The sequence below is a fragment of the Patiria miniata genome, unplaced genomic scaffold, assembly GCF_015706575.1.
Source record: "Patiria miniata isolate m_02_andy unplaced genomic scaffold, ASM1570657v1 HiC_scaffold_1, whole genome shotgun sequence".
In the NCBI taxonomy this organism is placed as follows: Eukaryota; Metazoa; Echinodermata; class Asteroidea; order Valvatida; family Asterinidae; genus Patiria; species Patiria miniata.
In genome coordinates this window covers 31,770,569-31,914,747 of record NW_024037047.1, presented here as the reverse complement: position 1 = coordinate 31,914,747, position 144,179 = coordinate 31,770,569, and the positions used below count along the sequence as shown (strand labels likewise).

The 144,179-nt window shown below is 41.3% G+C and overlaps 3 protein-coding genes across 5 annotated transcripts; 2 read left to right on the top strand and 1 right to left on the bottom strand.

Annotated features, from left to right (window-relative positions):
- Positions 1–49,405: 49,405 nt before the first annotated feature.
- Positions 49,406–53,766, bottom strand: LOC119728919 (coiled-coil domain-containing protein 92-like). Of its 2 annotated transcripts, none has more exons than XM_038201361.1 (3): positions 53,645–53,766; positions 51,903–52,148; positions 49,406–51,221 (listed from the first exon to the last, which is right to left on the bottom strand). In XM_038201361.1, exons 2-3 carry the CDS (start codon positions 52,072–52,074, stop codon positions 50,383–50,385), a joined length of 1,011 nt encoding a protein of 336 aa, XP_038057289.1. In that variant the 5' UTR covers positions 52,075–52,148; positions 53,645–53,766; the 3' UTR covers positions 49,406–50,382. The 2 variants fall into 2 exon arrangements, with proteins under 2 accessions (XP_038057289.1, XP_038057296.1); XM_038201368.1 differs by having other exon boundaries at positions 49,406–51,218; positions 53,645–53,763.
- A 161-nt stretch (positions 53,767–53,927) lies between these two features.
- On the top strand, positions 53,928–122,648 carry LOC119728905 (pre-mRNA-processing-splicing factor 8). 2 transcript variants are annotated; one of them, XM_038201347.1, is made up of 44 exons: positions 53,928–54,061; positions 57,359–57,495; positions 58,921–59,089; positions 61,492–61,656; positions 62,725–62,940; positions 64,345–64,557; positions 65,870–65,995; positions 67,624–67,729; positions 68,262–68,452; positions 69,435–69,554; positions 71,055–71,244; positions 72,326–72,445; positions 73,519–73,653; positions 76,409–76,618; positions 77,682–77,798; positions 78,727–78,933; positions 80,355–80,518; positions 81,652–81,778; positions 82,529–82,721; positions 84,017–84,204; positions 85,173–85,337; positions 85,955–86,028; positions 88,652–88,724; positions 88,961–89,034; positions 91,311–91,521; positions 92,154–92,270; positions 94,111–94,358; positions 95,174–95,353; positions 96,686–96,821; positions 97,600–97,769; positions 99,704–99,833; positions 102,323–102,469; positions 104,234–104,394; positions 105,708–105,899; positions 107,549–107,786; positions 108,876–109,118; positions 110,392–110,565; positions 111,902–112,095; positions 112,760–112,923; positions 113,812–114,029; positions 115,501–115,641; positions 116,412–116,551; positions 118,479–118,681; positions 120,532–122,648. In XM_038201347.1, exons 2-44 carry the CDS (start codon positions 57,378–57,380, stop codon positions 120,687–120,689), a joined length of 7,026 nt encoding a protein of 2,341 aa, XP_038057275.1. In that variant the 5' UTR covers positions 53,928–54,061; positions 57,359–57,377; the 3' UTR covers positions 120,690–122,648. The 2 variants fall into 2 exon arrangements, with proteins under 2 accessions (XP_038057275.1, XP_038057266.1); XM_038201338.1 differs by lacking the exon at positions 88,961–89,034 and having other exon boundaries at positions 88,652–88,798.
- Positions 122,649–125,660: 3,012 nt separating this feature from the next.
- On the top strand, positions 125,661–140,481 carry LOC119732856. The gene is made up of 14 exons (XM_038206462.1): positions 125,661–126,247; positions 127,998–128,156; positions 128,427–128,516; positions 129,009–129,142; positions 129,954–130,095; positions 131,488–131,598; positions 131,957–132,104; positions 133,094–133,225; positions 134,034–134,176; positions 134,331–134,484; positions 134,688–136,546; positions 136,650–137,615; positions 137,734–138,822; positions 138,988–140,481. Exons 1-14 carry the CDS (start codon positions 126,029–126,031, stop codon positions 140,479–140,481), a joined length of 6,840 nt encoding a protein of 2,279 aa, XP_038062390.1. The 5' UTR covers positions 125,661–126,028.
- The last annotated feature ends 3,698 nt before the right edge of the window (positions 140,482–144,179 follow it).

Genomic DNA, 144,179 nt, shown 5'->3' with positions numbered 1-144,179 from the left:
GAAATTTTAACGGATGGTTTTCAAATTAAAGAAAGCAAACCCTATTTAATATGCCGCTAGGGGGCGCCCTTTCGGATGATGACGTCATCACACTGTTTTGTGTCTGGCATTTCTCAATAAACACTTTCATAATATATATGTGTGTAGTAAAATGCCTCCCCTTTTGAGTTGTACTCGGTTTTTATTGCACTTCCGGTAACACCGGAAGTATAGGTCAAGCGGTTTTGCGTCCAAAAACAAGAATTGTTTCTGACAGCATAGTCTTAAACCTCACGAAAAAAACAAACACGATACTCCATTTAGTTCAAAAGATATAACTCAAACTATTTTGTCAAAACTTGCCCTGAAATCACTTGTAATTTGATCCCTGATGACGTCATGATGACGTAACAAAATATACAACATCTTCGAAACAAGGAACAAGTTCACACAAGGTTTTGTGATCATACCGTAAACCGTTCGGAAGAAATTGTGCTTTGTTTTGATTTCAGGCTAAAGTCTTCATTTTAAATTCACCTAACTTTGACCTTCCGGTAGACCCGGAAGTAAAGGTCAAACGAGTTCACGTGCTGGACAAAAAAATGTTTATCAATTCATGGTCTATCCGATTACGGAATACAAACATCAGGAAGGAAGGAAGGAAGGAAGGAAGGAAGGAAGGAAGGAAGGAAGGAAGGAAGGAAGGAAGGAAGGAAGGAAGGAAGGAAGGAAGGAAGGAAGGAAGGAAGGAAGGAAGGAAGGAAGGAAGGAAGGAAGGAAGGAAGGAAGGAAGGAAGGAAGGAAGGAAGTTCTGCTTCATTTTGTACGAACATAAAAGTGTATGTATTAATAACACCTCACTTCTGGTTTGATGACGTCACAGCATTTAAGGTCCAAAGGTCAACATGGTAACGGATATCATTATTTTGGCTACGAACAAAGTCATTAGATAGGTATCAAATGATAGAATTTAAAAACAGTTGATCATTTTCAAATTCTCCCTACAGTAACGTCCAGTCTGATGACGGCATAATTTTGAAGCCTTGCGAATTATATGTAGTTGATAAAAATATGAAAAGGGGCGATTTTGTTAAATTTGGACGGTTGATTTTTAAATCAAAAAGGAAACCCTATTTGTGGTACCGCTAGAGGACGCCCTTTTAAATGATGACGTCGTAAAGCTTTATTTATGTCATTTAATCCGTTCTAAACACTTCTATAATTTATTTGCTTATAGTAAAGAGCTTCCGCTTTCGAGTTATATTCAATTAATATCGCACTTCTGGTAGCACCGGAAGTGAAGGTCAAGCAGTTTTGTGCCCGGGAATAAGAATTGTTGCCCGAAGCATCATTTACAACCTCACGCATAAACAAACACAATACTCTATTTAGTTCTAAAGATATAGCGGAAACTATTTTTTACAAATTTGGCCCTTAAAGGGAATATACATAATTTGCTTTTGCTGTAGTTTTCAGAAATGGATGGAATTGGGGGGTTAGAAATATATAGCAAATTTAGTTACACTGACTTTTTGAGGTTTTGAGTTCAAAAATGCTATACAAACCAAGAAAAACAATCGCTTTCCTGTAGTCTGGTTCCCTGACTCCATTTAAGAAGAAACAGAGCAGTTTACATATATTGGGGAATTGTAAGGTCAGGGAACCAGTCTAGCTGGCTTGTACCCGTTCATAGGTGTGTAATCGATTGCAAACAAGTGCGATGGTCAATTGGGGCCAGTAGTTGAGAAAAAGCCAGTTTTTTCCCAACACTGGTCGGCCAATCAGCGTTGGAAATTGATACAAAAATACCACTTTTCTTGAAAATGACAGTATACCAGGTGCCATGATTTTACAGGATGCTCTACACTGTCATTCACTAACAGTCCAGCAAGGTATTTCAAAATGATTTGGTAGTTTTATTTTTTGATGTTTGCAAATGTTGTATTTTCCCTTTAAATTGCTTGTAATTTGATACCTGATGGGGCCATGATGACGTCAGATTTTTTTTTTTTACATCTTTGGACGGGGGTCAAGTTCGTACCAGGTCTTCACTTCTTCGACGGTTTCCTTTGAATTTCCTATGGAAAAACCGTATAAGTTCATGTCGGATGAACACTGCATGTGGAAAAAACATAGTTTATGCCAATTTTATTTCATACATTTCATATTTCTCCGTTCGTAGTAGTGGCCTATCCCGTCGAGTACGACGATGTAGCTCGATGTCTAGCTGCACGATGATTCTCGCAATCAGCAATATAGGCAGCAGAGGAAGCAGAGCGGCCAAGATGGACAGCGGATCGCCAACGAGTGCGGTCCTGCACTACGGTCTGCCAGGAGCTGACTAGAATTTGGAAGGTTCGCAGATCACGCTTTAGAACATCCTTGTAACGAAGTTTTGGACGGCCACGGGGGCAAGGAGCATGAGCCAGCTCTCCGAAGAAGATGTCCTTCGGCAGTCGACCGTCCTCCTGTCTGCAGAAATAAACAGACCAACGAAGGCGGCGAGCTGACAGCAATGTCGTTGACTCCTGTGAGCTCAAGAATGGCAGGGTTTGAGACTTGGTCTTGCCAGGAGATTCCAAGAATTGAAAGTAGGCAGCGGAAATGGAACGGGGCAGCCCAAGCGCCTTAGGATAAAAAAAACAGGCCTGAACGACTCACGTTATCAAACGCGTTAGTCAAGTCGATGAAGACCATGTACAGAGGTCGCCGCTGTTGTCCTGGAGTTGTCTCAGGGAAAACACCATGTAAACAGTGGAGCGGGATGGGCGAAAGCCACACTGGCTTTCGGGAAGGATTCTGTTGGCAATGACATGTAGCCTAAGTAACAGCACTCGGGCAAAGCCCTTCCCATTGCAGTCTTGTCGGCTACCTTTGTTTTTGTAGAGGATTATGGTGTTTGCATATTTTAGATCCTGTGGTATAAACTGGGATTGCCAGCAGGTCAGGAGAACAGTGTGGAGCTCTGCAGCCAAAATATTGCCGCCCTTCTTAAGTACATTTGGAGGGATGCTATCGGTGCCAGGAGCCTTGTTGTTCTTTGAGCCGGTGATGGCACGTTTCACTTCACCCAAGGTAATGGAATTGTCCAGCTTTGATCAGGACGGGAAGCTGAGGTATGGCAGATATTGCAGAAGTACTGACTGCAGCATCGTTGTTGTAAAGTCAGTTATAGTGCTCTACCCACCGGTCAAGCTGTGCTGTTTGGTCTGTGAGGATGGCAACAGTGGACGACAGCAGAGGAGCAGATTTCCTTAATGCTTCCTTAATGCCTCGGTACAAGCCGCGTAGATCACCAGAGTCGGCACAACGTTGGATGCGATCACTCAGGTGTTGCAAAAAACTGCTGGAGTAAGACGCTGGACAATGCTCTTGGCAGCCTGAAGGGCAGCTTTTGAGGAGCGTGTGTTGATCAAGCGGCATTTATTTCTGGCTGACCGTTTGTTCTCCAGCGCTGGGAGCAGTATGTCCGCGCTGTCCCGGAACCAGTCAGGTTGCTTTCGTGAGCAGCGACCAAAGGCAGACACAGCACTGTTGTAGACTACTGAACGGAACCTAGACCAAGCACCTTCAGGGTTGGCAGAGATTGGTGCTGAGTTGAAATGACCAAAAAGGAGCTCTTGAAATGAGTAACATGACTGATGTCGTGAGTTGAGACAGTGTCAATAGCAGGAAGTGGTCTGTGCGTTGCACGATGGAACTTTTTGGGTAGTAAACGAAGCTTACGGCGAACAAGTGCATTGTCTGTATTGCAATCAGCAGAATGCAAGCTGCGGCAGTGGGTGGTATTGCGTAGTTGTCTCCGTCTGACAATAATGTGGTCCAGTTGGTGCCAGTGCTGTGAGCGAGGGTGTTTCCATGTGACCTTGGAGCGAACAGAGCCTGAGAAGAAGGTGTTAGCAATGCAAAGGTTGTAAGAAGCGCAGAGCTCGAGGAGACGTTGACCATTGTCGTTCATTCTCCCAACACCATGCGGGCCAATCACATTCTTCCACGCACTGGAGAATGATGCCATCACCAGCCGGAATATTGTGCAACAACTCACTAAGCTGAAGATAGAAGTCGTCTTTAGACTCGGGGGAAGACGTCAGGGTAGGTGCATAGGCAGAGATTAGAGTGACGTAACCAGTGCTCAGACACATGCGCAAGGACATCAGGCGAGGAGAGATGGCGGCAGGTTGATAAGATGGGTGCAAGGGAGTAGGGAATTCCGAACTGTGAAGCCTGTTCCATGCATAGGCCTCGCATCATCTGCGTAACCGCTCCAAAAGAAGGTGAAATTTTCCTCTCGAATAGAACCACAACCAGTAAGCCAGGTTTCGCTGAGAGCTGCAACACTTATACCAAGACGAGTAAGCTCGAGGTCAACCACTGCTGATTTTTTTGGCGAGGAGGAGTGGCCGTCTGTATGAACACCAAGAGAACGAACATTCTAGCAAAGCGAAGGCTATATAGGCAGTAGCAGGATGACGACCCGGTCGCGCCTGCCTGGAACGCGAACCTTGCCGAGCAACGAAAGCCCCCAAAGAGAGTGACTCCCGCATTGCCGGTATCAGAATATTGTTGGAAACCATCATGATTAGTAGACGCCGAGCGCCAATGCAGAGGGGAAGAGAGAGCAAATGCTTGCCCAGGACAGACGCTCTCCTCTGGGCCTGACATTCATCGAATCCAGCGGAACTCAACAAAGCGTGACAGCGGGGATGAATGGAGGCTGCCCTGCAACTATGCCTGTTGACCGACAACCGTTGACCCAAAATGGGCTCATCCGCTTGCCAGTTGGCTACAACATGGCAATAGCAAACATATGCCATAATTGTAGCTGCCAACCCCTGCTGCCGAGCTGACAGATGTGGACTACCTTTCGTCTGACCTCTACCCTTTGACCTGTCTGGCTTGGGTGGCCCTGCTAGGAGTAAAAGAACTCCTGCCAGCATAGCTCTCAGGGTCACTGAGGTGCACAAACTCCTCCTCCACGATAAGGTAGTGGTCCAGAGAGACTAAGAGCATAAAATACTGCAAATCCAGTCACTCCCACCGCGCAGCACGCTAGAAGCTAGTCAGCGGGTCATGACGTCATGCAAATGTTATGCTAATCCGAGTGCCAGGTCACGACGGATACCACTGGATAGAAGAATGATGGGCTTCAAGTTTTCTTTCATTCCGACGACATTTCTTAGCCAATCAAAATGAGTTTTAACATATGATATGGGGAGGTAAGTAACGCGGAGAATGCCGGTCTTCGTAAAAGCGTTTTTTTAAAAAGCTGGTTCGACGACATTGAATGCTCTATTCGAGTGAAATTTTGAAGTTTTTTAGGAAAATATATAGAGATTGGAATGCCGAGTGACCCATGTTTATATGTTTTTCGTTAGGCGACTACAACCATTGTTTTCACCGATGGACCGGATTCGGAGCGACTGCGGCTAACCCGTTTTGTGCGTAACACGGAAACTCATCCTTATCGGTGTAGCAAAAGAGACTACTTTGCCATCGAAGATCGTCATTTTTTTGAACAAAAATCAATTGTAATTTGACACCCAATGACGTCATCATGACGTCAGAGTAATATGCACCACTGGGGATGAGGATCGATATTATGTTGAAAGTTACAAGTTCATACCATATACCGTTTAGGAGAAAAGCCGCGGAGAAGTATTGTCCGGAAAAAAAAAGGAAAGAAAGAACTAGAGGTTTGAGTTTGTTGTTACAAACGCAGAGTGGTCGGGCAAGCAATCTGTTCATTAAACACTGCCGAGTTGAGTTATGAATGTGTTTATGTAAGAACAAAGGATCACGAAGTAAATCCTTTCCAGTACAATCAATTATTTTGTTTCAAAAATGCATCTTTAACGGTGTGATAAATTTTGGTAAACATTCTCTGTACCCGTACAAGTTATTTCTGGCTTGATGATGTCATTATTCAAAAATGCAGGGAAGTGGATACCAATTCAGTTCGGAGTGGATAAATGTTTGTTGTGAATTTAATTAACGTATGAAAATATGGAAAATATAACTGTATGTATTCATAACACCTAACGTCCGGTCCGATGACGTCATAAATTTGGAACCTTGCCAAATTATCTGTGGCTAATCAAAGAATATCAAGGGGTTATTTGGTAAAATTTGAACCGATCGTTTTCAAATAAAAAAAACACTATTTCATTTGCTGCTAGGGGGCGCCCTTTCGAATGATGACGTCATACCTTGTTTTTGCGTCTTCCTCGCTTAACACTTCCATAATTTATATGTGTGTAGTAAAAGGCTCCTATTTTTGAGTTAAATAACGTTTTTATTGCACTTCCGGTAAGACCGGAAGTGAAGATCAAGCGGATTTATGCCCGGGTACACGAAATGTTTCTCACGGCATAGTCTACAACATCACGAAAAACGAACACAATACTCTATTTGGTTCAAAAGATATAGCGCAAACTATTTTGTCAAAACTTGCCCTTGAAAAAGAACAAAATTTATAACTTTTTCGTACCACGGTTCAAGTTAACACTATGTTTATGATCATACCGTAAACCGTTCGGAAGAAATTTGGCTTTGTTTTGATTTCAAGCTAACATCTTCATTTTTAATTCACCTAACTTTGACCTTCCGGTAGCCCCGGAAGTAGAGGTCAAACGACTTTGACTTTAAAAAAAAAATGTTTATCAAGGTTTTGTCCATCAGATTACAAAATATGAACGCGATCGCTCATTTTGTTCATGAGTTATAATTGACAGAAAATTTTCATATTTTGACCCAAAATTGCTTGTAAATTGACACCCGAAGATGTCATCTTGACGTCAGAGTAATATGCACCACTTGGGATGAGGGCCGATATATATTGAAAGTTACAAATTCATATTTTTAACCGTCTAGGAGAAAACCCTCGGAAAAGCATTGTCCGGAAAAAAATTAAGAAACAAAGATTAATCGCAACAAATCCAAAGAGTGGTAGGGTTGTGCCCGACCACTCAAAGAAGATTTATGAGAACAGTTCCAGACAGTGGTCGGGTTGTGCCCGACCACTCAACAAATCCAGACAGTGGTCTGGTTGTGCCCGACCACTCAATTAATCGGAACAACTCCAAAGAGTGGTCGGGTTGTGCCCGACCACTCAAAAATAAAAAAATCTTAACGAAACAAAGGCTGTTTTGGCAGGTTGCCGAAATAGCCAAAAATATAGAAGTAAAACTTTAAAGTCGTACCAACTCTGCTGAATTGGGTGACAAAATAGTGTGCATTAAAATGAACGTCGTAGATGTTAGACCCCCCCCCCCCCCCTAATATATGGGTCTGGTTACTAGCTCCCATTTAAAGCCTTTGATTGGATCGCCACTGCTGGCGCTCATCACGATTATTGAGTGGTCGGGCACAACCCGACAACTCTCTAATACTGTTCCGGAAGTGAGCATTTTACTACAGACAAATACATTATGGAAGTGTTAAGTGAGGAGTGTCAAACACAGAAACCAAAATTTGGACGTCATCCCCGAAAGGGTGCACTCTAGCGGCGCATCAAAAAGAGTTTAATCTTCTCAAATTTAAAAACCCTAAACCAAAATGTGCCCACATTGCCCCTCATATGCCATTAGCAACCACAAATGAATTTGCAAGGTTTCTTAACCCTGACGTCATCAAATCAAAACTTACTGTAGGGAGAATTTAACAATGATAATTTGTTAATTTCCACTTAATTTTGATCCCTGTCTTATGACTTCGTTCCTAGTCCAATTTATGGCATCTGTTACACTTAATGTTGACCTTTTGCTTCCAAATACCATGACGTCATCTAACTGGATGTTAAGTGTTATTATAACATAGACTTAAAATGTCCTTATTTCTATGGGTAATATCTACTTTATGTTACGAGTATCTCCCTAGAATTAAATCAGTATTCCCTTCCCTTTTTTGACTGATGACGTCATCAAACCGGAAATAACTTGTACGTGCACCTAAAATGTATACCGAAGTTCAAATTTCCTGATGATTTGTTCTAACACAAAAAAGTATTCATAGACTAGCTGAACATTGTTTCATAAAATAGTTGTCTACCCGACCACTCTGCGTTTGTAAAAACAAACGCGAACCTCTTGTTTATTTTTGAATCGCTGTTCAACGTGTGTGCAAGAACGCCGCGCCGGTAATTGAACTCACGATTATTTTAATAGAAACTCGCTCTTGTCTCACCACAAAAATGACACAATATCGCCAGTGTCTCCATGAAAGCAACTTTTTTCCCCAAGTTCATCGTAATATTTTTCCTCGTTCTGCTGGCATAGGTGAGTGTGTTCTTTGGGGGTTTTTTTTGGTAGAAGGAACATCATGTAGGGTTGGTTTATAGACCAATGGCCAAGTGTCCGGAGAAGAAATATGCCTACAAATCGGTCCAAAATCGCCTACGTCGGCCAAATCACTATTTGCATGCCCTCGTTATTTGAGCATATTGTGGACCATGAACTTGAGGGTTTGTAAAAAAAAAAGGGTGTAAGCCATGCATAGGACTGTGAGTTTGTAGTTTTATGTTATTTGGATGAAATTGGAGCCCTAAACAGCGCTCTATTTTGCAATGGAGAGTAGTCGTCGTTTTTCAAAAAGGCGATTTGCTTCAGGACCATTTTCGGATGGAAATTTCTCCTAAAAGTCTTCAGTTAACCCCAATAAATTGAGAAGAAAATGAAAGATGATGAAATTAGCTTTAATACTAGAGGTTTGCGTTTGTTGTTACAAACGCAGAGTGGTCGGGTAGACAACTATTTTATGAAACACTGTCCAGTTAAAGTTTTATATAAGAACAAAGGATCACGAAATTAAATCCTTTCCAGGACAATCAATCATTTTGTTCAAAAAATGCATCTTTTACGGTGTGATAAATTTCAGTAAACATTCTATGTACACATACAAGCTATTTCTTGCTTGATAACTTTTAAGTCAAAAACGGGAATTAATACCGATTCAGTTCGGAATGGATGTTCATTGTGAAGTAAAATAACGTATACAAATTTGGAAAATATAAGTGTATGTATTCATAACACCGAACTTCCGGTTTGATGACGTCACAGTATTTGGAAGCAAAAGGTGAATATTGTCATTGTACCGTTATAAGGGCCAAGATATACGACCTGGATCAAATGATGGAATATTTCTTTTTATATTTCAAATATGATCGTTTGGCAAATTCTCATAGAAGTGTCTTCCGGTCTGATGACGTCTGATGAATTTGAAACCTTGCCAAGTTATCTGTGGTTAATCAAAGAATATCAAGGGTCGTTTTGGTAAAATTTGAACCTATGGTCTTAAAAGTAAAGAAAAAAACCACAATTGTATGTGCCACTAGGGGGCGCCCTTTCGGGATGATGACATCATCAAACTGTTTTTTTTTTTGTCAGGCATTCCTCACTAAACACTTTCATAATATATATGTCTGTAGTAAAATGCTTCCGCTTTTAAATTGTATCAGGTTTTTGTTGCACTTTCGATTACACCGAAAGTAAAGGTCAAGCGGTTTTGTGTCCGGGGACAAGAAATGTTTCTCACGGCATAGTCTACTACCTCACGAAAAAACGAACACGTTACAGTATTTAGTTCAAAAGATATAACGCAAACTATTTTGTCAAAATTTGCCCTTAAATCGCTCGTAATGTTTTATCTGATGACGTCATGATGACGTAACAAAGTTTAGAATATCTTCGAAACATGGTACAAGTTCGCACAAGGTTTTGTGATCATACCGTAAACTGTTCGGAAGAAATTGTGGTTTGTTTTGATTTCAGGCTAACGTCTTCATTTTGAATTCACCTAACTTTGACCTGCCGGTAGACCCGGAAGTAATGGTCAAGCGAGTTAACGTTCAAGACAAAAAAATGTTAAGCAGTTAATGGTCTATCTGATTACAGAATACCACCGTCATTGATTATTGAGTTTAAGAGTTATAGGTAAAGTAATTGGTCACTTTTTCAGATAAAATCCCTTTTAATTTGACACCTGATGACGTAATCATGATGTCAGAGTAATATGAGGATGAGGGTCGATATATATTAATAGTTACAAGTTTATACCATATACCGTTTTAGGAGAAAACCCGCGGAGAAGTATTGTCCTGAAAAAAGGAAAGAAAGACGATTTATGAGAACAAATCCAGACCGTGGTCGGGTTGTGCCCGACCACTCAATAATGTGTGTCTCGAATATCATTTATCATTGGGGTCTATGGGTGCACGCCTGTAAATAGGCCAAAAATCTGTCCGCCGAGCTCATGAATAAAAGTTATACCCTCAAAATATTATATATTAGAGAGTTCTGAGAACCATGGAATCGGGGAATTGAAGACATGTGGCACTGAACCTCTGGCCTGGACTTGGAGCTTCCAATTCTGAGCATTTTGGATGCAATCGGGCCCGAAAGTGGCGCTATTTAGCCATGTTGTGGAGGGATTCTTTTTCAAAATGGCTACTTTTCCAGTTTGGGAAACATCATTCGTTTTAGAGGTGTTCTTCTTTGGGTGAGAATATCGCAAAAAGTCAATGGTCAACCCACCCAAAATTGAAAAGAAAATGAAAGATGACATGTTGATCATCATTTTTCTGTGCAGGTTGAATACCTGTGAGAGTTCTGAGTATTTTTAAATGAATTTTGAAGTATGGGCATTTAGCACTAGTGTCTATGGGAATTTTATTGCAGGCGCGCACCCTATAGATCCTGAGTGGTGGCGGCCATGTTGTTATGACAGGGGATTTAAACGTGTGCTTTTTATTGCTGTAAGTATAAAATAAGCTTAAATTGAGTTAAAATAGATATGAAAACAAACATTTTACACTCTGTATCTTTGATTTTTCAGGTTTTTATTCAAAACACACTGTGGGAGTTAGCATTTACATGTAAGTGAACCGTGAGTCATTCACCCTAGTCTCTGCATGTTCTTATTTTGTTTCCATTTCGGGGTATTTTAATTGGTTATTATAATAATAATAATAAAGGACATTTATATTGCGCAAAACCTATATGGATATACACTTCTGCGCATTACAAAAAACAAACAGAAATGCAGAAAAATACAAAATACTAGAAATACTTAATTGTGAAATAAATGTGTTTTTAACCTGGACTTAAATACATTAAGTGAAGAAGATTGTCTGATACAAGGAGGGAGATTATTCCATAGTGTAGGAGCAGCGTTCACAAATGCCCGATCACCGAGGGTAGCCTTTGATGTTCTTGAAGGGTAAGCCAACAATGTGTGGTCTTGCGAACTCCTGAGACAATAGGTTGTTCTAGAGAGTGATTTCATGGTTATGAGCTCCTGAATGTACATTGGTGCTATACCATTAATGGCTTTATAAGTTGTTAAAAGAATTTTAAATGCTATTCTTTGTCGAATGGGTAACCGATGTAAATCATGTAACAATGGACTGCATCGAGAATATCTGGAGGAATTACAGATTAATCTAGCACAAGCATTCTGAACCCTTTGCAATTTGTTAATCTGAGTGTCAGGCAAACCAAAGAATAAGCTGTTACAATAATCTAACCTGCTAGTCACGAAGGCATGAATAATTTTTTCTGTACAACCACGATTTAAGTATTTACGGATATGCCGGATATTAAACAGATAGTAAAATGCATTCTTACAAACTTCAGAAATATGCTTATCAAATGTCAAGTGTGAATCAAACCAAATGCCTAAATTCCTTACTGAGGTGGAGGGTGATATTTGTGACGTAACGACCTTGATACTCTCTATTTGTAACTTTGATGTTTGCCTAGGAGTACCACATATCAGAAATTCAGTTTTCTTATCGTTCAACAAAAGATTATTCAATGACAACCAAGTATAAACATGCATTATGCATTCTTCTAATGCTAAGACAGAATTGTTTTCATTAACTTGACTTGGCGAAAATGATATATATAGTTGAGTGTCATCTGCGAAGCAATGACAGGAAATTTCAGGAGACTTCCGTTGGATTTCTTGAAACAATCTACTGGTGTACAGGGTGAACAAAAGGGGTCCCAAGCAAGAGCCTTGGGGTACACCCCGTAACACTTTAAATTCCTGAGACAAAACATCATCCACTGCAACCTTCTGCCTTCTCCCACTCAAGTAAGAATCAAACCATGACAAAGCAACATCACATATCCCGAAATGTTTTTGAAGAACGTTCAGGAGAATTTCATGTTTGATTGAATCGAATGCGGCACTCATGTCAAGCAATATCAAAAATGTAACCTGTTGCTTATCCATGGCCATGAGAAGATCGTTCTTAACTCTGAGTAAAGCAGTTTCGGTGCTGTGATGTTGTCTGTATGCAGATTGCATTGAAGGTAGTAAATCATTCAGTGAAAGGTATTGGTGAATTTGATCTGCCACCGCACCTTCAACCAGCTTAGAAACATATTGTAAGTTGCTAATCGGCCTACAATTTTCAAATTGCAGATCAATACCAGGCTTTTTCAGGAGCGGCTTAACCAATGCTAACTTCCAATCTGATAGAAACAACCCACTTCTAAGAGACAAATTGATTATTTTTGTGAGAACTGGCAATAAGATATTAAGGCAATTAACAATTAACTTTGTGGGCATAGGATCCAAAGTACAAGTTTTCTTACTTAACTTCATGACCAAGTTCTTAACATCACTTTCTGACAAAAAGTACTCCTTATTGAAATAGAACACAGAGAAGGCACATTTCTTTCTTTATTCAGACACAAGTAAGTGAATAATATTGTTTGTACTAGTTTGAGCTTGTACAAATCAAATTTTGACTTGTAATAAAATGGATGGTGAAGGGTGGACATTCACATCCAAGGTAAAAAACTTTTAGCCAATGGATTTCTAGGCTCCTGAAAAACACTGAGACAAAATGGCCGACATGGAGTCGTGGTGCGACAGAATTAAATGGGCGATTGCAAAAAAGAGCAGATTTCAGCCTTCAAAAGGATGCCGGCTTTGGCGGGGATGCATAAAAAAGTCCTATGGCATCATTTCACTGAAAATGCCAGGCTCGAACAAACGCACTCTGAAGTCTGTGCACAGGGCGGCTTACATGGCACACACCGGAAATGTAAATATGCCACGGGAGTGGGATGTAAGTCACCTGTGCCAGAATTCATTGTGCGTTTGTTTCGAGCATTTGTCCCTTGAACCTAGGGCTGTAAATAATAGCAGAAAAGTCTGCAAACGACTCAAGCAGTGCCAAGGGCACGATGGGTACCGGGAGTGCCTGCTTTAAGGTATCGTAATGAACAATAAATTTGTCAGTTACATTCCAAAAACATAATTTAAAAACGTTTGCAGTAATTGTGTTCAAATTGGATGATTTTGCAGACATTTTTCAAACCATCGTCTGGCTTAGGATCCAGTTGGCCACGTTTATACAGTGGCCGTGTGGCATAATACAGCTGGAATCTTTGAGAACGTAATTGTGCTCTGCGTGTTTTGTACTCCTGACCTTTAGCACGTTTATTAACATACTTTTTTAGTTTTTTATCCATTTCAGCAAGGGCTTTTGCAGCTGGGGAGCCTGCAGTTACTGGGCAACCAGCAGCTGCGCACTTTTTGACTATTGAATTGGCGTGTCTGTTATTCACCAAGTGCACTGCGCTATGGTCTCGACAAGAACCATTTCTTGAAAAGGTTAGTGTGGCCTTAGGATTGGTTACTGCAAAGGCATGGTTCATTGATTCTGCTTTTTGAGTTCTGGTGCCATATTTAGTTTTTTCAAGGGCTTCTTGGCCAAGTCGTTTGCCTAGGAGTTTGATGAGAGTCTGTTCATCACAAGTTGCTAATTTCAGTTTGCCACGGGCATCGACTGGCAGGTATGGAAACCGATATTTACCACCCATACAAATTTGGGACCACTTTTTGCAAAGGCCGTGATTCCCCATGTACCATTGAACAATGGCACTTGTTGCATTTCTAGCCATGGTCGTCATTTGGGAAGAGTTCCCACCGCTTTTTTTTCAGTATAGCAGCAGCCTCGGCCTGTGCCCTGTGGCTGACGTCATCGGCAAATCGATCTTGAATGTTTTTCTTTGCCCTTTTATTTTTGCCTGGAAACATCTCTTTACTGAATTTGCACGACTTATGGCCGCACAGAGTGATCGGTTTAAATGAGGCGGATCTAACGAATGTTCAGTTTCCATACCTGCCACCTTACTTTGCATATATGATGTCATACCCCGTGCCAGACAACCGTAGACATCTGTTGTCACCCTATTTACAAACAAAGGTTCTTTACAGTTTAAAAGTTTTTGGGCGCACTGAATGCCCCCGTTGCGCTCATCTCCCATATTGAAGTTCGGTGGACGAGTGGCCGTGCATTTCCCTGCGTGCTTGTGATCCCTCGCTCCGTCAATGTCACATTTTTTGCAAAGTTTGTTCTCCTGGTGGTACATGACAACATACTTGCTGGTTGTCACATTTTCAACGACAATATCTCTTGTCTGGGTGGCTGCGACGAAGGGTGTTTTCTTGCGACAGTTTCGAAGGGGATTATTATATTGTCTGTCAGTTTCCACTGCAATTGCGCTGTGTCTCTCGTAACCCTGCAGTTCATGAATGTCTTTCACGATTTTTCTCTTGTTGCACAATGTCCGTTTCATTTTCTGTGGTGATAATTTCACCACATTTGTTTGATATACTTTGCTGGCTACTTATCGAGGGAACAGTTGTGTCCATTGCAGACAACAGCAACCTAGCCCCAGCAGCTGCACTGCCGGTGTTGTAAAGACAAACCTGGAACGCCATGTTGGGAGTGGTAGTCCGTCGTCCTCTCCCCGTCTGTGGAATTTCGGTGAACAGTTTTGTCTTGTCAGTGCAGAACCCACACTTTTGGCAGGACAGTACCTCGGACACAGCCAAACTTCGGCCCTCCTCAGCATCTGGCATCAATGTGGGCCGGCTGCTACAATCAGGATGTGTGCGTTGGTGATCTAGGATAGCCTGCGCTCCCAAGTCGACTGCAGAATTGATGTCGACGAACCGGTAGGCTGCTCGCTTCCCTCCATCTGACTGATCAGCTGGGCTCTGGTGCTGGAGTTCTCTTCTACAGAGGGGCTGTGGTACTGCTTCCTTCTTGAGTTGGTGTTTGTCAAGGGGAGTAGTTTCAGCAACGTTTGGTCGAAGCAGCATGACTTTCCTTGTCGGCACTGCATTGGGCGTGGTACAGATGAACCCCCGCTCATCTCTGTCAACGGCAAGTTGAATCTGCTGTTGTGTTGGCCTTGTGTACACTGTTGGTGAGTTCATCTGAAAATGACTGATTGGGGATTTACACTTTGCAGGGAATAGTTTATGGCCATTCTGGAACCAGCTTTTCTTCCTTTTGTACACTGCTGGTCCCAATCGACCCATACTGAAACTGCTGCAGAAATAGCTGGTTTTGCAAAATTGAGATTGTTTTCCCCCTGTGTGAGCATGTGACAGAATGCATGTGGTCACACTAACTCTCAATGCCAGAGTGATGACTATACAGCACAAGTTTGGTTAATAATTCAGAAGCCAGTCTGTACAGAGAGTTTATTTCTTTTGTTATTTATGGGGGGGGGATGGAAGATAGGTGTTTTACACTGGAATCTTTGGAGACAGTTATTAGCCCAGCTAGTACTAAAGAGGCTGGGCTGTGATGGGGACAGGGCCAGGGAGTCATAAATAGGGTCATATAATAAATCTTCAGCATGTACTTTCAGAGAATAAAAGGCAGCCACAGCTAGGGATTAGTGCACAACATCAAGGCCCATTGTGTACAGTTTTTGATCTTCCAAGGGTGTTCATTGCTTGCAATAGATTAAGAAATGACCAAAATACTACTGTTGTAATGTTGCTTATGTTACATGCCACCATTAAAATACAGGGCACCCTGTACATTTGCATATACAAAATGTTAAAGCTGTGCTGAAATTAATTTATCCCCCCACTTCTTTTCACCCTTGATCCACCCCTAAAGTGGTTATGGCCACCACAAAGTGACCCCAGATGAACCAAGAAAATAGTTCACACACATTGCAAATGTAGAAGAAAGGAATATGTGGCAAAATTTGAAGTGAGAAGGAAAGAAAAAACACCTTCCATGGTCATATTGCATGCACATAAGCTTTTTTTTCCTATTCGAAACAGTAGAAAACACCAGCCACACCCTATACATTAGCCCCTGTGGTTTCTCCGAGGGGCAATATTTTGCATTTTTTTTTCAAAATAATGACTTCTCCTGAATGTGGTTTTGTGTTAAAATTTGAGAGTTGCCTGCTATTAAAGGGTGCACGCCTGTAAATAGGCCAAAAATCTGTCCGCCGAGCTCATGAATAAAAGTTAATTCCTCAAAATATTATATATTAGAGAGTTCTGAGAACCATGGAATCGGGGAATTGAAGACATGTGGCACTGAACCTCTGGCCTGGACTTGGAGCTTCCAATTCTGAGCATTTTGGATGCAATCGGGCCCGAAAGTGGCGCTATTTAGCCATGTTGTGGAGGGATTCTTTTTCAAAATGGCTACTTTTCCAGTTTGGGAAACATCATTCGTTTTAGGGGTGTTCTTCTTTGGGTGAGAATATCTCAAAAAGTCAATGGTCAACCCACCCAAAATTGAAAAGAAAATGAAAGATGACATATTGACCATCATTTTTCTGTGCAGGTTGAATACCTGTGAGAGTTCTGAGTATTTTTAAATGAATTTTGAAGTATGGGCATTTAGCACTAGTGTCTATGGGAATTTTATTGCAGGCGCGCACCCCTATGGCAGTTTATTTACTGGTCTGCAACCCGAAGGACAGTGGGGTCAGGGAACCAGACTATCGCCCAAATTGATACCCACATTTCATTTTGCACGGCGCATTTCTTTACAATATTATTCTGATATCTATGCAATCAGCAGGTGCCTTCTATACGCAAGTGTATTCGAGCTCCCCGCGTGCGTAAACATCACGCCCACGATGATTAGCATTTTCGTACATGTATTTGTATAACACAAACCCGGTATTCCATTTCTTAACCAGGGGCGGGAGATAGCATCACGCATAAGAGAACGGTAAGACATTAGGTTGGTTTCCTTTCAACCATATGTTTGAAATAAGCTGAGTAAACAATCCCAAACATGAAATTTTCGGGGATTCAGGACATAGTGCCCTAAGAGACCCACTTGAAATTTGATCGGACTCCAGTAAAATGCCCGTTAATTCTGACAACTGATGCTGCAAATAGCATCCGGGGGTTTTCCATGTTTCCTAAACGGGAACGCGGATGTTTTTTGCAAACAAGTGTTTGACTGTTTGGGGATTCGGACGTTATCGATTCGAAACTGGTACTATCGTAACATTTTTCCTGGTATACGTGAGTTTGTTCTAATTTTATCGAAGGAACATCATGTAGGGTTGGTTTATTGAATTTTGTAAAGCGTATAAAGCCGCCATATAAGCCTATAGGATTTGAAAATAACGGTATGCATTAATTTCTGATAGATTGGTCTGCTGTATGAACACTATTTTTGTTAATGTCCATCAATAGGTAACGGAATTTCATCATGTCAGTACTCGGGATCTTGTCCCTGGTGTTGGTAGGGCTGTTGAGTTCCTTAATGCTGGGGGTTTGTGCGGCAAAATACAACGTGTGTCCTGTCGAACGAGGTGAGAAAATGTAGTAAATTAAACCAAACGTTTTGATCATAGGTTCATTGTTATTAACAGCAGGACATTGTCTGGGAGAGGAGATCGGTTAACATATGCTCCCTCGAAACCCACACAAAGTTGAAAAATGAGATTGTGTGTTTGTCGGGGTGTTATTAGGTGTTGGGCCTGAGCCCAACACCTATTGTTTTTGTTAGAATTTACTATTATTATTATTATTTTTATTTTTTTTTATTCTTCATTTTCAGTTGATGTCTGTGGCGAAATTTGCGGTAATCGCTTCAAAATTAATATACATAATGACCTTAATGCAGACAAGACCAGTGCGCGCCAAAAAAAAAATGATTACGTCATCGACCGGAAGATACAATGAAAAGACCTATTTTCCTTTGAAAATTGCTAAAAAATCAACCGTCAGAGATATAATCCAGTTCTGTGCTTTAAATGGCACTTCAATAATAGGTCTAAAACTTCCTAAGGTTTCGTTACAATACATTTACTACAAGATGCCCTGCAGCCCCCTTGAAGTTTGAAGTTGAACACGCCTACGCATTGAAACGCTCATTTAATGCCACGTACATTGTGTGTACACCAAATGGGGATAATTGCGTACAAAGGGAAAATCCCGAAAAACAGTGCGCTGTGATTGCGTAAAAGGGAACTTCCCGTCATACGATGCTCAAAAATTGGGCTGGCAAGAGCGCCTAACTGGGCGCTTTTTTAAATTGGGCGCTTTTTGCTAAAAGCATGCACATTGGGGTAAAGAGGGTATGGCGAGCAATATCTTGTATTGCGCCAATGGTGTGCGACCTTTACTTTTAGAGATATGAGCTATTTAATGGGTTTTTGTAACAATTGTACTAGATAAGTTTACAGTACAGCAGCATACGCGCGTGCAGATCCTCACCTGACTCTTTTTAACTATCCTTTGTATAATTACTCCACGCGCTATTTTTCAACCCTCAACCCTCAACCCTCAACATCAACATCAACAATCAACATCAACAATCAACATCAACAATCAACAATCAACAATCAACATCAACAATCAACAATCAACATTAACATCAACAATCAACAACAACAATCTACATCAACTATCAACAATCAACATTAACATCAACAATCAACATCAAAAATCAACAATTAACATAAACAATCAACATCAACAATCAACATCAATAGCAACATCTCCATCAACAATCAACATCAACAATCAACATCAACATTAACATCAACATCAACAATCAACAGTCAACATCAACAATCAACATCAACAATTAACATCAACAATCTGACATTCAACATCAATAACCAACATCAGTAATCAACATCAACAATCACCATCAACAATCAACAATTAACATCAACAATCATTAACAAAAACATCAACATCAACATCAACAACCAACATCAACAATCACCAACAATAATCAACAATGCGAAAAAGAAAAACCTCTAGCCCAACACCGTGTGTTTGTCCTCAAACTCTAGTTTAGCTTGTTGTACTGGGTTTGTGGGTGATTTTTCTTTTTTTTGGGGGGGGGAGGTGGTTGGGTTGTTTGTTTGAGTTATTCAGGGATTTTTGCTTGTAAACAATTTTAAATGCCAACGGTTCGGTTTTTATTTATCTTGTTGATGTAAATAGTTATTCAAGCAATTAGGCATATGACGTGGCTTTTTGCCAAAGTATCGTCACACTAGTTTTGCAAAACAACTGCGCTGTGCTATTTATAGAACTGGCTAAAATAAAGGAATTTCTTTGAATTCCGCTGTAATAATGCATGCACGCGCAGCTAGCAGGGAATTTCCACCATTTACAACATGTTATGTGTATTGTACAGTCAAGTACAAAGTCTGCAGCAAGTTCAAACTCATGTACTCAATAAGGTCAAATACGTGCACCTGCATAATGAGTGTAATGTTAAATGAGTGACTTGAACCTTGAACATAGACTTCAGGACAAATCGGCAGACGTACCTGTTGATGCTAGACGGACCGCACCACAGTGTGTGGCACCGTCTACGCTTGCGCTGTGTGCGACGGGCGAACAAAATCCGGCCAATTACTATTCAACTGGAATTCAAGTCTTTACATGAACATTATGCATCCACGTGAATGGATTTTGTTTTTGGGTGTACTTGTTAATGTTAGAACGTATCACTATTTCTTCCCTAGTGTCAGCTGCTGGATATTTCAATGGTCTGGTTAAGCTAACATAAGGAAGGTTCTTTCAGATTTCTGTAAGCTCAGCATCGGCATTGTAAATAATCACATTAATCGCGATCTAATATTTGTATCATTTGTAATGCAAAATTAGTTTCATTACTAGATGTTTTTCAAATTGTATCAAGTTATGAGTGATGAAAAGGCAGTCACATAGTCTCATAGGGACAGATTCTAGAAGTATTTTATAGACCGGTACATAATAATAATTTTGCCTTTAAAATTTACCAATTTGCTGCTAAATAAATAAGGAGTCCATGAATGATTTTTTTTGTGCTACTATATATTTGACATCTCTTTTTGGTTGATTTTATTCAAAAGTCCACTTCTTTAAACATTTATCTGCTGATTGAAAACATGTAGGGCCTATGAGAAAAGTTTGCTCATGACTCACTGCCGTATACTAACACAAAAACGAATCACAGAAGAAAGAAAATTTTTAACAGCAAAATATCCAAAATTATTGCAGCTTTTTGTGCACAAAACTATTTCAACATTGAGGTTTCTGACTGATATGACATCAAGCTTTTTCTCACGAATATGGAAAATCGCATCAGTATAAAACCGAAAAGGGCAAAATAAAAGAAAATTAAAAATAAGGTTAATAAAGGTGCATTTTCAAGAATTACATTAAACAAAATACATTTCATGGGCCCTTTAAGTTCAATTGTTGCATGTAAACTTGACAAAAATTAAACAAGTTATGAATTAGTAACGGTTTCGGCTTTCAGGGACGAGTATCCAAGATGTCTTTGGCGCCTCTGGCTACCTTCAAAAGAGTATTTGGCACCGAATTCCTTGTCCGACGTTGCGCCCCACGGAAAGTTTAGATGGTGTTATCTGGTACCAGGGGTCCAGCGTAGACGACCCATCAACGGTGCGTCTGATCAGCCGAGACCTGCGAGGAAGCGTCATCAAAGACTCGGCTGCCGACGAGAGGTACTCGATGTCGTCCAATCACGGACTTGTTATTGAAGGAGTCGAGGACAGGGACGAGGGGAGTTTCCTTTGCCAGATTATTCCTGAAGCTGCCGATACAAGGGTCGGGAGAGTATACGTCCAAGTCATAGGTAAATACGTCATTGTTATAGTTCAGATGCATGCATGTGCTGTGCAAGTCAATCACATGCCATCTAATCCAAGTGACCTAATTCCATTCAAATGAAATGTGGACCGAAAACATTCCTTTAATATTGTTGATCAGAGTCGTGAAGTGAATAATTCTTGTGATTTAGAGTGTAACTTAAGTGTCAGCCTTGTTTAAAAATGTGTCCCATAATACATCACCACGTCACTGCATCGCATAGTTGAAGCCTAAAAATCTTAGACACCTTCCTGCACGGTTTGCACTCATACCAAGTCTGAGATTCATACGTTGTTTCCTTAATAAAACACAAAACATGATAAAAAGAAGGGGAAAAAAACACAAAACCAAAGGGGGATAGACACAACACCATCAACGATTGACCGTCAGCCCTACAGGAAACATATTCTGTGAATGCCTAAAAAGAAATCCAGTTACCATCGAGGATACAACCACTGGATTATCCAATTTTCAACTTCAAAAAATACAGGCGATACCTTTCCAGGAGTCAGTAGTCAGGTGTTTTCCATTGCTAGCTTCCATCGAGGACGCAGACAGACGCTCCCGTGTGAGTGCGCGTCAAAGACACAAGACGCGCCGATCTCCGTAGTGTATTGGTCAACAGGAGAAGGCGTCACTGCAGAAACACATATCATTGGTGCACGTTTCTCTGATGGTGCTACCCTGAAGGTTGGACACGGTGCCGATTACAGCATTAGCAGCGACGCTTCCCTTCTAGTTAACTCCCTGAGTGACGTACAAGACACACAAAGATTCTGGTGTCACGTGTTCCAATCAGATGGTACTTTCCGAAATTGCCACGTCGATGTCCAGATATCAGGTAGTGCAAATTGAATCAGTGCCTAAAAGCAATTGCCAAAATAATGGGGCTTTTGAAAAATTGTGTTTTTCATACGTTTATATCAATGCGTTATCAATTTATCAGTCAGCGTCAAACAACAAGAGCTACTGCAAAGAAGTCCAATTCCTGTAGTTTCTCAATGTTATTCACTGCCAATGTTCGGCACGAAGCACGTTTTTATCACGCTGATTTGCATTGCAGCATAGCAAGATCTGTAGGCTACACTGACAGCAATGAGTGAATTATTAATAATATTTTATTTAAAGTACTCTACTTTAAATGTAGATCAACAGACACCCAACCACGCCCTCAAGGCATCCTCGACATCGTTCTACCTTCTTGAGGGTGGAGAGCAGTCACTTCCATGCTCGAGCTGGATCCCCGGTGTCGCAACCTGTGAGGTGCAGTGGTTCAAGATCGATACGTCAGGTCGACACCTTATACTGTCTAGCAACGACGTCAGTGGTGAATCAGAGTTCGAATTCGCCAGCGATTTCGGCCTGATCGTGAAATCAGTTGATGGCAAAGATGCTGGAAGATATAAGTGTGATACAGACAGAGGAATCAGTGGGGATGATACTGCAGTTAGAGTAATAGGTACATAATTTTGCCTTTTTAATTTGATCGCATGTAAAGATGTAGCGTATCAACAAATTAATGGGAATCCCCTGATTAGTGTTTCACTAACTCTCAAAACATTCAGTAATAGTTGGTGAAAAGTTTTTTTGTTATCAAGATGGCTTGTTAGACAGGCATTTCTGATAGTTTCTTTCATTAAAACACATATTTTGCATCTTTCCTTCTTCCACACATGGATTATTCAGATGCGAAATTCCCATTGGACGGAGGAAGGGTGTTTGCAAGCTCGAGAATCGACTTCGAAGCTGGGGAAAATTACACACTCACTTGCCAAGCTGCATTGGATTTGGCTAAGATCGGCAGTCCTGCAACTGTGTTCTGGTCTTTTGCCAATCCTGACAATCATACGACCGCGACCGTGATCGGGAGTCTGAACCTACCAGGTAGCTCCAAAACGATGTCTGATCTTGGAGGTAACGCCTGTTTCTCCATATCTCAAGAAGGCGCACTTCTTCTGAACATGTGCTTTCAACAATATGACGTCAGGTACTGGTGTCACGTCTTCCCTGAGAACGAATTGCTAAATAGATCGTATGTGGATTCACTAACCAACGGTGAGTATTACACTTCCGGGCATAGCAACTTGCCTTCATTCCTTGAATTCGTAAAATGTTATACGACCTAAATTATTGGGGAATTTCGGTTTATTTCTATAATGATGAGATCTCTATGCCTTTTTTTCATACAAGCTGGATTACACAATACACGGAGTGATATTAATCCTCGTCCTCACCTGGCTGATTAACATGAAGTTTAGTGATTTCTCCTTACTCTCATCCGCGTCAAAAAGTATATTTAAACAATTTTGACATTGTTTAAATGATAACAGCCAAAATAAGTTTAAATATACCGTTTTGATCACTTTGATATATCGCATCTCGTGGTAAATTTGGAGCAAACAATAGGTCTTAATTGTTTCTGTATTTTGCCAAACCTATTTGTCGGTTCCTCTGTCTTGAATACTGTATTTTCATTGGCCTAGAAAGATCCCGTGTGGAGTTTATAAAAAGTCATAGCATACTCCCTGTGGGATATCACGTACGTGCATACTGAAACTTGTATTCTTGTGGAGACATTTCTTTGTTCTCGTGTCGTAGTTTTCGAGTTTAAATTTTCAAAATGTTCTAATTTTAACCAGAATTAATTTCCTGGGCTGAAATTCGGACTTAATATCCCTTTTCTAAAACTCTTCCATTTACAACGGATCAACCCACCTTGGAAATTCCTATTTTTTGAGTAAAATCCATATATCTATTTCGAGAAAATCTAGAAATTGCCCTTTGGAGACGTATACAATCTTTTGTTCCCTATTGTGTGCACGTCTCCAGAGGGCACGGTGTATCAGATCGTGATATCCCACAGTGTGCATTGACTTTGTACGAAATGTGCGTTTAGGGTGTGAAACGCTTCTATTGTTGATACCCACGCTATTTTCAACATGTTTTCACCAAAGATCTTTTAGCGCCGAAGGCGCAAGATGGGGAACTCCATAAAAATTGCGAAATATTCATGGACGCCATTGGAGCAAGCAAACGATTACTCGAAGCAAACCACTGTGCATAATGGTTTCACAACGGTTTGCTTACTCGAATGGCGTCCATGAAGATTTCGCAATTTCTATGGAGTTCCCCATCTTGCACCTTTGGCGCTATAAGATCTTTGGTTTTCACACAGCTAGCAGTTTTCGTAGCTAGCAAATGATCAGGTGTTTCCGGAAAACACGCAATATGCATGTGAGTTGGCGTTCGATTGTCACATGGGTTGTGTTTACTGCTGTTTGTTTTCGTGATGTTAACATCAAAATCCAAAGAATGCAAGACAGAGGCATAACAAAACAATTTTTGACTTCTGTGATGTGGGATATAACGTTTTGAACACCGTAGCACCGTAGCGTAGCACCCTAGGCTTCGCCACGGTATTCAAGACGTCATATCCCACATCACGGCAGTCAAAAACTGTTAATTATTTCCATGTGTTAAACAAAATATGAGAGGGAGGGACATAATATGTTCCCCACTCCATTTGTTCCCCACAACATCTGCTGGGTCGCATTGACCCGGAATCTTTATTTAAATTCCTATAGACGACCCTTTTCCCGAGTCAAAAATGACATTCTTCCTGGTCAAAAATTGTATTTTCATTGGTTTTTGTGACCCGCTCATTGTTTAAGAAGCCATCCGCGGGAACATTAGCCGCAGTGCCTAGTCTGAGTTTTTGTTTTAAATCCTAAAAGGTTTTTTGGACAAAATATTTCATATTCCAAAAGTTCATTATTCAAACATAGCCAAATAGCACTGTGAGTGTCCCTTTAACAATATTCGTTGTCCCTCGTTTTCATTGTTATATCGCTATTGGTTTCGTTTGTCTTTTGTTTATGTGTCTGACTGTGTGTGTTTTTTGTTTTTGTGATTACATTGTATAGTTTGTCCAGGCTGTTCCACCTACAAGCCGTGGTCATATATGAACAGCCTTGTACTCTCCTATATTACTTTAATTACTCTTTAATTTCCCTATTATTTCCCCATCTGTCTACAATTATCAATAATTTCCCTATTTCCCTTTAATTTCTCTATGTAATAATTTAGCTGATTAGCTTCAAAGTGTTATTTTGTTACTGGTGGTAGGCGTACTTCATTTTTGTTTTTCTTTTTTTCTTTCAATATCACTGTATTATACTTTGTATTATCCCACTCTGTATTGATTTACTGGATGAGTTAAAAAAAAAATCGACTGAATTGATATGATTTGAATTAAATTGAAAAAAAAACTCATTGTATCGATTTTATCTAGAGCCTCAGCCTCCAGATGTTGAGGGACGGCCCAGTATCTTCTATATTATCATCGCTGTGTGTTGTTGCCTCGGGTTGATTGTTGTTGTGGTCTCTGCTGTCGGGATCTGTGTGCGTCTGAAAAGACGTCGGGAAAAAAAATATTTGACACTTCAAAGTGAGTATAACAGGTCATTTTTTTTTCAAGCATAAGGGGGCGCTTTAGCAACGCCGATTTATGGACACAGGGTTGTGTGGTAGGTTCACGTCAATCTAAATAAGAATTATTACCGATTGTAAAGTGTAACATTTGAAGAGTACCAATTCGAGTAAATTCACGTCAATCCTTTAGATTTGCATCTAGTTGAAGCAAGATTCCGTTCTCCAGCTTAAAGATTTTCAAGATTAGACGGAAAATGTCAGGCCTTCGTTTGCTACACCCGTATATAATGGACAATATTTAACACGAATATGCTCTTAATGGAAGAAAAGACTAGAATATGGGATGTCATCCCGCCACTGCAGGTACAAAACGAAAATGTAAACGTAATTTAATCTCAAGCCGATAGGAAGTTATCATTCTTATAAGCCTTCCACTCTTTTTAGACGTAGTGGGATACTTTTTTTGTTGTTGCGCAATTTAAGTTAATCAAAATGAGGAAATCTATATACATGTACACAATGTTCATGGATTTATTAAATCGCCGCAGTAAGTGGACGTTTTTACCGCCTTTGCTTGTTGACTTCCTGTTTCTTTGCGAAATATTGTTTGAAATACAGATTGTTCATCGTTCAACGCGATAACAATCATTTTGGCATAATGACTTCCTGTGAACACTATCACTGGGTTCCACAAGCAGTGCTCATTGATGTCAAAATCTTACAATAATAATCATAATAATATAAGCGTATTTAATTAACACGCGATTCATGATTCATTTTCATTTGTTTTCCAATTTGTGTGTGTGTGTGTGGGGGGGGGGGTGGGGGGTTCGTTATCTTTGACGTTGAATCTGACTATGTTAAATGATTGTTATCGCGTTGAACGATGAACAATCTGTATTCCAAACAACATTATGCTAAGACAAAAGAAGTCACCAAGCGAAGCGAGAAACAAACTCTGCAGCAAAGGTGGTAAAAACGTTCACTTAAGCGATTCATTAAATACATGTACATGTATATAAATTTCCTCGTTTTACTTAACTTAAAATGTGCAGAAAATAAGTATCCCACTACGTCGTAGAAGAGTGAAAGCTTATAAGAATGATACAGAGAGGCAGCGGCGTATCCAGCTTTTGATGCAGGGGGGGGGGGAATCAAAATCCAAAGTATGGCTTTCCAGCATTGATGTCGGCTGGGGGATGGGATCAAAAGCCTTAGTGAAATGTGGGTTTTTTTGGGGGGGGTGGGGTTGGGTGGGGGGGTGCTTGTTCGTTTCAGACGTGAGACCTCTCTATACCATTCATGGAAAAAAGTTACCGGTACTATTAAAAACAAATACAATGGATACTCCACTGGTTAAGGTAAGAGGGGAAGGTTTGCGGGTTTTTTTTAAGGGATGGTTCGTTTGTTTGATGTCTTATACTCACTTTGGTTGCTTTTACCTTGTAGAGACGGAGCAGGGGACTAGTTCAAATGCTCCAGATGAACAAATATCGAGCGAGCAACAAGGTCAGCAGCAAATGGGTAATACATTCATTTATAAACCGCAACGGCTTAATATTATTGTCGGCATTTTTTATGCACATATATGCCTAGATTTTTACCATACATAAAAAAATACTGTATCCAAACAACGTTCGCTAAAAACAAATGTTTCAACAAGTGATTAAGGGAAGGGAGAAAACGTGGAAAACAATCAGCAGCAAAGGTGTACATTCACTTACTGCAGCGATTTATTAAACACATATTTCCTCATCTCAGTTAAAAATACGCAGAGCAGAAGTATCTTACTACGTTTTAAAGAGTGAAATGCAGTTATAACTTCTCAGTGCGGGTAGGGTGAAAGAAGGTTTGTGAGATATTGTTTTGATAGTTTTTAGAATAGATTCAGTTGTTTGATGTCTTATAGTATTGATTGATTTTTACCTTGTAGTGATGGTCACACACACTGCTTCAGAAGAACAAATATCGAGCGAGGAACAGCAACAAGATCAGCAGCAAAAGGGTAATACGTTCATTTAATTAACTGCAACGATTAAACATTATCGTGTGCGAGTGTAACGTGCATATAGGCCTAGATTGTTATCATTTTACACAATACACAGAGTATACAGGGGCGTAGCACGTTATTTTTAGGGGGGGGTAACAATTTTTGAAAAGGGTACTTGCACAACTGTTGTGAAATGTAGACAGGTTTTTTCTCGGGACACTTGGCCCCCGTAAAATCAAAAAGTGCGGGGGGGGGGGGGAGCTGGTACCATCTTTCGATGGGGGCGCTGTTCAAAACTGACAATTATGCACACAAAGGGCCAATTATATGGTGCTTTTCAGGGCGATACATGTGCGAAATTCTGAAAAAGGCACCCACAACGGCAGATGCCACAAAAAGGGCACCACTTCTTTTTTTGAAAAGGGCAATTGTTCAGAAAAAGGGCACTTCGTAAAAAAGGGCACTCTTTACAAATTATTCGGGGGATGTTAAGCCCGTTGAAAAAAGGGCTTTGAATGGAAAAAGGCAGTCTTTACAAAATATTTGGGGGGGGATAAATACCCCCTTACCCCCCCCCCCCCCCCCCCCCCCCCCCCGGCTACGCCTATGGTATATGAAGATGTACAACAAGGAAAATGATCCTATCATGTATAAGTTCTTTGTGGTTGGGAGGGAAGGTTTGTCAGAGTTTGCGTTGAACTGTTGACTCGACTGTCAAATGTCTCATAATCTACTGATCATTGATTGCAGTGAGACTGCAGAACGAACTGGATATTGAGATGACTCATTTAGAAGGAGAAGCTTTGGACTACGTTCGATCTAGGAATACGATGATCATCAAGTTGCAAGAAGCTGCTGCCAAATACAGTGAAGTTTACAAACAGGCCCAAAAAAGCAAGGTAATGAAACTATTAAAGGAAAGTAATCGGCCGCAAAACGGTTGTGAAATAGTAATTTTGAACAGCAACATGTAATATCATACGCTAGGCTCGCGCCATTCATGCCCAGGCTCGAATTGCGCTTTCAACGCCAAGAACAAGGACAAATTTTAATCACCCTTTTATGTTTTCCCAAAAGACCCAAGCGTTTGCGCACAAAATATGCTGGTGTGCAAACTGGACGAGCTATAGCTCGTTGGATTCCAAACAATTGCTCGACAGCATGCCATCAAAAAACGAAAAATAACAGTGATGCTGTTGAAACCCCTCAGCCGGAGTCAAGGTATCATCCGGAAACCATTAACCTTTAACCTTTACTCACCACAGTGACCTTGACCTTTGACCTTATGACCCCAAACCAATCTCAACTTGCCTGTACCCAAGGGAAACCGCCTTCTAAAGTTAGAAATTCAGATCACATTTCTAACTCAAGTTATCATGCAGAAACCATTTACCTATAACTCACCAATGTGACCTTTATCTAAGACCTTTTGACCCCCACCTAATTCCAACTTGCCTGTAGCAAAGGGCACCCCCCACTGAGACACACAAATCGCATTTCTAACTCAAGTTATCATCCGGAAACCATTAACCTTTAACTCACCACGGTGACCTTGACCTTTGTCTTTTTGACCCCCAGACCAATTCCAACTTGCCTTTCTAAGGGCAACCGCCTACCAAGGTTTTAATCCCAAACGACATTCCTAACTCAAGTTATCATCCGGAGACTAATCTGCCCGGACGGACGAACGGACATGCAGTCCGCCAGGACGGACGGACGACATACGGGCGATGACAATACCCCTCGAGCCCTCGGCTGAGGGGTAAAAACCAGATTTGCATACTTCAGTCTGGTTCCTGCATGGTACCAATTATATTGAGAATTGTTGGTTTCTTACTATTGAATTAGGTTTACGGTAGTGCAGCCAGGCTGACTGGTACTGGGATGCTAGTCAGTAGTATTGCGGCTGCGCCCTTCACGGCTGGTGGGTCCGTCGTTCTCACAGCAGTCGGTGCCGTTACAGGGTTTGCGGGTGCAATTGCAGCAAGAAAAGGTAAAATGAAAGAAGACAGTGTCATTCAAGAAACAGAGAAACATGTAAAAGATATGCTAGCTGATGACCGGGAAGCTTACACAAACGTTAAACGTCGTCTACAGCAGATTGATACTAAATTAAGAGCAGGTAGTAACACCACATCTGCTAATACAGCTACTAACATTTATGCATTCGTAAGGGTAGGGACAGCAGCCGGGTCAGCAGCTGGGACAGCAGCTGCAATCGGACAATCGGTTGATCATGCGGAAACTACAGCTCGAAAATTAATGGCTTTTGTTCCCATCTCTAACGACATTTACAATATAATTGAATCGTCTTTGAAATTGCAAGATGAGAATACACCACCACTGGTTCAAACGATTCAACAGATAACAAACGATTTGAAATGCCCGTCTGAAGAAGAAATGAGTGAATATATTAAACAACTCAGATTGAAAGTAAGGCTAAATTGAACTCATACGAACGTGATATAATAGATGTACCGCCTGATTATGGGGGACGTTTGAAATCTGGTTTTCGTTGTCGAAATTGTAAACTGCAGTTTTAGTAAGTGAACTGTGCCATCACTTGGTGACCGCTAAAACTGGCGAGTAATGCATTGAATTTTGGGTAAACCTGCGTAAAATGAATTATTATTTTTTTTTTAAGATTGCTTGATTCTGGTGTAATGTTTCGGAAAATAGCGATCATTTGAATTGTTACGTTTAGAAGGGTAAACACGCAGTAACTGTTTTCAAACTTTAAATTAAAAATATCTTGAAACAACAATGACGAATATTTCTGAATCGTTAAGCAGTTATTGATAAAAGAACGCACTTTCTTTATATTAGTACCAGTATTCATGTGTTTGTCTTCATGTTTTTGTTTACAACAAAAAACCCATTCCTGTTTAAAACAACAACTTTTCGGTAAAATTTGACGGCAAGGTATGAACAACATGTTTTGTGGTAAAAGCCTCCAGCAAACCTGCTGTAATTTCTGTAATGTTTTTTTTTTTTATCAAACGGCTTGTTGTGAGTCTCATACTTGCTCATTACTTTTACGTACAATTTATGGCGACTGGTCAGGTGTAACCCATTGCCATAATCAGTAGAAAAGTATGTCCACAATTGACACCGCAATGTTAAGGCGTAAACAGTATGAGGTCAAAGTTCGTAAAGTTTAGTTTAGATTGAACGAGCAATGTAGTGTTAACAAGGAAGTTTTAAAGAAACAATCTTCATATGCTACACAGCTTCACTACTCAATGCCTTGGTGAAGTGAAAAGACGTTTATATGTATTTTTTTTTTTGGGGGGGGGGTGGGGAAGGCTGGCTTATTTTAATTTTGTGTCTCCCTCGTGCACACACATGCGTGTGAGGGCGGACCGTCACCGCGTTATGGGGAAGTTTTTTTTTCATTGTTATAAATTAGGAACGAGTTATGGGGACATATTTTGCTGGACCTACATGCAGTGTCTTCGGTCTTCATAGTACCACGGGACAACACGTGTGTAGTCTTCACAGTTACGGAGCAAGAACATGTGTGTGCATCGGTTTAGGTGTAAATTGAGGACACGTTATGTTGTGAGTAATTGAGGACAGGAGTCAAATCGAGGACGACCCCGATTACAAAACGGGCCAAACCAATGAGAGCTATTGAAAAAAAAAAGTTACTATATAAACAAAAGATCGATGATGAGGAACAATAGAAAAACCTCGAATTACACCAGAAACAAACCTGTAAATATGTACATGTACAGGGTTCCTTGTTGGGTAGAAAACGCAATAGAACATTAGACCCCATAAGGAAGTCCTTTGAAATCAATTTACCCCAGTAGGGTAGCTATTGAGTTTGAAATTTTAAAAGGAACAAAGGAAAACAAAACAAGGCAAATACAATTCTACCCAATAAGTATGTGTGTAAGGCTATTTGCGCTCTTCGCTCGTACCCCCGCCCTGCAAACAGGACGCTAGGAGGGGCTGATGAATTTACGCTCTGATTGGATAGATTTTGCGTGACCTGTGACCTGCAATTCATGACGGCCACGCCCCTGCAGGGTTTCAAACGGCCGTTAAGACTGTGAGTTATCACTCTTTAATATTCCCATTCGTTAATACTTTTTTTTTGTTGAAAAGCTAACTAATGTAGTAAAATCTGTAAAACGTATATCTTTTGTAAATTTTCAATTCCCTTCACTCGCTAAGGCTCCGTTTCGAATTCACGATGGGTCAAATTGCATATTATGCGACGCTCAAAGTGTGCCCACATGGTCTGCAATGAAAAATAATTCGCATCCGAAATGGAATATGCATGAGAACGTTTCCGGATAGCGGGTTTGCGCGCAATGGTTTACTACAATCTTAAACAGCTGCAGCCAGATTTCGTTATACACAGATAATGATAAGTTACTCAAAATGCCATCCCCACTTCCTTCACAAGATTCTGTTAAGCTCATCAGCTCTTCCCAGCGGGGGTACGAGCGAATTTGTGCTCTAACCTTTCCTACTCCTTTTGGACCTGTGAACAAAAGAGGTCCATATCCAGGATGCAGGAGGCGTGAACGCTTTGTGGACTTGCACACGTCCACACTATACGTTTCCTCCTCTCTGCTAAACAGGTTTAGATCTATTTTGGGGGTTAGGATTATCCGTCGCAAAATGAAGAGGAACATGGACTGAAGAGAATCATCATGATGAAACCAAATTAGGTGGAAAGAGGAGTGTAATTCACAGTACAATCAAAATAAGTTTGTTTTTTTTCCTCCGGTTTTCTTAACTTTCCAATACAAAGAAATAACCACAGTAGGTATGCGGATAAGGCTGTGTGTACGTGTTTGAGTTTGTTTTTGCATTCAATAGGGAACATTAAACAATACAGGACAATATGATCCACAATTTCCGAAGGTCCACGATTGACCATCGTGTACAAAACATACAAGAAGTTTTTCTAAAAAGTTGAAGTGCCAACAAAACAAGGGCAATAGGGGGTCCGCGAATTGAAGGTGTTTCACAATTGAGTACATACATGGCTTTACGATAAAGGACATACATTAATCCTCGAGCATTGGGTATTTTCTTAAAAGCGGTCCTCGATCGCATAGTCTGTGAGTGTTATAGTACAGGGACAAACACAAAGCATTGTCCTCGGGCGTATAGAATTTTACGACTGTGCGCTCCAGACAATGTGTGTGTTTACATTTTCGAATCAAGTATTATAACATTGATTTCATCTGGACATCTTACATTTTTACTGTAAAAAAGTAATTGACAATAAACACGAAGATAATTAGCGGAATGATTTTTTTTGAAAACATTTAGGTTCTTTTGAATACATAAAGTATCCTAAAACAATTGAAAAAAAATATTATAAAACTATTTATGAACACAATCATACAATAAACAAAACAATAAACATCCTAAAAGGAGGCCAGGTGTCTGGAGAAAAAAAAAAACACATTTCGGCGCGGATGTTCGGTTGCCCCCCCCCCCCCCCCCCCAATCAAAAGCTGGGTACGCTGCTGGTGCGAACTTCGAAGAAAAATTTGTATTTTCTGAACAGTCAATTGTGCACGGTGCGAATAGAGCAGATGAGACCAATACAATATTTACATATGTGTTGACTTTTTCCACGAGGGCAGCTTTCAAGCATTTTAACTGCATATGTCTTAAATACTGAACAGTAATGTCGCTCTCTGTATTGATATTCGCGAGAGACACTTTCGAATTCAGCGAAAATCGAAGCTCCTCACTACCGAAATTGTGCATTTGTGTCGCGGCTAATGTCATTTTCTGCAATAGGCTGGTTTGGGCAAACGTTACCGTTGTGATTTTCAACTCATGAGGCGGGATTAAGCCCCGTACACATCATGCATATCATTGTTGTGATTTTATATTCAGGGTGCGGGAATCAGACATAGGCTAGTCCTGGATATAATTTGCATACATTACGAGGTAAAAAATATACAGGATTCATTGCTAGCTACCTGTCCCCATATTAAATCCGAAAGACAATGGAGGTACCGAAAATCAGTCTACATTTTAACGCGCTCATGGACACACAATGAGCGTTGTGCTAGGTCACGTGCTGGAGGAAAGATACATTTAGCTAAATAGTCATGTTTAAATTGGGCCTGAATTCAGCATCTGAGATAAGTTCTTACGTGGTCGTGTCAACGCTTGCGCGCGCCTCCCCAAATAAAAAAAAACGAACAACAAACGGAAATTTCCAATGATCGTTTGAAAGGCCTTCTTTCATTGATTTCTTCAGATGACACTTTGCAAGAAAGAATAATTTCACATGGAGTTAAGTCCTATTGTATATTTAAACCAAGTAAGCTTTTCAACAATAACTATATCAGTTACTTTCTGGATAGCTGCAAATGATGGAGGCTGTACCCTTTAATCTAAACACTCAAGTTGCGTTAACATGGTTCCCATGCACATCCAACTCTATTTTCCAATGCTACCTAATGAGCAGTGGGCGTAGTTTAAACTGAAGTGACGTCACACTAGACGAACCAGATAGTATGCAATCTTCGAAATGATACACGCGCAGTACATTCTGAACAGTCAATCGGCATCGCCTTCGTTATTCTCACGGCACGGGGTTAGTGAAGGAATGCGCACGCAGTGCATGGAGTCGAGGTTGCAGCACACATAAATCTTAGTTCGAAATACGGAATCGAAATCCATCGTTGTAGCAAAAGCATTATGTTATACACAGTAAACCTACACGTGTACATATTTTTTGCACCATAATACGCTTACTTGTCATCGTCTTGTCAACAGTAAAATTAATCATAATTAGGTATTAAAAGTAGGTTATACTTTTTTTTATCAAAATAAATAGTAAATCTCAGCCTGATAATTGTAATCAATCTAAAATGTGTACAGTTGTATCAGTAATGCTAGAGATAAGTCTAACGAGGCACGTTTATAATTAATTTGAATGCAACCAAATTAACAAAGGATCTCTCACAAAAAAACAAAATTCCAACGGTTTTATCGAAGTTCCTTAAAGCATGCATACATTAACATGGAATTAAAATTTGCCAATCCTTTTCTTTATAAATATTGCCCAAAACAAATTGCCTTATTGGGATTTGTACACATTTAAGATTTCATTGGCTGTGTTATCGTAAGTTAAATGAAATTCAAATACATGTATATACCTATTAATATGTATCAGATACAGGATATCTCACACCTTTATCAGATATTCGATTTTCATTTGCACGTTTAATTGCGATAAATTCTTGTGTTCGTGTGGTCCAGTATTCTAGCTAACAATTTGTTGCAATGTTTATACCTAGGCGCTTGGTGCTACATACATAGTTGTAGTTACATATTCAATTTGATATTAATTTAGTTAATATTTGCATTGTTGCATTTACAAACGTTTATTTTGGTGATACAAATTATTGTACATGTCATAATGGTTGACCATACTTGAAGTTAGTTGTTACTACAAAAATATTGCTTTTAATTACTGTTTCTAGATTCAAGTGAAAGAGGAGGGGAACTTTCTATCCGATTTGTGTTAATCTGTCGAGTTTTTTTGTCGGAATGTAGTTCTAATTCATCCGAAATTTGAAGATGAATATCAAAAGCATTAATTAATTTCAGCAAATGCATTAAGGATCCATATGTTTGGAGTCACATTTTATATACACGTTACATATCTGGTTTGATAATGTCATTAATTTAAATTGTGCAGAACGAATACTTAGTTAAGATTTAGTTAAGACAACTTATGCTACATAAAGTAAAAAGAACTTCTGGAAATATGAAATAACATAAACATATATGTGTATGTATTAATTGCACCTATCTTTCGGTTTGATGATTTTTCAATATTAAGTTACCAATCGTCAAGGATGAAACTGGCATCATTATTTTGGCAACAATGATCTCAAGTGGGTACGAAAAATACTGTAAAGAAAATATCTACCACCTCACTAAAACTGAACCTGGTAATTAGTTCAGTTTAATTCAAGAGATATAGTTGAAAGTATCATGAGGTTTTGACCTTAGATCGCTTGTAATTTGATACGTAATAACGCCTTGATGACGTCCACAATTTAGTCACTTATTGGGACAAGATTGCATGCTTATACAAAGTTTCATAGTCATCCCTTAGACCGTGTGTAAGAAATTCCGTTTAATATTCATGCTTCCTTCGGTATTTTGAATTCACCTTACTTTGACCTTCCGTTAACACCGGAAGTAAAGGTAAGGCGACTGCACGTACGAAATGGTCATGAAATGGTCATCAAGGCATGGTCTATCACATCATAAAGTGTGAACATGATTCTGTTTTTATTCAAGACCTATGAAAAAAAAACCAGTCACTTTTTGAATTTGAATCACTTGTAAATTGATACGTGATGTCGTCATCATGACGTCACACTTGTATGCACACCTTTGTATCAGGATTGATGTTCATACTGATTCTGTAGTTCATGCTGTGTTCTATTTTAAAGGAAAGTTGCGGAGATTTGTTGTCAAGAAAGCAACACAAACACGAAAGAAGACTGTATAGACAAAACCAAATATGATGGGGATTCCCCCTCACTTGATTATGTAATGATTAGTCTCGAGAATCTAAAGGAAGCCTACCATTGGATTTGTTGGCTTTAATTTAAATAAGTAGGCCTAATTCATTTGTATACTAGCATAATATTTTAACGTATTAACTCTGATTACATATAAACAAGTAAACCACGTTACTTTTCTTTTATTTCTTTTCTTTGCATTACAGTTGAGATAGCCTTAGTTTGCATTAAAATCACCGTAGAAAACTTTTTGTTTATGTATGTTTTACTAATTTGTTAATTAAAATTAGGTTATGGTTTCCCTGACCGAATAAATTGGTGTAGCCTTTTCGTGTAACATCTTATGCCGTCTTACCGGTAGATGATCTATCCTGACGGTATCACTTGCTTGAAGTGTAGCGCCACCACCGAGAGCCGGGTGATATCGCAGAGTCAGTCATCGTCGGTTGCCCAAGTCTGTCCGCCACGCCACCTTAGTGAGAAAGAGATCCTAGCCCGAATTAAAGCAAAAAATGAGGATGACTCAATACGACACGACAAGACACGACACGACACGATATGATATGATTTTACTTCACTTACTTGAAGTTGTCCAGTGACATCTGCATCCGAAATTCCCTGTCGGTACACTAGCCCTGCCCCCTCACCTGATACCCAGAGCTACTTGATTCCTCTCCACAATTTGACGTTCTTACACTTGTCCTTCAGAAATAAGTTACAGGAATTCGAGGCAAAGCTTGAATCTGCCAAAAGGGGAAAAACAGTGGTGGGTGTATCAGTGACACTGTTGACATGCTTTATGACATTAAGGGAACACTTTATGGGAGTTGGCATTGTAGCAGGAAAACGCGATGACGAAAACTTTGAACGTTGACTAGTGTCTCAAAGTGGTAAAAGACACATCTGACTTTAAGTAGTTATACCTTGAATAGGGGAAGGAGTGGGTTTCAAATAACCCAACAAAATTACTCAAAAACTGTTCATTGTATTGGATTGAAATGTTGCCTGGATGTTGAGCATGACGGCAACACAAGCCTGTTAATTATTGAGTGAAAGCATAAAAATTATCGACGTCAATATTATATATTTTTTTGTAAACCGACAAAACTGCCAAAATGAAGTCACGGTGTGTCCAGAAAATCGGCCTTACTATGAAACAGAAACACAATCACACCTATGCCACACGATAACTTGAACACTTTTATTTTTATTGGATAGAAATGTTCGCTGGACGTTAAGCATAACTTGCAACACAAGCCTGTTCAATATTGAGGGAAAATATAGAGATTATCGGCATCAATATAATTCTTTGTAACACCGACAAAACTGCCCAAATGAAGTCACGGTGTACAGAAAATAGGCCAAACTATTAAACAGAAACACAACCGCACCTATGTCACACGATAACTCAAAAACAATTTGTTTAATTGGATTGAAATTTTGCCCAGGGTTTAACCATGACTGGCAACACAGGAATATTAAATATTAAGAGAAAACACACAGATTATCGGTTTCAATATAGTTTTTTTCAACTCGGACAAAACTGCCAAAATGAAGTCACGTTGTCTATAAAATTGGCCTTACAGAACACAATAACACCTATGTCACCCATTACTATAAAATAACAGCGTTGTTGTTGAAACCACTCAGCCTGAGTCAAGTTATCATCCGAAAACTATTAACCTTTAACTCACCACTGTGACATTGACATTTGACCTTTTGACCCGAAAACCAATCCCAACTTGCCTGTTCCAAAGGACAACCCCCTTCAGAAGTTCGAAGCCAAAGTTTCATTTCCAACTCAAGTTATCATAAGGAAACAGTTAACCCTTAACTCACCAAGGTGACCTTGACCTTTGACTTTTTGACCCCCCAAACCGATCGCAATTTGCCTGTACCCAAGGAAAACCCTTACCGCAGTTAGACACCAAAATCGCATTTGTAACTCAAGTTGTCTTAGGGAAATTATTAACCTTTAACTCACCACGGTGACCTTGACTTTTTGAGCCCAAAACTAATTCCAACTTGCCTGTACACAAGGGCAACCCCCTTCCAAAGTGAAAAACCTAAATCTCCTTTCTAACTCAGGTTATTATCCGGAAATCATTAACCTTTAACTCACCTCGGTGACCTTGACCTTTGACTTTTTTACCCCTTAACCGATTTTAACTTGCTTGTATCCGAGGGCATCCCCCTACCGAAGTTAAACAGCAAAATGTTGCTGTTACTCAAGTTATCATCCGGAAACCATCAACCTTTAACTCACTACGGTAATCTTCACCTTTGACCTTTTAACCTCCAAACCAATCTAGAAACCCAAACTCTCATTTCCAACTCAAGGTAACATCCGAAAACATTTAACCTTTAACTCACCACGATGACCTTGAAATTTACTTATTGACTCCAAAACCAATCTCACTAATTTGTTCCCAAGGAAAACCCTACCGAAGTTAGACACAAAAATCTCATTTTTAACTCATTCATTCATTCTAACTCAGTCATTTCAACCGGAAACCATTAACATTTACCTCACCACAGTGATTTTGACCTTTGATCTTTTCACCCCCAAACCAATCCCAACTTGCCTGTACCCAAGGGCAACCCCCTTCCGAAGTAAGACACAAAAATCTGATTTCTTAATCAGGTTATTATCTGAAAACAATTCACCTCTAACTCACCACTGTGACCTAGAAATTTACCTATTGACCCCAAACCAATCCCAATAGCTTGTACCCAAGGGCAATCCTCTGCCGAAGTAAGACACCAAAATTTAATTTTCCATTCAAGTTATCATCCGGAAACGATACACGTTTAGATCACAACGGTAACATTTTGACCTTTTGACCCCAAAACCAATCTCAACTTGCCTGTACCCAAGGGCAACCCCCTACCGAAGTTATACACCAAAATCTCATTTCTAACTCAAGTTATCAACTGGAAACCATTAACATTCACCACACCATAGTAAATTTTGACCTTTGATCTCTTCACCCAAAAAACCAATCCCAACTTGCCTGTACCCAAGGGTCACCGTCTTCCGAAGTTAGACACCAAAATATCCTTTCTAACTCAAGTTATTATCCAGAAACCATTAACCTTTGTCTCACCACGGTGACTTGCCCTTTGACCTTTTGACCCCAAAACCAATCCAGACTTGCTTTTACCCAATTAGGCGACCCCCTACCAAAATTAGACACCAAAATCTCATTTCAAAAGGTCAAAGGTCAAGATCACCGTCACCACAGTGACCTTGACCTTTGGCCTTTTGACCCCTTACCGATTTTAGCTTGTACCCAAGGACAACCCCAATAGCATGTACCTAAGGGAAACCTCCTGGCGAAGTAAGACACCACAATTTCTCACTCAAGTAATCATCCGAAAACGATTAAACGTTTAACTCACAACGGTGACATTGACTTTTGACCTTTTGACTCCTCAACCAATTTTAACTTGCCCGTAACCAAGGGCAACCCGCTGCCCAAGGTAGACAGCAAAATCTCATTTGTTACTCAAGTTATCAACCGGAATCCATTCAACTTTACCTCACCACGGTGATGTTGACCTTTGACCTTTCGACCCCCAAACCAATCCCAACTTGGCTGAAACCAAGGGCAACCCCTACCCAAGGTAGACAGCAAAATCTCATTCGTTACTCAAGTTATCAACCGGAAACCATTCACCTTTACCTCACCACGGTGATCTTGATCTTTGACCTTTTGACCCCCAAACCAATCCCAATATCATTTTTAACTCAAGTTATCATCTGGAAACCATTAACTTTAACTCACCACGCTGACCTTGAAATGTACCTATTGACCCTAAAACCAATATATCCCACTACCTTGTACCCAAGGGCAACCCTCTACCCAAGGAAGACACCAAAATTTCATTTAATAATAGCATGCTCTTCTGAAGCGCACATATCCTAAACGAAGCTGGATCAAGGCACTTGACACAAAAAAAACAGTAAAGAAATTAATGACTTAAAGAGCTCTGAATAGTTCTGTCGTCAAACGTTTCCGAAATGTTGTCACTGATTCGGATCGGCTGATTTCTTGAGGGAGCTTGTTCCACAGGTAGGGGCAAGAATAGCCAAAGGCACCCTGGCCGATCGATTTGTTACCGATGGGTGTAGTAAGTGTTGTTGAGTCTTGTAGTTTACAGAGTCGGTTGTCGCGGTGATAGAAGGTGAGGAGATGGTTTAGGTAGACAGGAGCTGAGGGGTAAATGCATTTCCAGACGAAGAGCATGATTTTGAACTTTATTCTCTCGGAAACTGAAAGCCAATACATTTCTTGAAGGATAGGGGCGATGTGTTGAAATTTGCCGGTTCCGGTTATGAAGCGGGCTGCGTGGTTTTTGATTTGCTGTAGTCTCGCGATGTGATAAGCCGCAGCTCCAAGCAAGATGGAGTAGTCAATATTGGAGGGATCGAGAGATTGGATAGCAGTGCAACTTGAGGCAGTGGTCAGGTATTTCCGTACGTATTTTATTCGACGCAGGTGAAAGTTACATTTTTTTATATATGGCTGATACTTGATCGCTCATGGATAGATGGCAGTCGAGGATTACACCTAGATTTCTGCACTTGTAGTATGATTGAACTACAGTTTCACCAATGGCGATGTAAGTTGAGCCAAATTTGCGCAATTGGTAAGGGGACATTATTTGAAGAAACTACGTTGTATTATTATACAGTTTGAGCCAATATCCGATCATCCAGTGACGAATGGCATTAATGCATGTAGTTATAGTAGATGTTTTGCTCTTTCAATATTACCGTCAAGCTTGGGATTGTAGAAGGATACAGCTGGATGTCATCTGCATATTTATGGTAGTGGAACTCATCACGGTGTGTGATTACGGTTTCAAGAGGTGCAGTGTATGCGTTGAACAATACGGGGCCAAGAACTGACCCTTGTGGTACGCCAAAGTTAAGAGGGAATTCACGAGAAGTACAGAAGCCAATATTAATGCGCTGTTAGCTAAGTAATAGTTATGATGCAAACAAAGTTTTAGCTTAGCCTACAACTCCAAACTGTCCACTTTTGTGACTCCAAAAAGTCGAGCTGTTTGGGTGCTAGTTTTTATTTCATCCGCAAAGCGTTCGCCTTTCGCGGACGTCTAAGAAACCATATTTTGTGCATTGGTGATTGGTCACGGCTTTTCGCGAGCACGGCTCTGTATTGACACACACACAACGTGTATATCGTACATTGACTGAAAACGACAGGAAAAGCGTATTCGTGCTCCGTCGTGTCCGATGTAAACAACCGGGTTTATTTCGTCTTTTCTCGGGAACGGTAAGACATTGGGTTGGTTTCCTTTCAACCAGATGTTTGAAAAAGGCTAAGTAAACAATCCAAAACATGACATTTTCGGGGATTTCAGGACCTATAGTGCCCCTTTAATAATTATGAGGTATGGTTTATGGTTTACACTATACAAAAGCATGAATTAAGATTTGAGCATTTCAATAGTTGGATCATGCATAGTTCAAGCAAGTCATAAAGAGTCGATGAGGAATAGTTATACTTCCTTGCTGAATCTTTGGGGCCGTATCATAAGTCCGACGCCTCATAAGTCCGAAATTTCGGCCTTATGAGGCGTCGGACCTATGCGTCGGACTTATGAGCGGACCCCGAATCGTTAATCATTACAGTTCATTTGTCTTTTGCATAAGTCCAATTCCCTGTGCAAAAAAAATAAAAAAATAAAGAATCACTATACCTCATACATATTCATGATTGAGAGCCAAGTTGTTACGGGTCCATTCTCGATCTCGTATCATTTTGCTGTTTCTCCCAGAGCGTCAACTCAGAGAACAGTTAAATAGGGGATCAAACTTATGACAAAATGAAGAGCTTTAGAAAAAGCGTTCCAAATTTAATGTTTATAGATGAATTTAATTTTCAAAATTGTCTTTCAACCTTGTTTATATATTACAATAAATTGTTGTTTATATTCGGTTAATACAAGTACTAACATTCACGTCACTGACTAAAAAAAAACTATTGAGTAAAATGGGTTTTCATCCACCTCAGAAACTGCATGATGTGCTTTAAAAATTTAAACACAATCTTAAATGAAAATAACTAATATCGCTGCAAACTGTTTTCTGACTGGATTGACCCGAAATATACGAATCAAAAATATTCAGGCGGCCTGACGTTGCGATCTTAACAAGATCTTCTTCAGAGGCAAAATGACAGAGGTACAAGAGACAAACATGTTGGGATTTTAAGCATGCAGGGTTGGGAGGAGAACACAAGAGAGGGATTAAATATGGGAACAGACCGACGTGGGTGAATGCCAAGGGAAGGAGTGTATAACATTTTGATACAAAACGTTAAGCGGAAATAAAGATCTTAAAGGTTAAGGTGAATGTGAGGCTGGATTGAGACTTGTGTATGAATGTTCACCATGGATCGACTGTTGTCTCTATAGGATATTGATTATCTTTAGTTCAAACCGCAAACATTGAAAGCAACAACTGCAAGTGGGTTAGACGGTAACCAGGCGCGGTTCTAGAACCAATATTTGGGGGGGGGGGGGCTAGCACGGTGGATCCTGAATTTTTTCAGGGAGGCGTGTTGAAATTTTTTCCAGACACTTAGGCCTCCGAAAATCAATAAGTGTTGGGGGGGGGGGGGGGGCTCATGCCATATTTTCAATGGGGAGCGCCAATAAAATCCTAAAATCATTCACACTATATTAACTAATGCACCCTTGTCACGGCTATTTCTTCTTTAGGGGGAGACCGTTCGCATGTACATCACAATCCTTCTTTTTGCTAATGCCATTTTTTTTACGGAATTTATTTTGGGGGCTAGCCAAAATTTTGGGGGGCTACAGCCCCCCCCCCCTCTCCCCCCCCCCCCCTCCCCCCCCCCCCCCCCCCCCCCCCCCCCCCCCCCCCCCCCCCCCCCCCCCCCCCCCCCCCCCCCCCCCCCCCCCCCCCCCCGTAGAACTACGCCTGACGGTAACTGCATGGGCTAGGTTTTTTTCCGTTTTAGAAGTATTTACCAGTTCGTGTGACCGATTTGGAAAAAAAGTACAGTGACCTCAATTCATTAAAACCAAGGAATTTCAAGTGCATGGGTGCATTAAGAGTATCGTACAGACTGGCGTATAATATAAATGTATTGAAAATGCATTCTCATCTGAGTGTTTTGTACTATGATTAAGAAGGATCTCGGTCCCCTTTGGTGTCAATGAGCTAGAACGTTACTGACATGTCCCGATGAATCTAACTAGTTCCCAGATGTCTCAGATGTTTGTACCGCATCACTGATACCGTATCTGCATCCAACTGACGCCTACTGCTTGGCGAAGAACCTTCTGTTTACCACAGCTTTTTCTGCGGTTCCAACAGTCTGTGTCTGGACCATCTGACTATCGATCAACTCACGGACAAAATGGACGGCTTGTGGGTGGCTCTTGTTCTTTGATACGTCTCTATATCACACACCGCCAGGTACGTACTCGGCTCTTTATCGTTCAGCGGGTTCCTGTCAGGGTACTCCTGCCCCACGGTGAAGTTACACTCCATTCTCTCGAGGCCCTTGAGGATGATTTTGAAGACGTCTCCGTCCTGACTGATTTCGAAGACCGGTTTACGTGACACCGCCATCTTTTGCACCGTGGGTTCGAAATTCAGCTCCTTGAAGAACTCCAAAATCTCGTTCTTGACATTTTTCCAGGTGCCGGTCAAGTCGATTGGTACCATGATTTTGCAGGAAGTTTTTGGTTTTACCCGGCTGAGTTTATTCGGTGTTGCTATCGACACAGCTGATTCGTGAGAAATGCACTCCGACACAGTGTCGACTCGTTTTATACCCGGCCTGTGTTCATTATATTTACAGTAGATTCAGAGATGTTTGCAGATTATTCTGCAATATCGCTAAACAAACACTCATCCGTAACCCTAATTTGGTTCAAGTTTCTTTGTCGCTCCTATAGCAATGACCTTCGCCTTGTCTGTTCATACATTGCATAGAGCCCGTTATACCCTTCACCTAGCTTGCAGCGTATAAATTAATTCAAGACTGCCTGTCAAATTAAATCACACAAATCTTGTTGGCTTGGTTAAAGAAATCCCAAGTTGTAGTAAAAAGTGCAACCTTTTTTTCCTCAGCTGAGATTGCACCATTTGGCTTAGAGCTGAGGGTTCGACATTCCCACGCGTGGAATATAAATTAAAAAATACTAATGAAATATTTTTTTATCAAATTATCTATGGCATTTTAAACATCTATTCTACATATTGTACACATATAAATTGACAACATAATCGACTTTGGAGACACTTATGTTTGGATCTCTTACCCTGAATACAATGCTGACCTCAGTGCAACTGCATATTCCTGCAAAGCCAAAAACATACAATCCTGGCCAAATCTCGCTGGGCCCCCAACCCCTCGGCCCCTGTCAATGTTGTCTCACATTGCGCGGTGTGTGCTCCATGGGCTGGAGAGAACAACATTGACCGCGGGGAGTGGGTGATCGTGGGAGGCTAAGGTTATTTCCAAGTGTCCCAACCATTTTGGCCGGGATTGTAGTTAGCACTGAACTATGTGAGGCTGAAATGATGTGTGCAAATACAGCCAGCCCCCCGATGCTGACAATTTTACGAACTTATAAATTCCAGGAAAGCTTGTGTAGTAGCTGGTCAGCCACATATCAAGGGTCGCCTCGTCGGCAGGCCTCGCCGTTGTTTTATTCAACAGATGACATGACAAATGACAAGCTTCAGATCTATCTCTTATCTAGCCCCATAAATGTGGCCTATTTACTGGACTGCCTCCGTAAACATAGGCCACACATCCACATGTACAAAAATCGTGTCGACTTTGCCAAATTTTGATTTTCACATTTAGGCTTAGTTTGTAGGATTTTTTTGCTTTAGAAGCATACTCACCCTCTTTATAGGCTAATCAGAAAGTGCTGCCTTTTTCAGATGTTTATTTTTCGTGAAATTTCCAGATTCATTTTTACACGTTTGCGTATCAAAATTTCAACATGAAATTTCACAAAAATTAGACATCTGAAAAAGGCAGCACTTTCTGACTAACCTATAAAGAGGGTGGGTATGCTTCTAAAGCAAAACAAATCCTACAAACTAAGCCTAAATGTGAAAATCAAAATTTGGCAAAGTCGACACGATTTTTGTACATGTGGATGTGTGGCCTATGTTTACGGAGGCAGTCCAGTAAATAGGCCACATTTATGGGGCTATCTCTTATCTAGCTTTATTATCCCGAAGAAGACAATACTTCTTTCAGTAGAAGTAAAAACCCTGAAAAATTACAATAAGTGCGGTGACAATTAAGTTTCTAACAAAGTAATCGGTCTGATTTATAAATAGTATTAAATAATAAATAATTAAATAAATAATACAGATAAACCTACCCCAGTGCCTTTGAATTCGGTTATTTAAGGATACACACAACAGCACAACTCACAGCTTGGAGAGAAAGCCCTCGAACTGATCTACAAGTCGCAGACTAGGTATGTCTGGCTATGCCAGGCTCAGCCAAAAGAAAAGTTTTCGTCTAGCACGTCAATAATAGTATGCGAAAACAGCGTTATCTCCCTGCGTCTGCAGCACGGGGTGACAAAATACGTTTTGATGATTTTCAAATTATTATGAATCACCACACTTGTAACCAATTCAAATGACATAAATATATAACGTATAATACAAATATTGTGAAATCCAGTCTGGATTTAACTTGTGAAACTATATGGACAGATACCCGTAGGTCTCAAGCTTTAAATTCTTTCTGAACAAGGTCATTGATACCAAATGCCTCATCAAACTTGTGTCCAATTACACGTGATTTATATTTCATTCGCTTACTAGTAATTTGATCATCTGAGCTCGATAACTTATTGCTCTTTGACTCATTGAGCTTTGTCATTTTTGACTTTTTCCAATAAGTGCAAATGGTATATAGAATATATACTGTAAGTCGCGGCCATTTGGGAGTTTAAACTAGCTGTTACAGTTTGAACTAAGTGTACAGCCAAAGAGGTCAGCATTGAATTCAGGGTACAATATAAAAGATCAAAACATAAATGTCTTATATGTGTACAATATGTAGGACAGATGTTTAATATGGCTGCCATTTGGAAATTCAAAATGGCAACCCTAGGGGCGTTGAAAAAAATGGGACCAAGCGATTTTTTTTTGACTTGTTGAGTCCTGAGAGTTTCAAAAGAATGTATACCTGAACTGCATATGGGCTCCCGCAAGCCCACTTTTGGAATATGCCCCTTTTAATAAAAAAATTGGGGCACGCCCCCAAAAGGGAACAATTTGTTATGATTTGACAGGCAAGCATTCTGTCCAGCCGGTTTTCTGTACTGAATGGGGAAAAAAAAATTTACCCCCCCCCAAAAAAAAAAACACCACCCAAAATGTCTGTTACAGCTCGATTTCATTTGCCCCCTGCTTTTTTAAAATGTGGCCCCACCCCGAAGAGACAAATTTCTGGAATTGTTTTTTTCTAGTGATGTTTCTAGGGTGAGCTGTCCAAATGCTAACAAGAAAAGTGAAATCTGAATCATTATTTTGCGCACGAAGCCCCCACTTTTAAAGTCATGGCGCCGCCCATAAAAGGGTCAGAAAAAAAGAAGGCATTAAGTGGTTTTGAACTACTTGAGGTATCTATTAGTGATCCTGAAAGTTTCAAAAAATGAACCTGAAATTGCATATGGGAACTCGTTTTTGACCGTAGGCCCACTGGCTATTTTGGGAGATGTTAGTGGTGCAGGCACAGAGAATTGCCCTACTAGAGGTACCTGAAGGTACCTTTTATTATACCGATCACACAACCTGAGATTTTCTTTTCAAACAAGTTGAATATACATGTATAGGCCCTAAGTTTTGGTCATTAAAACTCATTCGCCAATAAGCAGGCATCTTTGTAATTTCAATCATGATCATTTTATTGTACCAACATCATACCAAATACGGCATGCTTTTAAGCATGTTTGCAATACATGTATTTGTTTTATTCACAATGCTACCTCGTCAGAACAAACTGCAATTCGATCTGAATACAAAAACACACAAACCATAACAAAAACATAGTCCGAGGTGCGACGAGTAATATTTCAATAAATAATTATCTCTTCGGTACCATTTAGGTATTACAAAAGTAGCGGGCAGTGCTGTTTAAAATATGTTGGTTTAAATGAGATACATATACATGATACATAAAATCTCCACCGCATGACCATCTGCCAATCCAATTTCGAACAAGAGAAGGCAAGCCTAGATTAGCTGATCTCAGAGCACACACAATTTCTCTTCAGTTAATCCAGAATAGCGAAAGAATGTTGCAACCTGACGCTACATCAGCGGTTGTGTACAAAGTCTATATTGGGAGTCAAGAAAATTTGTCAAGTATTTCCTACCAAAATTGGAAATGTTTCTCAGTCCCAGATTCATGTCTTTTTTTATCATTTTTGCAATGAATGACCTTCATTGGGATGATATATGAAGAGAACATCCACCGTCAGGTTGCAACATTCTTTCCCAGAATAGCGTTTCATTGATAGACTTTTCATGGTTTTCATGGATTTAGCCAATTTATTGACGTAACAGGGTTGTCCTATACGATAGCACTGCCCAGCTCGCAAGTGACAGTCAGTCAGTGGGTTCGGCAGTGAGTCAGTCTGGTACCCTGCCCCAAAAGAATGTCCTGACGCCACTTATTAGGTTGTATACAGAGTCCAAGGAGAGGCAAATGCATTTCCAAAGGACAACAGCAGTGGCCAATATTTCTTCCAAACATTTTTTGTTAGGTAATTTCGAGGGACTATTGTATAAACTTTTGACAAGGAGTACCTTTACGTGACAAAAGCAAAATATCGCCCTCTTACCATGCTTACATAATACATGTATTGACGAAAGGATTTGCTAATAATTGAAAAATTACCACTTTCTTGTCACTTACAATGAGAACAAGTATTAAGTTTTTGTATGTATTGTTGCAACACATAGTAATGTGCATGAAAACACAATGAACTGAATTTCCACTGCATGTTTCCTTGCAGTATGAGATGTAGTAGAAGGAAACAGCTGACATGTTGTGTCTGCATAACTTATAGTCTGTAAGGAACATGTCGATACACTGCTGTCTATTGTGGCATGAATTAAACACAAATGTCCCTAGTGTCACACACTGTACAGTGGCCATCACTGATGAGATCCTCCCTTTCGATGGCCATTAATTGTAAATGAACTATCGTATGATGAACTAGCTAGTTACATGTATAACATACATGTACATACGTGTACTTGACTACGTTATAGGGAAACAATGTAGTCCAAATATTGGCCCCTGCATGATCACTCAATTATTCTCCTAATCAGAATACCAGCCATGATGAACCACGGTTGCCAAGCATCAATTCCGTACAGTATGGGTAACCATGGTAACATGTTTTTATTACCATTTGGCAATGTGCCAAGACAAGAAGGGACAGGAATTTGTTCTTGGGGGGGGGGGGGGGGTGTGCAGTACATGTACATTTTTTTCTGATATAATTCCCTGAAATTTATCACTTGATTGCTTTGTAAACAAGTTTGATTAACCCTAACAGTCCTGAATCCTCCAATTGTAATACAATTTTTACATGATTAAATTAAATTAAATTATTTAAATGTTACCGATTTTTTTTTTCAGGATGATGGTGCAAAGTACAGGTAGGCCTACATGTAGGCTGTCACAAAAAATCAGAGAATGATATCGTGTTAACCTACTAGCCCTAACTCCCTAGGCCTTTTTGCTAGGATGTAGCCTCAGTCCTGCAAAATCCTCCAATTGGCCTCATGGAAAAATAGCATATAGCCTCAATCCTGCAAATTCCTCCGTTATTTCTTGAATATGGTCCATGGAGGGGTGACCACTGCCTGAATCCTGCAAAGTCCTCCGGCTATGTCTGTCAATAGGCTGAGGCAAAGGCAGTGACATCCTGGAGCAGTGCGGAGGATGTCAAGTATAATCAAGGACTAAATTTATGCACGGCTGAGCATAAACAACACAAGGTCCAGCCTAAGACCTTGACACAGTGCGTACTCAGCAACGCACTTTTGCCATGTAACCTCAATCCTGCAAATTCCTACAATTTGTAAAAAGGATTTTGGAGGATTCAGGGCGGTTAGGGTTAACAATAAATGAACTTTATACATGTACCTCCTAAATATGTTTAGTACAATGTATTTTTCCTTTCACACACATGTTGTTGATCAAAGAAAGGCGGGAGGAAAGATGTTGCAAGAATTACAATTTCCAAGTTTCAACCAAGACAACTTTACCCTAACCCCTTGAGCAGTTTCACTAGAAAGTATCCTGAATCCGCCAAAATCCTGCAGTACCGCTAGGCTTACAATCCTGAATCCATCAAAATCCCCATGTTTTCAATAAGGAGGTATCCCGAATCCGTCGAAATACTCCAAAACAGGGGTGTGGATTTTGATGGATTCAGGCACGTTAGGGTTAATTTATGGAAGCATAGAGGAGCCACAAGCAATAACATGTTCGATGCTGTGAGTTATATTATCTTTTAAACATTATAATGTTTGAGGCCCCTCTACCATTTCTACGCTTATCCGTACTATTAAGCAAACCAATGTTGTTTGTTGTTGTGATTTACACGTATATATATGATTGTTTGCCTGGTAAGATTCTCTCTCAATTTGATCAATTCCATCATGAGATTTGAAAGTTTGCATGGTGGAAAGATACTAAGACAAGATAAGTTTGCGGTAGCACCATGTGAATAAATCTCTTTTGTGAGTATACTCACAAAAGAGATTAATTCACATGGTGCTACCGCAAACTTATCTTGTAACAATTCCATCATGCTTGTTTTCCAAAACTGATTGGCTACTTGCCTTGTCTAACCTTAGATTTAAGCAATATTCTATCTTTTTTCCTCTCATGATATGGATTCAACTTATTTTTTTCCCCCTGCCTGGAGCATTTATATTTTTATAAAAAGAAGTTGATGTCAAACCTAATCGTACAAGTGCGTACTTAATGAGGGAACAAAATTCCAAATGTAACCGAAGAGGGAAAAACTGGAACTTGTCACTAGACAAATATGTTTGACTTTTGTCTTAGATAGTAGGTGTTTTTAAAACCATACCGGCATTTTTGACCAATTTAGGGGACACCAATGAAGTTACATGTACATACACATTGATCATGTAGATCAATATGTACATATGCAAGTACCAATCAGCAATTGTACACTTCAACCTCAGTATTTTTGTTTGTAATGTATTACATTATATTACATTTTTGTTAATATTATATTAACTATTGTTGATATCTGTCAGTATGCCTTAAGAGTTTTTTTGTAATGCACACTTAAAATGAAATTATAATTTATAAAATGTAAAAACAACTTAAAAATTTAACTGCACAATCATTTCGGCATTTCAAAAGAATTTCAAATTGTGTTTGATTCTGTGAATGAAAAATGGCACACTTCAGAAAACCACAAACCAGGAAATCAGTCTGATTTAGACTGCTCTATTTGTCGCAAGTCTTTCTCTCCTGAGCAGACCTTTTCAACGGCCAGTGTCTCCATCGCCGCTGTCAGACTCTGGTCAAACTCCGGATTGGACCTGTGAATGCTTCGCTTAGAGAAGATGTTGCGCTTGTCTAAAATGTTTCGGTTCCTGTCCTCGCTGGGAGGAATCGGGGGCAAGATTGGTGGGGGTGTAGGCCGCATCTCTGGGCCGCAGTTCGCGTTCTTGGCCAGGAAAGGTTGAAGATCTAGGATGTCCGTTCTGGAGTGCGTCGTAGAGCTGTGCCGGCGTGGGCCTGCCGAGCCCGATCGACGAGTCCTGACGATGTACTGTGGTGTGGCTGCTGTATCCGCCACATATGATGCGTAGTCCAGCAAATCGCTGTTGTCCAAGCCGGCCGGGTGGATTGCCCGCAGAGGGGCTTTCAAACCCTCCAGCCCAATGGAGCTAGTTCGGACTTTGTGCCGGCGCACATGGTGCGGCTTGTCCTTGGGCGGAGCTGGGCTGCTGATTCTCTCGTCAGCCAACGCTGCTTCGTCCTTGCTCCGCGACCGATGCCGTAACTTCAGCTGGTGTAGCTGGGTCGTCAGGTAGGCAATGCTGCTGGAGCGCTGCTCTAACTCACTGGTCATGACCGAGGCTTGGTGCTTGTAATGCTTGATCTCATTTTGGTGTTGGTGCTCTTGGGTCTTCACCTGCTGCTCTAGGGAGCTGACTCTGGAATCCCGCTTCTCGAGTTCTTTCTTGGCTTCTGCATATTCTGCAGTTTTCTCCTGAAGCTGGGCCTCTAGCGCCTTCTGTTTCTTCACGTATAATTCTGCAGAAAAAAACAAAAAACACAAAGTACATGTCAAATGTAAGATGTGACTAGAAATGGGAGGGAGGGGGGGGGGGGCATATCTTACATCCGGTGGTGCTTTCCAAGGTAGACCAAAAAACACAGAAATCATTTGAAACTGAATGGTGCTATTCATTGGGGCTACTTTTTAACCAGTTCGCGCCGGAGGCTGAGTGTACACGCAAAAGTTTTGCGCTATTAGGAATGGATGAAAGAAAAACATGCAGGGAGCGAGGCCGGAAATATCTGTCAGTGACCCGCTCACAGCGGAAGATGGGGTGAAGTGGCTTGCCCAAGGAAACAACATGACCAGCAGATGGATTCGAACCAGACTTTTGGAAAACTTGACTACAACACTGAGACTTCACAATCACATTCTGGGAATCAACAACATGCATCATGTGCATGAATCCAAGGTATTTTTGTCTACTACTGTACTGTACATCCAAGTGCAAAATGCCTTTTGGGAAACGCAAGGTATATATCACACAAACTACAGTGTAAAGCCTGGTTCATACTTCCTGCGAAAGTGAAAGCGAAGCAGAATTTGAGACGCCAACAATATGTTCAAAGCAGGTCCATCGCTGTTGACATGAATTTTTGCTTCGAGCTTGCTTTCCCGTGAAGTATGAACCGGGCCAGACTCTTGATCACAATTTTCACCTTGGTCTGGAGCATCGCCCTTCATGGCCAGTTCAAAGGTCAACTCGGCACACTTCTTCTGGAGTTTCTGCAGCTCCTGGTGCAGCCCCTGCAGCGTCTTAGCATGCTCCTGCTGCATGAACAAGATGGAGCTCTCTGCGTTGCGAAGCTGGACATGGACGGGGGCAGCCATGTTTAGTTGTTCCCCCTTTTTTTATGAGAAGGTTTGGTGTTTGTCTGAGAGATCTACTCTCGCTTCTTCACCATCTGTAAATAGAAACAGGTAACAGATTTGTATGTAGGCCTAACATGTAATTTTCTTTTTCTTTGGAGGATTTTTTTTTTTAAGAAAAAGGTCTGAGAACAATTGACAATTAACCTACTGCGATAGAATCGCATCAACACAACTTGGGAAATATTGTCCAATTACATGATATGCAAAAGGACGCGGAACGTGCACATTTATACGCTATCCCATTCAATGGCACTTGGGACGGGTGTGGATATAAGAAGGTTTTGGATAAATCAAATGTGATTGTGTTGTCTTGATTCCATTGTCTCAACATGCTCAATGGTCAAGTTGGCTCGAGTTGAGTTGTCTCAACGGTCAAGTTGTCTTAATGGTCGTGTTGTCTCAATGGTTGAGTTATCTCAACTGGTGAGTTGTCCTGAGTCGAGTTGTCTCAATGATCGACATGGTCGAGTTGTCTGACATTCTGAAAATCGCGTATGATATGACGGGTACTAAAGTAATGGAATTTCCTTTGTAAATTGTAGGCTTATTTGGATGCCATAAAGATGGCAAGTTATTTGTGTGTCAAGAAAGTTAAATTTTTATTTTACAAAATGCATTTTCCCCGAAAAAGTAAAAATCCAAAACAAGGAAAACGACTGTATTGTTGATGTACCCTAACGTGGCGCGGCCCCTAACGTGGCGCACTTTGATTTTTTGCCTGTAGTGCCTACCTAGAGCAAAAGTTTTAACTGAAATTTCACAAAAAGTGAAATGTCATCAAGTTCTAAACACTCCTGATCATAAATCGCGAGTTTATTTACCCGTAACAAATTCAGAAGGAAACATTATTTTGGCGTGATTTTCCGATTTTATTTTCAAGTGCAAAGTGAACCCTTTGAAAATGCCCTGAAAAATGAGAAAATAATTTTCTGACAAACATCTGGCTGGGTATGTAAGTAGAGATAACAATTATTTATAAGAATTTATCAAGTTTACAGAAAGTCTTAAGTGTTAATTTGGAATTTTCCAAGATTTATTCAAGTGCGCCACGTTAGGGAACACTCCGCCTATTTGTGCCCAATTTCCGGACGCCACCGTTTTTGAATTTCGGATTAAATTTTATGAAACCGAAATTGTTCACAGAGGTTAAATAGCAAGCATTATTAAAGTAAAAGTACCAGTATTTTACTGCATGAATTTGACGTTTGTCAACAAAGAGGTTTGGCAACACTACGCGAGGAAAGTCAGGTATGCTTCGAAGTGCGCCATGTTAGGGAACACGACTATATTCATGGTAATTGGTATATTTTATTAAATTAATTCAAAATCCACTGCGAAAAAAAATCCTGATTTTGGGTTAAGAAAAAAATAACCATATACATGATATAACATTACAAAATACAAGACTCTACTCTCTAGCTCTTGTCAAGAGCTAGGGCCTAGTAATAATGTGCTAATATCATATTTTAATGAAAGAAAATCAAAGTCTATTCATATCTAAATGTAACACTGAACAAAATCAACTAACCTTCATCATTTTACTGCACATTTTTTAGGATAAAATTCGGTCCACTTCGTCAAGAACCGCCACTCCAAAATGCCATGCAAAAATTCTGGTCCTATATTCACTGGTACTATGCCCCAGCCGTATATACCTGTTGAAACTGTGTTTTGGAAGTAGGAAACCAGTGCTGCCAGCAATCTCCAAAACGACAACACAAAACATAAATAAAGGTGTAGTCTCTTTTCAGTCGCTCACCCAGCCCGAGAGGAGACTAAACCGAATCATGACGTCACAATTGGTAAAGAAATAGTCTGGTGAACGCCCCTTGTCATGCGCGAGCGCCGGACTGACCTAACATCTAGCTTAGCAAACGCACGCGGCTGAAACCATACCGGCTGTACAAACGCGTGAATTTTGTAACTCGTTGATGCTGTGCACGAGGTAACACTTAATTTTCCAGGTTTTCTCCTAATTACAAAGAGCTTTTTTGAAATGATTTTGTGTTAGTGTTTATTGCTAGATTAATATTTATGCATTTGAAGGTGTTTAGTTGATGTCAAGTAGGGAAGAACAGACTGGATTCATTGACGAAGTTTATACGTTTTGTAAACGCCAAACTGAAGTTTTGATTGAACAGTATGAAAGCCGTGCTTTTCCGACACCTAAACATTGATGTTCACCTTCGTGCTAGCCCCATAATGTGGCCAGTTTACTGGACTGCCTCCGTAAACATAGGCCACACAGCCACCATCTTGGAAACTGACTCGACGAAATTTAAAAAAAAAAATTTGGTGATTTCCACATTGCGACTTCAAACCCAGTTCATTTATGCATTAAAAATACACTTACCCTCTTAATAACAAAATTAGAACCTGCTGCCAGTGTCAGTTGCCCAGCTGCTGCGTAATTTACGACATTTTCTGGACCATTCTTGGCAACTTGGTCCAACCGTGGAGCTATCTCCATGGTCCAACTGAACAATGCCCTCGCGCAGATCGTTCACCTGTCAATCACGCGTGCAGGACGCACGCCGCAGGCCCAGTGGTAGTCCGGTTCCCAGACCAAAAGATTCTGACTATTCCATCCTAGGAATAGTCAGAATCTTTTGGTCTTGGAACCGGACTACCACTGGGCCTGCGGCGTGCGTCCTGCACGCGTGATTGACAGGTGAACGATCTGCGCGAGGGCATTGTTCAGTTGGACCATGGAGATAGCTCCACGGTTGGACCAAGTTGCCAAGAATGGTCCAGAAAATGTCGTAAATTATGCAGCAGCTGGGCAACTGACACTGGCAGCAGGTTCTAATTTTGTTATTAAGAGGGTAAGTGTATTTTTAAAGCATAAATGAACTGGGTTTGAAGTCGCAATGTGGAAATCACCGAATTTTTTTTTTTTTATTTCGTCGAGTCAGTTTCCAAGATGGTGGCTGTGTGGCCTATGTTTACGGAGGCAGTCCAGTAAACTGGCCACATTATGGGGCTACCTTCGTGCATGTCGTGATTCGTGAACATGGTGAAACGTGCCAAGCACACATGCATGACATGCATGACATGTGAGAATTGACAAAAAAGATTGCATTTATTAATGCTTGCATTAATTGTTATTTAGTTTGTTTATTTTTACTCTTTTCCTTTTGACAACCATACAACTTACCATGTTTACAGAAACCTTGTTAATATTTTAATAAAAATTAAAAGCTATTGAATAAAGAATTTATTTTGAATTAATGGATTTGAATCTGTAATATCAAAATCTTATTTCTGTCGTTGAAAAAAAATGTCCCCTTACGAAAAATCTCCGCGGTTTTTAATTAGTACTTCCGGGGTGGTAGCTGCACTCTTTCACAGAGCATTATACCATAGCTCCATGATTATACTTACGCTTCAACTTCAAGATGCACTGTCTGTGCTCTCTTCGATCACTCCAACAAATTTGTTTTTATTCACTTTTGAATGAGACATCGAACGAAAAAAAAATCAACCCACGCAAATTGTGTTTTGTGCTTTAACGGAAAAAATATTGGGCCTGTTTTGTTGTTGCTTTTTTTCGATTCGATTTGATTTAATTAATTCAAAACTTCCTACAATGATTATAAAGATAACCGGGCACAGTTCTCGACTTGCTCTGTGTTTTAACTATTGGTCTCCATTACATTGATCTCCATTAGCAAGACTTACTAATGGAGATCAATGGTTTTAACCCATGCAGCTATAAAACAAGTAATAGATACAGTACCGCACCCATTGCGGAGGTGGAGGAGGTATCGAAGGTCGCGTGTACGGCAATTATGGCCGAGTCGTAACATTGTACATGTTACACCCGGTACAATTACGTACGGAACCCTTGGCATGTACAATGTACATGTACGCGTGACCGGCCGTGCTGGTGGGTCTAAGGACATGCACACGACGATCACGCGCGGACCGACGATGTACATAATTTATAAGTTTGATGACGCTGTACTGTTCACGGCATAAATTATGATAAGTGGTACTGCTGGAGTTGTGATACTGGCGTTACCACACTAGTGGGGCTACATCCTTTCCAGAATCATATGCATTGAAAGTAATAATATCCACCAAAATAAGCCTTTTTCGCTATTTCAACTGCGACTGTGCAAGTGCGCACATCAAATTCAATGGAGAGTCGAGTGCACGTATTTTTGACACGTAAAACTTGACATGTTTCTCACTCATTTCAGTCCCAGATTCATGTTTTCTTTAAAACTTTTTTGCAATGACTGACTTTCATTGTGATGATACATGATGAAAAAGGGGAGTAATTGCAGAATACCCTGCCACTCAAAAAAATACACCCCTAATTTGTGTAAAATCTCTGGCCACCTGGTTGGAATCACTGGAAAAGAAACAATTCAAGTCCATTGCCAGCTAGGCGGATACTGAGTGGGTCCCCATTATTTGAGAACGAAGCAACACAAAAGGAATGGGAGTTGCTGAAAAATGTTTAAGTCCAAACCAACTACCCTGTTGGCGGCTACACGGATACGTAGTGGGAGTGCAGTGGAGCATGACGCATAGTACATACAAGTAGTGCTGAGAACTTTTATTGAGGGCAATCAACCGTGACTCCGTAGCCGGCTACTAGGTGGATAGATTGAGTGGCGGGGTATTCTGCAATTGTGCTGTAAAAGGTGGCGTCAGAATGCAACATTTGTTTAGTTTAGAGAGATAAACATGTCACCAAACGCATGCAAAATCATAGTGGGTTAATACCAACAAAATTAAAGAAAGTTTGAAATGCACGCCTAGCTTCGGGTTAGCTTGATCACTACAGCTTGCAACGATAGCGTGCCCTCTATCAATCAAATCAGACTGGTCACGTGACCACACATCTGGAAATCACAGCTGAGCGTGTTGCTCACGAATTGTGCGATCACTACAGACCAGACATCAACAAACGACAAGAAATAAAGATTTGCTACACTAAGTTACATAGTTTGGTTTATTGTAATAATTATCCATAGAGCTGACACTTTTAGGTGAGAAAAATATACAATCTGAGCAAAATGTTAAATTGTGATTGAAAAAATACATCATCTAAATCAATATTAAAAGAATGCGCCAGCCAAATAACGCGAGTGACTGAAACTTTGAGCCATGATCTTGGAAGAAGTTGGAACTTTTGCATAACTCGAAACTCTGAAATCTTGAAATTTTTATCCATTCCCTTGAGATATGACTTATCAAGATTTCACTGTACCTTTTTTACCCAAAATAGGTGATTGCCATATTTCAAGATGGCAGCCCTTGTAGGTGGCTACCCTTTAGCCCCTCCAGGGACCTACCCACCTCAACCAAGTGTAGTGCCTCAGGAAGTACCAAGCTACATGACAGAGGACAAACTCCAAGAAAAAGGTAACTTAAGATATTATTGAGATTTGTGCAATATACATGTAGATACTCAAAGGAACTGGACAATTAAAATATGTGTACAAATGTACATGTGATTTCTTTGTAGTGTATTGTCCTATTAAAGCTACAGTCCATCATTTGCAGCCATCCAAAAAAGTAAATGGCATATTATTGTTCAAAAACATACTTGGTTGAAAGATAGTAAGTGGACTAAACTCCCTGTGAAATTAATCTTTCTGGCAAGCTATCATTTTGAAGTAATCAACGAAAGAAGGCCTTTCCAACAGTGCGTCTTAAGACGCATCGTAGGACAATTTAAATTAGTAGTTCGTTTTGTTATTCGGCGCAGCGCGCGCAAGCATTGGCACGACGCACACGCGCGCGCGGTTGCTATAATTCGTCGGATCAGTGAGCGACATCGCGTATAGCTGCAATTCAAAACAATTCAAAACGTGATTCAGCAACTTTTGATTTGAAATTGAGATCCTAAAATGCTGTTTTTCTCGGAATATACAGCTGAAGCTTAGCTGAAACTTCATCAGGTTAGTTGTTCAGTATCCCTCTTTAGATTTTCAACACTATTGTTGCTTCAAACGAACAAAATGCGCAAATTACAAATGATGCACTATATCTTTAAACTTTTCAAACATGTGTACATGCTGATGTTATTTTCCTGTGAACGTATCTGTGAGTTATGGCTAGTTAACCAGCCACATATTTTTGCCTTGTAGCCTCAATCCTACAAAATCCTTCATTTTGCAAAGAAGATTTTAGAGGATCGATTTGGTAACGTTGGGCCAAAAAAAAACTCTTCGGTTTCCGGTATGGAGCTTGCCGCAAGAGTGGTGCAGTGACGCACTTAAGATCTCGACCGACACGAACTTTCTTTGGGAAATTTGGATAGCCTAGACAAAAATCAGAGAAAACGGTAACTTCGGGCCATACAGCGACATGGACAACATGCATGTGCTGCCAGGCTGGTCATTACTGCTCCCTTATATATTGTGCTAATTAAAAAGCATTTACAGGTTCCAGATACACAACCATTGCTCCCTCAGTCTGGCTCATAGACACACAATAACAAAATTACATTGCAAATGGTGCCCGACTAAATTTTGTGCAAAAGAGAGGCCACATAAAGCTTATACTCGATCGTAACCCCATCTAAAAACACGTTAAAATTATCCAGCAGCAGGATTCCAGTCAAACAAGTGAGTTTGGCGGTTTTGAGACATCATCTAACATTTTAAAATAAACTTTTAAAATTTTGTCGACGTGCATGGCTTAGGTGATGCTTACGCAGACCAGAAACAGCAGACTTTTTTGGGGGGTGGGGGCCTTAGAGTAAAGGGTCAACAGGCAGGGTCGGGACTGTGCTATGTAAAACAAAGAGAACTTTGTTCTTTTGTTTTGGTTTCTCATGAATAGCTCGAAAATGGCAGCAGTTGCAATCCAAGCGTTATGCCGAGAAGAGAAAGTTTGGATTTGTCGATGCGCAGAAGGAAGACATGCCCCCTGAGCATGTGCGTAAGATCATCCGTGACCATGGAGACATGACTAACAGGAAGTTCAGACATGACAAGAGAGTATACTTGGGGTGAGTAGAAATGTCTTTTCGTGAGAGCTGTTTCTGAAATTGGGTGTCAGAAACTAATAATTTATGTTGTTTACTTTTCTCTTTATTTGTAAGTAACAAATGTGTAAATATAACCATGTTGAGTCCATATCTATAGGGTGGCATGGGTGGCTTGTGCGTAAAGTGCTCGCCTCTCAACACTGTGGCCCTGGTTCGAATTCCCGGCTGCTGACCATATATGCCGGGTGTCGGACGCTTCGCCCCATTTCCACGTCGCCCCATGTCACTTCGCCCCTAACCACTTCGCCCCATCCCCACTTCGCCCCATCCCCACATCGCCCCATCTCCGCTTCGCCCCATCCCCACTTCGCCCCATCCCCGCTTCGCCCCATCCCCACTTCGCCCCATCCCCACTTCGCCCCATCCCCACTTCGCCCCATCCCCACTTCGCCCCATGTAATATGAAAAAGGTGAAGGCTGAGGGTGCAGACCAAATAAACTGCCAAAGACCCCAGATAATAAATGCTCCCAATTCTAGAAACTTAGGAAAAATACAAACTCTCTGATGAGGTGCTCGAGACACAGATGAGAGAAATGATGGCTCTATCCCATTCAGAGACGCCTCTCCTACTGGCTTGTGAATAAAATCATCAGCCGCTGGATTCAAAAAAGGAACTCGCTGCCTTAAGGAAAATGTTCCGTCAAAATTTGTCTGATATGTGACACTTACAACTTCATTTAGATGAGATTGGTTCCTCCAAGAGTGAAATTAGGATGTCAAAGGTATTGTCGTTCTCAGATAAGTGGGAGACGGGTTGGTATAGCCGGGTTGGGAACAAAGTTGGATCTTTTACTTCAAGCTTTTTTCTCGGTAGGGGAGAGCCTAGCTTGAGAGGTTGGTTATGAATTGTTCATTTGGTGATGGGCTAATTCTTTCCGTTGGTTAGCAATTAGTGAATCTGTTGAAATTGTTTTTTTAAGCCAATAAAATAGATGATTTTTTTTTTTACATGTAACGGCTGGGGCGAAGTGGGGATGGGGCGAAGTGGAAATGGAGCGAAGTGGGAATGGGGCGAAGTGGGAATGGGGCGAAGTGGGAATGGGGCGAAGTGGGAATGGGGCGAAGTGGGGATGGGGCGATGTGGGAATGGGGCGAAGTGGGGATGGGGCGAAGTGGTTAGGGGCGACGTGACATGGGGCGACGTGGAAATGGGGCGAAGTGTCCGACATTCTATATGCCATATGGGAGTAAAGCTGTGCATTGGTTCTCTGCTGTGTCACGAGGGTTTTTCTCCGGGCCCTCGGGCATGTCAGGTTTTCCTCCCTCCGCAAAATAAACACTTTTGTTCTCAGGCTGTGCTCCGTGGTCATGATATGGGTCGATGTGGCTGGCTGCCAAAGGCGCCTTTACATGCCTACGGCTCGATCACATTGTAGCCGCATCCTTTACAATTCAGCTTCTCAGCTGCGAGTAAGGATGATTAGCCTTCCAAATTATTTATTTATTAAATAAAGACAATATGATTAGAGTGAGCTGATTTTGGTGTTTCTATGCTTCCTATGTTGATGGTTACCCGTTTTGTTCAATATTAAGATGCAAGTAATTAAGCTGCCATTATTAAAACAATGACTACTGTACTTGCCCATGATTATACCAGATCCTGTTTTATTAATAACATGAAAGTATAAACACTATAATTTCAATTAACAGATGCCCACACTCCACGAATAATAACTTTCGACAATTCTGTGTATGATGCATTGCCTTGACTGTGCAAATTCTATGCCAACACTTCTTTATAAGTGTATTCATGAAAACACTGTTGCCCTCCTGGACATAGTGTAGTGTTTATTGTATAACGTCCCTGTCCGTTTCATTGCACAAACTTAGCTTTGTCAGTTACTTGAGTATGCAGGGTCATGTTACTCCAAAGATCTCTCTCACAACTGTGTCCGTGAATTTTACCTTTAACCCTAACTCCCTAGGCCTTTTTGCTAGGATGTAGCCTCAATCCTGCAAAATCCTCCAATTGGCCTCATGGAAAAATAGCATATAGCCTCAATCCTGCAAATTCCTCCGCTATTTCTTAAATATGGTCCATGGAGGGGTGACCACTGCCTGAATCTTGCAAAATCCTCCGGCTATGACTGTCAATAGGTTGAGGCAGTGACATCCTGGAGCAGTGCGGAGGATGTCAAGTATAATCAAGGGCTAAATTTATGCACGGCTGAGCATAAACAACACAAGGTCCGGCCCAAGACCTTGACACAGTGCATACTCCGAAATCTGCAACCCACTTTTGCCATGTAACCTCAATCCTGCAAATTCCTCCAATTTGCAAAAAGGATTTTGGAGGATTCAGGGCGGTTAGGGTTAATAAGTTCTCTCTTTTTTGTTGAAAATGTTTTCGTTTTTTTCTCAGAGCTCTGAAGTACATGCCTCACGCTGTGCTGAAGCTGATTGAGAACATGCCTATGCCGTGGGAGCAGATTCGTGACATCAACGTCCTGTACCACATCACTGGAGCGATATCGTTTGTCAACGAGGTGGCTAGGGTCATTGAACCAGTCTACATTGCACAGTGGGGGTGAGTTTCTATCCAGAGAATCATTTTGAATGTTAATTCTGTTTCATATCTGATGTATGGTAAGTTTAATTGCTTCACTCACGGCATTTTGATGACTTGTTAGAACCGTCATTTACAGAATCAGATCCCACACTTTTGGAAGCATGTTTTTTTTTTACAAATCCAAATTCACCAAACTGGGCAGGGGTTAATTTGGTGTCTGGTTACTTTGATCTGACTTTCTGGATTCTGTCCATACTACTGTTTAGCTGTGAAAATTAAAAACCCTTAATTGTAACTGACACGTAAAATTGGTTACTCAGTGGTCAATGCTGCATTTCTTATGGTTTAGAAAGGTATCTAAACTGGCTAAAAACGGACAATTCTTATTTTGCAACGACCACTAGACACGTCGTAGCTTGGACGTGTTTTAAGCCGTTGTCAAGGAACTTACGACGCGTTCAACACATCGCAACTTTCGTGAAATGGATTATACGACGCGTCGTTACACGTCGTAACTCGAGTTGCGACGTGTGGCAGCGCTTCGTGAAATCGGGTGCTGATGTGCCAAACTCATTGATTGTTTTTGTATCAACAACCCTCGCACAGCACAGTTAATTAACACTTAAAATTAAAACACATGGAAAAACTGACAGATTTGAAGTGTTGTACATATGAACCACAACTTTAATGTCCTAGCCCCTTATGCTAGGAACCATCCGCAATCCTCCAAAATCCTCCAAAATGTTGCACTTATGTTCAAATGAAGGATACCCAGCACCACCATTCTTCAAAATCATCAGATAGTCTTGCCTCAAAAAATGCATTCATCCTCAATCCTCCAAAATCATCCTCCTTTTCAAACACCATTCATCCTCAATGCTCCAAAATCCTCATGTGCTAAAACACCATTCAACCTCAATCCTCCGAAATCCTCATGTTTCTCTAACACCATTCGTCCCCAATCCTCCAAAATCCTCCAAAACCGCCTTGAGGATTTTGTAGGATCGAGGTGGGTAAGAGTTAAGGATAAATGAAGCTATAATATCAAATATACTATTGGGTTATTTTATTTTATTATTTTGTTAGGAGCATGTGGATCATGATGAGACGTGAGAAGCGTGACCGACGTCACTTCAAGCGCATGCGTTTCCCTCCCTTTGACGATGAGGAGCCCCCGTTGGACTACGCAGACAACATTCTGGACGTGGAGCCCCTGGAGCCAATCAACATGGAGCTGGATCCGGAGGAGGACGGCCCAGTCTATGAGTGGTTCTATGATCACAAGCCACTCATTGACTCAGTGTGAGTTGTAGGCTTGACATTTCTCAACCTTGCTTACGTGCGCCTAAGTGGTGCAGATTGTATTGCTGTGCTTGCTGTAAGAAGTGTTTATTTTAACAGTGTTTCAGCAATCGAATAGATTGCTAAATGCAACAAACCGCAACAGTGGATTCTGTTGCATTGTGCAGTGAACCTAGTGCCTTCACACCAAGCAGTTACCCTGCTAAATGCAACAAACCGCAACAGTAGATTCTGTTTCTATTGTGCAGTGAACCTAGTGCCTTGGCACCAAGCAGTTACCCTGCTAAATGCAACAAACTGCAACAGTGGATTCTGTTGCATTGTGCAATGAACCTAGTGCCTTTGCATCAAACAGTTAACCCTGCTAAATGCAACAAACCGCAACAGTGGATTCTGTTGCATTGTGCAGTGAGCCTAGTGCCTTCGCACCAAGCAGTTACCCTGCTAAATGCAACAAACCGCAACAGTGGATCTGTTGCATCGTGCAGTGAACCTAGTGCCTTCGCACCAAGCAGTTACCCTGCTAAATGCAACAAACCGCAACAGTGGATTCTGTTGCATTTTGCAGTGAACCTAGTGCCTTCGCACCAAGCAGTTACCCTGCTAAATGCAACAAACTGAAACAGTGGATTTTGTTGCATTGTGCAGTGAACCTAGTGCCTTTGCACCAAGCAGTTACCCTGCTAAATGCAACAAACCGTAACAGTGGATTTTGTTGCATTGTGCAGTGAACCTTGTGCCTTCGTACCGAGCAGTTACCCTGCTAAATGCAACAAACCGCAACAGTGGATTCTGTTGCATTGTGCAGTGAACCTTGTGCCTTCGCACCGAGCAGCTACCCTGCTAAATGCAACAAACCGCAACAGTGGATCCGTTGCATTGTGCAGTGAACCTAGTGCCTTCGCACCAAGCAGTTACCCTGCTAAATGCAACAAACCGCAACAGTGGATTCTGTTGCATTGTGCAGTAAACCCAGTGCCTTCGCACCCAGCAGTTACCCTGCTAAATGCAACAAACTGAAACAGTGGATTCTGTTGTATCGCCTTGGCACTATGAGCAGTTACCCTGCTAAATGCAATCACTATGAGCAGTTACCCTGCTAAATACAACAGGCACTGGGGCATGAGTTGGCTGCTAAATGCAACAAACTGAAACAATGGTTTGATCTGTTGTATTGCCTTGGCACTATGAGCAGTTACCCTGCTAAATGCAACCACTATGAGCAGTTACCCTGCTAAATGCAACAGGCACTGGGGCATGAGTTGGCTGCTAAATGCAACAATATGCAACAACTTTTCACCTTTGTTGCTTTCTGTTGCATTCAGCAGGGTTAGGTTAAGAGGTAATGGAAAAATAGTGTATGAGACATAGGATGATACATTTTGTTGTTTTTGAATATTGCAGCAACGTGAATGGCACCAGCTACAAGAGTTGGCGTCTAACGTTGCCCATGATGTCCACCGTCTACCGTCTGGCTAATCAGCTCTTGACAGACCTCATGGATGACAACTACTTCTACCTGTTTGATCTCAAGTCCTTCTTCACCTCCAAGGCTCTCAACATGGCCATCCCAGGGGGTCCCAAGTTCGAGCCGTTGGTGCGGGATGCCACGCTTCTGTGAGTACAGATATGCTGTCGAGTGAAGGTCACAATGGTGTTATTTGTTGAAACTCTGTGGACAAAAGTAATCAGGACATGTCTCGTAATTTTCATTGACACTGTATGAAACGCATCGCTGACTAGTATACAAATGTAACATGGATTGAGGGTGGAAAAGTCGATATTAGCTCTCCATGGTATGAGAAGTTGACAAACTAGTTTCGCCTCGGGAACTGGTTTGTCAACTAACAATACTGAGAGGAGCGAATATCGAATGTCTTCCCGAAATAAACCATGCTATATTTGTTTTATTATACCTCATACAAATTCAGTTGCCAAATTTTCCCGTTGTGATATGCACCTCATGGGCATACAATCTTCGGAGAAACTTGTCCAGCTCACCAGAAGAATATCCCTAACCCCCTTGGCCTTTTTGCTTGGAACCATCCAAAATCCTCCAAAATTTTACAACAGCGCCTAAATTCTTCAAAATTTCCAGACAGTCCTGCCTCAAAATGCATTCATCCTCAATCCTCCAAAATCCTCCTCATCCAAAAATGTTGCACTTATGTTCAAGTGAAGGGTACCCAGCCCCTCAATCCTTCAAAATCGTCAGACAGTCCTACCTCAAAATACCATTCAGCATGTTCAGCCTCAATCCACCAAAATCCTTTTTTTTCTGAAAAAATACCATTCAGCATCAATCCTCCAAAATCCTTTTCTAAAAAATGCCATTCAGCCTCAATCCTCCAAAATCCTTAACTAAAAAAATACATTCAGCCTCAATCCTCCAAAATCCTCCAAAACCACACGGAGGATTTTGGAGGATTGAGGAGGGTGAGGGATATTATTGCTCAACCTCAGAAAATTCAGGTCGTTTGAAATACAGTACCGCCTTAGACATGTAAGAGGTTATACAACATTTGTGGACAACTTTTTTAGTAAAGGATGCATCTTTGTTAAATATTGTCCACAATATTCTCCAGTTCGGCATCATTGAGTTTGGGAAAACGCTTATTAACACTTACATGTGAAACCATCTTTTCATGTGTAGCTAGGGCGATTGCTTCAAATGTAAAGCGTATGCGTAGTAGACTGTCGCACGGGTAAGACAGTTTACTACTACGCATGCATAATTAGCCTGTGCGTGAATATGCGCGCACGCTTTGTTAACAGCAAAACAAGCATCTGGCACGCGATGGTGAATGGACCAGTGAGAATTCGGCTCTCAATCATGAATATGTATGAGGTATAGTAAATCTAAAAATATTCCAAATTTAGGAAAGAACCTTTATTTATTGCTGCTGTATTTTTACTGTTCCCGATGCAGTGATGAGGATTGGAACGAGTTCAACGATGTCAACAAGATCATCATCAGACAACAGATCCGTACAGAGTACAAGATAGCATTCCCTTATCTGTATAACAACCTACCGTATTATGTCCAGCTGACGTGGTATGTAATGATATGCTTTCTTGAGCTTCTCATTAACATTAAGAATTTACCATAGAGCTATATTAAATTACTAGAGCGCTTACTCATGTACAAAGTTTTGCCTGCTGGGTGCATCCATGTTTGTGCACAAACCTATGGAAAACTTGAAATTGTGTACGTCTTTTGTATGGCTATTTGCATATCTGCGCTTGTATTCTATACAGGTGCGTTACCGAAGCTGATACGCCCAAAACCGAAATGCACAATTAGCAGATGAGGGTTTCATTGTATTCTACACAAACAGCGCAACGTGTGCGCGTATCTGCCGCAGGTTATTAGCCGTTACGTGTTGTTTTAAGCTGTCATGTCGCACTTACGTTGTTTGTTTGTGTTGTACTTGTGGGTTGCATTTGGATGACACTTTCAAAATTCAGTCCATCTAATTTCATTATGTTCTTCAAACATGCACATGAATTCAAAGTGTCTGCGCCCAGGACAGCTTCAAAGCCTCTCCTCACGCAACAATGAGGAGTCAGCGCTCTAGTAATTTAATAGAGCTCAATGGTCTGAATAGACTCCCTGCTTGAACAGTAGAGGGCGCTTTGCGACAACTTGTCAGAGCACTGTGTGTGAGTGACAGTGCTTGCGTTCACTGGTTTGCGTTCGTTCAAAAACTTGATGCAAGAGTTATTTTATTCTGAATGTTCACGTTGGGCATTCCATCTTATGAATAGTTTCATTGCGGTATCCGCTGCCACATCAGATTCGAACCAGCCAACCGAGCCCGCAAGCTGGGTGGTCGAGTGGTAAGACGTCTACACTAGAAAGCAGCAGGTCGTGGGTTCAAGTCCCCCAAGTGATTTTTTTTCTCACTTTCGGGGTTTCGGGGGGGGGGGGGGGATACAGTGACTATAGGTCGGAATGCAGGAATGCACTTGTACGATTGATCGATCCTGTAGGCAATCTCAGACTTTACTTCCCTTTTTTAAAACAATCCTCCAAAGTCATGAAATGGAAAGAAAAGGCAATCGACTGATGGCGGCGTGATCATCCAATAGCACAGCGCGATCGACGAATAGCGCAGATCCAATAATCGCGCCCAACATACACATACCTGAACTATCATCATGTGAGCAGATATACCAGCCGACTATTGACATTTTTTTGTATTCAAAGGCCCTGCACAACTCTTATCCTGAGGGGGTACTTAAATATGCACAGAGATAATAGCACATATTGCAATCTGAACAAGTTTGATCAGAATTATCTCGGAAGCTGCAGGCCAACGAATTTGTGTTTATGCATGAGTCACGTGATTGTGCCATGCAATTTTTGGAAGGAGTAGTGTTTTGATAACAAAAAATCAGGTTGACCCCCTGTGCCCCATAATGACCTTTGACCCGAGTTTGGTCATGTGACATTTTGGGCTGGGCTACTGATACTTTTGACAAAGTTTGGTTGAAATGGGTCACAATATGTAGGAGCAATAGACAATGCCAACATTTGTTGCTAACTAACGGACTAATGCAGAGACTTGATGATTTATTGAGCTGCTGAAAATTATGGAGAGTAAATAGAGAAAACATTGATCAGTTTAAGAGGCCGAGTTTGAGTAGTGAAATGTTGATTATTGTCTATGTGCATTGAAGGTACCATACTCCTAGTGTTGTGTTCATCAAGACCGAGGATCCTGATCTACCAGCTTTCTACTTTGATCCTCTTGTCAACCCAATCTCACACAGACACAGTGGAAAGGTAACAAATCCTCACTTTTAAACTTATGTTTGTCTCGGAATTACTAAGTCTTGTAATAAAAAACATAATTGAAATTGTTCAGAACACCTGTTTTTTTAAGCTAGCTTTCCTTGGACTTATTAAGCCATTTGCTAGTTAAATTTGAATAAAATCTGGAACGCTGACTTAATCCAAACTTTGCACATTTTAACTTTGCATTCTCCCGACCAAAGAGACTGTTACTATATCACGTGATTCGGGACAAACCTTATGCTAGCAACCCCCAGCTCCGGCATGGTCTGGTGTCTTTGTGCCATTCTCACCCATTGTGAACAATGTATTGGTGCTGAGCATCTCTTACGTAACTACATGTATGCACGAGCTTGCCCCAGTCGTGATATAGCAACAGTGTCTTTGGTCTGGAGAATTCAAAGTTAAAATGTGCCAAGCATTTTGAGCAGGTCAGTGTACCAGATGTTTTCCAAATTTAAATCTCAAAGGGTAAAGGTCACTCGCAAATGGCTTATTTAGTAGCTTACGTTTTCTCTTCTAGGTGGTTGAGCCCCTGCCAGATGACGACGAGGAGTTTGAGCTGCCAGACTACGTCCAACCCTTCCTGCAGGACAGACCTCTGTACACAGACAACACGGCCAATGGCATTGCCTTACTCTGGGCACCGAGACCATTCAATCTGCGCTCTGGCAGGCATAGACGAGCTGTGGATATACCGCTGGTCAAATCATGGTGAGGGGGTTTTTAACTCGGAATAAAAAAAAACTCAAACTAGACAGTCGTAGACAAGAGCAAGTGTGAGCAAGAACTATCTGCCCCCGATTTCATGAAACTCATCGTAACTTGGTACATAGGTTCGAATCCTGACGGGTAACATGGTGCTTGTGTGCCTGGGCAAGGCACTTTACTTACGATTGCCTCTCTCCACCCAGGTGTAGTAAATGGGTACCTGGTAGGAAGAAATTCCTTCAATGCTTGAGCGCCGTAATGGCAGCCGTGCTAAAGCCAGGGTAATAATAAGAGCGCCAGGAGTGTCACTTCGTGACAGACATGAGCGCTATACAAGACGCCATTATTATTATTATTATTATTATTATTAACTTACAATGCATCTCCTCTCGAAGAGGTTTTTCAAACGTAAAACACAATGGCGGACATTTGATGCAGATTTAAGGTAACAAGCTTGCGGTGGACTATATAGCTAATTTGAAATTTCAACTGCAGTATTCCAGTTTATTTCATAATAATGTATTTTCCATTTACAACTTCACACACACCTTGTCTCGTATTATAGTCTTGTTTATGTAATTTTCATGGCATAAAACTGGCTGAGAAACGGACGCTTTTTATTTTGCGATGACCACTAGACACGTCGTAACTTGCGATGTGTTTTAAGTCATCAAGGAACTTACGACGTGTTCAACACATCGCAAGTTTTGTGAAATGGATTGTACGGCACGTCGCAAGTTGCGACGTGTTACACGTCGTACACGAGTCGTAACTCTGGTTACAGTGCATCTTGAAATCAGGTGCAGCTATCTTCAGCTGTCTTCTCTGAAATCCGTGATGATATTGTTCATCTCTAATATCTTGCGACCGGACTTGTGAACGGACTTGTGTCATTTACTTTTGACTAGACTTTGCTGGACTTGTGAATAAAAAAAACTTGCAATGTTAACATCACATTTTCTGTGTATGCGTGTTCCCATTGCAGGTACCGTGAGCACTGCCCAAGCGGTCAGCCAGTCAAAGTGCGTGTCTCCTACCAGAAACTGCTAAAGATCTACGTCTTGAATGCCCTCAAACACCGACCACCAAAGTCACAGAAGAAGAGGTAGGCAACCCAAATGAATGTACCCTATTCATCTTATAAATATTAATATTATATCACTTTTAATATGAATAATATAATATAATAAAGAGCATTTATAATGCGCCAAATCCATCTTGATTAGATGCTCAAGGCGCAGAGAAACAAACAAACAAACAAACATGAAAGGCAAAAACAGCAGGGAACAAAAGTACGCACAAATGAAAATACATGAATATGAAACAGTACACATGAGAGTGAAATCAAACTGGATGATTAATGAAATGCTGCTTGGAATAGGTGGGTCTTCAGAGCACATTTAAACTCATGGGAAGTAGCACTATCACGAATATTTTGAGGAAGTTTGTTCCATAACATAGGTCCAGCATGAGAAAATGAACGGTCCCCCCAAGATTTAATAGTTTTAGGCACAACAAGCAGGGACGAATTTGCAGAGCTGAGGCACCTAGCAGGGTTGTAAGAAATGAGCAAATCAGAATTATATCCAGGGGCAGAACCATGTAAGCAATGAAAAACAAGCAAAAGTAATTTGAAAACTATTTGAAACTGTACTGGCAGCCAATGGAGGGAACGCAGAACTGGCGTTATGTGAGTTTTACAACTAGTTAGAGTAACTATGCGAGCAGCTGTGTTCTGGAGTTTCTGTAACCAGGCAAGCTGTGTTTGGGTAAATCATCAAGAATTGAGTTGCAGAAGTCTAAACGGGATGATATCAGGGCATGAACAATCTTTTCAGTGGCTGAACGAGTTAAGTATTTTCTGATAGTACCAAGGTTACGCAAATGAAACCGAACAGATTTACAAATAGCAGATACTTGAACAGACATAGACATATATGAATCAAACATAACGCCTACATTTCTACAAGAATCCGAAATGCAAATGATGGAATTATCTATGTTAACAGATGGGATATCTATTTTAGCCAACTGCACTTTTGAACCACAAAGTATCATTTCAGATTTATTACAATGAAGTTGGCTTGGCATAGGTTATTGCCAGTGTCACATCATATACATCAACAGTGGAACGTTGCTATAACGAACATTGCAGAATTCACAGGAAAAGTTTGTAGTAGGGATCGTTCGGTATAGCGATTTTAAGCTGCTGGTGCTCCAGTACTCACTTTTCAATAAATAGCACCCTTCAGAACTTCACCTTGCATGTCCTCAGGTAGTTACTGAAGGACGATTTTGAACACGTGCCGACTATTAAATTGTGTAATTACACATTTTTTTAGCTTACCACCTACAACAATGGGTGGCTTTCCCCCTTCTATTCCTTCAGGAAATAATAGCCACTTGCCACTCTTCTGTTGACATTTTTTTATCGACAATGTTCGGAACGTTTTGTGCACAAAAATTGGGAGCCAAGGACGATGTTCAGTTTAGCCGAATGTTCGATATAGCCGAATGTTCTGTGTAGCGGTGTTTGGTATAGCGACATCCCACTGCACCAAGACGTTAATCTTGTCATTGTTTGATTTGGTTTGTCACCCCTCAGGTACCTGTTCCGGTCCTTCAAGGCCACCAAGTTCTTCCAGTCCACCACCTTGGACTGGGTAGAGGTGGGGCTGCAGGTGTGTAGGCAGGGCTACAACATGCTCAACCTGTTGATCCATCGCAAGAACCTCAACTATCTCCATCTGGATTACAACTTCAATCTCAAGCCTGTCAAGACACTCACCACCAAGGTACAATCTAACAACCTCATAGGGCCCGCAAAGATTATTCAGTAACTTGATTAAATTAATCCTTGTTTAGATCATTTGCTTACACTTTCGGATTTCAAGTTGATTAAAGGGAATATACATCATTTGCTTTTGCTGTAATTTTCAGAAATGGATAGAATTGGGGGGGTTGGAAATATATAGCAAATATAGTTACACTGACTTTTTTGAGGTTTTGGGTTCGAAAATGCTATAAAAACCAAGAAAAACAATCATTTTCCTGTAGTCTGGTTCCCTGACTCCATATAAGAAGAAACAGAGCAGTTTACATACATTGGGGAATTGTAAGGTCAGGGAACCAGTCTAGCTGGCTCGTACCCGTTCATAGGTTTGTAATCGATTGTAAACAAGTGCGATGGTCAATTGGGGCCAGTATTTGAAAAAAAGCCAGTTTTTTCCAACGCTGATCGGCCGATCAGCGTTGGAAATTGATACAAAAATACCACTTTTCTTGAAAATGACAGTATACCAGGTGCCATGATTTTACAGGATGCTTTACACTGTCATTCACTAACAGTCCAGCAAGGTATTTCAAAATGATTTGGTAGTTTTATTTTTTGATGTTTGCAAATGTTGTATTTTCCCTTTAATCTAAAACACTGTGTGAAGGTGGAGTTTTGGAAGGATTGGATATGCAGATACAGTGTTGTGGAGGTCGCGGGTTGAAATCCTGCTCCAGTTCATACCTTTGTTCAACATATTCATTAAAAAAAAGGGCTCACATTGTTAAATTCACTTCTACGCCTTCAGGTGTACTTCCAATAACTGTTCAACTCTGTATCCAGGATAGTGCATAAACTGGATTACTCAGCTGATAATGAGCAGATACAGTGTTTTGGAGGTCACAGGTCAAAATCCTGCTTCAGGCAATCTTTGTTAAACCTATTTAAAAAAAAAAGGCTCATGTTGTTTTAATTCATTATTAAGTCTTCAAGTACACTTCCAATAACTATTCAGCTCTGTATCCAGAATATTGCAGGTTATGTCTCCATTGTCTTTGTTACCTGCTTAACAAGCTTATTTCCAATTTTGTTTTTCGTCGTAGGAGCGTAAGAAGTCTCGGTTCGGCAACGCCTTCCATCTGTGTCGTGAGATCCTTCGCCTGACCAAGCTGATTGTGGACAGCCATGTGCAGTACAGACTGGGCAATGTAGACGCATTCCAGGTACAGAAAAGTAACACTGTTAATGGAGAATGCAACATTTAAAGGGAATATACATCATTTGCTTTTGCTGTAATTTTCAGAAATGGATGGAATTGGGGGGTTGGTAATACATAGCAAACACTGTTACACTGACTTTTTTGAAGTTTTGGGTTCGAGAATGCTATAGGTGTATAATCGATTGCAAACAAATGTGATGGTCAATTGGGGCCAGTATTTGAAAAAAACCCAGTTTTTTTCCAACGCTGGTCGGCCGACCAGCGTTGGAAATTGATACAAAAATACCACTTTTCTTGAAAATGACAGTATACCAGGTGCCATGATTTTACAGGATACTTTACACTGTCATTCACAAACAGTCTAGCAAGGTATTTCAAAATAATTTGGTAGTTTTATTTTTTGATGTTTGCAAATGTTGTATTTTCCCTTTAACAAGTGGTAAATGAAGGTTTTACCCTGAGATATCCCATAAACCCTGTAAATGATCAGATATCTATCCAACCGGTGGGTAACAGGCGGGTAAACGCCGGGTAACCGCTGGGTAACCGCTGGGTAACCGCCCTTTTCAAAATGCTCAGACACTGTCTTAGCATTTTGAAAAGGATGAACGTAAGTCATGAATATTGGTATATGCAGTAGGTCATCCAGCCTGGCCAATGGGCTCATAACATGCAATTGGTGTCTTTGTTTGCCCCAAGAACCCCCTACTGCCAGGTAGAGCCAAGCATAAACGTCTGACCTAGGCTGAGGTGTGCAGTGACTCGTAGATAATGAGCTCATTATAGATCAGGTTATAGGCTGGTTGAATAGATTTTTGATCCCTAAAACCTTGTAAAACCTCTCGGTAAGCCTCAAATTACCGCCTGCTTCATTTCGCATTCTCCCCCTTATGAACACCATAGGATTTGTGCATTATCAAAAATGCCAAGACATTGAGGGGTTAAGTGGTATTCGTTTAAGCAAGGCTCTTGTTCACATACATCACTTTTTGTATTGATGACAGTTGTGATCTGCTCTGAAAATGGGTCAAAAGTTTGTTCTTTTTTCACCTTTTCTCTAAATCTTCTTCATTGCAGCTGTCAGATGGCCTGCAGTACGTCTTTGCCCACGTGGGTCAGCTGACCGGTATGTACCGCTACAAGTACAAGCTGATGAGACAGATCCGAATGTGTAAAGACATCAAGCATCTCATCTACTACCGCTTCAACACGGTGAGTGAAAGGGAGGGCTTCTTAAGTTACGGAGGAGTGTCGTGGGTTCTGGAATGTAGAGGTTCTCTATTTGGACCTTGTTATGTTGTGTTCCAAGAACGTATCAAGCTGTGTGGGGTTCTGTGGTCCAATGCTTACGGTGTTCGACTCGTGTGCCGTGATACATGGGTTCGAACCACTGATCTCTATATAAAGACTGGATAGCTAATAAAGAGCCGCACAATGTACGAATTTGACGCCATATTGGTGAGACCGGCTGGTGATCTACAAAGGACAAGTTGCCGTCTTTATAGACAGCTTGATTTCTTTTGTAACGTCGCGGCTCACTTGACTTATATTTTGGCCACCACCACTGACCAACTGACCAAGGTTTACTACAATTTTTCTAACGTAGTAGTTACTTTTATAATGCCGCAAATCACTTTTTCGGCGTTTTTGAAATAATAATCACTACGGAAATGTGTCCCTTTTAGAACATCATAATATGTGTACGTGACCAAAATGCGCGTCAACTGTTGATACAACGCGCGCGTATTTACGCGTAGAACGTTCGTATTATACGCGGCCATCTTCGTGAGACCGGGGGAGAATTGGTCAATATGCAAAGTCTACTGTGTGAAAGTTGTATGCATATCCGCTATCCAATCTTTATATAGAGATCAGTGGTTCGAACCCTGACAGGGAACATGGTGCTTGTTTTCTCGGGCAAGACACTTTACAATGATTGCCTCTCTCATGAGCATAAATGGGTTCCCTTTGAAGGTAGAGACCATATTGCGTGGATCTCCAGCTGCTGCAGGGTCTCATTCCTGATGAACAGGGATAATAATTGTGATGCGCATTTGATCATATTTTTACAGAATTTGCACAATACAATGTATAAATTATTATTTTTATAAGCTCGTGTTCTTGGTCTGTCTTCATTGGATCAGCTATGGTTCCAAGTCCTAAATTCATCAAAACTGATGATTCAAATATTTTGTCCACAAAAAGTAGCAGATATATTTTGAACTTGCAGAGGGGGGTCGGGAGCGTTCTTCTCCTTGTTCTAATTGTTTCAGTTGATGGGGATGTATGTCAATATTTGTACTTGCTCTATGAAGACAATGATGACTAAAATAAAATTTAGAATTTAGTGAGGTTTTTCTTTAGTTTTGAAGAAGGTTTTATAATATCGTTTTTAAAAATTGTTTTATAGTTAATTGACGAGCATGGAGAAGCACATCAAACATGTCAAATTATTTTATCTCCCCAGAGAGCAAGATTAATCAAAAAAGTTTTTGCCTTGACACTTGTGCCCATAGTTGCATGAACACTGTTAAACTGTGAATTGACAGTAAATTTCTGTCCAGTTTAACCCTAACCCCTTGAGTGATTTACTAGAAACCTTCCTCACTCCTGCATATTCCAAAACCGTATGGTAAACTCTACACCCAAACTGTTGGACTCTGATTACGGTGGTATGCCTGACCCCATGTAAAGCATAATCAGTTTACTAGTGCAGTACTCACTCCAACAGATTCCAACAAACCCTAGTGTTGGGAGTTTGACCGGCTGGGGATTATTTTTGTTTAGTGGGCAAGAAGTTTAGTTGTCCACCGTGCTTCAAGACTCATGTTCCCTTGTACATGACTTTTCCCACAGCACAGTTCATCACACTCTGCACCTCCAGGTTTGATTGTGCGAAGAATTTATCAAAACTCTTCACACGATCAAATCTGGATGTGTTTGATTAAACGAGTTCGGCATTCCAAAATAGTCTGACAATTTTTGTTCTGGATAACAGCGGCAGATAAATGCACACAAGGCTATGGGGGACTTGGCAACCGAATCTGCATTCTGTGCAATTTTTCGTGCAATTGAAAAGAGATGGGACTTTCATTCACACCAAAGTTTTGACACACAAGACACCTAAAAACACTTCGCTGTCCAAAGTATTTTTGCAAAATGATATACTTCAGAACACGATGATCTCTTCAATTTTGCTGGTACCCGGTGTCACGGTCTCACTTCTCCGAAAGGGAAATTTCGCTTCAACACGCATGCACAAAATTGCGCAGTGGTGTACATTTTTTGTCAACTTTATTTGTGTGCTGAGTTCTTCGGGGTTGTACTGGTGCACGTAACATCATAGGATATTTGTATGCATAGTTACAGGGTACCAGTCGAATCCAGAATTTTCGTGGCGCGCACAACTCCCAATAACCAAACAAGACTTGAAATGCACATTTATTTTAAGCCGCATGGTTGCAAAAATAAAGACAAAATAGACCACGAACGAGCAAGGAACACGGACCAAGGGGTTCGTTCTTAATTATTCCTCCATGAACACACACACACATGCATGACGCTGGGAACACAAATCAGAATGCTTGCAAGACCATGGGGGAAGTGTTACATAACACATTCTTGTATGTCCCTCACTGTGTTATTAATAGGCTTGGTAATACAGCCGAGGAAAAGTAAGCACAGCGGACACATGAGCATGAATCGTGCTCATGTAACGTGCACTGTAATGTGCTCAACTGTCCGCCGAATCCACCCGGAGAAGTGAGACCGTGACACCGGCTATGCTTTTGCATGCATACAATGAAATTTTTATCCCGAAAGAAAAATTGGCACATGTGGACATAAGCAGTTGAATACTGAACTCGCTTATTGTTGTACACATCATAGTAAGTTTACAGTAGGGGGTTAATAATGTATGGAATTTGCCTGATTAATGTTGTCATCATCATTCCTTTGCATTCCCCAGGGCCCGGTAGGCAAGGGTCCTGGCTGTGGCTTCTGGGCTCCAGGCTGGCGGGTCTGGGTCTTCTTCCTCCGTGGCATCACACCGCTCCTGGAGAGATGGCTGGGCAATCTCCTGTCCAGACAGTTTGAAGGAAGACATTCCAAGGGGGTGACTAAGACGGTCACCAAGCAGCGTGTGGAGAGCCACTATGACTTGGAGCTCAGGGCTTCGGTAAGTAGAGTTCTTGCAAGACAGATGTTCTTCCTTCCTTTGCAATTCGTAGACATTCTAAACACCTTGGGTATCTCACAACTACAGTAGAACTTTGTTTTTAGGAACAATATGATCCATACATACTTTTTTGATACAGCAGTTGTTCATCATATTGCTTCAGCCACCAGATTGGTTTGTTGGATTAAGCAAGGCAAGGTTTTAAAACAGATCCAGAAATCAGCAGAGAGCATCTGCCTATTTAAATAAATTTCATATGTGAATTGACAGATTTTAACACTTATTGGTCTTTTCCAGTCTTTTGAATCTTTTTTTGTTGTTGTTGAAACTTTGCCTTTGTTATCAAATGAATAGCACTATGCCTCCTTTGCACTGGAGCCATGTTTTGTTCTACAGGGATGTGCCGAGTAGACCTCATGCATTCAGTGTTTTTCAATAAGGGATTAAATATGTGCTTGGCCGGTTTTAAACAAGTTTGTTTTAAAATGGGTAGGGACCTGGACTTGGATAATGGTCTCTGCCAAAAGCGAGAGTCACTAGCTGTGTCCAGGCCCCAAGCCGGTTTTAAATGTAATTGTCTAACACCGGCCAAGCACATATTTACATGTATTCCCATTCATAAATTTACCTTTTGGTCAGAAAGTCACAACCAAGTCAAAAATTATAAATTTCCGACAATTTTGTTCCACAATTTTACTTTATGTTTTGTGAAACATGCTTTTAGCTATGTTTGTGGTATGTACCTCGCCTGAATAGTACAAAATAATCTCCTTATACGAAGATTGGCGGGCCTGTGGCTTGTACTGCGCAATGTGGCGCATAACGCAGCTGTGCCAGAAAAAAGTGTTTAAAACCAGTCAGTGTTTTATCAACCGTTTAAAACCACCCATGTGACAGGCTCCCGACCAATAGGAATGGGCAGACTGTGGAAGGTATTTATGAATGTAACATAAAACATCGCAAAGATAGCTGCTGATTGAAATGTGCTTTTTAGTGTTTATTAACGTTCTGACCCAATCATCAAACTTGAGAGGATATCGTAACGTCCTCTTGTGTTGTCTAGGTGATGCACGACATCCTGGACATGATGCCTGAGGGTATCAAGCAGAACAAGGCTCGTACCATCCTGCAGCATCTAAGTGAGGCATGGCGTTGCTGGAAAGCCAACATTCCATGGAAGGTAGGAAAATACTATTACATCAATGTCATTTTGGCCTGGAGTATAAAAAAGTTGATCAATGTTATCTATGCGTGAAAACACCAATGAGCTTGTGTTTAACTACCGTAATTTCGGAATATAAGCCGCGGCCTATACGTTGAATTTGCCCATGAAAATGTTTACTGCGGCTTATACACAGGGCGGCTTATATGCCAAGCCTTGAAGAATATGATATTTACAAGTGTGTTTAATGTACTGGAATTAGAAAAGATCTGTTGCTGAAATGAATTATCAGTTAAGAAAGTCATTAACAAACCTAAAGCACGTCCCACGAAAATATACCGAGCGGTAAAAGTACGGCAGGCTGGCCGACCATGCGTGAGAGCATTTTGACTAGAATTTGGAGGTCTTTAAATACAACATTGAAACCGCTGCAGTCGGTGTGGCTTATACGCCTATGCGGCTTATACGCCGACTTCAAATCTTAATTTGCAGATTTTTGCGTACTGCGGCTTATACACTGCGCAGCTTATATTCCGAAAATTACGGTACATATATTGTGTGTGGCGAGTGATAACCAGTGCGATAGTCTACTAGGCATGCGTATTTAACCTGAGCATGAAACCTTGCGTGCGTGCTTGTTAAACAGCAAAACTAGCGGCTGACACGTGATGGGTAATGGACCAATGAGAACTTGGCTCTCGATCATGAATATGTATGAGGTAAAATTGTGATCTTCCATTTCTCAGGTTGGAAGCATTGCTTATGTTGCTAATTGCCAGTGATTTGGTGCCATTTCCATCACTATGGGCATTGATAGGTTTCTGGCTCCCCAAAGACATGGAGAAATTATGGAGTCCATTAATGAAGAGCTGGATTTTAGAGGGTCCCAGGGTTTAAATCCTGCATCAGTTAAAATAACAGTCCATTGATTACCCTGTCTTCTCAGGTCCCAGGCCTGCCCACACCCATTGAGAACATGATCCTCCGCTACGTCAAGTCCAAGGCAGACTGGTGGACCAATACGGCTCACTACAACCGAGAGCGTATCCGACGCGGGGCCACTGTGGATAAGACCGTCTGTAAGAAGAACCTGGGCAGACTGACCCGTCTGTACCTGAAGGCTGAACAGGAGAGACAGCACAACTACCTGAAGGTAAGCAGAATTGGAAAGCAAGATTTGGATTAAATGTTGTCTGAATGCATCCTCAAATCTGACACTCCCCCTTTAGCATAAGTTTGCCTACATCTGAGTTTGTAGAACGCCATGGTCCAGTGGTTATGGCGTTTGACTCATGTACGAATGTGCCTGGGTTCGAACCCTGCCAGGAACATGGTGTTTGTGCCCTTGGGCAAGACACTTAACTACAATTGCCGCTCTCCACCCAGGAGTATGAATGGGTACCTGTGAGGGTAGAGGACCGATCGAGTGCTAATATCGGCTGCCGCGTGGTCCCATGGCCTGATGAATGGGTTAATAATTGTAAAGCGCTTTGAGATTGTTGATATGATGGAAAGCGCTATATAAGCACAATTATTATCAATTATTATTACGTATGGCATTAGCAATTCTTGGATTGAAGTAGCCAAGTGAAATTACATCGGTAGTCTGCATGTGAATCTAAGAATTCAAATGTGTCTGAAAAGTTAAGCTCTACAGAGACCATTAGCAGTAAGCGCAGTGAAGATCATGCTTACCTTAGAGGAAAACTTGAACTTCATGCTTGCACAGGCATAAGCAAGTTAGTACTAAGCCTTAAGCATCCACATGAAATTTGCCCCGTATCTATTATTATTTTGATGGCTAGGTTTTGACAGTTTTTACCTTTTAGGATAGTCCATACATCCCAAGCAGAGGAAACTGAAGCCATCCACAACAGTATTGGTCGGAGGGCTGACGATCCTCCTCTATCCCGTTCCTCCTCTCAATATTAACTCCAGCCTTGTTCATCATCGTCTTTGAAGATGAAACATGCTTTCCCCTCTAATCTATAACGCCAAGGATCTGATATTCTGTTGCCTTCTAGGATGGTCCATACATCACAGTAGAGAAGCTGTGGCCATCTACACCACCACAGTCCACTGGTTGGAGAGCTGTCTATTCTCTCCCATCTTCTCCCTTTCTTTCAGTATATCAACCTGTTTTATTATCCCTGAAGATGAAACCTGCTTTACCCTCTCGCTAACGTCTAGGATCTGATATTCTGTTGCCTTCTAGGATGGTCCGTACATCACAGCAGAGGAAACTGTAGCCATCCGCACCACCACAGTCTATTGGTCGGAGGGCTGACGATCATCCTCTATCCCATTCCTCCTCTCAATATTAACTCCAACTTTGTTCACCATTGTCTTTGAAGATGAAACATGCTTTCCCCTCTAATCTATAATGTCTAGGACCTTTTTTCCTTTTGTCTAGGATGGTCCGTACATCACAGCAAAGGAAGCTGTAGCCGTCCATTCTTCCCATCTTCTCCCTTGCTCTCAATAAATCAACCTGTTTTTATTATCCATGAAGACAAAACATGCTTTCCCCTCTAGTTTCTAATGTCTAGGACCTTTTTTCTTTCTCTCTTCCAGGATGGTCCATACATCACAGCAGAGGAAGCCGTAGCCATCTACACCACCACAGTCCATTGGTTGGAGAGTCGTCGATTCTCTCCCATCCCCTTCCCTCCTCTCTCCTACAAACACGACACCAAGCTGCTGATCCTGGCTCTGGAGAGACTCAAGGAAGCTTACAGGTCAGAACTAAATTAATAGAGAAAAAGACAGATGGTTGATATCAAATTCAACCTCGTTCCCATGGGTACGAGATCGTGCTGCGCCATGTTTCCCGTCATGCCTTGCGCGATCTCAACCCCTGGATTTGTCTCATTCAATTGTGTCAAAATATGGCACATTATAAAAAGGCTGCAGTTTATCCGTTTTACGTGCGACGCCTCTTTCAAATGTTGAAAGTTGTGGTTTTGAGGAATCAATCCTTTCAAACATAAGGTTTGGATGTCACGTTATTTAGCAAGGATTTGTATTAAATACACGTACCTCTTTTGTCCCTTACAACCGAAGATACAGGGAATTTTCTTTTAGCGAAAAATGAGGCTGCCACAATCCATATCGTACAGGCATCCCGCAGTTTTGAAAAAAAAAAAATGATGGTACGTGACGTGACGTGCAAAGCGAAATGCCCACTCAGTACGCTCTGGATAGCCAGTCAGCATCGTTTACGTGTACATCACGGCCAGGGGTTAGTGCAAGGAACGTGCACGCGCCCATGGAGTCGAGGCTGTATCAAATTTAGTCCACCATTCCCTTTTAATCCTTATGCTTATGTGTAACATTTTATAAGGCTATGTCTGAAGCAAATATTTTGTCTTTGGGCAATTCCATGGTAACTCGCGATATATTTAGAGGGGGTCTTCTGTCAAGTCTGCGCTGTTATTCTATAAACTCAAAGCATTCTAGGTAGATTTTGCTCAGACAATCCTTTGAAATTAAGTGACTGACCTACCCAAAAAGACAAACTGTATAATCTTCTGTTGGCTTGGTAATAAGTTTGGAAAGATTTCCATATACGAAGTTCACTCAACACCCTGTGTACAAACCCTATGAGATTGGACTGAAAAATTCTAAGTGTTTTCTTAGAAAATGCTTGTATTTTCTCACTGCTCAAATTGACTTTGATGAAATGAAATTGCTATCTGGAGGCTTGTTAGTCAATACAGAGGAAAATTAGTGAACTTCATATATGGAAATCTTTCCAAAAGTTTTTGTCTTTAATAGAGACTCTCAGAATTGTAAATTGTGGCTTAGAAACTTCTGAATTGTTAATGAGTGTACCACGTAAGGATACCATTTCCTTGTTTTTTTTTCGTAGTGTGAAGAGTCGTTTGAACCAATCCCAGCGAGAGGAATTGGGTCTGATAGAGCAGGCCTATGACAACCCTCATGAGGCTCTCAGTCGTATCAAACGTCATCTCCTAACCCAGCGTGCCTTCAAAGAGGTAAGCCTCATCCTGATCCAGACGGGCAAAATGATGGCTCATTTCCATTGCAACTTTGCCAGTGATGCTGGATTCCCCTTCCAAATGTGCAGCCAATCTGTACCTTGAGGAGAAATTACATAATTATTGACTGAGGCAATGTTGCTAAAAAAAAGTAATCTGACTGAACGGGGCCGTATCATAAGTCTGACGCCTCATAAGTCCGACGCCTCATAAGTCCAAAATTTAGGACTTATGAGGCATCGGACTTGTGAGGCATAAAATGTATTTAAAAGAGTGAAGAAATACTCGAATCATATGCTTACGAAACTACTGACCACAAGAACGAACAATTTCAAGTATCGACCATCTCCCACAATACACTGGGAAAAGTGACCTCTCCGTGGCAAACTCTTGGTGGCGCACTGCATTGTGAATTGCCCGAATTGCCAAAATAGCAAGAATATACTCACTGTTCAAATTTTTTTTTTCTGCAAGATGAGTTAGATAGTCAGTAAATGTCTGATATCTGACCAGAATAATAGCCTTTGCCGAAGTGGACAGATTGTTTCACGTTTTTCAATTGATTCGTTCAGAAATATAAATTTTTGCGGCAATTCGCGGTAACACCACTTGCAGAATCTCTTTTAAGAAGATGCATGGTTCTGAAAAGAACCAGTTGGTTTGAGTTTTGTGTGCAAGTTTTGGGATCAGATCACATTTGTTAATTATTGCTGTACAAGTCTAACCTATTCTAAATAATGCTACCAGGTGGGTATAGAGTTCATGGATCTGTACAGCCACCTGATCCCAGTCTATGACGTAGAGCCTCTTGAGAAGATCACCGATGCCTACCTGGACCAGTATCTGTGGTATGAAGCCGACAAGAGAAGGCTGTTTCCTCCATGGATCAAGCCAGCAGACACTGAGCCTCCACCGCTACTAGTCTACAAATGGTGCCAAGGTCAGCATTTTTGAGTCAGATTTTAGTACAAGAGCAAGGAAAGGAAGGTCCTAAACATGAAAAGCACTTTTTCCTCACTCAGTACAATGCCAATGCAAGGATAAATCTAGTGTTTTTAGAAATGCAGTGTAGCAGTTTAATACAGGGTGAGTAAAAACAAAATGAAACCCAAATCGTAAAAATCTTATGGATGCAATTCCTTACCCACTCTTTACAAGCCCAGGGTTTAAAGGGAATATACAACATTTGCAAACATCGAAAAATAAAACTACCAAGTTTTTACGAAATACCTTACTAGGATGTTGGTAAATGACAGTCTCAAGCATCTTGTAAAATTATGGCACCTGGTGTGAAGTCATTTTCAAGAAAATGGTATTTTTGTAAACATTTCCAACGGTGGTCGGCCGACCAGCGTTGGAAAAACCTAACTATTGTTCAACTACTGCTCCAAATTTACCATTTTTTTCAGTCCAAATTTTGTTTGCTATTGGTTACATGTTCATGAACGGGTGCAGGCCAGCTAGACTGGTTCCCTTGCCTTACAATTTTCCATCATCTATAAATTGATCCATTTTATCTTTTGTGGAGTCAGGGAACCAGACTACTTGAACATTTTTGTTTTTCTTGGTTTTTCCAACCTTTTCGAACACCAAACTTCAAAAATGTCAGTGTAACAATATTTGATCTATTATACTAACCCCTCAAATAGTTCATTTCTGAAAATTACGGCAAAAGCCAATGATGTACATTCCCTTTAACTTTAGAGGTAGCCCATTAGCCAAATGCTAGTCAAAACAGCAACAGGCTAGTCAAACTATTCCTTAAGTAGCCTGGCTGGCGAGTCAAAAATAATTGGGATACGACAAAGATGAAAGGACAGGAAGAAATAAATCTTAACATTCAGAAAGCAAATCTGCATCAATTCGTGTCTAATTTTGTTAACTGTTTAGGGTTAAATTATTAAATTTGTTTTTTAAAAACACTGACAAGATTGCCTCAGGATACACATTGTACATGTATGCACATTGTTGTTTATGAGACACTCTATAAAAGAAAAAATTCGGGCTAGTGAAAATGCCCGTGGGCTAGTTAAGAGTCTGTTTCAGTAACCCGGCTGGCTAGTGAAAATAAAAGTTAAGGTCGAACCCTGCAAGCCTGCTAGAATTTAAGTTTATTTCATTGAATTTCAACATCGTATATTGTAAATACTGTATACACAACACCATCAAAATTCAGAAGATGAGAAACTTGATGCTGGTACGGGTGTTAATGAGGTATTTTTCTCTGTGCGTCAGGCATCAACAACCTACAGGATGTGTGGGACACATCGGAGGGTGAGTGCAACGTCATGATGGAGTCTCGCTTTGAGAAGATGTACGAGAAGATTGATCTGACTCTCCTCAATCGACTGCTGCGGCTTATAGTTGATCACAACATTGCTGATTACATGACGGCCAAGAACAACGTCGTCATCAACTACAAGGTACAAATTACATATCTTCTCCTATGTGACCCATCCCAAAAGCACGAGTCACAAAGTCATCAGATGTACATTTCAGAAATCATGTCTGAGTCATGATTGTCAAGTCTGAGGCTGTTTATTCAAGTCAAGGCTGTGTCATCACAATTGCGATACGACTCAGATTCCTTAACAGAAGCTTGACTCAAGTCCTACCCATAGAGCTATATTAAAATCACTATAGCGCTAACTCCTCATTCTTGCGCGCGGACACGTTCTGAAGCCATCCTGGGGGCAGACATTTTGAATTCATGTACGTGTTTGTAGAACACAATGAAATTAGATGAATTGAATTTTTTGAAGGTGTACTCTAAATGCAACGGGCAAGTAGAACGTACGTAAACAACGTAAGCATGCCAGGGGTGTGAAATCTCAGCTTTAAAGCTAATTTCAGCTTTTGGATTTAAATTTTTTTGGATTTAAATTGTTTTCCTCACTTGCTGTGTACAAAAGTATATGTACAAAAGTATATGAGATTTCCAAAGTTCAGCTTTTTTACACCTTTTTCAGCTGTTTTCAGCTATTTTTATCAGTGGTCACTCACACCCCTGGCATGCCATGATGGTTAAAAAACGTTGCTGCAAAAAATCATCTATAGCAGATTCGCGCACGCATTGTGCTGTTTGCGTAGAGCAAAATGAAATGCACAGTTGCTGATCGTGTGTTCAATTTTGGGCGTATCGGCTTTAATAACACACCTGCATAGAATATAAATGCAGATAAATGAACCCATCAGGCATCACTTTGTACATGAGTCAGCACTCTAGTAATTTAATATAGCTCTATGGTCATACCACATTTGTTTTCAAATCTCATGACAATGAAAATAAAAGGAATTCTTACAATATTTTCACCAACATTATACCTGCATATAGTAAGATGTACATAGATATTAAGATGTCCATATGTGCATGTGTGTTTTTCTTTGATAGGACATGAACCACACCAATTCCTATGGCATCATCAGAGGTCTGCAGTTTGCCTCCTTCATTGTGCAGTACTATGGTCTGGTACTCGACCTTCTGGCATTGGGTCTGCACAGGGCTAGTGAAATGGTCGGACCCCCGCAGATGCCGAACGATTTCTTGCAGTTCCAGGTTTGTGGATATGTGATAAAAAGTAACAATGTTTGGGATAGATTTAGACAAAAATAAAAGACTTAATGTTTGAGGTAAATTTAGAATTTTTGTGTGGCTGCAGCATAGGGCAAGTTCGCGCAAGAACTATTGTTGATCATTGGTTAACCATAGTTGGACTGAAGTTAGCCCGAACTCTGTCTAGTCGACTATGGTTGTCTACGCTAGTCGACTATATGGAACCAACTTACTGGGGCTGGTTGCATCACTGGTAACCAATAGCCGCACGCATTCATAACCTACAGCAGGGAGCCAGGATCCAAAAGTTTTGCGATGACATTTTGACCAGCGTTTGACTAGAGACGTTCGCACGTTGCTATCAGTGCGCAGGCGTAAGGTACGTCACAAATCAACCACTAGTCGACTAATGTCCCGAACTTCGCCATAATCGCTAGAACATTTTCCCACTTGGTTGGGACAAAAAAGTAAAAAAACTGGTAAACTCATAAAAATATTGACTTTACGAACTTTTAAACTATTACCTTCTATCAATTTATTCATTGTGCAAAATCCTAAAGGTGTTGTACAGGAAACAATTGTGAATATGGCTTAGCAATTTTTTTTTATTAATCTCGCAGGATGTTGCCACGGAAACAAGCCATCCAATCCGACTCTATTCCAGATACATCGACAGGGTTCACATTTTCTTCAGGTAAAAACCAACTCAGTTATATCCAAAATCAAATTGTTCTTGTAAATGGGAAAATGACATGCGAAAGTAGAACTCAAGCCTTATTGTCAAAATGTTGTAAGATTTGTCTCCTTTATCATTCTGTTTGTCATTTCTATAACATGTGAGACTAATGGAGAAGGTGAAAGTAATTTTTTCTTACCACCATGTGCCTGGTATTTGAACAGGAGTGTCAAATTTCAAGATGAAAATAAAATCATTGTGGGTACAGAGAGTGTATTTCATGCTTTTATAGTATTATGATTGACCATCACAGAAATTGGTATTGATTAACCCTAACCGCTCCAACTCCATCAAAATCCATCCCCCTTTGGGGGCATTTTGGCAGACAAGCCATGAGTACCAATTCCATTAAAATCCTCCTATAGCAGTGGTGGTCTTGTGGTGGATTTCAGCGGATTTGGTCCTGAAGCATTCTGTGCAGCAGGATCAGTGATGGATTTTGGCAGACTTGGTCCAGTACTTAGTAAAAGACAGTAGGGAGTTGGAGTTAAAAAGGTGTAGAAAATACCGCATAATTTAACCCTAACCACCCCAACTCAGTCAAAATCCATCCCCCCATTTTGGTGGATTTTGGGGGACTTGGTCCAGAAGGCCTGGTGTGACTAAATATTGACGGAGTATGATAGACTTGGGCTTAATGGCCTGAAGCAGTGCTAGGGGTATCCGATTGATTTTGCCTAGCCTCCTGTACTGCTATTGTGATAAAAGCCATGTGTAGCAAGTCCATGAATGTCAACCAGTGCGTCAGTGGTGGATTCCATTATGTCATGTACAGTTTTGTATTGGACGCACAGTGATTGATAGATTTTGATGGAATTGGTCCAGTTCCTAGTAAAAGATGCTAGAGAGTTTATGAACTGACAAAGAAAGAAGTCATTTATGTAGTCCATTGCACACTGTACCATCACCAAAAGTACTGATGGAGCATTTTGCTAAATTGTCAAACCACCTCCCTCCCCCCCCCAACCACCCCAAATAATCGAACAACCGAAAAAAAACAAGAAAAAAAAATCTTCCCAATTCAAAATTTCTGTCATACAATTTGGTTTTTTTTTAGGGTTAAACTGAGGTATCTACTTGTTGATCATGTTTATATGCATTGTATGGTATCTGCAGCCTTGTCCTGTACATGACTTGGTCTGTTCGTGTAGTCAATGCTACAGTAATCATGTCAGTGCTTTGCATCGTTGGATGGCTGTGTCTGATCACAGTGACTTGCCATCCTGGAAACAACCTGATACATTTTTCATTATTCAATTTTTCATATTTCTTTGTGTGATTGGTGAAGTGTTAGATTGTGACCACTAAAATTCAGTTAGGTCTTTTAGGGTTCAAAATTAATTTCACAAAACTTGGTGTACTATTAAAGAGAATATACAACATTTGCTTTTTCTGTAATTTTCAGAAATGGTTGGATTTGGGGGATTAGTATTTTATAGCAAATGTTGTTACACTGACTTGTTTGAAGTTTTGCGTTCGTAGAGGCTGGAAAAACACAATCATAATCTTGTAGTCTGGTTCCCTGACCCCACTTAAATTGAAATGGAGCAATATATACATAGACGTCAGGGAATTGTAAGGTCCGGGACTCAGTCTAGAACTTAAGGCTTGTACCCGTTCATAGGTGTGTAATCGACAGCAAACAAAATTCAGACAAACTAAATATGGTAATTTTGGGGGCAGTATTTGAAAATAAGCCAGTTTCTTTCTAACGATGATCAGTCGACTAGCGTTGGAAATTGATACAAAATACCACTTTTCTTGAAAATGACAGCACACCAGGTGCCATGCTTTTAGACTGTCATTCACTAACAGTCCAGTAACGTATTTCATAATAATTTGGTTATGTTTTTTATGTTTGCAAATGTTGTATATTCCCTTTAAGCATATCTGCATTCAGACACGAATCAATGAAGACTCTTCTTTCCTTATACAGGGGCCATTTAAAATGTTTTGTTTATTTTTTGTATAAGAACATATTTGCAATAAGCCATTTGCGTGTTAAATTTGAATAAAATCTGGAACGCTGACTTAATACAATGCTTTGCACGTTTTAACCTAGCATTCTCCCGACCAAAGAGACTGTTACTGTATCACGTGATTCGGGGCAAGCCTTATGCTAGCAACCCCCAGCTCCGGCATGGTCTGGTGTCTTTGTGCCATTCTCACCCATTGTGAACGATGTATTGGTGCTGAGCGTCTCTTACGTAACTATGCAAGAGCTTGCCCTGAATCATGTGATTAGCAACAGTGTCTTTGGCCTGGAGAATTCACAGTTAAATTGTGCCAAGCATTCTGAGCAAGTCATTGTACCAGACGTTTTTCAAATGTAAATCCCAAAGGGTATAGGTTACTCGCAAATGGCTTATTGAATTTACATCATTGTTTACAAACATGTGTAACAATTTCAAAACCAGCTGTCACATTCTCGTGTGTATACACCAAACAGTGTTCGAAATTCCCTGAGCGTATATTTTTAAGTTACAGGGCTCAGTGTTACACAGTGAGATATTTAGCATACACAGTGAGATATTTAGCATATCCTTAGCATTTTGTCCTGATTATTGTTGCTTTGTTATAGATTCACTGCTGAGGAGGCTCGTGATCTGATCCAGCGGTACCTGACGGAGCATCCGGATCCTAACAATGAGAACATTGTGGGTTACAATAACAAGAAATGCTGGCCTAGAGATGCTAGGATGAGACTCATGAAGCACGATGTCAACCTGTGAGTGGCCATAAACAAATCCCATAAGTACCAAAATAGAGAGCATTGTGGGTTACAATAACAAGAAATGCTGGCCTAGAGATGCTAGGATGAGACTTATGAAGCACGATGTCAACCTGTGAGTGGCCATAAACAAATCCCATAAGTACCAAAATAGAGAACATTGTGGGTTACAATAACAAGAAATGCTGGCCTAGAGACGCTAGGATGAGACTTATGAAGCATGATGTCAACCTGTGAGTGGCCATAAACAAATCCCATAAGTACCAAAATAGAGAACATTATGGGTTACAATAATAAGAAATGCTGGCCTAGAGATGCTAGGATGAGACTCATGAAGCACGATGTCAACCTGTGAGTGGCCATAAACAAATCCCATAAGTACCAAAATAGAGAACATTATGGGTTACAATAACAGGAAATGCTGGCTTAGAGATGCTAGGATGAGACTCATGAAGCATGATGTCAACCTGTGAGTGGCCATAAACAAATCCCATAAGTACCAAAATAGAGAACATTATGGGTTACAATAACAGGAAATGCTGGCCTAGAGACGCTAGGATGAGACTCATGAAGCACGATGTCAACCTGTGAGTGGCCATAAACAAATCCCATAAGTACCAAAATAGAGAACATTGTGGGTTACAATAACAGGAAATGCTGGCCTAGAGACGCTAGGTTGAGACTCATTAAGCACGATGTCAACCTGTGAGTGGCCATAAACAAATCCCATGAGTACCAAAATAGAGATCAATATGGGTTACAATAACAGGAAATGCTGGCCTAGAGATGCTAGGATGAGACTCATGAAGCACGATGTCAACCTGTGAGTGGCCATAAACAAATCTCATAAGTGCCAAAATAGAGAACATTGTGGGTTACAATAACAGGAAATGCTGGCCAAGAGATGCTAGGATGAGACTCATGAAGCATGATGTCAACCTGTGAGTGCCCATAAACAAATCCCATGAGTACCAAAATAGAGAACATTATGGGTTACAATAACAAGAAATGCTGGCCTAGAGACGCTAGGATGAGACTCATGAAGCACGATGTCAACCTGTGAGTGGTCAAAACAAATTCCATAAGTACCAAAATAGAGAAAATTATGGGTTACAATAACAAGAAATTCTGGTCTAGAGACGTTAAGATGAGACTCATGAAGCATGATGTCAACCTGTGAGTGGCCATAAACAAATCCCATGAGTACCAAAATAGAACAACAAAACGATGGATTAGAACAAAAAGTCATAGCTGCAAAAACAAATACTTTGAATATTGAGAGAGCTCAGTCAATCATATTCTAGGGTGAAAGAATTGCCAACATCTGAGTCAGAGATCGGACAGTGCATCATTGCCAGTTTGACCTTTGACATCAGGCCCACATAATTCAAATGCCCAAACCGGCTGTGTGGTCGGGATGTATGTGTAAATGAGGACTAGGACAATCAGTCTTCAAGGATGGTAATTTGAATTTTCATGACCCGTGAAGTTGCAAACTTACATGACTCAGTGGAGTTAGGATAATTGTCACCTCTCTGTGAGGGGTATTCCTTTGCATCCTTCCCAAAATGAAAGCAACTCAACTCCAAAATCTATTCCATTTTTTATGATACTCTCTCATCACTCCCTCCCCTACCACTTCAGTGGCTGTGCAGTCTTTGGGGACATGATGACACCCCCCCCCCCTCCACACCCCGCGACCCTGCATCTTCACTACCTTCCGCGGGGAAGCTGGCCTTGTAACTTTCCCTAAACGAAAACCACCAAACTCCAAAATCTATCCCAGTTTCATGATACTCTCTCATCACTCTCTCCCTTGCCACTTCAGTGGCTGTGCTGTCTTTGGGGACATGATGAACACCCCCCCCCCCCCCCCCGACCCTGCATCTTCACCACCTTGGGGAAGCTGGCCTTGTAACTTTCCCAAACAAAAGCCACCAAACTCCAAAATCTATCCCCGTTTCATGATACTCTCTGATCGCTCCTTCCCTTACCACTTCATTGTCCAAGCTGTCTTTGGGGACAAGATTGAACACCCCCCCCCCCCCCCCCCGACCCTGCATCTTCACCACCTTTCATGGGGAAGCTGGCCCGGTATCTTTCCCAAAAGGAAAGCCACCCAACTCCAAAATCTATCCCAGTTTCATGATACTCTCTCATCACTCCCTCCCCTACCACTTCAGTGTCCATGCTGTCTTTGGGGACATGATGAACCCTCTCCCCCGACCCTGCTTCATCACCACCTTCCAAGGGGAAGCTGGCCTTGTATCTTTCCCAAAACGAAAGCCACCCAACTCCCAAATCTATGCCAGTTTCATGTTAATCTCATCACTCCCTCCCTTACCACTTCATTGTCCATGCTGTCTTTGGGGACATGATAAACCCCCCGGCCCTGCTTCATCACCATCTTCCAGTGGGAAGCTAGCTTTGCATCTTTCCCCAACCCCAGTCTCTGGCCTGTTTTGTGAATGACAGGCTCTCACTTTACCTTTCCCTTTTCCCTTCTCAGTGGCCGTGCCGTCTTCTGGGACATGAAGAACCGTCTGCCGCGCTCCATCACCACCTTCCAGTGGGAGGCTAGCTTTGTCTCCGCCTACAGTAAGGACAACCCTAACTTGCTCTTCAACATGTCCGGCTTTGAGTGCCGGATCCTGCCAAAGTGTCGGACGACGTCGGATGAGTTCACCCACAAAGACGGCATCTGGAACCTGCAGAATGAGGTATGTATTTTCACTGTTAGTTAAAGGTAGAGTTCATCATTTGTAATTTGTGAATTATGTTCGTTTGAAGCAACAAAAGTGCTCAAAATTTTAAGAAGGGTGCTGAACAACCAACCTAATGAAGTGTAAGCTCAGCTCCACCTTTATATTTCAAGAAAAACGACATTCTATGATCTCGATTTCAAATCAAAACTTGCTGAATCATGTTTTGAATTGTGCCGAATTCAGCGTTCGGGACACGTTCTCATTCAGCTGATTGCAGCAGCGCAATGTCGCACACTTAACCAACGATATATAGCAACCGCACGCGTGTGCGTCCAGTCAACGCTTGTGCGCGCTTCGCCGAAATTTAAAAAAAAAATCGAACTACTAACGGACATTTCCAAGAATGCTCTTTAGACACATCATTGGAATGGCCTTCTTTCATTGTTCACTTCAAAAAGACAGCTTGCCAGAAAGAATAATTTCACAGGGAGTTTGGTCTCATTACTATATTTAAACCAAGTATGCTGTTCAACAGTAATTACGTCAGTTACTTTTTGGATAGGTGCAAATGATGGACTGTAGCTTTAAACATCCATCAAATGGCTCCGTCGGTGCTGATATTTCATTCTCTATGCTTTGCATCTTAGGTGACTAAGGAGCGTACAGCCCAGTGTTTCCTGAGAGTAGATGAGGAGTCCATGCAGCGATTCCACAACAGAGTCCGACAGATCCTCATGGCATCCGGCTCAACGACCTTCACCAAGGTAGGTGTCAGTCCGAGAGAAACTCACAAAACCATTCTGATTTTTGGAAAAAAAAATTCCACAAGGACATTCAAACACTCAAACTTTTTGAAATTCTTTTGAGTTTGCCATTCTTTTGTGAAACTTTTATAAAAATTTTTTTTTATAAAAACTCATAAAACTATTCCGATTTGTGGAAAAAAACTGTTCCACAAGGACATTAAAACACTCAAACTTTTGAAAGTCTTGAGTTTGCCATTTTTTTGCAATATATCTATACAAATTGAAGATAAACAGGTGCTAAAGTACTTGGATTGAGGAGAGTCAGTACATAACAACACCCTAAGACAATTTTAAAAGCTTTAAACCTAACCCCCTAGTACTTCCTCAGGACTACCATGCTTAATGCAACAGAGTCCAACCGGACTTTCCTGCTCAATCCACTGTGCCTCATTTTCAGTTGTCTGCTGAATCCAACGGATTCCAGCATGGCATTATAATGCAGTTCAGTTGCCTGCTCAATCCAGCATTTGCATGAGGAATGTACACAAGGGGTTAACTGCTCAATCCAACAGGCTCCATCGGGTATGTGACATAGTTGGATCCTGTTGGATTCAGCAGGGTTAGGGTTTTTAGTGACATTTGAGTGCCTGTGCAGGAGGGCGCCTGGACGTTACTGATTTTTTTTAATGGCAGATTTGTGCATATTTAATTTAAAATGAGATAAGATATATTGTTTGCGGTAGCACCGTGTGGTAAATCTCTTTTGTGAGTATGCGTGGTTCTAAAAAGTACCGGAGAACTCAACATTTTGGACAGTATGCTCTGCCCATCATCAGGAGACTCCTGATGTCTCCTGACGACAGTCTCCTGATGAAGAATACTGTCCAAAACGTTGAGTTCCCTCCGGTTCTTTTCAGAACCACACATACTCACAAAAGAGATTCACCACATGGTGCTACCGCAAACACTTTATCTTATTGCCTTTTCACCATGCAAACTTTCAAATCTCATCTTAAATCATTACGTGAAACTCCCTTTAGCCAAAAACTCTGGATTCTTCTCACCAGTTTCACTACCGTGACCCTTACCAGCTGTAGGGTCCCCAGGGTCAGTGACCATTAGCTGTGGTAATTGCCCTATCAATCACATCATATGCATAGGCCATTTGGCATGAAAAGCATGAAACATGGAGGTAGAATTAGAGAAAGTCTGACTGATCCTTATTTCCTTTCTCGAGATATGTTTGGTCTATTTTTACGATTCAAAGTTGCTTGCTTAATAACTTTTGACACTATTTCCATTACTTTACAGTATAAACAACAACCTAGTACATTTGTGTAGATATTTTTGGTCAGTAAACTCACAGGCAGTGGTGCCATAAACCACCTGTCCATACCTCGTAAACCCCAACTCCCTAGGGGATGTGCACAATCCTATTCAAATTGGTGGACTCGGGACTGTTAGGGCTACCATTTGGTCAGATGGAAGGTCGTGTTAAAAACTGCTCCGTCCCAAACCGGTGAGTTCAGACCCGAGTTTGTCATTGGCAAACTCGGGTCTGGTTCTAATGGGTAATTCACGTAATGTTGAGATGTTTGCCCACAACTCCGCACACACTTGAAGCAGTGAGCTTACACAATGGTTTCTCCACTGGTTCTTGTGAATAGGTCTACTATAAAAACAAAGTCCTTCCATGGTTCCATAGCAAAGACTAACTTGATAAATTACCTGAGCTATTAGCAACTTGCAAGCTCTTTACAACTATGAACCAACTAGCTCATTCATAATCATTGATCCATGAAAATAAATACTACATCGTATCACGATCTAAAACCTTGCAAATGCTCCCTCCTTGTAGATTGTCAACAAGTGGAACACAGCGTTAATCGGCCTGATGACCTACTACCGTGAGGCAGTAGTCAACACACAGGAGCTCCTAGATCTGCTGGTCAAATGCGAGAACAAGATCCAGACACGTATCAAGATTGGCCTGAACTCTAAGATGCCTAGTCGCTTCCCACCGGTCGTCTTCTATACACCCAAGGAGCTGGGTGGGTTGGGCATGCTGTCTATGGGACACGTGCTCATACCACAGTCTGACCTGAGGTGAGATCTTGGGCCAATTTCACGGCGCTGCTAAGCACACAAATTTGCTTAGCACAAAAAAAGTCTGGCTTATAAAAGCAGGTTACCAGCCAAAACTCCATGTGATTTTCATGCTAAGCAAACAACAGATGAATAGTAATCATGAGCAATTCGCTCTTTTCACGCTTCCGCCATAGGCATGCACCAGCCTCGATATGGCAACTTTACACAATAAATACAGCCGGTTCAGTGATTCCCGTGTCGGGGTTCAGATCACTGAACCGGCTATTTTCATTGTGTACAGTTGCCAGATCGAGGCTCTGCATGCCTGTGGCGGAGCGTGAAAAGAGCGAATATACAATATATGGAGTTTTGGTTGTTAAGCTGCTCTTATAAGCCAGACTTTTTTGTGCTAGGCAAATGTGTGTGCTTAGCAGCGCCGTGAAAATGGGCCCTGGGCCTAATTTGTATGAAGCTTGCAAAGCTGAGATGTGTTGCTTTAACCCTAGCTCCCTAGGCATTTTTGCTGGGATGCAACCTGAATCTTTTAAAATCCTCAAATGCCGCCATGTAAAAGTTGCGAACAGTCGCAATCTTTCAAAATCCCCTGCTATTTCTTGAATGTGGTCCTTGGAGGGATGACCACTGCCTCAATCCTGCCAAATCCTCCAGCAATCACTGTCAAAATGTTGAGGCAGAGCCAGTGACATCCTGGAGCAGTGCGGAGGATTTCAAGCATAATCTAAGCCTAAATGTATGCACGGCCAAAGACCTTGATCAGTTATTTTGATCAGTACAAACAGAGACTTTCACAAGTTTGTGACTTCTTTTCCCAGGTGGTCCAAGCAGACAGACGTCGGCATCACTCACTTCCGTTCTGGTATGAGCCACGATGAAGACCAGTTGATTCCCAACTTGTACCGCTACATCCAGCCCTGGGAGAGTGAGTTCATTGACTCACAGAGAGTCTGGGCCGAGTATGCGCTGAAGAGACAGGAGGCTAATGCACAAAACAGGTAAATGAAATGAAATATTCAGATTGGTCCTGGTATTTACAGCTGCATGACATTTTGAGTTGAATGACTCAACCCTTGCCCCACTACACCCTCCAATTCAATTTGATCTTTGCCAGAAACAATAGAAGCTTCTAAATGTCACTTTGTCGGGTGGTCGGTCAGTGGGTCTGTCCCAGGAAAATCGACCAGAAAAACGGGTCCCCTAAGTTTCCCAAAAAAAATATACAGGGTGAGTCCAAAAAAGCGAAACCCAAATGTCGGGACTATTGTTTTAGTGAATTCTGCATGTTGCACTTTCAAAATCTAGGATATGAAAGCCCAATTCATAAGCTTTCTTTTAGTACAAGAATCATTCAAATCACTTTCAAAATGTAGGATATGAAAGCCCAATTCATAAGCTTTCTTTTAGTACAAGATCATCCAAATCACTCATGTACTTTTCAAGTTACGGAATTTTAAACACAACCACCGTTTTAAAAAGGTAAATGCTCTCTCAGCAAAACCAAACCAAATCACACAGGGATGTGTGTGAATTGTTTTTGTTTTGCTGAAAGAACGCACACCTTTTTAGTGATCCGTGGACAGAACTTTAAAACGGTGGTTGTGTTTAACATTCCGTAACTTGAAAAGTACATGAGTGATTTGAATGATACGTGTACTAAAAGAAAGCTTATGAATTGGGCTTTCAGATCCTAGATTTTGAAAGTGCTACATGCAGAACTTCACTTAAACATTGGTCCCGACATTTAGGTTTCGCTTTTTTTGACTCACCCTGTATGGTTGAATCATGGACATGATTGAATGGTGTCATGAATGGTGCCATGAATGGGGCCCTTGTCTTTCGGATTTTTTCCTCCACTTTCTCTAGTAAGAAGTTAACTTCTTTGTTGATGAGTCTGTTACTCTAACCATAATTCAGGCTTTTTAATTTTATGAAAACATTGAATATTTTTCTCATCGTAAAACTGTTATTTTTTTTGTGTTTTTTGTGTTTTTTTAATAATTGTTTAATATTTTTTAACCAGTCCTGTAATTGGCAGTTTGTTCTGCTGTTGGATGTGGATAATAAATAAATAAATAAATAAATAAATAAATAAAACAAGGGTCGGTGTTCGGAAATTGGGCATGAGGTGTATTGTACATGTACACATATGTACATGGACATGCACATGTACATATGTAACTGTGGCCCGGCCCAGATTTCGGACACGTATCTCTGACTAATACGACAAAGTTTCACAGAGATTACATTTACTCTTACAACAAACACAAGCCAAACAACAATACTTCATTGAGAATGTTTCCACTTTATTCCTGTCTTTTTTTATTTAGACGTCTGACTCTGGAGGATCTAGAGGATTCCTGGGACCGTGGCATACCTCGCATCAACACACTGTTCCAGAAGGACCGACACACCCTGGCCTATGATAAGGGCTGGAGAGTCCGCACAGACTTCAAGCAATACCAGGTCTGTCTCGCAAAGTTCTAAGAGATTTTGAGTTGCAGAAGTCTGTATGTGCAAATTATAGCTCAAAGCATAAGTAATGTTAAGTGTGCAGTTAAACATAAAAAAAATGCTTGCTTGTGTAAATTTCAGAAAGTTTTATTAAACTATTACCCAATTCTGGGGTTGGGTTTGTTGTACAGAAGAAAAAAAGGTGTCTACTTTCCAATTTTTGATGATTGCTAGAAATGTGGGAATGCAGTATTCAGCTGAAGTACAGTTTGACACCCACATTTTCAGAGGGTGAAAGTGAACATAAAAAGTACACTGTAAAATGAAGTAGTAACTTAAAAAAAAAAATTGATTTTCAAAATGTTGCTATTCAATTTTGGAAACTTTCTTGATAGAAATCGAGCTGCTTCTGACTATTAACTCTAACCCTCAATCCTTCAAAATCCTCCAGGATTGATTTTGGAGGATGCATTGTGTTGAGTTTGTAGGCTGTACCCTGCACTGTTCATGTTCAGCCATGCATACTAGAGCTCTGCAGTATGCTCGATATCATCCGCACTGCTTCTGAATGTCATCGGTACTGCCTCAACCCATTACCAGTGATTGCTGGAGGATTTTGAAGGATTGAGGCAATGGTCACCCCTCCACTGAACAAATTCAATTTTGTAGGATTGAGGATGGTTCCTAGCCAAAAAGGGCCTAGGAGGTCGGGGTTAAGACCAACTCTCCCCTGGATGTTTCCTTGCAGAGCTAATTGTCACCCCATTCAACCGTTCCCTCCTTTGTGCAGGTCCTGAAGCAAAACCCCTTCTGGTGGACCCACCAACGCCACGACGGCAAGCTGTGGAATCTCAACAACTACCGGACAGACATGATCCAGGCGCTGGGCGGAGTAGAGGGAATCCTGGAACACACGCTGTTCAAGGGAACCTACTTCCCGACCTGGGAAGGTCTCTTCTGGTGAGACAACTCTTTAAAATTGCCGGCTCTGGATGTAGGAGATTGAATTTGCAACTATGGCAAAACAAAATTGATTGCCCAAAGTTTCAAGGATGGAAACAGTGACTGTGTCAAGCTATCCATCAGTATCGCCTATAATCATTTTACAATGTCCTTTAAAGAGGTTGTGGAATGCTCGAAGACATTTCCGTCATTTTTTGGGTATATGTAGCCTAAGGTGTGATGAAATAAAAACGACTATTGTTTCTGTCATGAAATGAGTACAATTACGGAAATGTCTTCGAGCATTCCACAACCTCTTTAACGAGTTCACGCCAGGATTATTTTGACAAGAACAGAACGAGCAGTGAATTATTTTTCATTCGACCTCAAGTCAGGCAGGTTGAAGCCATCACCTTTGGGCAGCACGCTCATATTTCAGGCATCGCTCGCTGCGAGAGGGTCGCTGATAGATATTTCTGGCCTCGCTCCTTTCGTGTTTATCTGTCATCCGTTCCAAATACCACAGAACCTTTATGTGTATGCATGTCATCTGGTGTGAACTGGTTAGGCCAATAAAAAAAAAATACTCGCTCTCTGGTCAGCGCGCGCGTCGATTTTAATCATGCGCGTCAACCTTTGTTTTTTCTTCAAATTAACACGGAAGCTACAACAGCGCCCTCTATTGCCACACCTCAAATTTTTGTACCAAGGAGCACCAAGGAATGGGGAAATTGCACCAAGGCAAATGATAAAGGGCACCACGGCAAATTATGGAGGACACCAATGTATAATGAGGACACAAAAAAGCAAAATAGTACCCACCTTGTCTGTACAATTCAAGCTTTAAAAAAAAAAAGCCACCAAAAAAATATAAAAAAATGCGTCGCCGCATCAATTCCGGAACTTCGGTCTGACCAGAGACCGACTATTTTTTTTTTTTGACCTTAATTTAGATATGAATTCTGAAACAATCCTTGTAGTAACTGTTGAAATACCTCTTTTAGTTGGAGTTGCTATTTTGTTTTTGTTTTTTAAATGTCACTTGGTTTTACTTCAGGCTACAAAAATAAGATAGAGTATCCCCGCTCGCTGTGTTTTTCAGCCTGAAAGCCCATTTACTGTGACTATGAAGTAAACCAATGACACATTCATTGTACCAAACAAAATGGGGTCATCAAGTCCCAATTAAAGTAATAGCTTCGGTGTTTGTTCAGTCACAGTTTGTCAAACTACTGCAAAACCAGTTCCAGGATTTTGGAGGCTTTAGGTTGTGTGGGGTTGGTATCCCTATAGGTCTCTCTCAAATAACGTTATTTCCCACAGACCAGCCACGTGCATCGGCATTTTGAGCGTGAACTTGCATAACACGCATCGGCTGTGTCGTATTTTGAACGCATTCCGAGCAACAAGCGCGCATGTTTGGAACACTTTCAACACTGCAGTGCGTGCTTGATTGCGTAAAATACGCAGTTGCAGTTCTCCTACAGAGATGGCGGTCTTTGAGAGAGACATTATTCACCCTTGATACCCTTGATTTGGGTGGCATGGGTGGCTTGTGCGTAAAGCGCTTGCCTCTCACCAAGGTGACCACGGTTCAAATCCTGGCCACGGATCACATGTGAGTAGAGTTGTGCGTTGGTTTTCTCCTGTGCCTTGAGGGTTTTTCTCCGGACCCTCTGGTTTTCCTCCCTCCGGAAAAATCAAACACTTTCGATCTCAGGCTGTGCTCCGTTGTATATGGGTTGTCCGTATATGGGTTGATGTGGCCAGCAGCTATAGGCGCCTTTACGTGCCAGCGGCCCGACCACGTTGTAGCCGCATCCTTTGCAATTCAGTATACCAGCTGCGAGTAAGGATGATTAGCCTCACAAATTATTATTATTATTATACCCATTCATGTGACCAACACACTATCCTAGCATTACTTCATTGACCAATATTCTTGTCCACAGGGAGAAGGCCAGTGGTTTTGAGGAGTCCATGAAGTACAAGAAGCTGACCAATGCCCAGCGATCCGGTCTGAACCAGATCCCTAACCGTCGTTTCACACTCTGGTGGTCACCGACCATCAACAGAGCTAATGTGAGTTTGAAAACCTGGCACCGACAAGACGCCAAATCTCAGCATCTCTATAATACTAATAATAACACAATTAATATCGTGTATTTTCACAAGTATTTTGGGGAGTGTGTGGCCTAGTGGTTAGGGTTCGTGACTCATGATCAGAGGGTCCGGGGTTCGAATCCAGCCGCTGGTCATATATTGTGTCCTTGGGCAAGGCACTTCACCCCCACTTGCCCCTCTCCACCCAGGAGTATAAATGGGTACCGGCATTAGCTGGGGAGTAACCTGCGACGGACTAGCATCCCATCCAGGGGGAGTAGAAATATTCTCAGTCGTTTCATGCTACTGAAACCGGAGATAAACGCCGGCCTGATGAGCCACATTGGCTCGGGACAGACTTCACTTACTTTTACTTTACTTATTTTCACAAGTTACAATGCGCGGCTATTGTAACAACTCCAGAAGAAAAAGTTACAGATCATGTGGAGAAAACAGGGCCCAATTTCACAGCGCTGTTAAGCACACAAATTTGCTTAGCACAAAAAGTCTGGCTTATAAAAGCAGGTTACCAGCCAAAACTCCATATGATTTTCATGCTAAGCAAACAACAGCTGGATGCTAATCATGAGCAATATACATCACGTGGAGTTTTGGCTGGTAATCTGCTTTTATAAGCCTGACTATTTTTGTGCTACGCACATTTTGGTGCTTAGCAGCGCCGTGAAATTGTAATCTGAGCATTTCTATCACTCAGATTAGTCTTCCCATCCTGTTTAGTAATATCAGTGTTGTAGTCCAGTCATCACAAGTCCCTTCAAGTCCATCACAAGTCCATCACATGTCCATCACAAGTCCATCACAAGTCCATCCCAAGTCCATCACAAGTCCATCACAAGTCCATCACATGTCCATCACAAGTCCATCACAAGTCCATCACAAGTCTATCACAAGTCCATCACAAGTCCATCACAAGTCCATCACAAGTCCATCACAAGTCCATCACAAGTCCATCACAAGTCCATCACAAGTCCATCACAAGTCCATCACAAGTCCATCACAAGTCAAGCACAAGTCAAGCACAAGTCCATCACAAGTCCATCACAAGTCCATCACAAGTCCTTCAGTTCCAAGTCAAGTCACTAGCCATTCAAATGAACTGTGACAAAAGCATTCCTTTGTCATTGTTCATCCTGTTACTTGTGAAAGGACTTGTGATGGACTCGACTTCAACACTGGTAGTTATCATGCGAGTGCGAATGGAACATGGAGTACTGTAGTGTCTGTGTCCCACATACCTCAGAAGCCGAAGGTATGTGGGCACAAGACACGCTACCTTTTCCGTGCACCTCGATTGAGAGCGATAACGAATTTATCTCAAGTTAACTTTAGGCGTGCATAGTAATTCTGCATGTGCACAAACCCATAGCATCTTCACGTTAGCGTCAGGCATCGCTGGCAATGAATTCAAGAATCCCACCCAGTGGTCTCCCGCAACTCTTCCTTTGTAACCATTGTGCATGGAACCCATAGTGATGTTAGCTTTCCTAATATTTTAGATTAACAACCGCAATTAGGAGACGTTGTAAAAACAAACTAAAAATCAGCACAATAACTTGGAAAGGATGTTCTGCCCCTATTTCTGAGTTTGTACCTTGAAAGCTTTGTTTGTAGATTGAGATTCAGTTACCACGTATTAAAGTGTGCAACACGTTTAAATTCGTCGCCGTTTTCTCGTAGGGACGGTATTGTGAATTTTTGAAGAAAAAAACGTTTTCGAGAGAATTGCAAAAGAAGTTTCTCCTATTTTAAAACTGCAAAAACTGTGCAGTAAGGAAACCTTCACATGATTCTTTGAAAGGTAAACTTTTATGTGAACCCAGTAATTAGAATGAACACAGTGGTTAATTAGCCAAAATCAATTAGTGTAGATGCCTGTGCCTTCGTGAAAATGAAACTCCAAGTTTTTCTACATTTATGCCCTTTCCGTTCAATGTGTTTCCCATAGGGAAGGGTCACGCATGTTAACGCGCGCGCAGCCGAGAATGTAACAAAGATGTCTGTCCCTTCGTGAAAAACAAAAATCTCAGTTGACTTACTTTTAGGCCTTTCCGTGCAATACGTTTTGTACGTGATCAAGGGGCAGGCATGTTCGCGTCTCTTCGTGAAAACGCAAAATGCAATTATCGAGATGCCTGCCCCTGGCAACATTCATGTAATTTGGAAACTAATGATGTTTTGCTTACGGAAACATGTCAGAATGGTTAAGCATGATGTTTTAAGAAAAATAGTGAGAAAAAAAAAAATTGAAATCGAAAAAAAACCCCGACATTTCTTACATGCCCATCCCTTTGTGAAAACGACGAATTGAGGGGAAAAGGTCACAAAGAATTCATTCACATTCACATATATCTTAAATTCCCATACTGAAATTCCCAAACTCACCAATCTGAGTCAGCTAGTTCTTCTAACTTCTAACCTTGTTGAATGTTGCCCTCTCCTCTCCCCAGGTGTATGTAGGTTTCCAGGTGCAGCTGGATCTGACAGGCATCTTCATGCACGGCAAGATCCCTACCCTCAAGATCTCACTCATCCAGATCTTCAGGGCTCACTTGTGGCAGAAGATTCACGAGAGTGTGGTCATGGACTTGTGTCAGGTACGTATGGATTTCTGTCTGTGCTGTTCATGAAGTTGTAACATCCCAACCACATTGGATGTTTTTTAAAGGGGCTTATCAAAAATGTGGTATTTCCCTTTCCAAGTGGAACCTATTTCGCTTGTGGTAGATTTATTGAGAACCAGTTCAGCACGTGTTCTTCTACTTGTACTTGTTTATGGCTCCCATCCTGTCAACCCTAACCCCCTAAGGGTTTTTCAGGACTACCCAGCTAAATCCAACAGAGTCCAGCAGTTACTTCCAGGGCCCAATTTCCTGGCGCTGCTGAGCACTCGATTTTCTGCTAACAGAGCCTCCGCCTATTTCATGGAGACTGTAAGCGTAAGCACAGCAAAAGGCACTGGCACGCTTACTTTAGACGAAAAATGTGCTTAAAGAGGTTGTGGAATGCTCGAAGACATTTCCGTCATTTTTGGGGTATATGTAGCCTAAGGTGTGATGAAATAAAAACGACTATTGTGTCTGTCATGAAATGAGTACAAAAGGTACTTTTGAGAGCTGTTTTTCAGGTCCTGTTTCCACCAGAACGTGCAATTTGTGTAAAAGTCGTCGTTGCGGGCAGCAAACAAAACACAGTAAATCGTGACGTAATAAACAGGACTCGTTTATGCTACTCTGCATCGGGAGTCCTGTTTATTACGTCACGATTTACTGTGTTTTGTTTGCTGCCCGCAACGACGACTTTTACACAATTTGCACATTCGGGTCGAAACAGGCATGACAGGACTTGAAAAACAGCTCTCAAAAGTACCTTTTGTACTCATTTTATGACAGAAACAATAGTCGTTTTTATTTCATCACACCTTAGGCTACATATACCAGAAAAATGACGGAAATGTCTTCGAGCATTCCACAACCTCTTTAACTTAGTGACGTAACAATAGAAATCTCCATGCGCACGCAACCGTTAGCACATCCATGCCATGAAATAGTGCTTAAGGTTACCAAAATTTTCTGCTATGATAAACACAACTTTTTTGCTAACTGTTAAGCAGTGCCGTGAAATTGGGCCCCGCCCAATCCAACAAAATCCAACTGTGCCTAATTTTTCGTTGTCTGCTGGATCCAACAGAGTCCAACTTGGCGTTATTTACCGTATCTGTACCCAACAGAATCCGACTCTGAATATGTACATATACATTTGTACAAGGGGTTTACTGCTCAATCCAACAGGCTCCAACGGGTGTATGATATAGTTGGATCCTGTTGGATTCAGCAGGGTTAGGGAAAATTATTGTAAGCTTGTTTTGTTTTCTGGTTCTATTTGTTCAATCGTTTTGAGTGTGTATTTTTGTGTGTGTTCCATTTTAATTTCACTCTCTAATTTCATGTTCTTTGGGTCGAATAAATAATAATAATAATATAATACTTGAATATGCTTTCTATACCCAAACTTACAATTATTGAGAAAATTGGTTACGCCCTTGCACATCATGGGTCCTATCTTCCTTACAAAAAAGAAAGAAAAATAACCTAGAAAAAATTAGTACCTTTTTGTGTATAGTCTGCAGTATGGTCTATTCAGTTGTAGTTTTTTTACTAGGAAATATCAGGCACATCGAGAGGCCTTGGATGTTGTTCTGGCACAGCAATGTTCATTTTGTCATGGCTGCAGCATAATACTCGTAATGAAAGGGTTAATAAGTTCCCAAAAATAGTTTCCAATGAACCGAAAAAGATTGTAAAAAAAAATCATAAGTTTGCTTATATCGTGTCGTCATCTCTTGATGTAAACACCAACAGGTATTTGACCAGGAGCTGGATGCCCTGGAGATTGAGACAGTACAGAAGGAAACCATCCATCCCAGGAAGTCTTACAAGATGAACAGCTCCTGCGCTGATATCCTGCTCTTTGCCTCCTACAAGTGGAATGTCTCACGGCCCTCACTCCTAGCTGATAGCAAGTAGGTTCATCTTAACATGCCTTGAAATCAGAAACAGGAATGAAAAGTATCAGTTGGAGAGAGTTCGACAGAGTTTGGATCGGATAAACAAAGATTGTTAAAAGGCAGTTGGGTCATTCCATGTCAAATTACCCCAAAAAATGGAATTTTAAACCCGACCCCCATTCATATTGGTTTATTTTTGGTTTATGGGGTCATTTTGGCTGAAAAAGCTGAAATTTTGAAGTTTTGCCCTGTCAGACCAACGGTTTTTGCGCTACGGCCCACCTTTTTTTTAAAAATAATCCTATATCCCTAACCAGTGAGCCAAATTTGTTAATATTGGTATCTTTTGGAAAAAGATACCAAAATCTGTCTTACCACAGAAAGTATGCTAAAACGCAAGTCTCTCCATAAAGGCAACTTTCAAGCATTTCAGCTGCATAGGTTTCCAATACTGAACAGTAATGCCCCTGTCTTTATTGGTTGTTGTTAGAGACACTTAAGAACTCGGGGAAAATCGAAGCTGATCACCACAGACATTTCACATTCGTGGCCTATTACCATTTTGCAACAGGCTGGTTCCGCCCAAACATTACCGTTGTGAATTTGAATTCAGGAGGCGGGCTTCAGACCTACGCACGTCCCGCATATAATTTGCATACATTAGGAGGAGAACCTAAGGTATTCGATATTCACTGCTAGCTACCTGTCCCCATATTTGAAGTGCGAATGACAGTGGGGACAGTGAACCAGACTAGGGTGATGTGGACTTGGAAGTGTTTCTGTTTAGTTCAAATTCTTATTCTGTTAAAGCCAAAGTCCATCATTTGCAGTTATCCAAAAAGTAACTGACGTAGTTATTGTTGAAAAACAGACTTGGTTGAAAGATAGCAAGGGGACTAAACTTCCTGTGAAATGATTCTTTCTGGCAAGCTGTCATTTTGAAGAAATCAACAAAAGAAGGCCTTTCCCATGAAATTGAAATTAGTAGTTCGTTTTGCTATTCGGTGAAGCGTGCGCAAGCATTAGCATGACGCACATGCGAGCGGTTGCTATAATTCGTCGGATCAGTGCGCGACATCGCGTAGGACGCTGAATTCAGGCCCAGTTCAAAACATGATTCAGCATCTTTTGATTTGAAATCGAGATCCTAGAATGTTGTTTTTCTGGAAAAATGCAGCTGAAGCTCAGCTGAAACTTCATCAGGTTAGTTGCTCAGCATCCTTCTTCAGATATTGAGCACTTTTGTTGCTTCAAACAAACAAAATGCACAAATTACAAATGATGGACTTTTATACCTTTAATAACGATTGAAATTTCTTGCCTACCAGGGACACTATGGACAGCAGCACCACCCAGAAGTACTGGCTGGACATCCAGCTACGATGGGGTGACTATGACTCCCATGACATTGAGCGTTACTCTAGAGCCAAGTTTCTGGACTACACCACGGATAACATGAGTATCTACCCCTCACCTACTGGGGTGCTTCTGGCCATTGACTTGGCTTACAATCTCCACAGGTACGGGCACTTTGTTTGTTGCATAACAGTTTTTATTCCCGTGGCTTTTAAGCCAGATAGGGGGATATTGCGATAGTGTATTCCTTCTGTGTGTGTGTATCGTCACCGTTTTCACGAAGAGCCACATATGTCATTTTTTTCATTATTTGGCATTGAAACAATGTACTTAACCATTTTGACGTGTTTCTGAAAGCAAAACATCATTAATTTCTAAGTTACATTAATGTTGCAAGGGACAAAAATCTCGATAGATGCATTTTGCGTTTTCACGAAGAGCCACATACACTTTGGCCCTTTGAACGCGTACAAAACCCATTGCACGGAAATACGTAAAAGTAGAGAAAATGAGATTTGCGTTTTCACGAAGAGCCACATATCTTTGTTACATTTCAGCTGCGCGCGCGCGCTCACGCGCGCCTATGGAAATACACGTTGAACAGAAAGGGCCAATATCTCGGAAACCTGAATTTGCGTTTTCACGAAGAGCCACATATCTTTATTAATTAATTTTCGCTAATTAACTGCTGTATCAAGTCTTATTACCGGGTTCATGTAAAACTTCAGCTCTCGTAGAATCGTGTGATGATTTTCTTGCTGCACAAAGTTGTTGCAAAGTGGTATTTTTTGCAGTTTTAAAATATGAGAAACTTCTTTTGTGATTATCTCGAAAACGCCTTTTCTTCAAAATCCACATATGTGGCTCTTCGTGAAAACGGTGACGGTATGTGCGTACAAGTATTACATTCACTGGGTTGACTTGCAGACAAAAGATGTCCACATAAACCAGGTAGCAGCGACATTGTGTGCACTTGCCCCATCCACACATTGACACAGTGTTTCCCTCTCTCCGGCAAACAGGTTTAGAGGCATTTTTGGGTTAGGTTTATCTGTGGCAAAATGAGGGGAACACTAAAGGGAATGAAAAAAAAAATTGAAAAAAAATTTGGGTTGAAAGAAATTTCACAGTGTGAATAAAACGATTTTGTTCACAGGTTTATCTGAACTTCACGAAAAGAAAGGAATGTCCACACTACGTATGTAACGTAAACATGTCTGTGTTTATGGTGTAAATCGAGGACACACACGTGCAACATTGATCGATAAATTGAGGACAGGAACCAAATCGAGGACGACCTCGATTAGAAAATGTGTACAAAACCAATGAGAGCTGTTGCAAAAGAGTATAAACAAAGGAAAAGGGAAGAGGAACGATAGAAAATCCTCGATTACACCATAAACAAACGTGCTAGGGTGTGTGTATGTTTCATTTTGGTTAGGTAAACTGTTTAGTGCTGTCCTATGAAAAGTCAGACTTTACTCTCAACCAAACTTGGTGACAATAATCTTTGGGTAGGGAGACTTCCGATGACCTGAGACAGTTGAGGTCAGTGGTCATCTAGGGGTCAAATGAGGTCATTGTTGATTTTGGTTAGGTAAACTGAAAAGTGTGGTAACTAACTGACTATAAATACTGCCAGCATGCCAGGGGGATCGTAATACTTCCAGTATTATTTCTAATGGTGTTTGTGTAGTTAGTCATTTTCCTGGATGGCTTTTCCTCTGACAAAAAAAAAAAAGGATTGAGATTTGTTTGCCGTTCCGTTTAGCTTTGTTTTAGTTTTTGGTTTATTTATTATTTTTGTTTCCAGTGCCTTTGGAAACTGGTTCCCGGGCAGCAAGCCTCTGATCCAGCAAGCCATGGCTAAGATCATGAAGGCCAACCCTGCCCTGTACGTGCTGCGGGAACGCATCCGTAAGGGTCTACAGCTGTACTCCTCAGAGCCTACCGAGCCTTACCTATCCTCACAGAACTACGGCGAGCTGTTCTCTAATCAGATCATCTGGTTTGTGGATGACACCAATGTCTACAGAGTCACCATTCACAAGGTATGTCTCTTCCAATTCACATGAAAATAGTCACACTGTAATCATTTGTTACCTTCTTTTATTGTACAGGGTGAGTCAGAATGATCTAGACCCAAATTAAAGAAAATCTTAAGAATATGTAGCAATTATCAAACAAATTTATTGAAACGCGGAGATGTGAAAGCTGGGATGAACGCTTCCTCGTGTCTACAAATACTTCACTTCCAGTTGGAACCCCCTCAGTCTCCCGACGACGGACAGAGCATGCCGTCCGAAACGTTGAGTTAAAAACCGGTTCTTCTCAACACCACGACATATACTCTCAAAAGAGATTAATTTCACATGGTGCCACCGCAAACTTACCTTGCTGTTATCTATGAAGGTTATTCAGAAGAAAAGAAATTAGTATTGGTGCCTTCAGGCAAATTTACACATACCAATACCATAGACCCTACATTGCTCTGGGGGCCCTTGGTGACCCTCAACTGAAATGAACCTCTTTTGTGAGTATGTGATGATTCTGTGCTGTAAATTCGTGGATTTGTCAATCTCACCCCTGGAGCTGCCCCTTAATCTACCTATATCTGACTGTTGCGTTGAATGCTTTTCTACCACTATGTAATATGAGCCACCCGGCCCTCAAACCCAGACCATTCACCCCTGGTATCCTTCAGACCCCAAACAGCCATTAAAACCACAGACTTGCCCTGTTAATGTCAAAACTGTTCCATTTTGGTCAGCAGGGTTATCCATGCAATCCCTATGTGAAAAGTGCAATCGTATACAAGCCTATGTAAATGTGTACAAGCACACTAGGTCTTCCCGCCAATTTTAACCTATCCACTAGGGTCAGCCAAGTGACACCCCCTCTGTTGGATGGTCCATACTAGGATGTAGTGATAGGTGACCTCAGGCATGGGTACCACGTGGCTGGGACAATATAAAAAGAGAAATGTGACACGGATTGATGACACGATGGCTCCGGGGAAGGTTTTTGGCTTCACTTACTCTTGATTGCCGAAGTGACTGCCAGAGAGTAGAAATTAGATTGACGAACCTTCCATTTCAGCAAGAATTATAAACTCAATTGTTGCCTCTTGACTCTCACAGACCTTTGAAGGCAACCTGACCACCAAGCCCATCAACGGAGCCATCTTCATCTTCAACCCTCGCACCGGTCAACTCTTCCTGAAGATCATCCACACCTCGGTCTGGGCCGGCCAGAAACGTCTGGGTCAGCTGGCCAAGTGGAAGACAGCCGAGGAAGTAGCAGCCTTGATCCGATCACTGCCAGTAGAGGAGCAGCCCAAACAGATCATTGTGACCAGGAAGGGCATGTTGGACCCGCTGGAGGTAGGCTTGGCATTTTCCCTCATCTCTGTAGCCTATTATCAGCCCTCGCCTATTCCCCAACCCTATCACAACTCTTACAATCTGACATGACCTGGATATTGCCTCTGCCTGTTGTAGAAAACCGCAAGCAGATCATTGTTACCAGAAATGGCATCATGGATTGCTTGAAAGGTAGTTACATTACCTGATACCTAGCCTCTTTCCACAACCCTCGGTTAGGATTATGATGGGTGAGGCTCTGAGTACAGAGAAACGCCGCTATAACGAACATCGCAGGGCGCACATTAATTGTTCCTAATAGCAATCGTTCGGTATAGTGAATTTAAGCTGCTGGTGCTCTGGTACTCACTTTTAAATAAATAGTGCCCTTCATACTTTCACCCTGCATGCCTGGTAGTTACTGACAGACGATTTTGAATATGTGCCCACTATTGAATTATGTAATAACCCAGTTTTTGAGCTTACTACCTACAGCAATGGGTGGCTTTCCCTTTCTATTCCTTGGGGAAATAACAGCCACTTGTCGCTCTTCTGTTGACATTTTTCAACAACAATGTTCGTTACGTTTTGTACACAAAAATCGGGAGCCAAGGATGATGTTCGGTATAGGCGAATGTTCGGCATAGCTGTATTCAGTATAGCGGTGTTCCACTGTACATGTTACCACTGTCATGTTACATCAATAATCTAAAGTGACCAACATACTCAAAAGAGTGTGGATAGATATCACTTGTGGTGCAATATCATGGCTCTACATACAATAAATGATGAGTGGTTCATAATCTAAGTGTTTCAAAATGTATGTAACTCACAGGTGTAAAGGAATTTGGTCTTGGCGCGTGTGCGTATATATCGTGCAACTCAGCATGCTTTGCTTGTAAAGAAATTTATGTTTATAGCAGAATTTATGTCCTTGTACCCTAAGGGCAGAGTCATGATGGTACGGAGTTGGATATTAAGCAACAGCATGAGATTGCGTTTAGATTCCCATTGTCAACATTTTCGGCATGATCTTTATTCAGGATGGGATTAATTTCAAAAATGGATGTAAAAATTGTCAAGGGTGGAGAGAATGATTGTTATTTTCCAAATGATACATGGTGATGCTCTATTTTTCAGCCTTGGGAGGGTGGGTGATGTCCCAATGTTTCTAGTTCAGCTTGGAGGTAGCACCAACGTCTAGTATGCCTAGTGAGACCGCTGGCCCCATGTAGATATCAAGTCTGCTAGTATGTCTGTTAATACATTCTCTCCCGTCCCCTTTTTCTCCTAGGTTCACTTGCTAGACTTTCCCAACATCGTCATCAAAGGCAGCGAGCTGCAGCTGCCCTTCCAGGCCTGCCTGAAGGTAGAGAAGTTTGGGGACCTGATCCTGAAGGCCACTGAGCCTCAGATGGTTCTCTTCAATCTCTATGATGATTGGCTCAAGACCATCTCATCGTACACGGTACGTAGAGCATTGACTTAAACACGTTGATCTGTTAAAACCTAAGGGAAAGCAGTGACCATTTTCAAAACAAAGAACTTCTAGCACAAATCATGAACTGAACAAATTATAAGCTTCAGTGGCCTTTTGAGATTTATAAGAAACATCATGTAGTGAACTCTTACCTAAATTTACTCTGCCTTCATGCTTCTGAGTTTACGTTGTGCCTGCTAGGAGGTGTTAATCACCGCAGCGAATTGCTGGCTTGCAGAATTGAGATAAAGTAACCCCTTTTAACATGATAGGTGCAATCACAATTAACAGTAAATCTCATTTTAAGCATAATGTGAATTGTCAATTGTGCATTTTACCATGGTGTATAGCATAAGGCAGTGGCGTGTGGAAAGCGCTGTTTCAACAAGGAAACTTCATTTTTTCCTTACTTATGCCTCCAGTCAATCTTTCTTGCATCATTACTTCATATACTTTGGAGATCCCTGGTCACATGGCATATACATGTACAGGTTTATGATATCTGATCTGGACCCTAAAATAAACCCCTTGAATTCCAATAATAACAATTTTGGAGAGAGCTTTGGTTTTACATTTTGTTGTTAACGTTTTTAATGTAATTTTGTACTTAATATATTTCTAATTAAAAATTTTGTGAACTACAACTAATTTGGCCTTCGGGCCACGATTTGTGGCTTAATAAACCATTCCTAAATACCTAAGACAGTTTACCTGTTCCTATTGGTCGAGAGCCCGTCATGTGACCGGTTTTAAATGGCTGATAAAGACATGGCTGGCTAGTCATAAACATTTTTTCCAGCATGACATGAAATGTGGACTCCTGTGACATTGGGTGCCTTTTAACGTTTTAGTGGTTGAACGTTCACAATCCTCACGTAGGCATGCGCAGTACTACCAGTGAGTCAGTATTTCATAGTCCTAAATTCACAATACATCAGCACAGCTGCGTTCTGTGCCACATTGTGCAGCACGCACAAATCTCCATATAAGGAGTTGTTTACCATGACACGCGAGACTGGACATGCCATAATATAGCTAGAGGGGTGTCCAGAAAAACATGAAGTAAAATTGTTGAATATAATGGGTGGAAAATTCAAATTTTTGACTTGTTCTGACTTTTGGACTGAAAAGTTTTGATTTTTTGACCGGCGCGGGTAATTATCAGCATCCAGACTCCAACCGGTCTTCAACATTGTGTTTAAAACCGGCCAAGCACACATTTATTCCATTATTTAATTCAATTCAATTCACTGTTTAGATTTTAGTTTACAGTCAGTTTCCTCCAGTGTTTTTTTTATTGATTCTTTTGATTGCTTTTCTCCAGGCTTTCTCTCGTCTGATCCTGATCCTGCGTGCCCTGCACGTCAACAACGACCGCACCAAGGTGATCCTGAAACCCGACAAGACCACCATCACAGAGCCTCATCACATCTGGCCTACGCTGACCGACGAGGAATGGATCAAGGTGGAAGTCACACTGAAAGATCTCATCCTGGCTGACTACGGAAAGAAGAACAAGTATGTAGAGACTAGTTTTGTAGTCGCAAGTCCTAGCAAGTCTTGTGTTTTACTTATGGCCCAACCTCGTATGTCATGTTAAAGAGGTTGTGGAATGCTCGAAGACATTTCCGTCATTTTTCGGGTATATGTAGCCTAAGGTGTGATGAAATAAAAAACGACTATTGTTTCTGTCATAAAATGAGTACAAAGGGTACTTTTGAGAGCTGTTTTTCAAGTCCTGTCATGCCTGTTTCGACCCGAACGTGCAATTTGTGTAAAAGTTGTTGTTGCGGGCAGCAAACAAAACACAGTAAATCGTGACGTAATAAACAGGACTCCCGATGCAGAGTAGCATAAACGAGTCCTGTCTATTACGTCACGATTTACTGTGTTTTGTTTGCTGCCCGCAACGACGACTTTTACACAAATTGCACGTTCGGGTCGAAACAGGACCTGAAAAATAGCTCTCAAAAGTACCCTTTGTACTCATTTCATGACAGAACCAATAGTCGATTTTTTTTTATCACACCTTAGGCTACATATACCCAAAAAATGACGGAAATGTCTTCGAGCATTCCACAACCTCTTTAAGTTTTCTGTGGGAACCCTGCTCCTAGCTCCCCAGTACTTGCTTTCACACTCGCTGACCCTCTCACTCCTCCTCCTCTGCTTCTCTCTTCAGTGTGAACGTGGCCTCCCTGACCCAGTCTGAGATCAGAGACATCATCCTGGGCATGGAGATATCTGCCCCCTCCCAGCAGCGTCAGCAGATTGCCGAGATAGAGAAGCAGACCAAGGAACAGTCACAGCTGACCGCTACCACCACCAAGACTGTCAACAAACATGGTAAGAAGAAAAATCATCCAGCCCCTTCATTTAAAACAAGCTTGATTGGATCTCGAAAGCTGCGGGCCAACAATTTCATGTTCATGCATGAGTCACGTGATTGTGCCATGTAATTTCTGGAAGGGATAGTGTTTAGAGTAAAGCAAACACGGTCGGTAGGCAGCCATTTTGACACTCTTGGCCATAATCAACCTCTCACAGTAGCCAACTCTGCCCTCACAGGTACCCATCTACTCCTGGGTGGGGAGAAGCAATGAGTGACAAAGGGCCTTGCTCAAGGGCACACGCACCATAACCCCAGGCTGGACTCAAACCCACAACCTGCAGAATTACCCGCAGACCACGAATTCAATGCTCCAGACCATGAGGCCACGGTGCTCCACCATGAGTGACGTGGTTGTGAAAAACCGCCTATCCCTTAGTAAAATTTGAAATGTTGTTTGGGAGTAGACTACAAGGGGACGTTTGTTCATGTCTGACAACATATCTTTGTGTATTTTGCTATATGAATATCTCGATAAATACAGTTAAAAAATCAGCAAAGTTCTTACATATTAAAAATTCTAAATAAGAATTGCAAACTTTTCAGCATGTGAAGGGTTTTCACAATTCATCATTTTATCAATTATCGATCATTTGTGGTAATTCAGCTGTATCCTTTGTTACAACGTATCTGTCACTAATCCCATCCGCGCCTCTGATCTTATCTAATCCTGTCTAATCCCATTCACAGGCGGTGAGATAATCACCTCCACCGCCAGCAACTACGAGACAGCCACCTTCTCCTCTAAGACCTAGTGGCGGGTCCGTGCCGTCTCAGCCACCAATATGTCACTAATCCCATCCACGTCTTTGATCTTATCTAATCCTGTCTAATCCCATCCACAGGCGATGAGATAATCACCTCCACCACCAGCAACTACGAGACGGCCACCTTCTCCTCTAAGACCGAGTGGCGGGTCCGTGCCATCTCGGCCACCAATCTCCATCTTCGCACCAACCACATCTACGTGTCTTCAGATGACATCAAGGAGACGGGCTTTACGTACATCCTGCCCAAGAATGTCCTCAAGAAGTTCATCACAATCTCTGATCTCCGGGCTCAGGTGAGAGTAAGATGCCTGACAACAGGGACCGGTTTCATAGCGATAATTGCTAAGCCAGTGTTGTAGTCGAGTACGGAGTACTGCCGAGTACTTAGGTTACCAAGTACGAGTACAAGTTCTTCCGATTATAGGTACAAGTCTCGGAGTGCGAGTCCTTGTACTTCCAAGTACGAGTACAAGTACTTGTATTCTGAGTACGAGTATAGTTACTTTTATTTTCCGAATACGGCCATACGGCAAATGGTTCATTGTGTGTAATTGTGAGTCAGACCAGTATACAGACCCACTTACAGATCGCTGTTAAATGTGTTCAGAAGTGTGAAATCTCAGCTTTAAAGCTGATTTCAGCTTTTTTGGTTTTGGATCTTCAGCTTTTTTTTTCAGCTTTTTCCCTCTCTTGCTGTGTAATAAAGTATAGGAGATCTCCAAAATTCATTTTTTTTAACACCTTTTCCAGCTGTTTTCAGCTATTTTTATCAGTGGTCACTCACACCCCTGTGTGTTTGTCCGGACGTGCACAGAGAAAACTCAGGAAAGTTTGATTTCCCTGCAAGGCAATCAACCATTTCTAACTGAAAATATCTATAATAAAATAAGGCCGTAGTAAGCTATGCCATTTTTTTTTCTGAGTACTGCTATTTGAGTACGAGTACTTTGATGATCGAGTACAATTGCGACATGTTGAGTACGAGGACGATGACTTCCGAGTACAAGTAGTACGAGAACTCGAGTACGAGTACCGTGTACGAGTACCACAACACTGTGGAATGTTCTCGGCACAGAATTGATCAACCATTTTCCCTACCACATGGTTTGTTGACTGGGCTCTCCCCAGAACCAAATTGTTTGCTCAGTCATGTGGAAATCACTAGAGAATGTGAGAAATGGATCATCGGTTGAAAAGTCACTTTTTTTTTTTTTGCAACCCATATTTTAACTGCCAAGGAGTGACTAAAATCAAAGGTGCTGTTTGTGAAGTGTGTTTATTGAACTTTTTACATGATGTAAAAATCGAGGTCATATGTGCAAAAGTGATAAAGTTATGCCTGTTTGTTGATCAGGTCCCAGTTATCAAACTTCAAGCCATTTCACCACATGACCAAATGGCACTCCATACCTCAAATTGTGCGTGGATACTTCTGAAGCACTTTTCTTGATTTTTTTGTAATGGTAACACTCTGAATAAACTACACCATTAGAACGAACGGAAACAGTCTTTCACTGGTGTATAGTTGATGTATGAGCAGCCAAACACATATTATTCAAATAAGACATCTTAATGTTAACCCAAAACATGGTCAACATGGTCTTCTTTATTTCAAAATTCTATAAGAATGACATACATTTTACACAGTACATTGTTTTTTTACATTGAGTATGTTGAAGAAGTGATTACAGGAAGCAACCCTCTATATCAGCAACTTGTCAACTTCAAAAAGTAAAATTAAACTGCTCCACCCTGCTTGCACAGATCTCTGGCTATCTGTATGGTGTCAGCCCTCCAGACAACCCCCAAGTCAAGGAGATCAGATGCATCGTCATGGTTCCTCAATGGGGTACCCACCAGACCGTCCATCTACCCAATCAGCTGCCGGACCATGAGTTCCTGAAGGTCAGTTCTTGTTATTATTATTGCATTACTTTGTAAGTTTGTCTTAATTTTTGAAGCATCTTAGTTTTGGATAACGTTCAATATGCATTTAGATTAAGTTAATCCCATGTGTAGGTATAAAAAAAAGCAAGTTGATTTGACCAAAATGTTCAAAATGTCTACAAATTCAAAGTATCAGGATGTTTTCAAGTTACATATCTCATGAAAAACAAAACAAAGATACACTTTTTGAGATTAAGACTGGTTCATTCTTAATACCAAGTTTAGCGTGAAGCAAATTTTTTGCGGTTATGGCCAGAGTTATCACGTAACTAGAGTGGTTGACCTTACAAAATTCAATTCAATTTTCAAAGCTAAGGCCACCGCCTAGCCACACCCTAACTCCACCCAGTCTTGATATTGTCAGTTCTTACAGTTCTCTCATAAGACGCCATCTTCGTAGGAAAATTACAACTGCGTGTTCAACGCCATCAGGTGTGTGTGTGCGCGCAATGTGCAAAATGTTCTAAACACGCGCGCATATTGCTTGAAATTTCTTCGAAATACGGCACAGCGGATGCACGTCACGAAAATATGATGCCCAAAATGCCGATGCATATGGCAATCTGTAAGAAGTGACGTGATAAGAGAGACCTATTTTAGTAAAACCTTGGGCTAGATGCACAAGCAACCCAATGCCCACCCCAGCTGTCTCCTGTAGGGACGTAAACAACACCTTATCCCACCCCAAAGCCACCCAGTCCTGATGTTACTTTTTGTCATTCTTGTAGGAGATGGAGCCCTTAGGCTGGGTGCACACCCAACCCAATGAGCAACCCCAGCTGTCTCCTCAAGACGTCACCACCCATGCCAAGATCATGGCTGATAACCCCACATGGGATGGAGAGAAAACAATCGTCATTACATGCAGGTAATTTTGTTATTCATTTCTGTTAATGATATCAAGAATCCAATGCACTGTAGCTCAAAAGCCTGACAAAAAAAATTATTCAAGACTGTAGTCGGGTCCATCACAAGTAAACAATGCAGGAGTCTTATATAGTGCATGTATCTACCAACAATTAGGTACTCAAGAAGCTGGTAATTATGTCTATTTTTTAAAGACAGGAAAATGAAGTTTATGAGAAATATGAGACCCATTATGTAGCACCTTTATAAGGTGCTGTGGCGCATATTGCAGCCACTGCCAGAAACACCGGGGCAAACCCCTCCTCTTAGCGATGTAACTGGATTCTTAAACATGCATTACACGGACCTTCAGCTTTATGTTCCATCTGAAGGACGAAGCAATAATGGTAAAGGGACCATGTTCCCTGTCACGATTCGAACCCGTGTACCAAGGCACACAAGTCGAACACCATAACCACAGCCCCCCACAATCACAAGTAAGTCACAGTTCCAGTCACAATTCAACTTACAAGTAACAGTGGATGAACAGAGGAATGCCTTTGTCAAAGCTGATTTGAGTAGCTTGTGAGTTGAATGGGGACTGGGGACTTGTGATGGACTTGCAGGGGCTTGTGATGGACTCATCATTATAGAGACAAAGATGAAGAAATGTGCTGATTTATTGGAGGAATACCCCAAGTAAAATATTTTAAGGAAACCCACGGAATCAGGAACAGAGGGAATACCCAATATTCGTCAGGGATTTTGGATTCGTTGCACAGCTCCAACCTGACTCCCAGAAACCAAGAACATAAACAAGTTTCAGCATCAGCATCAGCTGTTAACCCTAACACCTCCCATATCCTTCAAAATCGTACCAAGAAGTTTTGGAGGATTTTGCCACCATTATTGTCTCTATTTCTTAACTTCAAGGAGAAAGACACAAACACTCTTTGCCGTTGTTATCCTCCGCTCTTCGAGGATATCAGAGGATCCAGGAAGGTTCCTGGCAAAAAAGGTTCTGGCAGTCCGTATTAATCATTGCTTTCGTCAGACGTTGGTCCTGGTTGGTCCTTGTCTCTGTCTATTTTTTTCCTGTCTTGTCCATATTGTCTAAGCTATACAGTATTCCCAACTCAAGCTGTGCTAATAGGTTCATGCTGCCAATTCGTCATTTTACCTTTGTTTCATTTTGTTAATTAGTAATTTATATTATTCAATTATGCAAATTAACCCTAACCCTCCAGGGCATGTTTGCTAAGAACCCTGCCAAACGTAGCAACATGCAACACTTGACTATAAAGTGACAAACCTGCCAAATGTAGCAAGATCCATCAGGGGAAAAGTCTCAAGGCCACACTGCCTCAGAGTCCCTGGTCACCGCACCCAGCAGGATACAACTGAGGCATTATTCAATGGGACTTAGCTCGCACTGTCTCAGAGCTGGTCATTCATGCACTGGTGTTGGTAGCTGAATGCATCAAAGTGCACCAGTTCTTTTCCACCTGATTAGGACGGTGTTGCGCCTGGCAGGGTTAGGGTTAATGTATGTTAATTGTGAATTGTAAATAAACGTTACTGCGTCGAATTGAAATATGTATCTTTGGTGTCATCAATTTATAGTGTTCATTGATCCTGTCGTTGTATTATCAATAGCACTCCGCACTTATGTTAAAAATAGAAGCAAGTGCCCGGATCTCAGACAAGCATGCTGTACGAACTTCTCGTGTGAAGATTCCGCGCACGCTTGCAACACCGTTTCCATGCAAATATATGCGGCCAGATGTGCATACATTTGCGCGCGTGATTGTTCGAAAGTTTGTCTGACATCCGAGGTATACGGGCATACGGCGCGGAGCAAAATTGACGTCATTAGTGCGGAGTGCTATTGTGGGTGATAGAGGTTCCACTATTAAATTTTTTTGGAAATATTTATCTTTTCTCTTCAGCTTTACCCCTGGTTCCTGTTCCCTGACTGCTTACAAGCTGACCCCTAGCGGCTACGAGTGGGGACGCTCCAATACCGACAAGGGTAACAACCCTAAAGGTTACCTGCCCTCCCACTATGAGAGGGTGCAGATGCTGCTGTCTGATCGCTTCCTGGGCTTCTTCATGGTGCCAGCACAGGGCTCCTGGAACTACAACTTCATGGGTAAGTTGTTGACGCATTTATAGATCGAAGCACTACAGCCATGTTTGTGGTGCGTCTTTCTGTTCCACGAGAATATGCATGCGTAGACCTCTTGTGCATTCATTGTAAGTGAACAAAACAACAAAAACCTCCAAGATGGCTGCCGAATGCAAAGGGTCCATTGGGATCCGTGTCAAGGATGGGAAGCATGTTGCATTTGGTTAGTGAAACTTTAAAGGGGCACTTGGTCCTGAAATCCCTCGAAAAAGTTTTTTTTATGGATTGTTTACTTATCCTATTTCAAACATCTGGTTGAAAGGAAACAAACCTAATGTCTTACCATTCCCGAGAAAAGGCGAAAAAAGCCTGTATGTTTACATTGGACACGAGGGAGTACGAATACATTTTTCCTGTTGTTACATGTTGTATGTGTCTGTACACAGCACCGTGCTCGCTAATATCGGTGACAATCACCAATGCACAAAATGTGGTTTCTTACATGTCCGCAAAAGGCAAACACTTTATGGATGAGATCACAGCTAGCACGCAAACAGCTTGACTTTTCTGGGTTGCCCAGTTTTTAAAGGATAGTTGTGTGGATGTTTATATCCTACTTTAAAATGTTCTTTCTGATTGAAATCATTTTGTTCAAAGCGTATTTTGTAACCCAATTGGGCTGTTCCGGGACGTAGTGTCCCTTTAATGCACCTCATAAATGCTAAACTATTTAAGCAACACTTAAAGAGTGGCTGCTGCTTGCCTCAGTATATGGGTGCATCACACATAGGAGAGGCATCGAATACAATACATTGTATGAAGTGTATATGTTTGACCCAACAGATAGTTGCCAATTCCTGAAATTAAACCTCCCTGGATGTAATCAAGAGCTTCAAGAATAAAAGTGATCGTAGAATCTAAGAAAGCTTAAAGCCCAAGTCACAGATTCTTGGTTGGAGCTACGAATATCCACAGTTTACCAAGAATCAATCGATCATGATGAACCGTCAAAATTTCGTGGAGAAAGCGATTTTCTAAATATGCACTAGGGTTTCAGGACGGATAGCCACGACAGTCCTACGGTTTCTCTACGAATACACCACGGTTTGTCAAGAATATAGGCAGATTGGTGAAGAATATCGATGGTATTACTAAGAGTAATGACGTTAACGCCACAGTTGTCTGCGATTGGGTCACGGATGACCAAGGTTCTCCTACAAATTAAGCGTTGATATTCGTAGTACAACCTTAGCAGAACCCTAGCACATCCGGGCATATCCGTAGGACATTTGTAGCGAATTCGTAGAGATTTCTACCACGAATGAGCTACGAATCTCCAAGAATATGCACGAATAGCCACAAATAATACTAAGAATAAATAAGGTTGTCCTTCGGATGTCCCATGGTTGCACTACGAATTAATGTTCATGACGGTTCACCACGGAAGTTATGAACAGTTTAAAACTTCCGTAGCCCCTCCACGAATACCCAAGGAAGATGACGGCTAACCACGGAGGTACTAAGGATGAAAACGGTACTCCCACGGTTTATCGTGAATTTCAAACCATGGAGATTCGTAGCTCCGAACCGTGAATGTGTGACTTGGGCTTTAGAACCTGTACATACAAAAGATAGAAAACACAGACACTTTTGAAAAAAAAAACCACCAACGAGGCACAATATACAATATTAGCTTGTTATCTCTTACTGCAAAGTAAATATTTAATGAGTTTAGCACATTGCATACACTCAGAAGTATCTATTTCATGTGATGAGCAAGTTTTATACACTTAGAAGCTCAATGAAAAAAAAGTCTCCTAGTTTGTTTCCCAACATTGAATGGTTTTCTCAATATGTTTTTTGTTTTTCCCCAGGTGTACGCCACGACCCTGGCATGCGCTATGATCTGCAGCTAGCCAACCCCAAGGAGTTCTACCATGAGGTCCACCGCCCCTCCCACTTCCTGAACTTCAGCACCTTGGAGGAGAGTAGTGACCTGATGGGCAGCGACAGAGAGGACATGTACAAGTAGTCAGACACTCAAAAGAGTCAAGGTGTAGAATGGATGGCTTACAAGGAGGGCGATTATAAAGTGGGTAGGGCTAAAAGAGTGTGATGAGCTGGTTTGATTCAGCGAAGGTCCAACTGAATTTTATGAAATATTTTGGGAGAGCTGTAACTTCAGTGAGGAGCACTAGATGAGATTAGTTGTGCCCATACAAAGTTTGAAGACAAATCATGAGGGGGTTGGGGGGTTGGAAATCTAGGTTTACTATTAACGCCTGATGAAATCCAGTAGTGTTGTTTAGCAGAAGTAATCTATATACGCCGCTATATCGAACATCACGAGATCCACAGAAAACGTTTGTAACAGCAATCGTTCATTGTAGTGATTTTAAGCTGCCGGTGTTCAGTGTTCAATAAATAAATAACATGCTCTGGTTACTGAAAGACAACTTTAAACATGTGCCAACTATCGAATTATGTAATTACATAGATTTTGAGCTTACTACCCAGAGCAACGGGTGTCGTACCCCTTCTATTCCTTGGGGAAATTATATCGCTCTTCTGTTGACATTTTTCAACAACAGTATTTGGTACACTTTGTTAAAAAAAATATTGGGAGCCAAGGATGATGTTGGGTATAGCCGAATGTTCGGTATAGCGGTGTTCGGTACAGCGACGTTGCACTGTATTTGCAATTTGATGAAAAGAAAGCAACAAAGAGGAAAGATTCACATGACACTTAAATCTAGGTGTGGAAAGATAAAGTGACATTAGTTTAAAGCCTAAAAATTGTCATTTTGACTTCATTAAAGGTATTGAAGATGTAATGAGAAAGGTAAATTTTTACTACTGTTGCACTGTTAAAAAAAATGACTGTACGATTTAACCTTGGAAGACATGAGTGATAAGTTGTTATTTTTAATTTAACCATCAATGGAGGATGTTTGTAAGATCCAGGAATAGGAAGGTTGATTGCATTTGAATGGAAACATCATGGCAGATTTCTTGGACAAGAGTATACATTCTTTGTACTGTAGTAATGGAACTGGCTCCAAGATGTGTACAAAGTAGTTTTTTTGGAGTAAATGATGTTGAATATCTGAGCCAGATAGGCTTCCTTGTTACCGTGCTTTGCATTCAGAATTTTTGTATACTTAAAGCAACAGATGAATTTTTAACTTTTTCTTGAAGCTTTCAATTTCAAGGGAATACTTTATTTGTTGAAGCTGAACATTTTGTCGCGTCCATGCAACATGTCCTGTGTCCTAAAGTGGCATGAACATAAAACGTGAGTGTAAGACTGTCGAAAGGTCGTATCTCGCTTAAAATAACCCAGATGTACACGCAAAGTCATAAGACGTCGAGATACGACCTTGTTGCACGGAGCGTATATTCGCGTGAGATAAGACTTTGTTGCAGAATCGAGTTACAACCTTGTTGCACTGACGCGACCATTTGTTGTATCATTAGTGTTTTTATTAATGAAAGAGATATGAAGATTTAACAAAGTAATTGGCTTAGCAGAAACTGCCCATTCAAATTTGTTATAATGACCCAAGAAAAATAAATTCAAACGATATTGCCGAAGTCTTAGCGAAGCATTTTATATCATCAACATTCTGTCAAAATAGAATTGCATTCACTTAGTGTGGGAAACAGTTGAGGAGTTAGAGACAGCATAATAATTATGTTCATTTGTGTTTCGTTTCATTGAAACTGAAAGATATACCAAATTGCCTTGCATTTTTTTTTAACTTGACTTATAAAATTAATGTATTGTATGGTTTGTGTTTTGGCGCTCTTTTCGTGTTAGTCAGTGAATCATCTTTTAATTTGCCTGTCGACGATTCAAAATTTATTTTGTCCTTTTATTTTTGGGTTTTCTTTGGTTCCTCGTAATTATTTTAGCACGGTACTTACTGTAAATATATTGTAGCGTCATGGTTTCTTTTCAACATTAAATGATTTGGATGTGTACACACAATTTGTAATAGGTTTTGAATTTTTTCGTCTGGCGTACTGGCGCGGTGCTGGAGCCTATATTTTAGGGGGCTAGCAATGGTGTATCCAGAAATGTTTGCAGGGAGGCGTGCTGCAATATAGACCTTTTTTTTCTCCGGACACTTAGGCCTCCGAAAATCAATAGGGGGGAGGGAGAGGGGGGGGGGGGCCTCATGGGGAGCGCTGATAAAATCCTAGTCATGCGCACTGTATAACCTAATAGTGTACAAATTCCCTCTTCTCACAACGATTTTTTTTTGGGGGGGGTGAGACAATTTGCATGTGACGTCACCTAAATAATGGCTACTGTCATTTTTGTGTATGAAAAAAAATGGGGGGGGGGCGGGGGCTAGAAAAAGTTTTGGGGGATAAAGTCCATAAATAATAGATAAATTTAGGGGCCTACGAAAACTTGGGGGAAGGCCTACGAAAATACCGCAGTGTGCCATAAAGCACACATAGGCCTACCCACACACACCCACACGCGCAGAGAAAAGTTTTTTTTTTTAACTTGGGATCTCTCAGAATTTTCGAATTCACCAACTGACGCTGTACAGCATGTATGCGTTGGCCCTACGTATAAAATGTACGAGTAAAGTTTGTCGTTCTGAAGCACGGTGCCAACCATGGGCGTCGATCGGTGGGGAACGGGGGGACTGATGTCGTTGCCCAACGATTTTCGTCCCTGAATAAAAATATGTACCCTACATTTGATTCTACATGTAAAGTTCAGAACAGCTGATTTAATGAATCCAAACTCGAAAAAGATGTTTAAATGATGATCTCGTGCTAAAACTTTTTGGCAGTCCCGTAATTCACGGGTTGGGGTGGGGTGGGGGTATATACCCCACACTTTTTGACCGCGGGGATGGGCTATTGAATCATCCCCCGCTTTTTTGTGATGAGAAAAAAATATGAGGATTTTGAGGTATTTTCCGAACGTCCCAGCAACTAATATGTGTTCAATAGCACTGGAAAGTAGAGAAACAAAAGTACAAAAGCTTTGAAAAATGTAAGCGCGAGTATACATAATTGATAAAGAGCGTCCCAGTATAATGTGGTGTCCAGCCCCCCCCCCCCCCCCCCCCCGCCCCCCCCCCCCCCCCTTCGAATGTCCACGGCCGGGCAATTAGGGCGTTTCATGTGCCACCAAGAGTTTGCCACGGAGAGTTCATTTTTCCTAGTTCATTGTGAAAGATGGTCGACAAATTCGTCAGACAAACAACATTCCCTCGTAAATATTTGTAAACGGGTCAATAATTTGATATAAATAGTATGAGTTAAGGGAAACTTGCTAGAATTTCACTCAATCAGCGCGATATGTCAGTGCCGGCCGAAAGACGCGCTACGCGAAACAATTGATGAGACAGAAAAAGGACGAGCTTGGTAAGGTTAATTGCTCGTAGTGACTCTGAATGGTCATCTGCTCGGTACATAAGAATGATTGTAGAAAAGAGTTATGTAACAGCATTCATGTGTATAGCGCGAAGCTGATGCGTCTTTCGTGCAGCTATGAAACACAAAGAAGCTCTCCCACTGCGGAAATAAAGATTATGTTTTAAACGCAAAGAGAAAAACACTTACTGAAGCAGCCTAGCTGTTAAGCTGTCTGACAGCAGACCCATGGGTTAGGGGTTCGAACCCGCTTGGTGTCACTTTTTGATTTTCGACGCCCGCGGTTCTGTCATTTAAGAGTGTTAATTTCCCGTCGTCATTTACCAACAGCAGTTAGCTCGGTCGGTCGGTAAGCTGACTCACAAGTTGGGACTGTCTGCGAAGTCCAGGTTGGCGTCTGCGTATAGGTACGGGGTTCTTTTGCTGACTCGGCAGCAAGGCTTAGGGTGCCACCTCGTTTCCTCCCTTTATGGTGCCTGACTTTCGAGTTACATGGATGGACAGGGAAGGAGGTGTGGTGGGCCGGGTACCGAGTCCCAGAAGAGTTCTATATGGAAGTCGGTAAGGGGCTCATTAAGTTAGGGTCATAAGTCCGACTCCTGAAGACTTGGCCATCGCCACATAACTTTTTGTTTTATTTTCTTTCTTTTCTATCGGAGGACAATTGCAAGAATGATTAATTTGTTATATTGAGAGTACTGTAATCGTTCGAAATTATTTTTTTTTTAATTGCTCGAAAATGCAAAATACAATCCTGCTATAATTTTTTTTTATTTCATTGTCGCAAAACTGCATGTACATGCTCAGTACCTTTGCGCATACCTTGTTCAGGCCTGTTCACTGAGCCCAGACAGCAGGGGGGGGGGGGTGTTTAAATCCTATAGTGACATTTTTATATGCGAGTGCGAAGCCCTGAAGGCGTGGGGTCCGGGGATGCTTACGATCCCTGGAAAATTTTCGGATTGAAGATCACTGATCTCTATAATAAAGACATATAGAGATCAGTGTTGCAGAAGCTTGACTCTCTATCGAAATATGCCCTCGTTATTTAGAATCAGCTCAATTCGTAACTGTGCGAGCGAGCATGTTTTGCACAGCTGTAGCAGCTGTCAACCCCCGTATATGAAGCGATTTCGCGCGGCAGCTTGTGCCGACATACAGAATGTACAATCTTTTGCCATGGGTTTCAGAACCTGATTTTAGCTTCGCGGAGCTTTGAGCAGCAGTGTATTTTATTTACATTCTCCACTTTGTTCTTACTCCCTCTTCCTTTCCCCTTCCTTCTCCATTCTTCGGAACACTGGTGCCTAGGGCCTACGAAAACACTTAATCCAGGCCTGCGGTCTCCATCTGATTCGATCCAAATTACCCAAACGGAACATCTTTATCACTTTTCTAATTTGTGAACAGAAAAAGTGTGCCCCTGTTTCAGTGGATTTCGCCCTTAGCTTTGTTGTAGACCAAAATGTGCTATGTTTCACGTGCGCGCTTTTCAAGTGCGCGTTTTATAAACTAAACGCGTTCGTGTCGGGCGCACTCGCAATGCAATGACAGCTATCCTCGGCATGCTAGCTAGCTGCGTGCATACGCGATGGGCTTCGACTTGATCGACAGCGTTCGAACGCCTCATACTAAATTTGATAGGTAATCGCCATCCTTTTGAGAAGAAAATAACTGTTGCATTGATTTGATGCGAGTGATTTCAACCAATTCCCATCTTGTGTGGTCGGTGAAGTTCCGAAGATGAACATGCAGGCACATATTCGGGAAGAAGAGTTTTGTCGACCAACCGAATGAAATTGCTGGCAGTTTGGTAGGGCTTCTCGAGCTTTCAAACCTTTGGCAATAACGTTAGAATGAAGATGGAAGAACCTTGACCATCTTCGCAACCACTTGTGACCGAAGAAAACGGTTGGGTCTTGATTTATTCGGTGATACGAGAAGTGAAAAACCGCATCGGAGTTCAGTATGAGTGCGATGAACACGCCCAGCAAGACGGGCAAGGAATCGGAATCACCCGCTAAAGACGCCGGGGAATATCTCTCGGCCTTGGCCGGTGGCAAAAGCCCCATCTCCTTGCCTTCCATACCGGCATGGATGCTGAACACACCTATGTACAGTAAACTCCCTATGATACCTGCTCCAAAGGGCAAAATTACCCTGTACACAACTGGACTTGGAGAGAAGGTAAGCCGTGTGTACATCTTATGTTTAGGCCTAGGCCTAGGCCTATTTGCCTTTTGCGGGCGGGATATAGGACCTATTGTCATCATTAGATGAAAGTTATAGCGTGATGGTCCTAGATCATGCTGTATAAACCGTTTGACATGTTCGAGGAGTCCCATAATCATTACAAAGTAGCTCACCACTAACCATTTCTTTATTTGATTGCATTGACTTGTCTCTTTGAAACTAACGTCCGCTTAACTTGAACAGTTGCCATTTTTTCCGCTTGGAAATCTATTGATTTATCACGTTTATGGGACTAGTACTAGTAGGCCCAAGTAAAGGCCTAATAGTAGTATAGGCTACGCAAAACGAACTGGATATGGATCATTTAAATAAAGGAATATTGGTGAGGACGCTGCACTATTGAACAAAAATAACAACTCAGTTTCCGATCAATAACTCAAGAAATACAAGATGCATTAAACTGAAATTTCGTGCAATTAATTTCCACGATGTGTAACAGAGGGGTATTGAATATCATGAGAAACAGTCCAATGATAAAAATAATATGATCGTAACAATGTAGTGTTTTGAACGCGAAAAATACACATTGATTTTCATTTGGATTGCACTTGTTGCGCTTATAACACTGTATTGTTATGGTCAATATTGCTTCATTGTTTGACGGTTTCTTATGAAATTAAATTTCGCAATGTTAAACATATGGACAAATCACCACACAAAAATTCAATACAAAACATCTTGTATTTCAGGAGTTGTTGCCCCCCCCCCCCCCCAACGAGTTTGGTGGTGGATAATTATCGAGACCACTATTTATGTGGCGCGCCCTCTATTAAATAACAGATATTGGTGAGGATGCTGCACTATTGAACAAAAATAACAACTCAGTTTCCGATGAATAACTCAAGAAATGTGAGATGTATTAAACTGAAATTTCGTGCAATTAATTTCCGCGATGTGTAATAGAGGGGTATCGAATATCATGAGAAACAGTCCAATGATAAAAATAATATGATCGTAACAATGTAGTGCTTTACACGCGAAAAATACACATTGCTTTTCATTCGAATTGTATTTGGCGCGCTTATAACACTGTATTGTTACGGTCAATATTGCTTCATTTTTTGACGGTTTCTTTTGAAATTAATTTTTTCAATGTTAAACATTTGGACAAATCACCACACAAACATTCAATACAAAATATCGTGTATTTCTAGAGTTGTTGCCCCCCAAACGAGTTTGGTGGTGGATAATTATCTTAATGTAAAAAATCCCGGTCCTGAAGTCTTCAGCCAAGACAAAACGATTCTAATAAGCTTTTTTTGATGAATGAGTATATTCATTGGCGTCGCGAGGGGTGGGCAAGGGGAGGCACTTGCCCCCCCCCGGAAAAGCAAAAAAAAAAAAAAAAAAAAGGAAGAAAAAAAAAATGAGGCGCGAAGACAAAGTGGTGTAAATTTAATGAGTTGGGGGGGGGGGCAAAATGTCCCTGCCCCACTCTAAAACTGATAAATCGAGAATGTGTTGAGAAATACAAGCATTTTTGGCAAAAAAAATGTTTTGCCCCCTCTAGAAAAAATCCTGGCGACGCCCATGAGTATATTTGAAGATTTTGATGACTTCTTCTGTTCTTCTATATACGGGGTGGTTTGAAATGCTTGCAATATTAGTGAAACGCTTTCAGAGTTCTTCAATTAATGAACAAAATAATGATCATCAATTTCTGAATTTCTGATTTGTATTTCAGTTGTACCCCACCCCGAATGACCTTGACTTTGACCCCAGCGCGGAGGGGCTTAGCAGTGAGTACAAGACTCTACACGATCCTCATCTCAAGAGCCATTACACACAGCCGGCCACCTTACAAGGACTGATCAGGAGAAAATTCGTTACTCCCGAAGGAAAAGTAAGACAATTTTTCATTAAATTTTGGATTCCGTTTTTCCTGTCAAATACCGACAGAAATATGTACTTCACGCTTGAGATCTTGTTATGCCCAGATGCCAAAATGATAGTTTAAAAAAAAATATTTGGGTAAATCCCCTGGAACATTTTTTGCTTGAGTCAGTATTTTGTTGAAATCAACACACGATCTTGCTGCATTTTTACATCTCAGTTTTTAGGCCCTGTATGTAGTTGTCTCACTGAATATGATTTTTGATGTGTTTGTTTGTAGGTAATTTGCACCCTGAAAGAATTCAATGACTACCATCAGTACCTGAAACGCGTGCACATCGAGAAATGTGCACAGGACCGAAAATCCATTGTGAGTATTATATTCATTGACAAACAAACCGTAATAAGCGATTCATTCCTCCCCTTTTAAATATCGAAAGGCTTATTTAAGATCGAGCGATATTAAAGCCGTATTGCAAACTCAGGTTACAATTAGAAGCATTTAGGAACACGAATATCGTTTGGAAAGAAACAATGAGTTTAATTAGATCTTAAGTTTAATTGGATCTCTGTTTTGTGTTTGTCCGTCCAAGGCATCTTGCCACAAGCTTAGGCTTCCAGAAGATGCCTCCATGCCTATTTCTGTTTTCACCTTTTTGACAAACTATATTTATGTACTTTATCGTGTATTCTATACTTGTATTTCTCAGTTTGGTATGGAAATAAATGTGAGTTTTGAATTGAATTGAAATTGAATAAGGATAAGGAAAATGGTGGCTCAGACCCATTCAAAACCTCTTCCTCTAGCTGTGGATTAGTCAATCTGTGATGTTTATTTTGGAAGCTTATGATTTTTTTCCAGGCAATGAAAGAGCGCAAGGAACGTGAGCGCCAGCGCCAAGAATGGACCATGAAGGAAGGACTAAGTCCTCACGACAAGCAAGTCTTGGAGACACAGACACGCAAGAGAAAGACGCTCAAGGAACATCATCGACAGTAAGAAACTCCGAAACATCACCCTGACAAGTTGCAAATTCCTTATAAGAGTTTAGAAAATATTTCCAAAAATTGAATGAATATCCAGTTTCCGGCAAGGTTCACACGTTATATCTGACTTCTTCTTTTTGCGTATATGCTTCTGTACAATACTCAATACATCAAATACCACAATATATACCACACAAACATGATTTCTACACTTAGAAATATTCTATAATATATACTTCTGAACAAGAAATACGATACAAATACATATCTGACAAAGTATTGTTTTACTTCTAATAATAATAGACCAATAATTAGTTAAGCGCTCCGCAAAATCACGTTCATTGCAATTTAAACATAAACATTTATTCCACTATGTGGTGTTTCTCAGTTTAATTATTGACAGCACTCAAATCTTTTATTTTTTCGGGCTTGATGTCAAAAATAATAATTTTTATATTAAAGTTTACATGATATGATAAGTTTCCTTTCATTGTTTATTTGATGATTTGTACATTAAAACAAATAATCGAAATGGCTCTCTCACAATAGAACATAATCTAGCTGATGCACCGGGCTTCGCGTGAGGTTCCAGACGTCTATCGGACCTTACTTGTGATTTGACATATAATGGACAATTGACTTGACTTGCGATTGACTCGTCATAAACTTGTTATTGACTACTTATGTACTTGGCTACAAATAGGATGCGGCTTGCCTTTAGACAGGATGACTTGTGATTGACACTCGATTGAATTGACGAAATCCCCGCTAATCTGGAAATGACTCAGCAACTTTTCTGTGATATCTATATTTCCTGTAGTTTGTTACAGCGTCTTGAAGAGGACACGGTGAAACATCTCCGTGTGTTGGAGGAGAAGCAGACCAAGCGAAGCATCGAGAGGGCGCGACGAAACTTGGAACGGGAGAAGAAACGAAACAAGAGGCTCAGATGGGAACTGGAGGTAATGAGGCACTCTCTTATGAATGAATTTGCCTCCGGCAGATGAATAGGTCTGCATTTCAAAAATTGGTTTGTCTCGAAGTGAAACAAGATGCTCAGATTGCAATCAGGAGATTCTTGATGCTTGGATTTCTGTGGTGTCGGCCTTGATGTAAATGATAATATTGGATTTTATGGAAAACCTTTTTTTTTTCTGCTGTGGTAATAATTATCAGAAAAGACGAATGAACGTTTTCGAAGGTCCATTTAGCAGATTAGATTCCTAGTCTCCTAGACACCAACGGAGACCTGTGCCATATCTTCTTTCATAAATGACAGCCAAGCTCGTACTCACTTTACTGCCGAGAAGCACTTTACAAAGGCCGGCCACGACATTTGAGGGTTAAATCATGGTCGGCACCTCTGAGGCAAAACTGGTCACAATTGGGAATGCGGCTGCCAAAATCAACAGGCCCATTATCGTTTCGGTAGAATATTTATTTAAAACAAAAGCAATGTTTAATCTGCAAGCTGAGTACCAATTGGCCACTTTTTGGGTGCCTAAGTAAAACCACTTATCTGGTATAGCCCAAAAGCAGAATATACAAAAAGGTTGTTTCAAAAGTTCGGCTATTCTGCTTTGAAAGAACAAAAGCTGAAGGCAACTTTTCGGCCGCCCGAATAAAATCTGAATTTTGGAAATGAGAGAAGAAGAAAATGGAAAGCTCGAAAACGTTCAATCTTATTTGCTGTTGCTCTAGCAAAACAAAAACACATGACATTGTCAAAACATACATGGATTTCGCCAAAACGTTTTTTCTGGTAGCAAAGAAACCCGAATCCTGACTGCTGAGAAGTCATCAGCCAAAGAGACGTTCCTGTATTACTGCTCCTAAAAAAACCCATAGAGCCAGCGCAAAAGAATGAAAAAAAATACCCTCTTAAGATGAAATTTAAGGAATCTCTTTTAAATATTATTTACCTTCAATCAATTTACTTTCCATCAATTTGTCAAATTCTGGGGGACTCTCGATTAAAGATGCATGCCCTGTGCTATTTTCGAGTTTAAAGTCATTTCCTTTTTCAGTCTAGCAATATAAAAGTTATTCAATTATAAACGAGACATCGAACGAAAACAATCCACCGACGTTTAGTTACTGAATTATTTCTTCACAAAATTCTAGTTATTGGCTGCTAGACACAAAATTCGATTCCTCAAGGGCGGGTTCATTTTGGGCGCAAAAAGAAAGCCCTTTTCAGAGGGTTGAAGATGCCCAAATCGGAATAAAATATATTTTTCTTTTAAAACAAAACATGCAACTTGAAATTTTGTTAGGAGAGAAATATCCACTTTGATGAGTACAGGGTATACAACTCCGATGTTTTGATCCTGTTACCAACACTTACTCGACAGGAACACATCAAGAAGGGGACGAAGCGGATGAATCTTGCGGAGGATGAGATCCGACATGCTGAACTATTGAAATGCTACAACGTGAGCGTCACACAGAGACGCGAACTCAAGGTGAAACGTTGGACTATGATAATTATCAGCAAATTACATGACTGCCCCATTTTTTTTTATCTGAGCCTTTAACTGTTTTTGAAGGAACTTAGATCACGCAATCATAAAATGCTGCTTGGAACTACAGTATTTTCCAAAAATGTGCACAATCACCATCTTTCCTCGTTGAGTGACAGGAACAAGACTTAATCAAGCATTCTCAAGTTATGTTATTCAAGCAATTTCACCAAAAACAAATCCACAACTCTTGACATGTATTTGTACCGAAAAATACTGGATTTCCAATTCTAACCCCATTTAGTTTGACGCCAGATCACTAATAGAACATTTTTTTTCAAAATGTAATTTGGTTGAAAAGTTGGAGGACCAGTGGAATCGCCATCAGAAGATACGGGAAAAGCATCGTCTGGAAGCAGCAAGGAGACGAAAGGAACAGCACACTCGCTTTGCGCAGAACATCGATTCCAGAGAACAGACTGCGTCTGACAAGTGGTCGAAACAACTTTGTAAGTGTCACCAACGATTAATACACTTCACATCCATGCGTACCGTACCTCCAACTCCAGATATTTCGCTGAAGGCCTAGGTTTACCTCTTCCACCCTTAAGCTCGTATTCTAGCAATCTAAACAAGTCGATGAATGCACACATACACGATGGATTCTCTTGCAAAAGGCTTTGTGCTGAGTTAAAGCACGTTGCACGGCCATGCATCACAACTTCATGTTTATTCTACAACACACTTGACATCTCCCCTTGGAGTCTCAATCTTTAAACAGCACTGTTAAGGATATTATCATAAGCATCCATTACCATATTGTCCCCCAAAAAAACTAACATTCGAAAATCAATTAATAAAGGTATATAGCATGTGAGTTTTGGACAATTTTCAAATTGCCCCTTAAAGTCAGATAACCAATCTGACCCATACAAACTTTATTCCATTCAAATCAATGCATTTGAAAAAAACGCTATGCTTACTCAAACTGAAGGGTTGAATATCGTCTGTGGCCACTTTCCTTAAACATAAACCAACTAAAAAGCATTTGGAAGACCAATTATTCTACTCAGCAATACATTAGACACAACTTTAAATACTACCCCAGATTTTCTGAAATCATGTCCGATTCGACGGTGAGTTTTTTTTTTTTTTTGGGGGGGGGGGCAACCTGTATAAGTGATTTTCGACAGAAAACGCTTTCCAGCTAGCATCTACGCTTTTACTGTCACTTGGGCTGTAATCAGGAAATGACAGCGTGATTTCTCAATTCCGATCAGTCTCAATCATCTTAGTGGTGCATTCGTCGTTGCTTATAATTACGCGAACTCCCACAGCAGTATAGAACATGGGTTGAGAAAAAAAGACAACCTTCTTCTTTGAGAATGTTAAGGCGATGGTCTAATACTAAAAAAGTTTACCAAAAATCTGTAGCTATGATAAGTTAGGGATGTACACCCTTCAAATAGGTTGGTGTTTCTAAAATTGTTCATTCCAGCAACATTCGACAATATGCGAGAAGCGAGAGCCTTGAAGATGCAACGACAGGAAGCCAAGATCGAGGCTCGTCTGGAGAAGAAACTCAAATCTGTACGCAAACTGTTTGAACAACGGCGAAGGAAACCTATCGGTCAGTATTAGATGAAAAAATTGTTGCTCCTGATACCATCCGACCTGTTCTGACTGTTGCTTCTTCTTTCCGGTCAATTCTTTGAACGAGTATAAAAAGTAAAACAGGCCCATCACTTGTCATCATTCTGAAATCTTCAGCAAAATTACAGTAAGACATTTTCTTTACAAGCTTCGGATAGCAAACCATAACATTTATAAAACAATATATTGTAACCACTTTTACGGCAATTATTTGTCCCTTTATATCGCAGGCATTTTTTAAAAGCTTTGTGGCGTCCCTTTAAAGGCACATAGGGTCAACTGCATAACCTAAACTAACTTACGGATTATTATATAAACAATACTTTGATTAAAGATCGTACTTTTAATAAATACCCAGTGATTTTTTTTTTCATCTGGCTTGCTGTCATTTAGAAGAAATGTAGGTTATTTCCCAAGATCAGTCGATTGGTTGAATTTTGGAAGAGTAGAAACGGTTGTGCATTGTTTTCACTGTCTTTGTTTTTCCTTCGAAAAGTGTAATATCCACACGATAGGCTTTGAACATTCCTCCTTTGATTTTGAGTGGTGTTATAAAATTATGAAAAGCAAACGTACTACATGTCTTAAAGTTTCAGGAACATTTTTGAAATGTACATTTAACTGAAAGCTCCTCAATTTAAAGATAAAACTTAATCATGAAGAAGGTGTGGTACGATCCATTGAAAAAAAAAGATCTAAAAGAGGGCTTGTTCTACGTATATACCCTAATGTCTCTTAGAAGCTGATGTAAAGATTGTATTCTTTCTTTTCTTTGGCTTGTATAGGTGGTCGACGCCGCAGGCCCCCGCGCCATGGACTGGGTGGACCTCGCCACTACAGTACCTGGCCGGTCGAGCATGCGTTGGATCGCATCGAGCTCTCGCCAGCTGATGGCGTGTGGAAGATCATCACTGACAGATACCTGCCGGTAGGTAGTTCAATTTCTTGTCATCTTAGATGGTCCTGCGAGGTTTTTATTTTTATGGGATAACGGTGGTCATACGGGTGAAAAGATGGCTGACTCATGTGTTCTTATCGAAAACTAATTCAAGATTTTGGACGTCATCTCTCCCTTTGGTTAGACGGCTGCGCCGACAACTTCCCCCGCTCCATCCCCAACTGGGTTCCTGGAACCGACCATTACCATTGAGACAGAGGAAAAACTTCCAATCAGCAAAGACATCTTAGCAGAAATAGCAGAGGAAGAGTCAGTCCCAGACGTCCAGGAAGATAGAGGTAAACTACCAACGGACAAGTGTTTTTTTATTTTACGGTTTCACTGCCTCATAAATAACCGTGAATTGTGTTCACTTGCGTAGTTGATCAATCACTTTTATTTCATACTCAGTTTTATGAATAATACACAAGAATATTACATGACATCCTCTTTTAAAAATAAAACAAAGCACAAGTTAATTGGGCTTCTTTGTGTTTTATAGGGTATTCAATATCTTCTATTGAGATGGCTGTTCTGTTCGGGGATCATTACGACTCATTTATCGCCTCTGCGCGAGATCTTGTTGGAAATGTTCTGCATGCACTTGAGGCCGAGAGACGATCCGAAGAGCACGTCCCCGAAGCTGTCGAGTCTGTGGTGACGGAACCAAAAGAGACGAAGCTACCTGAGGTCATGCGGCGTAAGAGTGTGCTACAGTTGACAAACAGCACGGTAGCCCGCCTTGTCCTATCCAACGTGCTCAGCAGAGCGAAAGAGCAGATCACAACCGAAGGTGGATTGCCGCATCTGCCAATTGCGACACCAACGAGAAAGGTAGCATCTGATACCATTGCAACGAAGAAGCCTAGTGTCGGCAAGCAGGCCAGCTTACGTGAAATCCACCCGCCAAGTCCCATCGCTAAGAGCGGTGTCATGTCCGATGGATCGATCCAACCGAAGGAGACGCCTTCCCCTAAGCATACGAGCAGTAGCCTTCTTGCAGCTGCCTTGGTGTCGGATGCATTGCGGAAGGTCACACGAGAGCTGGAGGAGGAGTCTCAGCGATCAGACACGAGTGTCTTCGTGGAAGATATGGTATGGGACACTATAAGAAACGTAACCGGCCAACTTCAGAAGGAACTGTCTGAAAATGTCTCTCGTGAGCTGGAGCAAGAATCACAGCGTTCAGACACGAGTATCCTTGCGGAAGACGTGGTTCAGAATGCTTTAAGGAATGTGACCAGCCAACTGCAGAAGGAGCTGACCGAATCAGGCACCAGCTTTATTGCGCAAAGGGTAGTCTCAGATGCTATTAGGAATGCGGCTAGACAGCTGCGAGAGATGCGACTGACGCAATCTAGTTCAAGTGTTCTGGCCGAGGAGTTGGCATCAACTGCTATTCGGGATGCCACCAGACAGCTACAGGTGCTTCTCCCGCAGACCAGTTCTAGCATCATAGCAGAAGCTATCGCTGCTGACGCCATAAAGAGCGTGATGAGACAGTTCGGAGCACAGCCACCACAAACCAGCAGCAGCATTCTAGCGCAAGCTTTCGCTGCAGATGCTTTGAAAAATGCTACCAGACGACTTGAAGGTGAACAGATTGTGCGCGCCCTTCACCAACCTGTTCATGCCAGTAGTAGTTTGTTAGCTCAAGCCATCACCAACGACACTATCAAGAAAGTTACCAGGCAGCTCCAACTGGAGCGCGAGGCTCTGATTCCACACACGAGCAGCAGTCTCCTAGCCCAAGCAGTCACTAATGATGCACTTGCAAATGCAGCTCGGCAGCTAGAACACGAGCCCAGGGTACCTCCACCTCATTCAGACAGTAGCTTACTGGCACAAGTCGTCACCAGGGAAGTCCTTCTAAATGGTACAGTTCGGCTCCAAGTTGAAAAGTTGCTGCAGACACCTCAAACAGACAGTAGCACTGTAGCTCAGCAAATCACAATCGATGCCTTACAGAATGCAGCGGCGCAGCTCCCAGAAAACGGAGCACAGCTTTCCAGGACAAGTAGTAGTAGATTAGCCCAGATTACTGCAGATGCAGCTCTGCAGGCGGCTAAGGAGCAACTGAGGACAGATCGTGCCAGCAGCAGATGCCGTTCTCGTGGCTCCCGCTCATCAAGTCCCTTCTCACCAGACCTTGCTAAAAGTGCCGTCAACCAAACATCCCCAGAGCCTACTAAAAAGGGAACCAAAACGAGGGCCGTAGCTTCTGATATCATCAAAAGAGCAGCTGTTGATATGGAGTCCCAATCACCAACAAACGATCTCAAAACACCTTCACCATTACCCGGCCAAGTTGCTGCAGACTCACCAGACCTAGAACTTGACGTCGATGATACTCCTGATCAGGTTAGTTTCAAAATACATTGACTTAAATTAAACTTTATCTATACTTGAATTGTGAAATTTAAACCATACATGTTTGATTTTGTCTGTTTGATATATTTTTCAGGAATTCGATGGTCTTTCTTGTCAAGCACAAACTATAGTCATGCACCTTGTCGACGGGGCCATTGCCTCTTACCAACCAAAAGATGAGGAGGATATCGAGGAGGAGAATGAGTTGGAGAAGAGTATTGATGTACACAGAAGCAGCCTCCTCCTGGCGACTGTAAATGACGTGTTCCGAGAAAGTGAGACGGATGTGTCTCACCACCACCACAGCCATTCTGCTGCCAGTGAAAGTGAGGGCAGCGATTCCGAGGAAGAGGTAGACGAAGAAGACGAAATAATAGGCGTCATAGAGAATGAGATCATCGCTGAAGAGGAGAGCGTCCATTCTCTCGCCGAATGCCTCGACGGGTCTAAGGTAGAAGGGCTGACGTCCGTCGTAAAGAAAAGCCACGATAAGACTGTCTTCGAAGGGGCCATCATCCCGCATGATAAGGCACATGAGTCTGTCACAGAGAAGGTCTTGTCGGTCGAGGAGCTACACAAGGACGAATCGGGGCATCTTGTCCATGATGCCAGCAGCAAGTCTATCCACAAGGTTGCAGAAGGTGGAGAGTCTTCTCAGGAGCAGATCCACCAGTCGAGGCATCACTACAGTAGCATTGTACCCATCTATCACACTCACCCTCTCAATCTGGACAAGGAGATCATCGCCCACAATCTGTCCGCCATCTCTATGAAGCCCGACAACAAGCACAAGGTGCCATCGGCCTTTTCGGCCAGCAGTCGAAACTCTTTCCGCAACATGTTCCGCCCGGACATGACGCACTGTCAGGGCTCAGCCAAGTGTTTGAAGGACACGCTGGTAAAGGAGCTTTCACATTCTCAACACGGACAGCACGATCAGATTTATGGGGTTCTTGAACAACCTCATGAAGACATCACAGCCCATCACTCAGACGAGGAGTTAGTTGGACAAGAGGAAGTCGGGGGAGTTTGCTATTTGCCGCAAAGAAGAAGATATAGGGTACGTGTAATAAATACGACGCATCTATTGCTAAATATTAGGGTGTTTTATAAATTGACAAACAAGTGAAAGAACATTGATGTAGCTAGTAAGTTCGTTTTGTTTTATATTTACACAGACCCACGAGGTAATGGAGGATGTCGTTGCAGAGGAACAGGATGAAGTTGTGGAAGAGGGCGGACGCGTCTCACCAGAAGCCTCACAAGAAACCAAGGACACTCCCGCAGGTGGAGATTTTAAGTCACCCACCGAAGAGGAAGTCGAACCTATATTGCCCATGTCTCGTGCCAGCACAAGGTCCATTCGAAGTGGAAAATCAAGGGAAATCAAAAGTTTCCAAAGTAAAACAGAGTCACAGGAAGAGAGTGCGTCACCATCTACAAACAAAAGTCCAACTAAGGATGCTGCGAAATCCAAAAGCACGACTGAGACGAAGACCAGCAGCCAGGTACCTGCATCCCGTAGTGTGATTGGAGCTGTAATTGAGCGTATCAGTAGCATCTTCGGTCGGAAGCACTCAACCAAAATTCATCCTTGGTCAACGGATGATCACACTGCAGAAGTCACAAGCAGCCAAACACAGTCTAGAGATCAGAGTTCAATCAAACCTGACACCGGAGGTAAAACTGTTGACCAAGCATACCCCTTTGAGAAATCCGACACAAAGAGGGAACTCTCGGATGCCGAAGTGGCAGATGTACAAAGCACTCCTGCTTCAGCAAAAGTTGCTGATGAAGATCCAGACCAAAACCACGAAATTCAAAGCACTAAGAAAGAAAACACAGATGTTTATACAGAGAAAAGTGTGGAGACGTCTGAAGTTGACGCCATTCATATACCTGAAAAGACAGAATCCGAACCATCAGGAGAGAGGATAGAACCGATAGGTCCCAACAAGCAAGCAAAACAAAGAGAGGCAGTACGCCAGCCGACTACAGATATGAACAAAATTGCAGAGGCCGGCACTGGAAAAGAAGCGGAAAAGGAGACAACGAAAGCTGATAAAACAATCATCAAATCCATTGAACTCCCACCTGAAACACAAGTTCGGTCACCGGCACCTTGCACGGGTCCAGAAATTGTGCAACCCGGTGGTGACAAAGTAGAAGATGCTGGTGAAAAGTCATCCCCAGTTCAAAGGAAATCCAGTGAAAGAGGCGAGAAAAAGAAAAGAGACAGCAAGAAATCTCATAAATCAGGCAGTGAGGTAAGGGCAACATTCCTATTTTACTAGTGTATAAAGGCACATGTGAAATTGTTGTCAAAGTTTCTGACTCTAATATACTGTTACTGTATGGAAAAATGTTTATCTGCAAGCTTTTAATTTGAAATATAATTTACAAAATGGTTTTACGTATTCTTCTTGTCGTAGTCGAGTCTGAAAGAGGGACAAGGTAGAAAGAGTAAAACCCCCAAACCATCCCTTTCTGGACCACTAACGAGGCCAGTCAAGTCATCGTCGGCAGCCTTCGGTCGTCGATCTCAACAAAGGTCGCTTACATCAGCTTCTCCTAAACCCCGGGCGTGTGCGTCCTCGCCACAATCAACCAAAGCCCACCTTGGCCATGCAAAGATATCTACACAAAGTTCTCAGCAGCAGATGATAGGATCAGAGAAAGCACCGTCTCTAGCAAAACCTTCCAGTGGTTCTTCCATGCCCTGTGTCGTTAAACAACGGTCGCAGGTCACCAAACCGCCGTCGACCGGATCGATCCGTCTGATTAAGGTTAGCCCAGCACCGTCAATGTCTAGTGCAAGGCGACGGTCAGGGAAGCTCTCCTCCACGAGTGTGGGGAAGCTGATGTCAGATAAGGCGTCAGGCGGGTCAGTGCGCCTTATCAAGGTATCGCCAGCTGCCTCCACTGTCATCGGCCCTCGCAGATCCTCAAGACAGTCAACTTCAGGAGCTGTGGTCAAGGCCTCTGCCTCATCCAGCTCGAATTCCTCTCCAATCGGAGTCCAAAAACTGTCAAGAGATAAGCCTAAATCTGTTTCGCGAAAAGCATCAAGGGGATCAGTCCAAAGTCCGAGTAAGGCAAGAGTGCTCAGTATCAAATCCCCGCAGGCCTCAAGACCCGATGAAGCGAAACAAGCCGGCCTAGTTGGAAGTAGGCCATCGTCAACAGGTTCTTTTGTCATAATCAAAACCCCACAAGAGACTCCATCTACTAAGGACAACACGATTGCATCTTGTGAACCAGATGCTGTTACAGAGGCTCCCTCACAACATCAAGAATCAACCGAACAGGAACAAGCCAAAACAGACTCGGTACAAGAGCCACTGCCGCAGAGTGAGGTGGTCAATAAAGAAGGGGAACGTCAGGAAAAAGCAGTAGATGCAGCTACTGAAGAATCCCCCATAGGCAATGAAGAACCAGATATGCCAGTACAAGAAAGTCAAACAGGTCAACCGCAACAACTGGAGGAACCCTTGGTCTCTGAAAGGGAGAGTGACGAGCCGAAGACCCCGGTATCGTCACCAGCGGGCAATCAGCTTGCCGAACGCTCCTGTGATTCATCGGGGAGCCAGTCGGCCAAAGCGAGCCGTCGCTCCAAGAGCATCATCTCCGCAGTTATCGAGAGGCTCAGCAGGATGTTCTCCGGAGAGTATCGTGTGATTGAGTCCAGCATCGAAGAGAGACACCGCAGTGATACCCAGATGGGAGCCAGAAGCCGAGCCGGCATGCAAGGAGGAGACGAGGGTAAGGTACGACACAGCCAATCCACGGATGCTGTGCTTCACACACAGTCTACGCCTGATGGGAAAAAGAATGGCATCCAGACTCACTCGCGACAGCGAAAGTCATCAAAAAGCGTAGTGGTAAGGGACATTAAAATGTGTAAGCCTAGTTTCTTTATTTTCTAGAATCGAAAATTTGTTTGGTAAGAATCGTTACAAATGTTTAGCCTACAATCTTTAAATCAAGTATTTTTTTTTCGGGGTTGGAGGGGGTTTTATATTTTAACAGAATATTGACGATATGTAATCTCAAGGAATACTTTTTCTCATCTAGAAACAAACAGCTAGCGGCAAGAGCAGTAAATCAAAAACTCGTGACAGGTATGTTATTTTCTACTTTTTTGTCGTTCTGCATTGTTGACTGTTCAAATGTGTCAATACATGTATTATAGCTTTGGCCCTTAAACGACGCATAAATACTGAATACTCAGTGTGTTGCCTCCCGAGTGAAAGTTGGAAAAAACTCACTCGGTTGGGACTCGAACCCACGACCTCCTGTAAAACCTAATATTGATTTACATCGCCCCGACGCAAAATCCCATCTTATGAATTGTTCAGCTATTTCTTTTTTACGATCGTGCCACAGATCGTTAATGTAATTTTGTTTCATGAACTCAACTTTAAAAATCTTCACAACCATCTTCACAGTGGAGCATCAATGCCTGTCTTAGCCATATCTGCAACCTCCGACCCCACTGCGTCGCCCACTGCTCAAACTGGACCAGTGGTCCAAGTCTCGACCACGCACTCCGTAGAGCAGTCACAGACCAGCTCTCTCGCCAAGCAGGAGCCCGGCCATGACAACTTGCCGCCCGTTGAAGATGTGGAGACACTTGCTCAGCCACCGGCCTCCAGTGGACAATTGGAGTCTCCCAAAGAAATTTCTGACAACAATTAATGCCTAAGTTTCAACAATGGCTTGGTTGGTACATATTCATTTAACTATAATGATTGCTGAGGAAAGCATTTTGTTAGTGCTGGCAATTTGAAGCAACACACAACAGTTTCGGAGATCTAATAGTTTAACCGTGCATGTCAATAATTGAATCTCTGACTATATTTATCCAAAGTTCTTGCAGACGCTGAGTTGTTTTGCTTGAAATGAAGCTTTATGCTCGTGTCATTGACAGGCATGAGAATGAATTTCAATGAAAAAAAAACAGGAAAATTGTGCAAAACGGGAAAAGATGTGAAATCCGGCCAAAAAAAACAACAAAACAGGCTCAAAATAAATTCAAACGCAGACATTTGGGCAACCATAAATCCCAGGAGTTCCTGTTTCAACAGGACAATTCTCATGCCTACAATGAGGTCACACTGTGAGGAGCAAAAGGTCGAGTAGAAAAACAAAATCAATAGTCGCACAAAAGTGAACAAAGCATGAAGATCTCCACTTCATGTATGCCCTCAGGTTACCAATTCATCCGGATTGACATACAAAAACGACAAATATTGGGTTAATAATAAACCAGTACATTGCTCTAAGAAAAGTCCTTGATCAGACTTCTTTGTGTCTCCATTGCAGCTGCAGAGCGGATTCATTGAAGAAACCACCCGCTGTTATTGTTGACTAGATCGATTGGCCCTTTCCTATGGCCCTTTCCACAATTGCATTGAAAACCTGACGAATCTGAAGAGGATTCAAAATTCTTTTATCAATATAAAAAGTGTGACCTTCCTTGCTTTTTTATATAAATCTGAAAACCGATTGACCACCTAGTCAAGATCCCTAGAGGATGTTTCAGAAGGAAACTAACAAAGCACCAAATAAGTTAAGAAGTTAAACACTTTGAGTATGACTTGAGTGTCCCACCAAATTTTGGTCTGTTGAAATTTTACGTACCCGCAAAAGTACATCACCCTTCTCCCTATTTAGTTCTTCCAGTTTTATTAGTTGAAACAAGAAGGCTTTTGACTGTTTAAACGCATGCGGTGAATGTAAATAAAGGTTTTCAGACACAAGAACTTCACTGATTTACGGATAGAGTAAGATTTTTTTCTCAAAAGGGGTGCTGTACAGTAGTAAAAAAAGTGACGCCATGGGGAAACAATCCTTAAAATCTTCTGGATTGATTGTCTAGTCTCATAATTTCATAAAGGCATATAATGTTTTGATGATGCAGATTCAACGGCTGCATAAAATGTCTATGTTTAACTCTGTAAATACTATTGTAAATATTAATTTAAATGTCAGAACACTCAACTGTTTTAATATCGATATTAGCAAACAAACAGGTTTAATGATCAAATTAAATATACGTGAAATCACAAATATGAATAAAGTTGCTACAAACTGATATTTGTTTCTCGTGTTTGTTTATTTTATTGAAACACATATCTCTGAGAATAAATTTGAAGCGTAATAAACCCTTGAGTATTATACAAATCATTAAATATTGATATTTCTGAAATCATCCATAAACTCTGTAATATTTCAATACAAATTTCTTTTTTGTACATTCGTGTAAAACATTACAATCCCATGTCCTTAAATTAATAAAGAAATGACTCGTTTTAAGAAAAATTCAAAAGGTTCGTTTACATAAGTAAACACAGACATGCGTTCACCAAATTAGGATATTTACACACAACTGTAACATATTCTAAAAATTGTTTGGAGGTTGATACAAATATACTATGTACATTCTGATTTTGTTTATAAAAATATAAGGCATTAATTATACCACTGACAAGTTCTCTTAATGTTGACCTTGTATGTTTAATTCCCACCCACTCCCCCCCCCCCCCCGACTAATTTTGTTTTTAACATTGCTGCAATCCTCGGATTTGGTTTTGATTTTATTCTGATAAGATTCTCTTTTGGCTTATCGATACTTGCTGCGGGGCGGGAACCAGCCTAACCTGCGGGAACAGAATTATTGTCGGGCCGCAAATAATTCAACTATGGGACATCGATTCAAGATCTGCAAGCAGCTCTTTCAACTCGACATCCAAAAATTCAGCTTTTTTCGACTAATGGAATAGTTTGGCTCTTGAAGCTGTGTCAGTGAAAATAGTTTCAAGGACCAGTTGGGACGAATCCTTCGACAAAGAAAGGTAGCATTTATGAGCCAGCGGGTAGCCGGCCCCCTGCTCCGTCACCCTCCGTATCCCAGCTAAGATGCTTGGTGAAGTAAAGGACACAGGTAAAGTGCAAGCCGTAAAAACAGGTGAAATTAGTAAAGTAATGATTCTTTGGGTTCCGTGCGCCAACGAAAGAGGGCGCGTTTTAACCATACACTTTTAATAGCCCCGTGGAAGGGACACACAGCGTAAATAAAGTGAATAAAGTGTGTGTTGTTTAAAAAAGCATTTGAAATAGCAATTTAGAAAAACAATGTAAGAATAAAACTAGAAAATAGCACGGACAATGAACTTAAAGTTTTTAAGAGTTATAAACCAAATCTGTCAAAACCGTTAAGAATACCCAGGAGCCAATTTCATAGAGCTACTTAAGCACCACATTTGCCTAAGCACAACAATAAAAAAAAAAAACCTTTCTCTGTATACTTGGGCCAATTTCATAGAGCTGCTTAAGCACAACATTTGCTTAAGCACAAAAAGTCTTGCTCAATAAAATCAGGCTACCGGCCAAAACTCCATGCAATTGTTATGCTTAGTAAACAACAGCTAAATACTAGTCACAAGGAATGTACATCACATGGAGTTTTGGCCGGTAACCTGGTTTTACTAAGCAATGTTTTTTTCGTGCTTAAGCAAATTTTGTGCTTAAGCAGCTCTATGAAATTGGGCCCAGCTGGTTATCAGCCAAAACACCATGACATTGCTTGTGACTGGTATTTAGCTGTTGTTTACTTGGCATA

Excerpts from the sequence above, each read along its gene's own strand:
- LOC119732856 (XM_038206462.1), top strand. The coding sequence starts at position 126,029 with ATGAGTGCGATGAACACGCCCAGCAAGACGGGCAAGGAATCGGAATCA. Across the intron at positions 130,096-131,487 it reads GGCTCAGATGGGAACTGGAG|GAACACATCAAGAAGGGGAC; the intron begins GTAATGAGGCAC and ends CTTACTCGACAG. Across the intron at positions 131,599-131,956 it reads CACAGAGACGCGAACTCAAG|TTGGAGGACCAGTGGAATCG; the intron begins GTGAAACGTTGG and ends TTGGTTGAAAAG.
- LOC119728919 (XM_038201361.1), bottom strand. The coding sequence starts at position 52,074 with ATGGCTGCCCCCGTCCATGTCCAGCTTCGCAACGCAGAGAGCTCCATC. Across the intron at positions 51,222-51,902 it reads GGGCGATGCTCCAGACCAAG|CAGAATTATACGTGAAGAAA; the intron begins GTGAAAATTGTG and ends TGTTTTTTTCTG.
- LOC119728905 (XM_038201347.1), top strand. The coding sequence starts at position 57,378 with ATGGCAGCCCTTGTAGGTGGCTACCCTTTAGCCCCTCCAGGGACCTAC. Across the intron at positions 94,359-95,173 it reads ATACCACAGTCTGACCTGAG|GTGGTCCAAGCAGACAGACG; the intron begins GTGAGATCTTGG and ends TTCTTTTCCCAG. Across the intron at positions 116,552-118,478 it reads ACAATCGTCATTACATGCAG|CTTTACCCCTGGTTCCTGTT; the intron begins GTAATTTTGTTA and ends TTTTCTCTTCAG.